Source organism: Onychostoma macrolepis, chromosome 03, assembly GCF_012432095.1.
Source record: "Onychostoma macrolepis isolate SWU-2019 chromosome 03, ASM1243209v1, whole genome shotgun sequence".
Classification (NCBI taxonomy): Eukaryota; Metazoa; Chordata; class Actinopteri; order Cypriniformes; family Cyprinidae; genus Onychostoma; species Onychostoma macrolepis.
Genome location: NC_081157.1, coordinates 11,888,850 through 12,026,737, shown reverse-complemented (window position 1 = coordinate 12,026,737; position 137,888 = coordinate 11,888,850). Strand labels below are relative to the sequence as shown.

The 137,888-nt window shown below is 37.9% G+C and overlaps 4 protein-coding genes, 1 long non-coding RNA gene and 1 pseudogene across 11 annotated transcripts; 1 reads left to right on the top strand and 5 right to left on the bottom strand.

The window, feature by feature from the left end:
- Positions 1-4,283: 4,283 nt before the first annotated feature.
- On the bottom strand, positions 4,284-31,237 carry LOC131536463 (NACHT, LRR and PYD domains-containing protein 12-like; annotated as a pseudogene).
- Positions 31,238-63,834: 32,597 nt separating this feature from the next.
- On the bottom strand, positions 63,835-72,673 carry LOC131536459 (gastrula zinc finger protein XlCGF49.1-like). 4 transcript variants are annotated; one of them, XM_058769388.1, is made up of 3 exons: positions 72,593-72,612; positions 72,247-72,340; positions 63,835-65,714 (listed from the first exon to the last, which is right to left on the bottom strand). In XM_058769388.1, the coding sequence occupies exons 1-3, from the start codon at positions 72,593-72,595 to the stop codon at positions 64,873-64,875; spliced, it is 939 nt and encodes a 312-aa protein (XP_058625371.1). In that variant the 5' UTR covers positions 72,596-72,612; the 3' UTR covers positions 63,835-64,872. The 4 variants fall into 4 exon arrangements, with proteins under 4 accessions (XP_058625371.1, XP_058625370.1, XP_058625372.1 ...); XM_058769387.1 differs by having other exon boundaries at positions 72,247-72,673; XM_058769389.1 differs by lacking the exons at positions 72,247-72,340; positions 72,593-72,612 and adding an exon at positions 66,882-66,894.
- A 2,253-nt stretch (positions 72,674-74,926) lies between these two features.
- Positions 74,927-93,453, bottom strand: LOC131536457 (zinc finger protein 501-like). Of its 2 annotated transcripts, none has more exons than XM_058769384.1 (5): positions 92,105-93,453; positions 91,452-91,593; positions 89,150-89,212; positions 88,005-88,310; positions 74,927-82,124 (listed from the first exon to the last, which is right to left on the bottom strand). In XM_058769384.1, exons 1-5 carry the CDS (start codon positions 92,453-92,455, stop codon positions 81,106-81,108), a joined length of 1,881 nt encoding a protein of 626 aa, XP_058625367.1. In that variant the 5' UTR covers positions 92,456-93,453; the 3' UTR covers positions 74,927-81,105. The 2 variants fall into 2 exon arrangements, with proteins under 2 accessions (XP_058625367.1, XP_058625368.1); XM_058769385.1 differs by having other exon boundaries at positions 89,150-89,229; positions 92,105-93,449.
- A 5,102-nt stretch (positions 93,454-98,555) lies between these two features.
- LOC131536461 (oocyte zinc finger protein XlCOF8.4-like) lies at positions 98,556-100,529 on the bottom strand. The gene is made up of 4 exons (XM_058769392.1): positions 100,342-100,529; positions 100,047-100,255; positions 99,004-99,048; positions 98,556-98,905 (listed from the first exon to the last, which is right to left on the bottom strand). The coding sequence occupies exons 2-4, from the start codon at positions 100,183-100,185 to the stop codon at positions 98,556-98,558; spliced, it is 534 nt and encodes a 177-aa protein (XP_058625375.1). The 5' UTR covers positions 100,186-100,255; positions 100,342-100,529.
- Positions 100,530-104,145: 3,616 nt separating this feature from the next.
- LOC131536460 (GTPase IMAP family member 9-like) lies at positions 104,146-121,894 on the bottom strand. 3 transcript variants are annotated; one of them, XR_009269979.1, is made up of 5 exons: positions 117,415-117,829; positions 116,019-116,634; positions 114,915-115,105; positions 104,454-104,503; positions 104,146-104,369 (listed from the first exon to the last, which is right to left on the bottom strand). XR_009269979.1 is itself a non-coding variant. In XM_058769391.1 (4 exons), exons 3-4 carry the CDS (start codon positions 116,630-116,632, stop codon positions 115,096-115,098), a joined length of 624 nt encoding a protein of 207 aa, XP_058625374.1. In that variant the 5' UTR covers positions 116,633-116,634; positions 117,415-117,524; positions 121,805-121,894; the 3' UTR covers positions 113,036-115,095. The 3 variants fall into 3 exon arrangements, 1 of the variants encoding a protein (XP_058625374.1); XR_009269980.1 differs by lacking the exons at positions 104,146-104,369; positions 104,454-104,503 and adding an exon at positions 112,227-112,311; XM_058769391.1 differs by lacking the exons at positions 104,146-104,369; positions 104,454-104,503 and adding an exon at positions 121,805-121,894 and having other exon boundaries at positions 113,036-115,105; positions 117,415-117,524.
- A 3,395-nt stretch (positions 121,895-125,289) lies between these two features.
- Positions 125,290-127,965, top strand: LOC131536464 (uncharacterized). Its single transcript, XR_009269981.1, has 5 exons — positions 125,290-125,367; positions 126,831-126,947; positions 127,192-127,295; positions 127,383-127,425; positions 127,851-127,965. It is a non-coding gene; the product is annotated as an uncharacterized LOC131536464 (long non-coding RNA).
- The last annotated feature ends 9,923 nt before the right edge of the window (positions 127,966-137,888 follow it).

Sequence of the window (137,888 nt, the reverse complement as noted above, 5' to 3'; positions counted from 1 at the left end):
ACTGTGGCTACAGTGGACTTTCCAAGGCGATAGTTCAGGTATACTGTTTTGTAAGAATCTCCTGTAACTAAGTATCTAAAAAATAAATAAATAAAAACAAAACAATAAATAATATGAAATGACTACAGTTATGGTCAAATGTTTGCATACACCTTGCAGAATCTGTAAAATATTAGTAATTTTAACAAAATAAGAGGATCATAAAATGTATTTATTTATTGATTAATTCATTCATTCCACCCCAGTGAAACAGTTTTACATAATATATAGTCCACAACACTGTAGCTGTTTAAAAAAATAAATTTAAAAATAAATACAGTTAAATAAATACAGTTTAGTCCCTCAATTGTCCTCAGTGTGAAAAGTCGCTGCTGGAAATGTTTTAAATATGCAGATGACCTGCGGGATTATCATCCACATAACAACATATGGTATAATCAATCAAAAGTACAGCGGTTTCTTTTCTTTTTTTTTTATTAATTAATTACCTATGTAAACATGTTAAACAGTTTCATCAGATTAGTACAAAAAAAAAAAAAAAAAGACATTTTATTATTCCTCTAATTTGGATACTTGTGTTTTTTTTTTGTACATTTTGCAGATTCTACAAGGTGCATGTAAACAGTTATTATTAGGGATGCACGATATTATCGGACTGATATCGGAATCGGCTGTTAATGGCTTTAAATGTAAATATCGGCATTGGCCCGATATGACAAATTATGCCAATTATGTCTTGCCGACAGCCACACCTCTTCTATCCTATTTCTTCCCTGACAATGTATCTTCCCTACTGTCTGCGTAATACTATAACACCATCTCCCTGTGCTACTATTATCCCATCTATTTATTCATTATTTTTTTCTTTAAAATCGACTTTGCCTCCTTTTCCCCCATAGGCACTTTAACATCCACCTCCATCTTGCCTAGTGCTTTTTTTGCTAGTTTATCAGCAACTTCATTACCAGATACCTCAACATGTGCTGGCGCCCAACAAAAATACACCATTATTCCAGTCTCTTTCAATCTGTATAAAGATAGATACACTTCCATTAATAAATCTTCTCTGTCTGACCTCGCATGCGCAATACTAATTAAAGCTGAAGAAGAATCTGAACATATTACTACTTTATTTGGTCTGACTTGTTCAACCCATTGTAGTCCTATTATTATAGCTGTTAACTCTGCAGTGTATACTGATAAATCATCAGGCAATTTCAGACTAATTCGTATTTTAAATTTTGGAATATATACACCTATTCCAACCTTTTGACTAACAGGTTCCTTAGATCCATCCGTAAATATTTGTAATGTTGAGTAAAATGTATTATTTAGCATAGCATTAACCTCTTTTCCAATGTATTCATCTTTGGGCTTGTCTAGTAAGCTCAAATCTACAAGCGGTTCAGGGACTCTCCATAGTGGGGCATCAGTGAGTGGTACATTAGGACAGAAGATCTTATCATCCATGCCATACTCCTTGGCCCATATTCTACTCTTCCATCCAAAACTACATCCTCCATCATACGAATATTCCCAGCACTCCTCCAGTACTTTACGAGTGAGATGAGTACTTACTGATTGTTGAAGATTCACCCAATGTCATTGCCAATTTTATCCTTCTAAGTTCAAGAGGCATCTCGCCCATTTCTACCTCAATTGCATCCACAGTGGATGTTTTAATTGCTCCACAACATATTCTTAATGCTCTGGATTGTATGGTATCTAATTTTTTCAGTAAAGATTTAGCTGCTGACCCATATATAATGCATCCATAGTCAAAGCAGGAACGAATCAATGCTTGATACATACACAACAATGCACTACGACTAGCTCCCCAGTTGAGACTAGCAACTGTATGCATGCAATTTATGATCATTCTACATTTTGATTAAATTTTACTTATATGCAGTTTCCATGTTAATTTTTCATTGAACCATAAACCAAGGTATTTAAAAACAGGTAATCTTTCCAATGTTTGATCATACAACTTCAAATCTAAATGTTCAATCTTCTTGTTCTTAGTAAATAACATATATTTTGTTTTTGAAATGGAAAATTTTAAACCCCAATCCAGGGACCACTCCTCCACTTTTTTTAATTGACTCCTGTATGCCTTTAACTACATTTTTAACATTGCGTCCTCTTTTCCATAATGCTCCATCATCTGCATAAAGTGCTAATCCTATTCCTGTTTTTTTTTTATTTGATCAAAAACATCATTAATCATTAAAATAAACAATATTGGGCTAATTGCACTACCTTGTGAAGTTCCATTTAGAATGTTATAACGATCTGATATTTCTTAAATTTTAACCTGAAAGGTACGTTCAAATAGAAAGTCTAAAACCCAATTATAAAATTTTCCACCTATACCTAATTTATTCAGTTTAATTAGCAAGCCTTCCCGCCACAGTGTCATAAGCTTGTTCTATGTCAAAGAAGACTGCAAACATGTATTTTTTCATTATATAGGCTTTTTTAACTTCATTTTCAAATAGTATCAAAGTATCTACTGTAGATCTACTTTTCCTGAATCCACTTTGAAAAGTTGATAACATTTCCCTTTTCTCCAAAATGTAATTCAGTCGCCTCACAATCATTTTTTCCATTACTTTGCATAGCATAGAGGTAAGAGCGATGGGTCTATAACTACTGGGTTTTATGTCTTTCCCAGGATAAGCTAGAGGAAGCACAATTGCAGTCTTCCATTGCTTAGGAAGGATACCCTCATTCCATATACAGGTGCTGGTCATATAATTAGAATATCATCAAAAAGTTGATTTATTTCACTAATTCCATTCAGAAAGTGAAACTTGTATATTATATTCATTCATTACACACAGACTGATATATTTCAAATGTTTATTTCTTTTAATTTTGATGATTAGAGCTTACAGCTCATGAAAGTCAAAAATCAGTATCTCAAAATATTAGAATATTACTTAAGACCAATACAAAGAAAGGATTTTTAGAAATCTTGGCCAACTGAAAAGTATTAAAATGAAAAGTATGAGCATGTACAGCACTCAATACTTAGTTGGGGCTCCTTTTGCCTGAATTACTGCAGCAATGCGGCGTGGCATGGAGTCGATCAGTCTGTGGCACTGCTCAGGTGTTATGAGAGCCCAGGTTGCTCTGATAGTGGCCTTCAGCTCATCTGCATTGTTGGGTCTGGTGTCTCTCATCTTCCTCTTGACAATACCCCATAGATTCTCTATGGGGTTCAGGTCAGGCGAGTTTGCTGGCCAATCAAGCACAGTAACACTATGGTCATTGAACCAGCTTTTGGTACCTTTGGCAGTGTGGGCAGGTGCCAAGTCCTGCTGGAAAATGAAATCAGCATCTCCATAAAGCTTGTCAACAGAAGGAAGCATGAAGTGCTCTAAAATTTCCTGGTAGATGGAAACACAGTGGACCAACACCAGCAGATGACATGGCAGCCCAAATCATCACTGACTGTGGAAACTTCACACTGGACTTCAAGCAACATGGATTATGTGCCTCTCCACTCTTCCTTCAGACTCTGGGACCTTGATTTCCAAATGAAATTTAAAATTTACTTTCATCTGAAAAGAGGACTTTGGACCACTGAGCAACAGTCCAGTTCTTTTTCTCCACAGCCCAGTTAAGATGCTTCTGACGTTGTCTCTGGTTCAGAAGTGGCTTGGTAGCCCTTTTCCTGAAGACGTCTGAGCGTGGTGACTCTTGATGCACTGACTCCAGCTTCAGTTCTCTCCTTGTGAAGCTCCCAAGTGTTTGAATCGGCTTTGCTTGACTGTATTCTCAAGCTTGCGGTCATCCCTGTTGCTTGTGCACCTTTTCCTACCCAAATTCTTCCTTCCAGTCAACTTTGCATTTAATATGCTTTGATACAGCACTCTGTAAACAGCCACACCTTTCAGTAATGACCTTCTGTGACTTACCCTCTTTGTGGAGGGTGTCAATGTTCATCTTCTGGATCATTGCCAAGTCAGCAGTCTTCCCCATTATTGTGGTTTCAAAGAACAAGAGATACCCTGAATTTATACTGTAGGGATGGTCATTTATTCAAACTCAAATGTAAATATTCTAATATTTTGAGATACTGATTTTTGACTTTCATGAGCTGTAAGCTCTAATCATCAAAATTAAAGGAAATAAACATTTGAAATATATCAGTCTGTGTGTATTGAATGAATATAATATACAAGTTTCACTTTTTGAATGGAATTAGTGAAATAAATCAACTTTTTGATGATATTTTAATTATATGACCAGCACCTGTATAATTATACAATTCCAATAATGCTTCTAATGCTTTAGCTGGTAGTTTCTTTAAGATTTTGTAACTTATCATATGTTTACCTGGTGTCGTATTCTTTGAATTATTAATTGCTGATTTCAATTCAAAATAATTAAACTCATCGTCCAAATTACTATTAAACTCTTGCTTTTTCTTGCAAGTATTTCCATATATATTCATAATTTGCTGTCGTCTTGTTAAGAATGCCTCATCTAAGTTTTCAATGCTATGAGCTTTAGCAAATGTTTGAGCCAACATTGTGACCTTATCTTTATTTGTAATAGCTACCTTCTCACCTTCCTCCATTACAGGAATCTTTCTGAAGCGGTCAATTCCATTCATCGTCTTTATCATACGCCAGACTGCATTTATTTCGGTTTCCCTCCCTATTGTATTACAGAAGCTTTGCCATGCTGTCTTCTTCGTATTTTTAATAACCTTTATAACATAAGTTCTTTTATTTTGATAATCTGTGACTGCTTCTGGGGTGAGTGTTCTTTTGAAAAATTTAAATGCTTTATTCCTCTCTTTAATTGCTTTCAAGCATTCCTCTGACCACCAAGGAACATTCTTTCTTTTACTTGTACCACTTACTAGCGGGATAGATTGTGATACTGCAAAATAAATGCCATTCACTACTTTACCATATCTATCATCAACACTACCCTCTACTGACAGATTTTCAAATTGTTCTTCACATAACATTTGAAATTTCTCCCAATCTGCCTTTTTATATATATCCATCTTAAACCAAAACTACAATTTTGTATTTGAATCTTATTTTGAATTTCACAGATCACTGGAAAGTGATCACTTCCAATATTATCTGTAGATACTGACCATATGCATTTACCAGCTAATGATGCTGAAACTATTGTGATATCTAAACATGACATTGCACCTCTTATTATGTCTATTCTTGTTGGGTTGCCATTTAGACACACTAAAGAGTTCTCTTCCATGATTTCTTCTATTACCTCACCATTTTTATCTGTGTTCCTGCTACCCCAAATACTATTATGTGCATTAAAATCACCACACATAACAATTTTATTTGATGTTTCTCCCATGGCACTTTTCAGAATACCTACTGATAATTCCGAACAAGGATTATAAAAATTTACTAATCTGATTACCCCTTGTATACCCATTACTTCTATACATATGCTCTCTGCATTACTTTCATCATTTTCTTTTATGAATGTCGCACATCCTCCACCTCAGTTCATAAACCGGATTCGTGACATAATGAATCTAGAATATATGAAATTTTAACTTTTTGAAATAAGTTACAAGAAAAAAATAACTTTTTCACGATATTCAAATTTTTTTAGATGCACCTGTAGACAGTCTTTGAAACATTAATTTATTCATAAAAATATATAAATATAAAAATATACTGACATTTAGACATAAATCGCATCCCAGCTTGAAGACCCCCCCCCCAGTTCTATCACATAAAAAAAAAAACAGTCATTTTAAATAATTTCAAAAGTAAATATAACGTAAATATTCTAAAAACTTTAATTGCTTGAAGGAGATCCCATAACAAACAAAAGAAAAATAATCTTATGAAAACAAGATTATTTTTCGTACCCCATTGGCAGATTATTTTGCTTGTTTCAAGCAAAAACTCACTTAATTTTGACTAGTTTTTTCTGAAAACAAGACAATTATTTTTACTTGTCTAGAAAATCCTTCTTGATTTAAGAATTTTTAGATATTTTGGCTGGAAACAAGACAAAAACATCTAAGTAAGAAAAGCATTTTTTGCAGTGTAGCAACCACATCACATTACAGAATTTTAACTCATATACTAAAATACTACTAAAACATACTAAAATACAAAAAAATTGCAAAATTAAAATTTAGTTTATTTCCCCCAGGATTATGTGTTCCCTTTTTTCACTACCAAAACAATGATGACATGTTTTGTTCGTGACTGTTTCAGTAGTGACAATTCTATGGGATAATGCCCAAAATGTTTCGGTAGTGACAATTTTATATACTTTTGAACCTAGCTCAAATATGCTAATCAGCACATGGTTAGTTAGCACAGTTCTGAACAGTGTCACACACATAAAAACTAAATGTAATGGAATAACTCCCTAAAAAGTGTGCTTAATTGCAGAAAAATGTTGTTTGGTTGTGACGTTCCTTAAAGTTACAACACATTTACCTCAAAATGATGAGACCTATCTATTCACACCTTGTAGCTATGAGAGAGGGGGACACAGGAATATTTACTGATCATACATTTATGGATTTAGTTCAAATCTCGGCAAATGGACTAAAACATATACTATTTCTGTAGTGACATGAAAAATGCGGGACACACAAGTTTCAGAATTTACAAAGAAAATATAAAATAAATATTTTTTTAACCACATTTTAAAAGAATCAAAAAGATACTTTTAAAAACAACAATGGGAAAAAAAGAAAAAAATTATTTCAATATAAATTTCATAAGTTGAAATTTAGGGGTTAGGGTTCGGGACAGCTACCTCCCAATTGAAAGTACCCAATAAATGATGGTTTTATATATTAGACTTTTATTATTTCAATGGATAATAGAAGGATCTTAGTAAAAATCTAAGATTTGAATGATTGATGAGGCTACAATAAAAACTGATTTCCATCAACACAAATAGAGGTTGAGAAAAGCACAGATACACAGATCGTCACTCACACACTGATCTTGATTTATTTATTACACACATTTATTCTGACATGTTTCACTGACAGAAGTTCATCTGCAGTATTAATGCCATGAAGAGACTTTGTAACATCTCACTGTTACTGATTTATGTTGCAGCTCAAAGCGTTATGGGTAGAATTTCTCATCAGTCTATTGTGATTGATCAACACAGTTTCACTGATGATCCACTAGAAACAGTAAACCCAGGATAGAGCGGCTGAGTGAATGTGGTCTGTTCTGTGTGGATGAGACTCATTGTGTCAGAGATGCTGTAGAAGGACAGGGTTCCTGCACTGGGATCCACATACACTCCTATTCTACTGCTGATGGGCTTTACAAGGAGTTTAGTCTCTATGTTATTGTGTCTGAATGAGTAACTGTAGGGAGAGCAGTGCAAACTCCAGGACTGATCATTATGACCAAACACACATTCATCACCCTGTCCCTTCCTGCTGATGCTCTTATACGACACTGATATACACACACCATTATTAAACACTTCATCATCTCCTTTCCACATATTCTCCCAGTAACACCGTTCACACACACTTTCTGTACACAACACCTGATACACATCAAATCTGTCTGGATGATCAGGAGACTGCTGTTTCTTTATCACACATGTAACCTCTCTGTTCTCCTCAGACAGTCTGAATTCATTGTTTGCTGTGTCTGGATCCAGTGTGAAAAAACAGGCATCTGAAGAGATGACAAGAAGAGAGACATTTATAACGCAACAGTGATTGTGAGCAGCTTCAAGCATTCACAGCTACTGTAAGTTGGAAATGTGTGGTCTTGTGAGATGCACGTGACTCTGGAAGAAATCTCCCCTTCATAAAAGCCTAAGTTTAGATGGATTGCCTTTTGAATTTTATAGCGGCTATTGGCGATACATCAAAGGCATTTAAAGTCTGAGTTCAGAAGCTGAAATGACTGAGTCCATGAAGCAAGGCTGGATTGCATTAATGGTAAAAGCTTTTATTTAGATCACTTGCACCCTGTTACTTTACTGAATCCGACTATAAATTGTAAACCTTGCTTTATATGAGTAGATTGAAGCATGTTCAGATTAAATTATTTATTTTTCCAAGTCTGCATTTGAAATGCATGTAAAGGTGTAATTTTAGTTTTAGATTTGCTGATGGTGAATTTTATTCCAGTAAAGAAATAATTATTGAAAAGAGGTGCTCTACCAACGAAGGAGGAGGTGCAACCAAAAATCTAAAAGCCATCAGGCCTTGATAACGGCCGAGACGTCATTTTAATTAAGTTTTGACCTCTTCAAGAGTGACTGCTGCACCTTGTTCTACTGACAAGTACAGAAATAATTCACATTTTCTGTCAATCATGAGGTGAGTGACAACTCATCTGATGATCAAGCTTTCTGATGCTAAATTATTCAGCCTTTATTCAGTCTAAAGCACTTCTCAAATGAAAATCAGAAGATCCTCTTCTCTCTGTTAACAACATCTGGGCTGGTATTAATAAGTTCCCTTTCAAGGAACACCTCTGCATGATTGGGTCTTGAAACTTGTGAAATCAGTCCAATGGCATGGAGGAACATCACAGTGGCGTCATGGCCAGGAAGCTCAAAAGTGTATCTGGAACAAACAGCATTAGCTTCTGTAGGGATCGCAGAGGGGTTGGTGATGGGCAGACAGGAACAGATGCTCTCAAGCTATACACTGCAAAAAAATGCTTTTTTTTAACTTTGTCTTGTTTCCAGCCAAAATATCTAAAAAAAAAAAAATTTCTTAAATCAAGAAGGATTTTCTTGACAAGTAAAAATTATGGTCTTGTTTTCAGAAAAAAAAACAAGTCAAAATTAAGTGAGTTTTTGCTTAAAACAAGCAAAATGATCTGCCAATTGGGTAAGTAAAAACTCACTTAATTTTGACTTTTTTTTTAGATATTTTGGCTAAAAAGTACAAAAAAGTAAGAAAAGCATTTTTTGCAGTGTATGGCATCATCCCTCATGCCTTGCCCACCAAGCAGATCAGAATAACTTCAACTTTGGTGGGTAAAGTGTACACGGCGAAGGGTTGTCACGGTCCTGCTGGAGCCAGGGAAACACGGGGACCAGGAATCTCTTCAAACACAGACTTTATTGGAACGAAGGAACAAAGGAAAGCAGGACACGAGTAACAATTAACAACCAACGTGGAGACAGGGAAACGCAGGGCTTATAAACACAAGGAAATCAAACGAGGAGAACTGAAACAGGTGGGGAACAATCACACACGGCTGGGGACTAATGAACTCATAATGACAGGAACAGGAACAAACCAAATATGGGCACGAGAGGAGGGGAAACACAAGACACGGGAAGACAGGACTGACAAGGGTCAGGTTGGTACATGTCTGCATACAATGGCTTTGTTGCAGACATACCAGGCTGACCTGCCACAGATTTATCTCTCCGGGCCACCAAGAAGATGGTCAAAGCGATCGGTTGTTCTATGAAAGTGAAAGTGACGTGACGTGACCCATACTCGGAATTTGTGCTCTGCATTTAACCCATCCAAAGTGCACACACACAGCAGTGAATACACACCCGGAGCAGTGGGCAGCCATTTTTTTATGCTGCGGCGCCCGGGGAGCAGTTGGGGGTTCGGTGCCTTGCTCAAGGGCACCTCAGTCGTGATATTGAGGGTGGAGAGAACGCTGTACATTCATGGCAGCCCTGGTGGCTACAGCAAGGCATCATTGGTTGAACTTGTCAAAGAGAAGAACAAGTTCTTTCTGCTGGCCACTCCGCTTTCACCTTCTCCCTTCTAAAAAAAAAAACAATAGAAGCCCAATAGAAACAATCACAGAAATTCCAATGGTTTCCATTAAAATACCATTATAAACCATTAGCTTTTTCCAGTAAAACCATTACAAAATTCCTTTTTGTAGTGTGTTTTGTGCATTTTTCCAATAGGATTTAACATCCCACTAATATAATCCATCACATACCAGTAGACACCATTATAGTTTCCATTAAAACCAATACAATTCCCAATATAACCATTAAAACCATTACATTTTCTATTGTGTTTTGGGCAGGGTTCTATTGTTTTTTTCAGGAGGGCTGGCCTCTTTGGTGGTGGAGTTAACTCTGTCGTCAAGAGGTTACAGAAGGCCGAGAAACAAGCAGCAGCACTCCATCGCTACCTCCCTTATCGGACTCAGGTCTCAGGGGCTGCTGGGCGGGAACAGCCCCAGTTGTCTATAGAGGTGTGAATCTGCACTCATTTCACGAATTGATTTGATTTGATTCGATTCGATTCGATTGATTATCATGTCATGATGCATCACGATTATATCAAATTTATTTTGTGCATTTTTATTAAATTACAGTTGACAAAAGTTTACATACACCTTGCAGAATCAGCAAAATGTTAATTAATTTACCAAAATAAGAGGGATCATACAAAATGCATGCTATTTTTGATTTAGTACTGACCTGAATAAGATATTTCACATAAAATATATTTACATATAGTCCACAAGAGAAAATAATAGTTGAATTTATAAAAATTAACACCTTCAAAAGGGGGCCAGGGGGTGAAAACTTTTTGAATTTGAAGATCAGGGTAAATTTCACTTATTTGGTCTTCTGGGAAACATGTAAGTATCTTCTGTAGCTTCTGAAGGGCAGTACTAAATGAAATATATGCTAAAAATATATAATATTTAGGCAAAATAAGAGAAATGTACACATCTTCATTCTGTTCAAAAGTTTACACCCCTGGCTCTTAATGCATAATTTTTCCTTCTGGAGCATCAGTGAGTGTATGAACCTTTTGTAATATTTGCGTATGAGTCCCTCAGTTGTCCTCAGTGTGAAAAGATGGATCTCAAAATCATATAGTCACTGCTGGAAAGGGTTCAAATACACAAAAATGCAGGAAAACCAAAGAATTTGTGGGAGCTGAAGGATTTTTCTGAAGAACAGCAGGCAGTTTAACTGTTCAGGACAAACAAGGGACTCGTGAACAACTATCACTAAACAAAAAAACAGCTGTGGATCATTCAGGTAACAACACAGCATTAAGAATCAAGGGGATGTAAACTTCTGAACGGGGTCATTTTTATAAATTCAACTATTATTTTCTCTTGTGGACTATATGTAAATGTATTTTATGTGAAATAACTTATTCAGGTCAGTCCTAACAAAAAAACAAACAAACATGCATTTTGTATGATCCCTCTTATTTTGGTAAAATAATTAACATTTTGCAGATTCTGCAAGGTGTATGTAAACTTTTGACTTTAATAATTTATTTTAAAAAGTAGCCTGCTTATAAACAGTTAAATCAAAACAATTTTTAAGAATTTAACCAAATAAATATTAGGGGTGTTGAAATTAATCGTTGCAGTAATAGACCATAATCGATTATAGCCTAATGACATCATTCGCATACATGCTTGTCATGCGAGTATTACAAATGCATCCACTATTTTTAAATCCAAGGTCTGGACACATTTTGGAAAAACCATTTTCCCGCGAATGGCACATGTGTGCGCTAGGGACAATCGCGGTTCATTTGTACAGAATATGCGCTGTGAGACTCGTGCGCATGTGTGCTTCCATGGTCCGTGTACGTTTTGATCATTCGTTTTTCAATTTGAAATTAAATGAGCAAAAACCAGAAAACGATCTTTTTTTTTTTTTTTCATTTTTTAAAAAAAACGATTGTAAATATTAATTAACACCAGTGTTATGGTTCAAAATACACTCTCGCACATTTAACAAGAAAAGATGTCAATGACGTTCAGCATGTGTAGCTCTTATTTATTGTTAATGTTTGATCTTTACATCTTCCCTCATCTTTTAATCAAAATATTATTAACAAAATGAATAAGACATGGCCTGTAGGCTACCCGAGTTGTAACACAAATAAATGAAAGACCTCTGGATTTTCCCCTTACTGAAAAAGACATGCTTAGTCGTTTTGTTAGTTTTTGGTTCATTAAAACTGGCTGAACCTTTATTAAGACTGATTACATCCGCGTTAAAACAAACTTTTTCCCCATTAAAACAAACGCTCAGTTTGTGGTCCATTATTACTTTAATGAAAAAAAGAAAAAGAAACTCACTTATAGGCTATTAAACAAATAAATATATAGCTCAGGAAACAGAAGCAGAGAGTGCTACACGGGTGTCTTTATAAAACCCCTGGTGCTCATTGGATATAATAGAGGTAGAAATCAAATTGTATAGACGAAATACTTCCAAGGCACTCACAGGGTGAAATAAAAGCCTTTAATATATTGGCTTAAAGCATTACAAATAATTAAAAGTAGATCTACGCGTTTGACACAAAGCCTTCTTCAGGACACACATCAATTGCTTTACACAGGTGCTCTTAAACTAGTGTTAATTGCTGAATCATCCAAAACAGCTGGTTAATATGTAGGAGTGGCTAATACTGATATCTCAATCCAAAAAAGGCACAACCTTCATAAATACAACAATACAAATATCAAGTCACACATCATCAACAATACAAATTACAAAAATGGTAGAAAATCTATTTCTTCATTGACTCCTGGGGACTTAGTTGCCTGGAGCATGTGGATCCAAAAAGTCTCTCTTTGTAAAAGCTGTTTCTGTCTATTCCCACCTCTTATTGAACCTGGGATAGATTCAATTCCAATAACTTTAAGAGAACTCTCAGTAACATGGCCCACCTCATTATAATGCCTTGCCATAGGATATGCCATATTTTTCACACGAATAGCATATTTGTGTTCAGCCACTCTTAAGCGCAATTTTCTCTTAGTTTGACCTACATAAAAGTATCCACACTCACACTCTAACCTGTAGACTACATACGAGGAATTACAGTTAATAAAAGACTTAATTGGATATATTTTCCCAGAGAACACATCAGTAAAACTGTTAGTTCGCACCATATTATCACAATGATTAGAGTGTGAGTGTGGATACTTTTATGTAGGTCAAACTAAGAGAAAATTGCGCTTAAGAGTGGCTGAACACAAATATGCTATTCGTGTGAAAAATATGGCTACATTATTTACGTTAGGCGGCAGGCCTATTGTATAAAAATCGGTGGATGGCCGAGCACACCGGCACAAACCTTAAGAGTTAGTTATTTATCTATCTACTTATTTATCAACATGTTACTAAGCGTCGAGGGCTGTGCACACTCATAACATAAATCCTGGCTAAATGCAACATTCCCGCAGCTATGATTAGCCTACAGTAAAAATTAAATCCACCCTCAGCCGATTTGCATTTACAGTAGGCTATTTGCAATGACCATCCCATGTCCAAAACTGAGCGTACTGTCTAAAAGTGCTCGAATTGAGGTACGTGGTAGGAATCACTGAATTAAATATAAATTAATGTTAAAACACTTTTAAAAGGTTTGCAAGGTTGCTAAATGATGCCTGTTAATTTTTAAGTTTTTTTTGTTTACCTGTATGTAAGCACAGTGTTAATGTTCAAACTGTTTTTACAATGTTTAAAGTGGCCGACAATAATAAATATTCTTATTAGGAATAAAACAGCCTCGTTTTTGAACTGTGCATAGCTGTAGTTGAATAATTAGGCCTACTACACTACTGTATTTTAATGTTGGTCATTCTGGTGGTACTTGGAGAGCCAAATATTTTCTGAGGTGGTACTTGGTGTAAAAAGTTTGAGAACCACTGCTATAGGGGGTCCCCTTTTTTGAAGAGGCTGGGGGTTGTTATGTTAGTGTTGCTATAGGCTATAGCGTAATATCATTTATAAGAACAGGCTTTTGAGTTCATCAACAATATATACAAAAAGATACATATTCAGTCAATGCAATGTTAGGCTATATAACAACCAGAGATAAGCTATTGTTCTCTTTTTAATTGCTTACCCTAATTAATATTTGATGTGATTTCCAAATACATTGAAATATCTAAAAAAATAAATTAAAAAAAAGGTAGAAAATAAACTCACTGGAGAGTATCACTGTCAAATTCAGTAGCAATTTATTTGATTATTTAATCTTCATTTACTAATGAAAATTCCAATCTGCGCAATGGTGCAGCTGTTCCTTTGCGCCACCAGGTGGAGATTTCACTAATGAGTTTGTATGACTGCATACTGTATACTTCAAAGAATGTCATGCACGATCATTTTGATTACTTTTCGACATTTTGGGGAGTTTTGATTCCATGAGCCAGCTTTGATGACTTTGCAATAATCACATAGACTAATAATTAATTAATGATCAGTTATAATTACAGATTTGTCACAGCACTCATTTGTAAACCATTTTTGGATAAAAGTTTCTGCTAAATGATTAAATGTAGGCTAAATGTATAAAATGTTAATTTTAATAATGAAAATTTAGTGCACGTTTCCAATGTATGTAAGACACAACAATTCTGACATTGTAGGGACCCCCTACGTCTATTTCTTGTTTTGCAGTCTATGGGTAGCGCAGCGTCACCATACAGATTTAACAACACGCACAGCTAAATAAAAAAGGCTGGGTGCAGATTAAAATTTCTGAAATAAATATTTCTGCGAAACGCGTTAGGTTGCACAGAAGAAAGCCCGATCTAGGACCTGCCCCGTACAGCAGCAGAGGACTATTATTTTGCTGAACGAACTGAGGATGACGTCACGGGCTCAGATTTGGTTGGCCAATTGGCGGAAAGGGGCGTGTCATGACCGCCCACAAGAGGAAAGCGAATTTTGAAGTTGTTTATCCGTTTTCTACCTGCGAACCAAAAAAACGAAAATCGAGCGAAAATCTCGTTTTTTTGAACAAATTAAAAAATTAAAAAACGACCGTTTTCTGGTTTATGCTTATTTAATTTCAAATTGAAAAACAAATGATCAAAACGTACACAGACCTTCCACCCACCGTTATTTCAGTATTTTACTTTAGATATGCTTTCATTTATGCCGTTGGGAATGCAGTACATATTAGACGCAGGAAACTCACGTACTGACAGATTTTGACATGTGCTTTGTGTTTGTTGTCCGGAAGCTCGATCGCGGCTGCGGTTAAATGCACTTGCATCTCCGAATATTTTTAAACCTTGTCAGTTATGTTTTCAAAACAGGACAAAACATCTGAAATGTCGAAATAGATCTGTGCATCAGTGTGAATGCAGCCTATTAAAGCTGCCACTGTCTATGATCTCATCATTAATAATCAAATGGTGAGGAAAAAAGAAAAACCCATAACTATGATTCTGTAAACTTTCAGATAGGGCTACTTAAAGCACTCTCAGATACTGAAAATACTTTTTGTTTATCACTTGTAATTGTCTTGTAATTTTCTTGATGTAACCTTTCCTCTTAAAATGGCATTACATGCAGGTATTACTTGGGTAAAACTTGAGGGAGAAAACCACAATATTTATGTTGTTGTTTTAAGTTGTAATTAACCTAACCCAAAAACACATGGGTCCAAATGTGTTCAGTTGTGTATTGTTAAAAATCAGTACTCTTTAATAATGTGTGTGTGTGTGTGTGTGTGTGTGTGTAGACATACATTTGTGTAGTCCTGCTGTAATCCTGAGCTCTCTTCCATGATCCACACTATAAAAAAAACACACACTGTCAGTCAGTGAATCAGTAAACACACACGCAACCCCACACACAGCAGTGTGGGAAATTTTATTGTCGTTTTGAATAAAAAATTTGGCTCCCAAGGATTATGAAAACAAGATAATCAAGATAAAATTATGTGTTAAAATATGCTTTAATCCTCATCTGCCTGTAACAAAATTGTGCCTCAAGGGTCAAAATGACCTAAAGGCTAAAAATGACACTTATATTTATCCAATCAATTAAAAAAAAAAAAAAAAAATTAATCGTAAATTTTTTTCTGAAATTAATCGCGATTAATCCCACCTAACAAGTTTTTAAATTTACTTTTATATTGCAATTTCACATGCAATCATTAAATTCATGTAGAAGCAACATAATGTATATTTTTAATATTTAATAGCCACCTTTTTTATGACTGAAGGCAAGTATCACTGATACCAAATATCACATCTGACCACCTGATGTCTCTATGAATTTTTTTCCTAATATGTAACCATTGACTATAGCTGTCAGTCCTGTCTTCCTGTGTCGTGGGTTTCCCCTCCTCTCGTGCCCATATTTGGTTTGTTCCTGTTCCTGTCCTTGTTTAGGTTTATTAGTTCATTAGTTCCAGGTGTGTGTTATTAATTATCTAGTTTTCCTTCTGTTTATAAGCCCTATGGTTGCCTGTCTTCATGTCGGCTGTTAAACGTCATTCTGTAATTGTCATTCCCTGTGTTCCGGGTCTCCTGCGACTCCTGTGTTCCAACATTTGGATGAATAAATGTTGTTTGATGAAAGATTCCCTTGTCTCCTCGTTCCCTTGCTCCGACGCAACATGACAATAGTCATTCAACATTAACAGTATAATCGAGAGCTATCAATTTAAAATTTATTGGACTTAAAAAAATTACTTCTAATCTAAGTGAACTTAAAACAATCTTCACATAAACCCATTATAATAAATGTCATACACCTGTGCCCTTCAGCAAGTAGAAAATATAATTTAATAAAGTTATCAAACACTAAATTCTAAATTAAATAGAGATAAAGCTTTCATTTTCTAAATATATATATTTCATTTTCTAAATATATATATATATATATATATACACAATATATATTTACCTTTAGTAGTAGATACCTGTGCATTCTTTGCTCTTTCCAGGTGCATAAATGAAAGCTCCCAAGCAAAGAACTCACTGGACTAAGATGCGGAAAGACATGCTGCACAATGACCACCACAATGAGCCACAATGAGCAACAACAAAGAACAGTATTCACTGATTATCTTTTAAAAATGATTCATTGTAACAGTTATGTAATAATTATTTTGCCAAGTAAAAAATGTTTAATTCCAAAACTTTGCCATTTACAAATGTGTTTTTCAAAACACCTTTAAAATTTTTTATGTTTTAACCTTTATTTATTAAATGTTTCAGTCCAAGTGTACATATAAATGCCTCATTCATTCAAGTAAATGCATGGGTTTTATCTACACTTATTGTATAATTGCTGTTTTTTGCTGTAATTGCATGGTTTTGTAAATAAATTTTCCTCATACCAGCTTGGTCAAGCTAGTTCTTTAATGGACTTTGAAATTGCTTTCATAATAATGAGATGTTTATAGATTTGTAATCTATATAATTAAAAATTAAAGTAAACGTTTTGTCTTGGTAACTTTATCAATTTTAAATGAAATATTAAATGAATAGTACAGTAGATACAGAAATGAAACTGGGCTAAGTCTGGCATGCTGCGCAACGGTAGGGTGACCATATTTTAGTTTTCAAAAAAGAGGACAGTGAGGGCAGGACGCAGACCGGGAGGGGGTTGAGGGGTGAGGTTAAAGGGGGTTAAAGTAGCCCCCAAAGTAGTGCAATGCCCAAATCCCACATATCAAAACTCAAAATATGTTATTTCCATAGCTAAAATACATATTTTACAGTCACTGTTATGCAGATGCTCATAAACGGATGCTTCCAGTCGTGGCCTAATGGATTGAGAGTCCAACTTGTAACCCAAAGGTTGCAGGTTTGAGTCTCAGGTCCGGCAGGGATTGTTGGTGGGGGGAGTGAATGTCCAGTGCTCTCTCCACATTCAATACCATGACTGACCTGAGACCTTTGAGCAAGGCACCAAACCCCCAACTGCTCCCCGGGTGTCGCAGCATTGGCTGCCCACTGCTCTGGGTGTGTGTTCACGGTGTGTGTGTGTTCACTGCTGTGTGTGTGCACTTGGATGGGTTAAATGCATGTCACTTCACTTTCACTTTCACTTCCTACTAGTAGCCATCCTTCACAAAACATAGTTAGAATGCAAAATGCTTTAATACAAGCATTTCAGTCAAATGTAATTTATGCAATATTTCAAACCTGTAACCCACGGGAGGAAATCAACCTGCAGCAACAGTTTAAATTCAGCCCAATTCCGTGCAAAAAAATGCGGATTTGGCAACACTGCATCCAACACGAGGTGCAACCAAAGTGATTTAAATACTCCGCATATTGATAGCGGCTCCCAGATGTGCGAAAATTAGTTTCAATATTAGAATATTTGCGGGAGCTGTTAATGATCATCAGAAATTCAGTGGGAAAACAGTCCCGTGCCGGGCTTTAATACAAAAATGCACACAATGAATGGCGAATGTAGAATGCAAAAGCCGAATCCCAGACATTTTGGCCGATTTAGAAATCACACATATTTTTAGGTCCAAAAAGAGGACAAGTCCGGGGAAAAGAGGACGTATGATCACCCTACGCAATGGGCTGAGTCCGGCTTGGATGCGAGAGTGCCGTCAAGTTATGGCTGTCGCATCTGGTCCGGTTGATTCGGCCCATAATCTGAAAGTGAGTACACAGGCATCCAGGCCGGGTCCGGAAGATGGATCCGGGCCAATGGACAAGTGTTTGGCAGGTGAAAATTTTACTAAAACTGGCCCGAGTGTATGGAGAGGGATTGTGTATGACGTAGATGTAAATAGGCTATCAGCAAATGTCAAATTGGCAAGTTTTCACTGGACTTTAGTGGAGTCAGCAGTTCGCTTGACAATAAATAAGGATCTAATCATACAGTATCTATTTTTTAAATACCATTGTTTTCCGTTGTTGGTGAAGTGTTATTTTGGTTTCTGATCACCAAGGAGAGGCTACGCAAGGTCCTAAAGATGGCGGCCACAACAAAAAAGTCACATGACTGAAACCCATGAATTTCATCAGACATATCTTAATTTGTGTTCCGAAGATGAATGAAAGGGCTTATGGGTTTGGAATGACATGAGGGCGATAAATTAATGACAGAATTTTCATTTTTAGGTGAACTATCCCTTTAAATAGGGTGGACATCTGTCTGGTTTTAGGACAGTCCAACGGCTTGTGTGTGTATATTAACAAAGAATGGTGCAACAATGCTGTGTTAGTGTCAAAACACTGCTCGTCGCTGGTGGAGTTTATAATTGTGAAGTGCAGACCCTTCTATCTGCCGAGGGAGTTCACGGCCATTGTTATCGTTGCTGTATATATACCCCCGTGTGCAAACGCTAAGGACGCATTTTGCGAGCTGTACAGCGCTAGCAGCGAGCAACAAAAAAATAACCCTGATGGCTTTTTCATAATATCAGGTGACTTTAATCACGCAAACTTAAAGACAGTTTTGCCAAAGTTCTACCAACACGTGAACTTTGCAACAAGAGAAAACAACACGTTGGACTTGGTTTACACAACAGAAAAAAATGCGTACAAAGCTGCACCCTGCCCCCATCTCAGGTACTCAGACCACATCTCTGTTATACTAATTCCAGCACACAAACCACTTCGCAAGCTTGCCAAACCGGTACAAAAGCAGATCACAGTATGGCCAGACAATGCTACCTCAGCACTACAGGACTGCTTCCAGGACACAGACTGGAACATGTTTAAAGAGGCAGCCACCTACCATGACCACACAGACCTGCAAGAGTACGCTGAAACAGTGACTACTTACATCAAAAAGTGCATTGATGATGTGACAGTCACCAAGAACATAACCACATGTGCCAATCAGAAGCCATGGATGACAGCAGAGGTTCGTGGGCTGCTAAAGACCCGTGATGATGCATTCAGATCGGGAGACAAACAGTGCTCAAAACAGCAAGAGCCAACCTGTCCCGTGGCAGAAAGAAAGCAAAACGGTTATATGCACAAAAAATCAATAATCACTTCACTGACAGCAAAGACACGGCAAGCTATTCAGACCATCACAGAATACAAGCCCCTGCCACAGGCCTGTGATGACGACACATCCCTCCCAGATGCACTCAATGAGTTTTATGCACGGTTTGAAATGCACAAAGACAAACCTGCACAAAAACTACCCACACCTCCCAACGACCAGGTGCTCTGTCTGTCTCCAGTCAATGTAAGGAAGACCCTATCTAGGGTTAACCCACGCAAGGCTGCAGGTCCCGACAACATACCAGGCCGCGTACTGAGAGACTGTGCTGAACAGCTGACAGATGTCTTAACAGACATCTTTAACATCTCGCTAAGCCAAGCAGTTGTCCCCACATGTTTTAAGTCCACCACCATCACCCCAGTACCAAAGAAGTCACCTGTGTCCTGCCTGAATGACTATCGTCCCATAGCACTGACCCCAATCATGATGAAGTGCTTTGAGAGGTTAGTCATGCACCATATCAAATCAAATCTCCCCAACACACTTGACCCGCTACAGTTTGCATACCGTCCAAACTGCTCCACGGACAATATATTTCCTCCACCCTCCACCTGGCTCTTACCTACTTAGAAAACAAAGTCTCTTATGTTAGAATGCTGTTCATCGACTTCAGCTCATCAACAAACTAAACTAACCTCCCTCTGTAATTGGATCCTGTACTTTCTAACCGGAAGACCTCAGTCAGTCCGTGTCGGCCACAACACATTGAGCACTACCACACTGAGCACAGGTGCCCCACAAGGCTGTGTGCTCAGCCCGCTGCTCTTCATGCAGCTGACCCACGACTGCACTGCCAAGTCCAGCTCCAACCACATCATCAAGTTTGCTGATGACACAACTGTGGCAGGTCTCATCAGCAAAAATTATGAAACACCCTACAGAGAGGAAGTGGCACAACTGGTTGAATGGTGTAGTGCAAACAACCTGTCCCTCAATGTGAGTAAGACAAAGGAGGTTGTGATGGACTTCAAGAGGAACTCTGTTGACCACCCCCCACTGACCATCAACAGCTCGACTGTGGAGAGAGTCAGCAGCACTAAATTCCTGGGGGTGCATATAACAGAAGACCTCACCTGGACCACCAACACTACATCATTCTCCAAGAAGGCGCAACAGCGGCTCTACTTCCTGTGCCGACTTAAAAGAGCAAGTCTCCCTCCACCCATCCTCACCACATTCTATAGGGGAACAATTAAGAGTGTGCTGACCAGCTGCATCACTGTCTGGTACGGGAACTGCAGTGCTGCTGACCGCAAGACCCTACAGCGGACAGTGCCCCTCTCCCCTCCGTTCTGGATATTATCCATGCACGATGCTCCAGTAAAGCTACCAGTATCGTGAAACCCCACCCATCCCTCCCACAGTCTCTTCCAGCTCTTGCCATCAGGAAGACGGTACCGGAGCATCAGAGCCCGCTCTGCCAGACTGCTCAACAGCTTTTTCCCCCAGGCTGTGAGAGCCCTCAATTCCAATCACCTCACCACCCTCTGAAACCTCATCTATAACTCTAACTCCTGAAACCAGGATCCTCTCTCCCCCCCATCCCACAACACCACACGCACCACTAGAAAACTACTCAATTCTGAGTGTGCTACACACAGGTGAGTGGGCTGTACAAACCACCTGTGGAGAAACATACTCTTTCCTCTCTATACGCACCAGACACTTTCTTATAAACACTCCATGTTTCAAGAAAAACACTGTGCAATTCTGAGTGTGCTACACACAGGTGAGTGGGCTGGACAAACCACCTGTAGAAACATATTCTTTCTCTCTCTATATGCACCAGAAACTTTCTTAAAAACCCTCCGTGTTACAAGGACTTAATAAGAAATACAAAATGTCCACTTGTGAATGCACCACAAATCATATTGCACTACTTCCTTCTTAACCTTAAATACCTCTATTGCACAATAGCATGTACAGTTGTTATTATATAAGTAATTGTATAGTCTGTCTTAGGTTATGTGTATGTATAGTCAACTGTTTATAGTATATGTATAGTCAGATTACTGATTCAGTAAATTAGCTATGTAGGCTAGCGTTACCCAAAACAGGGAAGCACAAGACAACAAATTATTTTAGATGTTGTTTAAAACCTGTTAAATATTTCAGTAGATTAACTATGCAAAACATTCATAATAGTTTTTAAAAGTATTACGTTTGCAAAGAGACATGGCCATTGTAACATAACTGTATCGTCCACACGAGGCGTTTCCCAGCAGTCACCTTGGTATCAATTTGACGTCAAATATTAGTCATTGATGACAATGCTATAACATCATTTTAAATTCAGTTTGGACAGCAATTTCTTCCACTGGTAATTGGGTGAAAATAAGAAGTTAATCCCACACTGAAATTGGTTTAATGCAGCGTTTCTCAAATGGTGGGTCGTGAGTGTACCGTAAAAGAAACAATATCATCAACAACAACAAAAAAATTCTAAATATTTTCCTGATGCAAGACTTAAAAAAAAAAAAGACGTGCATGAAAGCCGTTGACACTTATGTCAGATGCAGTTATGTAAAGAGTGCCTGAGAAAAACGAGCTGTCCCAATCTGCAGTCAGATGAGATGTTATGCTTAATGTCAGTGTCATTATTCTATCGTTATTTTCGTTACTTTTATTATAACACCGATCATTTTACCGTGTTCCTTTACAGCTATGCACTTTTCTAATTTATTACTATTATACATTGCGTAAATGTTTATTAGTTTTCAGTTAGCTGTGGATATTAGAGACACTTGGGAGTTAAATAAATAAAAATAAAACCTAAAAACTCTTGCTGCTTTACATACTTGAGTTTTTCCAATATGTAGTTTGGATTGTTGAGCAGCATCAATCCTCCTGAATCTCCTGGGTGATTGTAGCTCAGATCCAGCTCTCTCAGGTGTGAGGGGTTTGAACTCAGAGCTGAAGACAAATAACCACAGCCTTCCTCTGTCACCATACAGCCAGACAATCTACAAACACACACAGAAACAGTCCACATGACATTAGTTCGGTAGTCAGATGTCACTAACACACAGTCAGCCAGGGTGGTAGCTTTTATTTTCTGTAGTTTCAGTCACAAATAAAACAAAAGTGAGGTCAGCAGAAACATTTATACCCCAGTAAAGAAGTAAAGTACTTAAGAACAAGAACAAACCATTTCTATATTGCCACTAGACACCAAAGTTTTGAAACCTGAAGTGCCATTTTTTAATTTATCACACTGTCATTTCATAAAAGGTCATTTTTTGCTCATTTAGAATTATCAGGAAGAAACAAATATTCCCCAAAAGTTTGTTGACAAAGTAGTGAAAAAAATAATATAATATAATATAAAATAACATTTAATTAAAAACAAAACTTCTAACTTCACATTATTCAAACAAACAAACAAAAACAGGAAACCACTTGCAGATTCTCAGTCGCACCAATCATTGAGAATCCTCTGCTGCTAGCCCCACCCACATGAGGGGTCACGTTGCTTTATTTTTTCCAGTTTTAAAGATTTTTTTTTCATTAATGTTCAATTGATTTGTGTTTAGTTTATTGAAATGTTATGTTCAAAACATCTGGCGCAAATCTAATTCCATATTAGTCAAGTATGGCCAACCTGAATGCGTCATCTTTGCTGATGGTTTAAATGCAGATTCTGTCCCAGATGTGGAAAAGTGGACCAGTTTTATTAATTTTTTTTAATCATTTTACCCTGCCAAGAGTGCTGGAAGCGGCATAGGAGATTGCGTATTCAGTGTACATGCGTTTTGTGGATTTGTAGAAGGGGGTGGAGGTTGTTGATTTTGGGTAGCCTGTCTGCTTTTAGTCTCTAACGGCTGAAGGTCTGGGAACTTTGGCCGCTTTGAATGGCTAAGACCCACCAATATTACTGACAGGTAAAGCAACCAATCACGTTTCGTTTTGTGCCGCATCATATTTAGGGGCGTGGAAATGTCGCCACAATAAAAGTGTGTGTAAAACTCTCGGACATATTAAAAAAATTCTATGCTGCAAACTTAAACATTTTCTCATACTTTTAAAATTTCACCATTTAGTTGATCCTGACAAGCGTTTGTCATCAGCTGAAAAAACAACGCCTTTCTTCTTTCGTGAGGGGGTTTGGCATCACAGCATCTTTGTTTCCTGGCAGAACGTTAAAGAACGCGATGCACACGTCTCCAAGAAATCCTGTATAATCTAACCAATTCGATGGCGACTTCAAAGCTCCTGAAGTGTTTACAGATAAGTGTGCAATATGCATCAGACGTTTAGCTAACGTTCCATGGGCGTGACGTCTGAGGCTGAGACTAGTCTGCTTTTAGCGAATGATGTTGCCCTGCCCTGATGGCTTCATCAGGCTGTGATCTTCAGCATTTACTTCACAGTGGTTTGTGGCCAAGTGTGAAGCGGCAGGACTAACGGTCAGCACCTCCAAATCCTATGCTATGGTTCTCAGATGGAAAAAGGGTGAATTGCCTGCTTCCAATAGGGAAGTAGAAGAGTTCTAGTGCTTCTTGTTCATGGGTAAGGGTTGGTAGGAGCATGAGATCGACAGGTGGATCGGTGCAATGGCAGCAATAATGTGGACATTGTACTAGGCCATCGTGGTGAAGAGAGAGCAAAAAAAGTTCACATTGTCATGATCTCTGGGTAATGACTGAAAGAATGAGATTGTAGGTACAAGTTGCTGAAATTAGTTTTCACGGCAGAATGTCTGGGCTGACCCTGAGAGAGTTTTGAAGCTGGGACATCCAGGAGAGACTAAAGCCCTATTCGGACTGGATTAGTTTTACAGGGGTAGATGGGGTAATGTAATTTTACCACAGGACGTCTGTAATATTAATGGCCGATTCGCATGGGATTAGAAATTTCAGTAAAACTATCAGAAGTGGAAGGGGTAACTCGATTTACGCACCGCGTGCGTTTTACGTTACTTCCTGAATGACATCACGTGCAAACACGCAACATGGCGCCAACAAGAAAGACGCGAAATTGGACCAGGGAGGAAACGCTGAGTTTAATTTCGGTTTGGGGAGAGCATCGGTTTCAGAAACAATTTGAGACCATGGTGCATAACCACACCATTTGGGAACAGATTTATCGAATTGTTGTAAGTAAATGTCCAAAAGTCGAGGAAGATTTTGGGGACTGGGGAAAAAATGAAAGAGAGAATCGACTACCTGAAAAGAAAGTATAGAGAGTGGATTAAGCACAACAAACGGACTGGCAGTGATTCGAGGAAGTCTCCATATTTTGAAGAAATGGATGCAGTATTGGGCAAGAATAATTAGTTATCAGTTACTTTTTGTGGTAGCCATTAGCTTCCTAATACAGTATCTGAGTAAACACTCACTCCTTAGGTTGCCGACCAATAACAGACCCACTGCTTCAGGGTCTGAATACTTAGGACCATGTGATATTTCAGTTTTTCTTTTTTAATAAATCTGCAAAAATGTCAACAATTCTGTGTTTTTTCTGTCAATATGGGGTGCTGTGTGTACATTAATGAGGAAAAATTATTTTAGCAAATGGCTGCAATATAAAAAAGAGTGAAAAATTTAAGGGGGTCTGAATACTTTCCGTACCCACTGTATGTGTGCTGCTGCTTGTCCCTGTGTGTGTAATAAGCAGAGTGTACGCGCATTGTGGACCTGCTTATAGGCGCATATTACTAACAAGCTCTTTAAATAACAAGAAACTACTGTTCAGTTGCCTCAAAATAGCAACGCGCCAACAGTGCGCCTGAACACACCTCGTTTTTAGACCAGCACGCCCATGGGCATACAAATGGGTACAAATGCATTTGCTATTTAAACAACCTGCACCGCATTATTTAAATAGCAAATGCATTTGCGCCCATTTGACGTGAAAATCTAAGTGCACTGAATTACATTTTCATCAACTTACAACTTATTGTAGCTATTTGTGCACTCAGTTTTTCTTTAATTTGTCCAATATTGAAGAGCTATGCTCAGACTATTTAAAACAGTATTGTCTGTAACTCTGACAAATGTTAGCGCTCAAGTACATAAAACTTTAGATTTTACATAGAGAGTTTCTTGAGTAAAGTAAATGCTGAACGTATTCAAAAAACCAGTTCAGTATTTACCCTTGCAAACAAGTACAGATGGTCAAAACTGTGTGCGGCACTTCTTCACAATAGAGGCGGGTGGAGTTATAAGCTTTGACTGATAGTTTGAAGATCCAATACATTTAATGTTGTTTTTCATTTATTTTGGTAGCATTTTGTTAATTATTTTATGGAAAACCATTTACCTCAGTATCTCTAGCTGACAGTTTGGACTCTTCAGTCCATCAGAAAGAAACTTCACTCCTGAATCCTGCAGATCATTGTTACTCAGGTCCAGCTCTCTCAGGTTGGCGTTTGTGGATTGTAAAACTGAGGACAAATTCTCACAAGACTGAGCAGTGAGATTACACATGGCAAATCTAAACAAGAAAAACACAAAATTGGATACAGAATAAATCTCAACAGTGTAATTTTTAGTAATTAACCTAATAGGGAGAAAGAAAAAACAATAACAAAACAATGACAGTACTTGAAACTCAAACCTCAGTATCTCCAGCTGACATTTTGGACTGTTCAGTCCATCAGAAAGCAGCTTCACTCCTGAATCCTGCAGGTCATTGTTACTCAGGTCCAGCTCTTTCAGACATGAGTTTGAGGACTGTAGAACTGATGACAATCTCTCACATGACTGATCAGTGAGATTACAGCTATGGAGCCTGTGTGGAGAACAAAACAAACAGCAATATATTTGTATTTATCTTGTAAAGTTCATAATCTGGAGCACAGATGACTTGGAAAAACATTTGAATATAGTGATGTAGTTAAAGCAGACATAAAACCATCAAATGTACTCATTGATTACTGAATTTAAGAAATAATCAAAATAAATGTAAAAGGCTTCCTTTAGTTTATATTTTAAATATATATTTCTTAAATTCAACTTTTCATGTAACATCAAACCAATATTTTCAGTTTATTTAATTTAACTTACAGTTGAGAATAGTGAAATGGTTAAAACTTGCCTGATAGTGGAGAAACATTGGCATTAAATGTCATCATGCACAATGATATGTTAACATTTATTCATTTTTCTGAACAGTCCTGACAAACAAGTTACCCGTGTAAAGTTAAGGCTCAATTAAAATGACTAATAACAAGTATAAATGAATTTAGCTAAGACTCTTACAGTGCTCTTTTGGTGTTTTTGATTACTGGCATCAGTCTCATCAGTGCTTCATCAGATCTTCTGTATTTCTGCAGTTCAAACTTCTTTTGAGTCTCTTCTGACATCTGGAGCAGAAACAGCAGACCTGACCACTGAGCAGAGGAGAGATTCTGTGCTGAAAGATTTCCTGAGCTCAGATTCCTCTGGAGTTCCTCCTCAAAGTCATCTTTCAGTTCAGTCAGACAGTAGAAGAGATTAATGGTCCTCTCTACTGATTTCTCCTTTTTATTATCTTTTTGATATAGTCAGCAGTGTCTTTGATGTTCTCTGTTTTGAACTCTAGTCCTGGAAGTAGTTCCTTCAGGTCACTCTGATTGGACTCCAGTGAGAGACCCAGCAGGAACCGGAGGAAAAGGTCCAGGTGTCCGTTCTTACTTTCTAAGACCTTCTTGACTACAGCTTTATAAAGCTGAAACAATGGCTTTTTAAACAGTTTCAATGTTAGTTTGTCTCCCAAGATTGAATAAATGGGTTTGTATTCCCATCTTTGCTAATCAAATACACATAGAGGGCAGCTAGGAACTCCTGGACACTGAGATGTACAAAGCTGTAAATCATTCTCTGAAACAGATTTTTCAATCTGAAAGATCTGAGTACATAATCCAGAGAACACGGACACTTCGCTGACATCTAGCTCACACTCCTCAAGATCTTCTTTGTAGAAAATCAGATTACCTTTCTCCAGCTGTTGAAATGCCAGTTTCCCAAGTTTCAAAAGAATCTGATCAAAAGACCTGGCATTGGCATTAAGTTTAGGATCACCACTGTATTTTGTTTTCATCTGTTGCTGCTGATTAAGTAAGAAGTTTATGTACATCCCTGTGAGAGTTGTGGGAGTTTTGTCATTGCTTTCTTGAGCCAGCAGAGGCTGAAGAACAGTGAGAGAGATCCAGCAGAAGACAGGGATGTGGCACATGATGTACAGGCTCCTGGATTTCTTGATGTGATGGATGATCTTTCCAGCAACCTCAGGACTGCTGTTTTTGATGAAGTATTGCTCTTTCTGCTCATCATTGAATCCTCGCACCTCAGTCACCTGATCAATGTAGTCACGGGGTATCAGACTGGCTGCTGCTGGTCTGGATGTGATCCAGATGAGAGCAGAAGGAACCAGATTTGTCTTGATCAGGTTTGTTATTATATTACTCAGCATTGTTTTTTCATGCACGTCTGTAAATCTGTCATTCTCTTTAAAGCTCAAAGGGAAGCGACATTCATCCAGCCCGTCAAAGATGAACATAACCTTACCATCACCTTCAGGAAGAGAGGCAGTTCTTCAGGACTACTAAAGAAGTATTTGTTAAGCAGTTCCATGAGACTGAACTCTTTTTAATCAAATTCAGTCTACGGAATGGAAGTGGAAATATGAAGACTATGTCCTGATTTTCTTTTCCTTCAGCCCAGTCAAGGATTACTTTATTGACAGAGACAGTTTTTCCCACTCCTGCAATCCCCATTGTCAGCACTTTTTCGTTTGGTGTGTCACACAAAACTTTAAACATATCATTAAATTTGATTGGCGTCTCCTTGGCAGCCAATCGGTTGTGATTTGATTCAATCTGTATCACTTCGTGGTCGTTCACTCTACCCCCAGTCTCATTTTCCACCACATATAAATCAGTGTAAATATCATTCAGGTTTTCACGATGACCTGTCAGCGAATTACCAACCAATATCCGCTTATAGTCCTGACTTAATTTGTTCTTCAGTCTGCAACTGGTTTTGTGTAATCATGAAGAGCAGCTTGACCTTTATCTGCAGTTGAGCCTTTCAGAAACATGGAAAAATACAGCAACAACTAAGTGATTGAATTGTTCATAAAGTAAATAAAAAAACCTATATGTAAATTTGGTAACAATTAATAGGAAACGCATAGTCACTATTAAGAATTTTCCCTCAATAAACTCCTAATTTGTTGCATATTAGTAGTTAGTATGGTAGTTGTTAAGTTTAGGTATGAGGGAATGATTATGGGATTTAAAATATGGTCATGAAGAATAAAGCATTAATATGTCACTACTGGACTCATATCAACCTCTAACAATACACTAAACTGCATTAGACTAAAATAGGCCACAATGGTGTTTTACCTGTATTTTGAATTTTACACTGCATTGCGTTGTTTTAGAGTTAATGGAAATGTTTGTCTGTAGTAAAATTAATGGATATGATCCTGGCAGTCAGCTGCCAGTACTTTTCTGTTATTTTAAAGATTTATTTCTTACAGTATAGTGTTATGTTAGAGTAATTGAAATAACCCTTTGCATGTAGAAACAGCTTGCACAAGTTTTAATTAAGGGTTTTAGACCATTGTAAACATTGAACCATTCATAAAATCACAACTACACTTTGTTGTAATAAATGTACTTGTATAAGCTCTTCCACTGTTCTGCTTGGCCCTGTAAGGCTTTCCTGTAGCTCAAATAGTAGAGCATGGCGCTAGCAACGCCAAGATCATGGGTTCGATTCCCAGGGAAAGCAAGAGCTGATAAAATGTAAAAACTGTAACTTGAATGCAATGTAAGTCGCTTTGGATAAAAGCGTCTGCTAAATGCGTAAATGTAAATGTAAATGTAATTGTTGCTTCCTGTTCTATTTTATATTTTTTCCATGTACAGGCAGTGATTGTTATTTATTCCATATCTTTATTGAATGAGCTCCAACAGGAACAGATTTCATTATATTGCCTTCAGCCTGACCTGTTTGTGTGTGTGTGTGTGTGTGTGTGTGTGTGTGTGTGTGAGAGTGTGTGAGACAGATCTGGCATATGGTGGTTTATGAGGACAGAGAATGTGTATAATGACATGGGTATTACAACAAAAAGGTGGTTTATGAAGACGTTTTCATAAATCTGTGTGTGTATGGAAGAATATTACGGACAATTTTCAAAAGGAATTGCAAATCTTGCACTACTGTTTGTATTTTTTGCTTTCGTGAACACACCACCACGGGGTAATTTTGCGAAATCCATTTGCAATTGTATTTCCCCAGTCTTACGAGATATGAGCCTGTCATATTTAATGTTAATGACCACATTTGGTTTTTCACTTTCTCTTTCTCTTTCTTTAGCATGTAACCTGCCAAAATTCAAATGAAATCGCAATTCCTTTTGCATTTGAATTTCCGATGTCTACACGGAAAGCTGTCAATCATTGTGAGGGGGCGGGACTATACTAGGGGGCGTGTTTGTATTGGGAAGTGACGTCACTCACAGAAGACCGTGCTGAACGCTTTGATTAATGGAGGTAATCGGTGAAGGCTCCGCTAAAGGCAGCTGTCAATCAGTTCGTGCCTGTGTGAACGAACAGACAACCTTCTTGGCACAATTATTAATTCTGTCTTTTTCACCCCAAATGCAGCGATTATCCCCTGCTAACAGCGGGAGTCACAACGGTACACACAATAGGTCAATATTCACTATTAACGAAACGCTTTACACCTGTCTCAACATCTCTCACTCCGATTGATGCAAAGAAGATTACTTTGTTCATTCACACAGCCACAAACTGACTGACAACTGCCTTTAGCGGAGCCTTTACCGAATACCTCCATTAATCAAAGCATTCGGCACGGCCGTCTGTGAGTGACGTCCCCTCCCAATACAAACACGCCCCCTAGTATAGTCCTGTGTGTGTGTGTGTGTGTGTGTGTGTGTGTGTGCATGTGAGAGAAAGAAAGAGAGAGGAGGGGGATCACTAACTGGGAAGCATAAATCACACAAACACATCAGCAGAGCAGAGAGGAAAGTTTGTTAAACCATCACACTGGTAAACTGTTACCCATGTTACAGTCAAAGGGAACTAAATGTTACCTTGCTTGTGTTTGTTTTCCAGCTGCTCAGCCAGATTATTCTGTTGCATCTTCCTCAAGATGCTGACTGTGATCTTCACAGCTTCTTCTGGTCCAAAACATGCCACCATCCTGTTCACTGTTTTTAACCTATCTGCATTCTCCATTTCAGACTTTGCTACACGTTCATGATCCTTTAAGTGCCACTGAAACTCCTTCAATTCAGCTTCCTCCAGTTCTTTCAGCGAGTTCACGAGAAGCTCTTTAACAGATGCCATCGTCCTTCACCGATTCACAGCTGCAGGGCAAGAAGCAAAAGATCTTAAGCAGTTTCATGCTTAACATGCGAACTAAAGCACTCAAAGGTTACGTATGTAATGAAATGAAGTTGCGATCATATCAGGTCTCTCAGATTCAGCTCATCTGTTAATCAGTCAGCGATTCCTCATACAAGAGTCACACACACATACACACTGACACAATAATAACGAAAGGGGTGTTTCAGGGCGTCCCGCACATCTGAAACAAATATTAAAGCATAATAAAAAATTTTACCCATGAACAAAAATATGTATTTATTTACAACACAGTATAATCAAAACATACATAATGAAGGTCAAAGACACATTATTGTGCACACTGATCTAACCACAGAGACGTGAACAGACTTTGAGTCATTCCTGCAACAGATTCTGTTACTTGTGTTTCTGCTACTTTCCATGAATTCAAGAAGAAAAAAACATAATCAGTAGTCAAGGAGCTTATTTTAACATAGAATATCAGTGTAGTTGAACATCTAATGTTGGTACAGCGCTCTCAGAGGAAAACAGTTTGAAGAAAGTCATCAGGATTCATTTGTGGTGCGGGTATCTGATTCAATGAAATACATATATGTTTTGTAGCTATAGACTCACACATGCTTTGTACTATCGTTAAAAAAAATAGATATATATCTGAGAAACTAATTATTATTGTTTAGCACGTTATTAAAATCTATTTCTGAACAGAGTAGGCTATTAATAATAAACATGTACTAAACATACTTAGACTCGTAGCATTCATCATGTTACAGTGTACACTCATATTACTTTTATTGTTTTATATAGAGCATGAAAACATCGCGCCGTAAGAAATTTAAATACAATGAATTGCCTATCATATTCAAAATGTTTTACACGATTTCAAACATTGTAGTCAGGATTTATAGTTTGGGAAAAACCCAACTATGATTTTGTATTCATATAGCCTAGTATGTATGATTTTATAGTAGCCTATGATATGATTCTGTAGCCATAAACTCACGCATGCTTTGTACTAACAAATAACACTAATAACACGTTAACTAATGCAAAAAAGAAAAATTACTTTCTCATCAGATTGATCTGCTCTACTGGATGAAATCTTGTTCTTCTTGTGAGGGAAATCCTGCCTTTACTCAGCGCGTCTTCTTCCAGAAATGAACAGTAGCCGCGATGAATGATCTCCTCGCTCTTTGTTTGTGTTGGGCGTTTGCATGTTCACGCGTCTTACGTGGATATTTACATATGAACGGTGCGAGCCGCGAGGGTGCGGGATTGCATTAGAAATAATGAGCTAGACGGGAAAGACTGAACATCGTGTTGGTTTCATACGGATTACTTCATCACAGAATGTTTGTTTTCGATAAGTTCCCATTTGAACCCATCTCCAAGTACGTACGCTCCAGAATCTCTGCCCAATCATCTCCCCAAGATCCAAAGTGGAAAGTGGCCACTAGGTTCTGGTTCAGCAAACACTTCAACCAAATTCTCAGCATCTCCGGTATATCTCCAGAACACTATTCGATACATTCTTTTTGCATCGGTGCAGCAACCTCTGCCAAAACCATCTCGGTACTCGGACGCTGGTCATCGCAACATACCGGTCTTACATTCGCAACAACCTAAATGACATCCATCAAGCCCAAGCTAACCTCAGCTCTTTCCAATCTAGGGGGTCCTAATATCTCAGCCGCACATTAACGAGACATTTCCCCCATCCTGAGTCTCTATGGGCCACCAAAGGATACACAGATCAATCTACCATCCCTTCCCCCGTTCATCCCTCCTCCCCTTCCCCTTCCATACCTACATTATACAATAAAGATTACTTCCCTACATTTGCAGCATGGCGTGGTCCTTGCTAGTGAAAGGGAGTTAACTAGTTAACTGAGGTTTGGGAGCAGGGCCACGTCTCCCTCAACCGCCTCATCCAATCACCTCACTTCCCAAAACCTACTTATGTCAGGCCGACCCCCTCAGCTCTGTTCATCTCGTTCTCTCGAACCCACCCTTCCCACCCCTTTCTCTTCCATAACAGTCCTTAAACATCCCTCTCCTTCCTTCTAGGTTGCATTGGGGGGTCCTAATATCTCGGCCGCATATTAACGAGACATTACCCCCATCCTGAGTCTCTACGGGCCACCAACGGATACACAGATCAATCTACCATCCCTTCCCCCATTAATCCCTCCTCCCCTTCCCCTTCCATACCTACATTATACAATAAAGATTACTTCCCTACATTTGCAGTATGGCGTGGTCCTTGCTAGTGAATCGGTATTTTAGCTAAAGAGCTCACGTGAAGGAAATATTTTTTTTTAGATGTTCAGCTAAATATATCCTCAACATTTATATTGTGTCTCATAATGTATTTGATGTCCATCAACAATCACTCAAATGTAAATGTGTAATTATTAGGTCTAAGGACAAACTGTATGTCATTCCACTTCCAAACAATATTGAAAGAGACTAAAAACTGATTCCTGGGGGACTACTTCTGCAGCTTTATACAGATATCAATGCCAATTGTTGTTTTTCAGCTTTATATAATATATTATATAATAATGCAATGATATAATATTGATGCAGAGTGAGTATAGAGAGTGTTTACTTGACTGTACACTTTATAATGCATTTGCTTTATTTATTTGTTTTATTACTTTCTGAAAGCAATGTATGTCCAAGTAATGAAGTGAATTCCAAGCATGAAGTAAATTTAAAAATGACTCAAAAATGTGACTTAAAATATACTACAACTTCAGATTATTTAATATGTACTTTGAAAGTATACTTTCAATGCATTGTTACAATGATCATTTTCAGCACACAGTTAAAAAATATTCATAAAATATATTTAAGTGCAAATAAATATAAAAAATAAACAGAACTTTCAATTCAAGTATATTTTTGTAAAATATACTAAATTCCAATTATTTTAAAGTGTGTTAAAAGTTGTATTGTGAAAATAGGTAAAAGCATGATGCTAATATACTTTTTATATATTTCAAGATTTAAAGAGGTAAATTTTTGTTAGTATATTTGCAATGTACTGTTAAAATAGGGAATATATTACAAATACAATAAAGTATAATTTTTTCCACTAGGGAAGGTAATCCAGGATGTGAGAAGGTAATATATTAGAAACATACGTGAAATGGGTTCATAATTCAAGAATGTGAAACTTGAAAACTTTCAGAGTGCTGTTCCTCTATTAAGGTATTCCTTCCTTTTTTTAAACAGATCATTCATGAGACAAAAGGGGGTTAACATGTCCCGATGGATGCATGACACACTGTTTTCACACTGTTTCACACAGTTTTCTCTTTGTTTAACTGAAGAAAGTTTTGGCACAACCAGCTCTTAATTTCATCAGTGCATTTGCAGAGGGAGTCAATGGGGCTGTAGTCATTTGGCGATAACGCTAGGTAAACCTGGGTATCATCTGCATAGCTGTGATAGGAAATTTGGTTCTTTCTCTTTATTTGACTTAGTGGTAGCAAATACAGGGTGAACAAGAGCGGTGCAAGAATTGAGCCTTGTGGCACTCTGCATGTCATGGACATCCACTTAGACTTATGCTCTCCTATACTCACATAATAACCTCTCCCTTCTAAGTATGACCTGAACCATTTCAGTACCATGCCAGAAAGCCTGACCAAGTTTTCCAGTCTCTCTAGAAGTATGTTATGATCAACAGTGTCAAACGCAGCACTGAGATCCAGTAGTACCAGCACTGATATTTTGCCAGAATCAGAATTTAAGCAAATATCACTTAGCAAATATCTTTATGAGCGCTGTCTCTGTGCAGTGGTGCGGTCGGAAACCAGATTGAAAATTGTCCAGGTATCCATTTAAGTTTAAGTTGTTGTTCAGCTGATTAAAAACTACCTTTTCCATAATCTTGCCTATAAAAGGAAGATTTGATATTGGTCTATATTTGCTCAGTATGGTCTTATCAAGATTGCTCTTTTTCAGGAGGGAATGAACAACTGCAGTTTTTAGGGAGTTTGGAAAAGTTCCAGAAAGAAGTGAGGCGTTCACCACTTCTAAGAGATCTGCTTCGAAACCGTTAAGCACACTTTTGAAAAAAAAAAATGCGGTAAGTGTGTCAAGATAGTAGGTTGATGATTTAAGGTGCTGTACTATTTCTTCCAAAATTGTGCCATCAATTGCTTCAAAAACAGACACAGTTACTTCTTTTTGAATTTGCAGTCGAATCTGTTTGACCTCTGCATAACTAGAAGATGTGCCAATCGCTTTTTTTATATTATTGATCTTCTCAGAAAGAAGAAAGCATACTCTTGCATTTGCAGTCGGAGAGAATTTCACTGGGTATCTGACTTGGGGGTTTGTTAGTCTCTCAACAGTAGCAAAAAGAGTGCGAGTGTTGTTTAAGTGACTGTTTACAAGGTTTGAGAAGAAGGTCTGTCTAGCTGTGCCTAGTTCCACATTGAAAGCATGAGGGCAGTCTTTATAGAAACTATAGGGAATTTCAAGTTTCGTCTTCCACCACATCCGCTCAGCTTTTCTGTAATGTTTTTTCATACTGTGTCCTGCTGTTGATTTTCTTCAAGGTGCCTTTTGTCTGCCAGTCTTCTTCCTTTTCACATGAGTGTTCTCATTAATGCATCTCTTTCTTACAGAGACAGATCTAGATTCAGTCGTAGCAGAGATCAATATATCAAAAAAAAATAAATAAATAAAATACAGAAGTGATCGAATAGTGCTAAGTACTTAATAACAATGGATTAAATGTTTAGAACCTTATTGATGAGTAAATCTAGAGTGTGTCCACGATTGTGTGTGGGTCCATGCACATGCTGAATCAGGTCAAAAGTGTTTAAAACAATTATAATTTCTTTTGTAGTTTTGATTTCTGCATTATCTATGTGAATATTAAAATCCCCTGCAACAGCAAAACTGTCAAGAGTTCTGTCACTTCGGTCATGTCCTGTTTTTATGCGAGTGAGCAGCTTCGAATGTGCTCGAGCCGTGCGCTCTTTCGTCTGCGTGCCTCGTTTTGTGTTGGAGCGTGGTGTTTGGATCCTGGCACTCATATTATGACACCTTAAAATAAAGTTCAAGATAAATCCTTCAATCTTACTACTGGAGCTGCCCGTTTCAAATGATTATTAAATGATTATTAAACAGCAAGCAAATATGCAAAAGCGGCAGTCTTTCCGGTGCACTTAGTGTCCGAATTCACTCACTCGTTTTCACTCACTCCTTCAAGTGAACTGTATGAGTGGACTAATGTAGAGAATAGTAAATGAGGGTGTAGGGGGCGATTTCGGATACAGCCCTTGTGTTTGCAGTCCTGTGCGAGTTCGTCGTCGAATGTTGTCTGTTCCTGCCCTGCCTTGTCCTGCTAAGCCTGGTTGCCAGCGGTCCTGTTTTCCCCTACGGGATAGTTTTTGTTTGTTTTATTTTAATATCAATAAAAAGCCCATTCTCTTGCACTATTGAGTCCTCGCTTCATCCCTTCACCCCTAAGGAAATCATTGATAACAGTTCTGTAAACTCTTCAATAAAGGCTGGAGAGTATTTTGGAAGCCTGTAAATAATAATAAACAGAATGTGTGGCGCACCTTTCAGCACAATACCTAGATATTCAAAAGACAAGTACTGACCAAATGAAACTTGCTTGCATTGATAGAGATGTTTAAATAGAGCAGCTACACCTCCACTGTAGGTGAGAGAGCCGCGGATGGCGGGAATTAGCAGCCATACCAGCAAATTTATTTTATTTTATTTTTTCCTAAACTTTTAGTGCAAATATACACTATATGACTCCGCGGATGGCGCAGTCTTTGATTTTCACAACTATTATATTCATATAGAATGAGATGTAAAGAACTGTGAACTGTCAAAAGTGATAAGGTATAGCTAAGATTGGTCCAGACCAACCTTATAAAAGTATGAGAAAAGATAAACTTTTATATATATATATATATATATATAAACGTATATAAGAAGGTAAACTTCATTAAGATTCATTTTCTTTATTTCTATAATATCGGCTGTGACATCTGCTTATGCTGTTTTCACTGCAGCTGCATTAATTAATCAATAAAGACAAAAATCATCATGTGCCAGGCATGCAGCACATTAAAAGGTGGGCAGAAAAAAAAACTGTGCTGGACTGTAAATAGTTAATTTTATTGTATAGTGTAATTTATTAATTGTTTGTTAGTATATATACAGCACACTTTTTTGTTCTGTATAGTTAATATAGTTATAATTTTTTGTATAATTCATTTTTTTTTCTTTGAAAATTCTTAAAAGGACTGTTCATCAAAAAATGAAAATTTTCTTCATTTACTCACCCCCATCACTAAACCACTGCAGACAGGCTGTAGTCCATAGGAGGCACCTGCACTGCTCCACATTTCAAAAGGAAATGGATGACACCATAAAGCTGCATTGTTGCATTCAGCCCTTAGTGAGGAAGTAAGAAGAGGAAATGAGAAGAGCAATACAATAAAATAGGTCACAGCAATAAGTGTAATGAGGAAAATTATTTCATTGTATTGCAAAAACACTACCCAAAAATAGTGGTTTTACGGATCACAAAGCTCATAGTTCTGATCACATTACAGTTTTTGAGTCATCTTTTTTCAGATCAGAAAAAGACGATACAAATACAATTTGCTTTCCATTTATTACAAGAATACTTGGTGTTTATTGATAATAAATGCTATATTAATAATAATAATAATAATTAATAATATAAATGTGCTCATTGACTTGTCATAACACCAAATATACAAAATGATATCATTCTCATTTAGGGATGCATCGATCCGATATTCAGGATCGGTATCGGTGTCACGAATCCGGGTTATGGTCTTCCGTTCACTCACCACCAGAGGTCACTCGCTCATCACATGGACTCTTGCACCACACTATTGTTGCACTTTACCAGACTACAATTCCCATCATCCATTGCACCAAGTACACACAGCTGTCTCAATCACACGCTCACACCTGAGGACTATCACACAATCACACACTCTATATAAGCCATGGACTTCCGTTCAGTTTGCCGAGTATTGTTCTGCGTGTAGCACTCTCTAAGTGTTAGCTGCCTTACCAAGCCATTCTGTGTTTCTGTTTAGCTCTGTGTTTATGTTTAGTTCTGCATATATCCCTCTCCTAGCGATAGCTGCTTTACCGAGCCATTCTGTGTTCGTTTAGTTTCCGTATTGTCTAGCGTTTATCGCTCCCACAGTGATAGCTACTCTACGGAGCCCACTTAGTTGTCTTAGTCTAGTCTACTTAGTTGTCTTAGTCTTGCCTTGCCTGTTTCCTCGTGTACTGACCTCTGCCGTTGTATCTTGGATTAACCCTTTGCCTGTTGTCTCGGACTCTGTTCGCCCCTGCCCGGATTATTGCTCGTGTACCTGGATTACCCCTCTCATCTAGCCCTCTGGATATTGTTCGCCGATCGGAGACCACGCCTGTTCACTTGAGTACTCATCTGTCTTGCCCTCAATATAGCTGTTTGCCATTTGTTTGACCCTGCCTGTTATGACCATGTCTCTGTTGAGAAATAAAAGCTTGCAAATGGATCCGCACGCCTCACGTCTCATTGACCCCGTGACAATCGGCTCCGATGCAGTCATTTTTTGCGAAGTGGGTATCGGTCAGACGAGACGGATACAAATCCGATATTGTGCGTATATTATTCGATGTTATTGTTAAGCCCCACAAAAGGCACAGAAACATTATAAAGAACCATAAAGTTTTCATGCACTATATTTCAAGTGTTCTGAAGCTGTTCTACATTTGAATCTGAGGTACAAATTAATATTTAAGTCGTTAAATTCAAGTTCAGGTAAAATCTTCTCTCCGCTGTGGCTGTCTGTCATCCTCCAGTCAGCATTCGAACTGCGTGTTGTGTTCGGTTACTATAGTCAAACTCTCTTCAAGAGCGAACAGTAACTGAGGTTTAGAACTGTTAAAAAAAAGGCTTAATAAACTAACACACAGATTTAATACACTACACATCAATATCTTTTCCTTTCGTACTTTGAACTTTTCTATGCGGACTCAGAGGGCTGCGCTGTGACTCCGTGTCGCCTTTCGTATTATAATAATTTTGCACAATGAAAGATTATTAATAGTCTTTCTTGTTCTGTCCTTTCTATCATATGTTGCTGCCTTCATTACTGTGCTATAGATTTAAAAGAAATGTCGGTAACACTTTATTTTAAGGTGTCATAATACATGGTAATTACGTAATTAAGGACTTAGTAGTAGCCGTTGTACATGCATGAAACTGAATGTACTTACCATGTAACTAAGTTATGGAACAGCCTGTACTTATAGTTTGTAATTATGTAGATGTAATAGGCAGCTACTGTTACACACATGTAACAGACCGAGTCTGATATGTAATATGACATTTATTATAATGCGTTTATGTGAAGATGTGTGAATGGCTATATATAGTCAATGGTTAAATATGGGGGCAATTTTATAGAGAAATCATTAGTATTGGGATCATTGATACTGACCTTTAGTCATAAAAAAAGATGCCATTAAACAAATATTTAAAAATATACTGTCTTTATGTTGTTTGTACATTAAATTGAAGATTGAATGTGAAATTATTGCTATATAAAAGTATATTTTAAAAATGTAATGTTAGGTGGGATTAATCGCGATTAATTTCAGAAAAATGTGCAATTAATTAGTTTTTTGGGGGTTTTATCGATTGACAGCACTAATTTATATATAAATGTATTTGCTTGTTTTTTCATGAATGTATTTTACAACAATACAAAGACCATTTTACCAGATTTAGTCCTACACTTATTCTGTCACGAATCTGGTCTGCACTCCCGTTCATTTACCACTAGAGGTCACCCGCTCACCACATGGACTTTCACACCACACATCACATGGACTCCAATTCCCATCATCCAACACTGATCACAGCTGTCACCAATCACTCATTGCACCAATCACACGCACACCTGATCACACAGCATCACTAATCACACACACTATTTCAACCCTGGACATTCTCTCCCTCGTGGCCGAGTATTGTACGCATTATTGCTGCCCTACAGAGCCCTATTAGTTTTCCTAGCCTTGCCTTGCCTAGCCTTTGTCGGATTGTGTTTGCCCCTGCCTGGACTATCGCTTACGTTGTTGGATTACCTCTCCTGTCTCGCCCCTCTGGATACTGTTCGCTGATCGTCGACCCACGCTTGCCCTAAGTTTTACTCTTTGTCTTGTCCCTGCCATACCTGTTTGCCTTTGTTTGACCCTGCCTGTTATGACCACGTGACACCGCACTCAAGTGTGATCGCAACCGCGCATGAGCACGCTCACAAAATGGTGGTGACAGCGGAGCCCGTTCACAAAATGGCGGCCACAACAACACCCTGTCATGTTCCTGCTGCCAGCCATAAGCCCAGTCAAGTCACAGTTGATGCCAGTCAATGAACTCTCGTTCTGTCCTGTCACGGCTATGGAGGCCGTCAATGAACTCTCGTTCTGTCCTGTCGCGGCTAGGGAGGCCGTCAATGAACTCTCGTTCTGTCCTGTCCTGTCATGGCTAGGGAGGCCGTCAATGAACTCTCGTTCTGTCCTGTCACGGCTATGGAGGCCGTCAATGAACTCTCGTTCTGTCCTGTCACGGCTATGGAGGCCGTCAATGAACTCTCGTTCTGTCCTGTCACGGCTATGGAGGCCGTCAATGAACTCTCGTTCTGTCCTGTCACGGCTATGAAGGCCGTCAATGAACTTTCTGTGTTCCCTGCCTCAGTCCTTGTGTCTGTGCATGTTCTGTCTCCTCCTTGTGTCTCCGTTCTCCCCAGGTCCCAGGCTCTGCTGTGTGTTCCTGATCCGTCATGGCGGGCTCCTGCTCTATCTGCTCCTCCGTGGTGGTCTTCGGGTCCGTCTGCTCCGCCCTGGTGGGCTCCTGTCCCGTCTGGTCCGCCCTGGTGGGCTCAAGTCCCGTCTGGTCCACCGCGGTGATCTTAAGTCCCGTCTGGTCCTCCATCCCTCCCCCTGTTCCGCCTCTGCTCCACCTCCCTCCTGATTATAGACTGTGTGGAGCGTCTGGAAGCCGCTCTTTGGGGGGGGGCTCTGTCACGAATCTGGTCTGCACTCCCGTTCATTTACCACTAGAGGTCACCCGCTCGCCACATGGACTTTCACACCACACATCACATGGACTCCAATTCCCATCATCCAACACTGATCACAGCTGTCACCAATCACTCATTGCACCAATCACACGCACACCTGATCACACAGCATCACTAATCACACACACTATTTCAACCCTGGACATTCTCTCCCTCGTGGCCGAGTATTGTACGCATTATTGCTGCCCTACAGAGCCCTATTAGTTTTCCTAGCCTTGCCTTGCCTAGCCTTTGTCGGATTGTGTTTTCCCCTGCCTGGACTATCGCTTACGTTGTTGGATTACCTCTCCTGTCTCGCCCCTCTGGATACTGTTCGCTGATCGTCGACCCACGCTTGCCCTAAGTTTTACTATTTGTCTTGTCCCTGCCATACCTGTTTGCCTTTGTTTGACCCTGCCTGTTATGACCACGTGACACCGCACTCAAGTGTGATCGCAACCGCGCATGAGCACGCTCACAAAATGGTGGTGACAGCGGAGCCCGTTCACAAAATGGCGGCCACAACAACACCCTGTCATGTTCCTGCTGCCAGCCATAAGCCCAGTCAAGTCACAGTTGATGCCAGTCAATGAACTCTCGTTCTGTCCTGTCACGGCTATGGAGGCCGTCAATGAACTCTCGTTCTGTCCTGTCGCGGCTAGGGAGGCCGTCAATGAACTCTCGTTCTGTCCTGTCCTGTCATGGCTAGGGAGGCCGTCAATGAACTCTCGTTCTGTCCTGTCACGGCTATGGAGGCCGTCAATGAACTCTCGTTCTGTCCTGTCACGGCTATGGAGGCCGTCAATGAACTCTCGTTCTGTCCTGTCACGGCTATGGAGGCCGTCAATGAACTCTCGTTCTGTCCTGTCACGGCTATGAAGGCCGTCAATGAACTTTCTGTGTTCCCTGCCTCAGTCCTTGTGTCTGTGCATGTTCTGTCTCCTCCTTGTGTCTCCGTTCTCCCCAGGTCCCAGGCTCTGCTGTGTGTTCCTGATCCGTCATGGCGGGCTCCTGCTCTATCTGCTCCTCCGTGGTGGTCTTCGGGTCCGTCTGCTCCGCCCTGGTGGGCTCCTGTCCCGTCTGGTCCGCCCTGGTGGGCTCAAGTCCCGTCTGGTCCACCGCGGTGATCTTAAGTCCCGTCTGGTCCTCCATCCCTCCCCCTGTTCCGCCTCTGCTCCACCTCCCTCCTGATTATAGACTGTGTGGAGCGTCTGGAAGCCGCTCTTTGGGGGCTCTGTCACTGAATCTGGTCTGCACTCCCGTTCATTTACCACTAGAGGTCACCCGCTCGCCACATGGACTTTCACACCACACATCACATGGACTCCAATTCCCATCATCCAACACTGATCACAGCTGTCACCAATCACTCATTGCACCAATCACACGCACACCTGATCACACAGCATCACTAATCACACACACTATTTCAACCCTGGACATTCTCTCCCTCGTGGCCGAGTATTGTACGCATTATTGCTGCCCTACAGAGCCCTATTAGTTTTCCTAGCCTTGCCTTGCCTAGCCTTTGTCGGATTGTGTTTTCCCCTGCCTGGACTATCGCTTACGTTGTTGGATTACCTCTCCTGTCTCGCCCCTCTGGATACTGTTCGCTGATCGTCGACCCACGCTTGCCCTAAGTTTTACTCTGTCTTGTCCCTGCCATACCTGTTTGCCTTTGTTTGACCCTGCCTGTTATGACCACGTCTCTGCCTAATAAAAGCCTGCACATGGATCCGCACGCCTCTCGTCTCGTCAGCCCCGTAACATATTCACTTTTATTTGTAAATAAAAATGTTTCACTAGGTTTTATAAAATTATTGTGCACCCATGATTTTTCTAGAGTATCTTATACTGCTGAATTATCCAGTAGTATATCTAGTTTATAATAGTATTTTTGTCATAGATTATGATTATATATATTTTTAATTTGTTATTTTTCATTAAAATGAAGTTATCTATATGTCAAGTCACTTTTATTTATATAGCGCTTTTAACAATACAGATTGTGTCAAAGCACTTAACAGTATCAAATTGGAGGATAGAGTGTCAGTAATGTATAATGATAAGATTAAACACTCAATTTTCAGTTAAAGGCATTTCATTATTGAATTCAGAGATGTCATTTTCTAGCTCAGTTTAGTTTAAATAGTATCTGTGCAATCAAATCGGCGATAATCGCTAGAAATTAAGTGTCCCCAACTGAGCAAGCCAGAGGCGACAGTAGTAGATTGTTTTTTTTTATTTTACTTCTTTTTTTATTAAACAGTTTCTTGAACACAGAACGTCAGTGTAACGGGGTCAACGTGATGTGAGGCGTGCGGATCCATTAGCAAAGCTTTATTAGTCAGAGACATGGTCATAACAGGTAGGGGCACACAAATGGCAAACAGGTATATAGAAGGCAAGGCAGAAGAGTACTCAAGTGAACGGGCGTGGTCTCCGATCGGCAAACATTATCCAGAGGGCTAGACGAGAGGGGTAATCCAGGTACACGAGCAGAAATCAGAACTCGAGGAAACGGGCAAGGCAAGACTAAGACAACTAAGCAGACAAGACTAAACAAACACAGAAAGGCTCGGTAAAGCAGCTATCGCTAGAAGAGGGATATATGCAGAACTAAACACAGAGCTAAACATAAATACAGAATGGCTTGGTAAGGCAGCTTGGAGAGTGCTACACGCAGAACAATACTCGGCAAACTGTGAACGGAAGTCTATGGTTTATATAGGCTGTGTGATCAGAGCATTCAGCTGTGTAAGTGCAATCAGTGAAGTTCATAGACCGGATTTGTGACAGTCAGCCTTTGATGGGATCAAAATCCTCAAGAATGACAAAGAGTTAACCAGCCAAATCACCAGCTATTACAACTAAAAAATAAATGTAAAAAAAATTATCATATCTCGCCCCAGGGACAGACTTAGTGATTTGGGGGCCCTAAGCAAATTCCAGGTATGGGGCCCCCCACACTATAACTATGTGGAAGCCCATTTCCGCCACTGAATAAAAAAAATGAAAAAAGTCAGAATTGTGAGATAATTTTTAATTTATTCAGTGGCGGAAACGGGCTTCCACATAGTTATTGGAAATTGTCATCACATAGATTTCTCTCACTGTCTGTAAGCATTCTTCAAAAGTCGGTGTCCTTTTCTGAAGCCAGTTGTTCAAACGTTTTAAGTGAATCCCCTTCTTTATCTGTGTTATATTTGTTAACAAAGAAAGCCCCCTAGGATGATTTTAAATCTTTTGGACCTCTCTCCATACCAAACAAGTAACCTCTGACCATTTTCCCAGTTTAGACATACTTATCTTTTTTTTCTTCATTAAATGGGAAAGCTGCTAGTGAGTAAGGGTTGGAATTACATTTTTCAATTTCAATTATGACACTCGGTCAAAAGCCTTCTCAGCTTCAAGCGCCAGTGCCATGCATGGTTTAGGGAGAGTTGAACTGTAGGACATAATGTTGAGTAGCCTACGAATATTATCTTGCAGATGTCTACCAGTTATGAAGCCAGTTCGGTCATTATGTATCAGAGATGTAATTACTGTGTTTACTCTTTTTGCTAAAATTGAGGTCAGCAATTTACAATCAGTATTAAGTAGAGCTATAGGTCTATATCCAGCACAGTCAGTTGGGTCTTTTCCTTCTTTATAAATAACAGATGTAATTGCTTCTTTCCACGTGGATGGCAAACTACTATTGTTATTAGCATCAGCGTAAGCCTCTGCTAACAGTGGACAAATTTGACTTCTAAAAGTCTTATTAAATTCATTGTTGAATCCATCAGTTCCAGGACTTTTATTGTTTTTCAATTGTAAAATAGCCTCATTGATCTCTTACACAATAATAGGGGCGTCAATTGCTTCAGAGTCGGCAAGGCTCACCTGAGTTACATTTATTTCTTTTAAAAATGCATCTATCTCTTCTATATCTAATTCTTCTTTATTTTCTGAATATAGACCTTTATAAAATGAAGCAAATGCATCTGCTATTTCTTTTGGTTTAAAAACAAATGGTTTATTATAATTGTTAGTCTTGATTTTTTGAACTGTGTTAAGCCCTCTTTTTTTCCTAAGCTGGAATGCAAGTAGTTTGCTCGCCCTAGAACCATACTCATAGAAATTTTGTTTTAGAAATCTTAAGTTCCGTTCTACATGGTCTGTTAGCAGTTCATCCAATTTTCTTCTCGCTTCTGTAAGCTGAGTTAAATTTTCCATGGTGATGTTCTGTTTGTGTTGCTCTTCCAGCTTACAAATTTTGTTTTCTAATTCCGTAGGTTTAGTTAATTTTGTTTATTTAAAGCAGATGCATAAGCAATCGCTCTACCCCTCAAAACTGCTTTCGCTGCCTCCCAGAGAATGACTGCAGAAACATCTCCGGTATTATTCATATCTAGGTTGTATTTAAACTCGGATTAAATATATGTTTGAAATGCTGGATGTCATAACAAAGAAGTGTTTAACCTCCACAATTTCATAGAAGCATCCCCCTTCCATATCTCAAACTAGTGACACTGGCGCATGGTCTGATATTGTAATGTTGTGAATTTTACAGTCAATAACTGTATGTTTCATCTCTAGAAACGAAAAAATAGTAAATTCTAGAGTATGAGTTATGTGGATGAGAGTAAAAAGTAAAGTCTCTGTCTCTAGGATGTAGGTGTCTCCAGATATCAATCATTCCTAATTCCACACAGTTATTCTTCAAGGTCTTACTCATTATAGAGAGGGGTTTATGTGAAAAGGGATTTCTATCTAGTGAGGATAGCACGCAATTGAAGTCTCCACCCATAAGTAGCCGACTTTGAGCCTTTTCATTAACCAAACTGAACATTTTATTTATAAACTTGGTATTTATCTCATTAAGTGCATAAATGTTAAACAATGATGTCTTAACCCCCAGACAAAGTGCCATTAACCCTCTGGGGTCTGAGGGTGTTTTGGGGGCCTGGAGAAGTTTAGACATGCCCTTACATTTGTGCTTTTTTCAGTTGCTTATAAACATATAAATGGCTAAAGTCTTATAACACTGTAAACAGCACAAACTGGGCTACAATAATATGTGAGCAGCATTTATGAACATGATTTTGTTTTTGAGAAAGAAAGGCCATAAAACACATACAAAACATTTGTTCACAAGAATTTTTGAGAACTGGACCTTGTAGTCTAGAATTTCTGCTTCAAAATGATATGTAAATCATCTTGTTTACTTGCTCACAGAAAACAATAATATTGATTTAAAGTTTCTAAGTCACTTTTTGAGTAGAAAGGGTCTATGCGAGAGGGTATCAACCTTCACACCTGAGAAGACAAAGGCCCACATAATGAGCTTCATAATGAGCCATTCAAGGAGGTATGTGACTGAGAGGAAAGAGTTACAAGAAAGAATATGAGGACAAAATAAATTTATATTTTTTTTGTTAGTAGTTTATTAAGAATATATTTAGCTATCACACAAAATAACTTGAGATTCACTTGCAAGTGCAGTTAAACAGTTTATTAGGAACAATCAAAGCTGTCTTTCAAAGCTGACTTTTTAGCATCATTAGTCACATGATCCTTCAGAAATCATTCTAATATTCTGATTTGCTGCTCAAACAACAGTTATTATAATTATTATTATTTTGAAAAGAAAATGCTGTCCAACAAGTGAAACAAGTAAATCATACCTGATATTTACGTGTTTTATTTAAGTGTTTCTACTTCTTTCCATGGATTCAAGAAGAAAAAAACATAATCAGTAGTCAAGGAGCTTGTTTTACCATAGAATATCAGTGTAGTTGAACATCTGATGTTGGTACAGCGCTCTCAAAAGGAAACAATCTGTGGTGCAGATTCAATAAAATACAAACAACCCCCCAAAAAAACAAAAAAACATTTGTGAGCATGTTAATATCAGGAGCATTTGTGTGTATATATATATATATATATATATATATATATATATACAGGTGCATCTCAATAAATTAGAATGTCGTGGAAAAGTTCATTTATTTCAGTAATTTAACTCAAATTGTGAAACTTGTATATTAAATAAATTCAATGCACACAGACTGAAGTAGTTTAAGTCTTTGGTTATTTTAATTGTGATGATTTAGGCTCACATTTAACAAAAACCTCAACAAATCTCAATAAATTAGAATACTTCATAAGACCAATAAGAAAAAACATAACACTAAAAGTGAATTGTTGGCCTTCTGGAAAATATGTTCACTTACTGTATACGTACTCAATACTTGGTAGGGGCTCCTTTTGCTTTAATTACTGCCTCAATTCGGCGTGGCATGGAGGTGATCAGTTTGTGGCACTGCTGAGGTGGTATGGAAGCCCAGGATTCTTTGACAGTGGCCTTCAGCTCATCTGCATTGTTGGGTCTGGTGTCTCTCATATTATATAGATATAATTTCTATAGGTATAATATAGAATACTCCCACGTCTGTGTGCTGAGTATTTGCTGAGTTACAGTTCATTTTAGTGACGCGTTTCTAAAAGCAGTTCGCGGAGACGGAGAAGACCCTGTTTGTTTTCTTTATTCTTCAAAAGCACAAGTTTAGTTGTTATTATGAGTGTATACAAATAAAAGTAGAGCCTTTACGCATATATGCGTTTTTCGACCCCAGAGGGTTAATTAAGATAAATCGCCCCTCGTTGTCTGTATATTTTGAACATATACTAAATTGTACTGATTTATGAAACAAAACTGTCACCCCCCTCCGACATCCTGATGAGTGGGAGGAAAAAGTACATTGTGTTTAACACACTAAAGAGTGACGATCAAGTCAACACACAGAGGTATAGAAATTCTACATCGATTTAAGAAAAAACTGCTCTGGTATCGGATTCGATCGTATCGGCAGATACTCAGAATTTTCGGTATCGGATCAGTTCTGAAAAAATGGTATCGTTGCATCCCTATTCTAATTAATATTTCTGAATTTGATATTATTCTTATTATTATCATTACTATTTTTGTGTGTCATTAATGCAAAATAATAAATCACCTTTTTAATTAGAAATTTTCAATTCAATTTAGATGAATATTTTCATAAATGATGACCAACAAAGCAGAATCTCCTTAAAAAAAGATTCATCTGAAAGGTACATTTATACCATGACTTTTATACAGGCATTCTACATACTTATTTGCCCATATTGTAATTGAGGATATGTCATAATATTAACATTAAAAATTAATGAGCGAGAGATTGTGCGTGCGTGTGAACCTGTGTCTACAGCGTCTCTCTAATAATAGTGAAGGTAAGTTTACTACAAAAATTATTCCCACATAGCTGTGTTTAATATGCTATCGAAGCTATAATAATAATATCACATTTCTGTACACCTGAATGTTTGTGTCTGTGCGATCTCTGAGTGAGTGACGTGTGTTCTATACAGTATAGAATGGCGATTAAACTGTGGCCGATAAAACTGATTAGTAACACTTTAGAATAGGGAACACTTATTCACTATTAACTACAACTTTTCCCTAAATAAATTCCTAATTTGCTGCTTATTAATAGTTAGTAAGGTAGTTGTTAAATTTAGGTATTGGGTAGGATTAGGAATGTAGAATAAGGTCATGTAGAATAAGGCATTAATATGTGCTTAAGTTGTACTAATAAATTGCTAATATTCTAGTAATATGCATGCTAATAAACAACTAGTTAAGAGACCATAAAATAAAGTGCTACCAACTGATTTGTGGCCGTCAGTGTTCACAGTGTAGCGACCGCCACTAATAAATCAATGTATTGGAAACACTGTATATACAGCTATTGAGAAAATTAAGAGACCACTTGGAAATTCTCAGTTTCTCTGAATTTACAATATAAATTGTAGTTATGTGTTTAAATAAAACGTAATTGATGTTTTATTCTGAAAACTACTCATGACATTTCTTCTAAATTTAAAATAAAACTGTTGTCATTTAAAGCATAAATGTTATTACGGGGCTGATGAGACATGAGACGTGCGGATCCATCTGCAGACTTTTATTAAGCAGAGACGTGGTCATAACAGGCAGGGTCAAACAGTGGCAAACAGGTATAACATGGGCGAGACAAAGAGTAAACAGAGACAAGCGAGGGTCGACGATCGCTGAACAGTATACAAAGGGGCGAGACAGGAGAGGTAATCCAAAACGTTAGCGATAGTCCAGGCAGGGGAAAACACAATCCGACAAAGGCAAGGCTAGGCGAGGCAAGGCAAGACTAGGAAAACTAACGGGGCTCTGTAGGGCAGCGATAATGCATACAATACTCGGCAGTGACGGAAGGAAAGTCCAGGGTAGAAATAGAATGTGTGATTAGTGAGAGCTTTGTGTGCAATCAGTACAATTGTAATATGTGACAGCTGTGTGATCTGTGTGATGGATGATGGTGAGTGAGTGACCTCTGGTGGTGAGTGAATGGAAGTACAGACCAGATTCGTGACAACAGTATAAATTCCGGGTATCTCTTGTTCTTTGAAACCAAAATAATGGGGAAGACTGCTGACTTGGCAATGGTCCAGAAGACAATCATTGACACCCTCCACAAAGAGGATAAGTCACAGAAGATCATTACTGAAAGGGGTGGCTGTTCACAGAGTGCTGTATCAAAGCATATTAAATTCAGAGTTGACTGGAAGGAAAAGGTGCACAAGCAACAGGGATGACTGCAAGCTTGAGAATACTGTCAAGCAAAGCTGATTCAAACACTTGTGAAAGCTTCACAAGGAGTGGACTGAAGCTGGAGTCAGTATATCAAGAGTCACCACGCTCAGAAATCTTCAGGAAAAGGGCTACCAAGCATGGGTGACCTATTAAATAGTTAGTCATAACCTCTGACTAATGATCAGACTGGAGAGTTTGTGATTGTGATACACCCTGAGCGACATAGATTCCTAATGAACGAGTAAATTTAAAATAAAGAATTAACTAGAAAAATCAAATGTCAGAAAAATTATAGGAATAATTAGAGACCGACAAACAACCAATTTGCCTTTCAACCTAAATTCGAGGTCATAATAAATTGGAGTCAGATTTGAGTTTAACCTAGATTTAATAGCTTTGCACGCTGAAAAGACCGAACACGCAGGAAACTTTCACCCACGATTGGACACCGTCCTTGGACCAAATTCGTGGACCTTACAGGTGCAACTGTAAAATAATGTTGTTGATACAATTTTCTTCATTTAGATGAAGAAAAAAATGGTCCGACCTAAAGCTTGCGACCAAAAAGCATATTGCAGCCCTAAAACGCACCACCACGCAGACTGGAGGAGGCCAGCCAAACCCTAGCCTTGTTCTGACTCCGACTGAAGAGCGCGTGGCCGTGCTCATCGGGTCTGCCTCAATCACAAGAATAAGTGGCGGAGGAGACACAGATGAACATGTTTCTATCCAGGAGAAAGGTTTAAAATCTAATGCTGCTAATCTCGCATTTCAGGCAGCTTAAATCAAGCACACAGTTTCATTTTTGTTTAATTTATTTATTTTCTTTCAGATCTGTCAGAGGCAAGTACCAGCGGTACTCAGCCCCCAAAAACCAGCCTGGAGCCTGCTACGCAAAGCCAGGCAACCTCGAGCTGTGAACCAGTGCGTGTCTTCTACCCTCCAAACTGTTCCAAGACCACGACCTTGGGTTCTGACAGCTGAGGTTCAGGGAAACAAACTGAAATATATCAGGCGATCACTGAAATCAATCGCTCAGTTCTAGCAATAAACAGATAAATGAAAACCTGAAACAAAAAAATAAATAAATTAAAGCATGCGTGTTGTGTTTTCATTGCATAGGCTACTTGTCAAACAAAGAATTGCATTTTAGAAGCGATAAATGAGTTCTTGTCTTCTTTGTACTGCCCTCATAGGAGATTGTGCTGGTGTAACACAGGTCAGAATTGAGCCAGTTAAAGGGAGTGTGCAATGCTGTTTCATGCATTCAGAGTTGCTTACACTGTTAAGAGTTGGATACTCATGCTAAGCATGGCCAAACGAGTATTTATGTGCCAAAAATCTTACAAGTTTCGGAACGCTTTTTTCAATCGTGGCTCTTGCTGACGTAAATGAGGGTGGAACTCCTTATATGGGCATTTCTCCCTGAAGAATGCGCCTGCATCGACCAGAGCAAGAGCGCGCCCATCAATGCAATGGATATAAATCCGTTCTTCAATTCCCGTGCTATGTGCAAATTTAAAGCAGTTCACGTCAATGAAAGCAATACATAGGCGCTATATTTGATTTATTATCAGTTTATTTCAATATCAGAGACCGCAACAGTAGAGACCGCGACATCAGCACTCGAAAGATAGGTTAATCTCACTACTTTTAATGAAGATGTGTGTTGAGCGTCTGCGACTTACTTTCAGTTTCATTCGTGGCAGTTTGAATGCCGGCTTGCTGAAGAGATACTCAGCTACTCATCCGTGATGATTAGCGCTGTCATATCTGACTATAACATGTCATATAGCCTATAAAACGCTCTCACACGTTTATTATTTTAATATTTTGGGAGGAGTAAAATGATCATATATGGTTTCAACAACCAGATGCAGTTTCTGTCCAGTTTTGTCTAGAATGCGGCCCAGACCACCTCCTGAAGTGGTTTGAGCAATCAGATTTATATCCGTTTCGAATGCATTTCGGAGGGCATTTACACCTGGTCTTTTCAGGATCGGATAGCTATCCGATCAGAAAAAACGCATGAAGTGACCAGAAGTAAACAGCCCCTAAAGAAATGTGTTTTTGGTTATGAGGGACAGATAACCTTGTTCAGCTTCCCAAAAGAACCCAGCGTTACGTAAACAGTGGATGCATTTTGTTTTTCCGGGTCAGCAATGGAGTTTCTCATGTGTGTTTGTTGACGAACGTTTTATAAACAAGGCCCAGTTTGACACTGGATGCTACGGCATTCGAGTCCACACACGTCCAACTAGAAGTGACAGCCTGGTGAATAATCTGCATTATAAAAAGGAAAAAAAAAATCTTTAAAGGTTATTCACGATTACGTATTGCTGCCAAGGTATCTTGTGTTTACAGACTAGTGCTTTGTTATATGGAACTGTTTGGTAGATGGCGATCTATCTAATTCGTTTGTCTACACCGTCATTTAAATGTGGCATACAGTGTAACAGTAACACTTTATTTTAGGGTCTCTTAACTAGTTGCATATTAGCATGCATATTACTAGAATATTAACCATTTATTAGTACAAATTAATCACATACAGTATTAATGCCTTATTCTACATAATCTTATTCTACATCCCTAATCCTACCCAATACCTAAATTTAACAACTACCTTACTAACTATAAATAAGCAGCAAATTAGGAATTTATTGAGGGAAAAGTCATAGTTAATAGTGAATAAGTGTTCCCTATTCTTAAGTGTTACCAGTAAAACAAAGGCAGAACACCGCATAACTCCAAGCCGTAAGCATAACTTCATTTTGACGTGCAGTTAAACAAAGGCAGAACACCGTAATGAAACGAAACTCTGTGGCTCGTGACGATACATTGAGGTCTAAAGACACGAAATGATTAGCCTGGTAATACCAAACTCTTCTACTTCTCTTTGCTTCGTAGACAGAGTCTGGAAGGGCATAATTGACAAGTGTTTACTTTGTCGTGGGCGGGCGCTTGTCTTAAGTTTAAAATCATTGGTGTACCCGTAAGCCAATCACATAACGGTTGTTTATGACGTATGTTATTCGACGGCTCAGCCGCCTCGAACTTCCGCTGTAAACACAGGTATGCGGCGAAAACAAAACCATTGAGAGAAAAACCGGAGTGAAGATGGCTGTGAACGACTTTTGCAGATTATGTGAAGTACTCACATCACACACACACAATCACAATTATCGCCTTGCCGGACTTTGGCCTCCTCAGTTTCTCGCTGACGATTGGTAACAGTTGATAAATTAAAAATTTCCCAAAACCTGTCGGGAGTAGGGCCACAACATCACCTCCATTCAAAATGTGAACCAAACACTCTTCTTGTTCGGGCTTCAGTTGGCAAATGCCGAGAATATTCTCCACAACAGAGCGAATAGCATCCCGTGTCTCCATGTCCGCTGTCATTTTAGATTTCCCTCACCTAAACTACAATCTTAAATTCGGCGCTTAGCGTCTACGTCACGGCTCTCAGCCTGCCCTCTGTTCGTTGATTGGCCCGGCTGCTGCGGAGCCGGAGATAATCTGGGAGATGGTTTGCTATATCAGACTGAGTACAGAAGCTAAATGAAATTGAACGGAAGTACAAAGTCTGACGTAGTCAGGCTACGAAACGATCGCTCTGTGCAAGAAACCGAACAGTATTTATATCGTTTTTTTTACCTCTGATCCGCCGCCCGGTCCAACTGTCCTGAGCTCTTTACACAACAGCTGGCGCGTGACGCGTCTTCTTCTCCTTCTTGCTTTACGGCGGATCGCAGACTTGTACAGTGGGGCAAAAAAGTATTTAGTCAGCCACCAATTGTGCAAGTTCTCCCACTTAAAAAGATGAGAGAGGCTTGTAATTTTCATCATAGGTATACCTCAACTATGAGAGACAAAATGAGAAAAAAAATCCAGAAAATCACATTGTAGGAGTTTTAAAGAATTTATTTGCAAATTATGGTGGAATATTTGGTGGAAAGTATTTGGTCAATAACAAAATTTCATCTCAATACTTTGTTATATACCCTTTGTTGGCAATGACAGAGGTCAGACGTTTTCTGCAAGTCTTCACAAGGTTTTCACACACTGTTGCTGGTATTTTGGCCCATTCCTCCATGCAGATCTCCTCTACAGCAGTAATGTTTTGGGGCTGTCGCTGGGCAACACGGACTTTCAACTCCCTCCAAAGATTTTCGATGGGGTTGAGATCTGGAGACTGGCTAGGCCACTCCAGGACCTTGAAATGCTTCTTACGAAGCCACTCCTTCGTTGCCCGGGTGGTGTGTTTGGGATCATTGTCATGCTGAAAGACCCAGCCACGTTTCATCTTCAATGCCCTTGCTGATGGAAGGAGGTTTTCACTCAAAATCTCACGATACATGGCCCCATTCATTCTTTCGTTTACACGGATCAGTCGTCCTGCTCCCTTTGCAGAAAAACAGCCCCAAAGCATGATGTTTCCACCCCCATGCTTCACAGTAGGTATGGTGTTCTTTGGATGCAACTCAGCATTCTTTCTCCTCCAAACACGACAAGTTGAGTTTTTACCAAAAAGTTCTATTTTGGTTTCATCTGACCATATGACATTCTCCCAATCCTCTTCTGGATCATCCAAATGCTCTCTAGCAAACTTCAGACGGGCCCGGACATGTACTGGCTTAAGCAGGGGGACACGTCTGGCACTGCAGGATTTGAGTCCCTGGCGGCGCAGTGTGTTACTGATGGTAGCCTTTGTTACTTTGGTCCCAGCTCTCTGCAGGTCATTCACTAGGTCCCCCTGTGTGGTTCTGGGATTTTTGCTCACAGTTCTTGTGATCATTTTGACCCCACGGGGTGAGATCTTGCGTGGAGCCCCAGATCGAGGGAGATTATCAGTGGTCTTGTATGTCTTCCATTTTCTAATAATTGCTCCCACAGTTGATTTCTTCACACCAAGCTGCTTACCTATTGCAGATTCAGTCTTCACAGCCCTACAATTTTGTTTCTGGTGTCCTTTGACAGCTCTTTGGTCTTGGTTATGGTGGAGTTTGGAGTTTGAGACTGTTTGAGGTTGTGGACAGGTGCCTTTTATACCGATAACGAGTTCAAACAGATGTAGCGGTAACGAGTGGAGGACAGAGGAGCCTCTTAAAGAAGAAGTTACAGGTCTGTGAGAGCCAGAAATCTTGCTTGTTTGTGGGTGACCAAATACTTATTTTACCAAGGAATTTACCAATTAATTCTTTAAAAATCCTAGATTTTCATAGTTGAGGTATACCTATGGTGAAAATTACAGGCCTCTCTCATCTTTTTAAGTGGGAGAACTTGCACAATTGGTGGCTGACTAAATACTTTTTTGCCCCACTGTAAGTGCATTACCGCCACTTATGTCTCAAATGAACCATTGACACTCCTAATTGAGATTGTAGACAGAATGTCAATGGTTTACCCAAAACAAATTATATCTCATGTTTAACCACTACAGAGACATCAGAGCCAGTGGTAAATTCCAGGAGACCTGGTCGAGGTGAAGCTGCTCGTGGCAGCTTCATGAGCAGTTACAAACTGTGAAACAGCTGATGGAGTTCTGATATTACTCTAATATCGCACTCTTATCAGCCAATCAGATTTGAGGACCAGAAAGAACTGTATATTATATAACATAAGTTTTATTATAATTGTTAATATTAAAGTACCTGCCACAGGTTTGGAAACATTACAATTATTTGATTTTGAAATAAATCTCGTCTGCTCAAAAAGGCTGCATTTATTTGATAAAACATTTACTAAAAACAGAAATATTGTTACAAATTAAAAATAAATAAATAAATAAAGTTTTCTATTTTAATAAATTATAAAATGTAATTTATTCCTGTGATGCAAAGCAGACTTTTCTGCATCATTATTCCAGTTTTCATTGTCGTAGGAATCTTCTCTTTTGTCTCTTACTTTTTACTTTCGTCTCTTAGGTCTTTAACAATTTGATTTGATGCTCAAGAAACATTTTTTTTTTTATTGTTATCAATATTGAAAACAGTTGTGCTGCTTCATATTTTGTGTGGAAATGGTTATATATTCAATCAACAGCATTTATTTGCATTCATCAAATATATAAAATTTGTTTAAGCATTTATTAAATAGCAATCTTTTTAAACATTTTAAATGTACCACTGTAAATTATGATGAATAAAATGATTAATTTCTCTCTCTTTTTATAAATCTTACCACAAATGTTTGTGTGGTATTGTTTCCACAAAAAGTTTAAGAACCAAAAACTGATCTTAACATTGATAATAATAGTTTCTTGAGCAGCAAATCAGCATATTAGAATGATTTCTGAAGGATCATGTGACACTGAAACTACTTTGTAAACTACAACAGATGATTTGATTGAATTGATATTAATTCAAAACGTATCATTTATATCTTATTAACAACTCGTCCAGCGAATGTTAGAATCAGTATATCTTAGCAATTCTGTTTATTTCGTGGCCACGATAATAATACAGAATTGGTTGGGTTAATTTTGAGCACAGGTAGCACGGGCTCTGGGCAAAGTTTGACCTGAATATTACACAACAGAAGACAAAAGATTTCTTTATAAATGAATCAAAGTTTATTTTGCTACTCTACGATACAATGCTAAACAAAACCACACATACACACATACACACGTTCCGGCAAGGTGATTGCAATTTGAAGAAAGTTTAAGTCTAGCACTCTTTTGCTACCTCGTAACTTTAACTGGAGGCAGATCACAAGCAGAGAACCTTACCACCTTTACTTTTAAGGATTAATTCAACCAGTTTCCAGCGGAATTATGGAGAGAGTTGGACTGAGTTGAGTCGATAGCTGGCTCGTCCCTGGATGGCTGCTTGAGGGAACCCCAAAGGCTGGTTGGCTGCTGATGTGTCGTTGTTGCGTGATGTCACTGGGGAACCCCTCCTGTAATTGGCGGTTGCCTGGTTCCTTGAGAGAGACACTTGAAGTTCTTCTGAATTTTACGGCTTCGGTTGGTTCTGATAGCTTCTTCAGTAAGAACTTTTGACGGAGTGTTTGAGTTTGGATGATCAGCTCGATGTTAAGGTCTGCAAGAGCTTCGCAGCGCGATCAGTGACGAAGCCAAAGTTTTCAAGCAGCAAGCAAGCAAAGAAGCCTTTGTGTCATGGAGTTTTAACAGGCTGAATTCCATCCACCCACTAGAGGCTTCTTCCAATCAAATTGTCCCTGTAGGGCGGAGCCCCGCCCCATATGGTTCCTTGTCCGTGCGTACATTAGATGCTAGTAAATTTGTCACATGAAGAGAATATCCTAGCAGATTTCTATAATGTGTTGTAATCATGCATATGATGCTAAAGGTCAACTTTCCATCCACACCAAACTCTTGCTAATAACATCAGCTTTCATTCAACATCAGACATCAACTATTTGGCATACAAAAAGGTACATATACTAATTTTTATCTACTAAACGGGTGAAGGCATAGATTAAAATATCCTAAATCCTAATAACCACAGCAAGCTTATAAAAGATATAAAATACAACATTAATATATTGTCTCTTGAGTATATTACTTTAATAGCAGCAGTAATTACTGGATCGTCTTGTTAAAAATCCTTTATGCAAGTTTGAGTCTTTTCTGTCTGCCAAAGAAGAGAAAAAGGCACGTTTCTTTGGAATGCAGGAGGAGACGGGGAGGTTTGCTGAGGTCATGAGAATGTCACGTTGTGTAGATCTGGTGATTTTCTTAGCTCAGATGGAGCTATAAGTCAATCGTTTGTGTTTATCTGATTAGTAATTTATGCGTAAAAAGGGGTCGCGGGTATTGTGAGCCATCTGTTTTTGGACCATCTCCAGATAAGCAGCTCTCTGTTCTTTAGATTGTTATTTATGCCAAAGTTAGTTAGGAACAACACTGAAGTTCTGTTTTAAATCCATCCAGATGTTGCGGTCCTTCTTTTCTCCAGTCTTTCATTGTTTTATGGGTCTCATGAGATGATAAGGAGAGCATGGCAGGAAGCTGGTCAGACAATTGGGCGCGGTGCTGATCATTTATTAATTTTACGACTTGCAGATGGTGGAGGGGAAGGCTCCTTGGAATGTGCTGAGTTGAGATTATATGTGTGTGTCCTTTTCGACAAGGTTCTAATGTTGTGTTCCCAAATGCAAATTAAAGCGACTCTGAAGGAAACATTTTTTGATGTGATTCTTCCGGATAATCCAGAATTCTGGCCTAAAATCATGACCCACATGAATCATACAGATTAGTATTAAAAAATGATGATTGGGTTTACTGCATGATGATTGAAATCGTGAAATGGCCTTAAGCAATTAACTAAAACTGAATGGTCCTGAGAGCGCTGTAAGAGCTCGCAGCACCACCTGCCGAGGATTTAGATGGTTCAAAGAACCAAATGGGAGTAGAATCAGTGCTGAAGCATTACTTGTTTCCATGAATGATTTCTGGGTCAGGGGTCTTTCCTTCTTTGCTCTGGCCAGATGCTGATGCAAAATTAAGGCACTGACAACAGCAATATCTACAAAGTGGTAAAAGAAGGAACTATACCACTTCCGTGTCTTGTGGAGTACTTTGTAGTATCCAATGAGGGCATCGGACAGGTTCACTCCCAGAATGAACCTGTTGTAGTCCAGCACAGCACTGGGAACTGGCACATGCACTTGAGACCACTGCCCATCATTGTCCTTCACCCTCAATTGCACGGACACCTTCATATGCTTTGTGGAAAGTGGAGCACATCAGTACTTTCCGGGTGTCTTTCCATTCCACAAACAGCAACCAATCCTCTCTCCATCATGGAGCATTCTGTGGTTATCTGTTGGTGGTTGTGTTTGGGAAACCGATCTTGTTTGGACGAATGGTGTCACATGCCCAAATCCTCTTAGAGAGGAGGTCTCTGAAAAGCACGGGACTGGTGTAAAATTTGTCAACATACAGATTGTAACCAGTGTCCAACATCTTTTCATCTATGAGTACCGTGACAGACTCATAGCTCAGCCCATTCTGAGATGGCACAGACTTACCCTCATACACGAAGAACTCACAGGTGTAACCTCTCAGTGAGTCTGCCAAGACAAAAAGCTTGTTAGCCCCATTTAGTGGGTTTGTTCTTCATGTATTGTTTGAGTCCAGACCTTGCCTTGGATGCCACCATCATCTCAAGTTCTGATTTGGATGAAAAAATTTTCTGTGGGCATCCCTAATGTTGTCATAGAGAGGCTTGATCCTCCCCAAGCGGTCGTAGGCTGCTGTTCCCTTCTTCTTTTAATTTCTTCATCATCCTGAGGATCGCTAAGATGAAGAGCGTTTGTGATGTTCAGAAACTTCCTACAGGACATGATCTTAGCAGGAAGGGGAACACTATAGATTTGAGATCTCCTCCAATAGTCAGTGACAGAAGAGACCTTCACAAGACCCATGTACACAACAAGTGCCAGGTAAGACTTAAAGTCTTCTAAGAGATGTTATGCCATGGCTTGTCTCTTCACTGCTGACATTGTGCCATCTTTCCTGTCAGTGGCTTGGGGACACAGCAGGGACTGTTTTTATTTTATTTTTATTTTTTAAATAAATTTGCAAAGATTTCAAACAAACTTCTTTCACATTGTCATTATGGGGTATTGTTTGTAGAATTTTGAGGAAAATAATGAATTTAATCCATTTTGGAATAAGGCTGTAACATAACAAGGTGGAAAAGGTAAAGCGCTGTGAATACTTTCCGGTTGCACTGTAATATAAGTGAGGACATTTACTTGGCCGCTGTGCCTTTAATAATAATATTAATATAAACACTGCTTGTTTGTCATGAAGTGTCTGTCGTTAATTTGTTTTGCTGTGAGCTCTGTCATGATGTGTTGGCTTACATTAAACACAAATTACATTTGTTGGTTTTGTGCACAGACCTATACAGTCTATATGAAGCACAGACTTTAATTGAGCCACAGAAAAACAAAAGTTTTGCTAAAAAATGCTGCCTAGGATGACGTCAGTATGTACATTAGCAATAATTTGGGACAAATATAATGTAATTTAGTGGAAAACTATGTTAGTGGCGTGGCAGATTTGAACAGCGCCCAGAGTCGCAGTTGGGATCTGTGGACAGGTACCAGTGGTGCTACCAGTGTGCGCACACTCAGAAAACAATGTGTTGAAATTTTAAAGACATGGTGCGGTATTTCACCGCATTAAGGCTGGACCCCTATACAAAGTATACCTCTGCCCCGCGAGCAGCATTGGGGCTCTCTGATCACTGGTTGGTTCATCTTATACCGACCTACAAGCAGAAACTGAAATCAGCTAAATCTGTATTAAGAACTGTTAAAAGATGGACTAATGAAGCAGAGCGGGATTTACAAGCCTGCTTCCACTTCACTGATTGGAGTGTTTTTGAAGCTGCTGCCACAGATCTGAACGAGCTCACAGAGACTGTGACTTCATATATCAGTTTCTGACCCACCAGGTCATGCTTATCATCCAATAATGATAAACCATGGTTTACTGGGAAACTCAAACAGCTTCATCAGGCCAAAGAGGATGCTTACAGAAGTGGGGATAAAATCTTGTATAACCAGGCCAGGAACAGACTAACAAAGGAGATCAGAGTGGCTAAAAAAACTACTCTGAAAAGCTGAGAAGAGAGCTTTCAGCCAACGATCCGGCGTCAGTATGGACTGGTCTGAGGAACATCACCAAGTACAAGACACCACCCCCACAGTCTGTGGAGAATCAACAACTGGCTGATGATCTGAATGTGTTTTACTGCCGATTTGAAAAGGCCAGACTGACACCCAACACCCGCTCTGATCTGCACTCCACACATTCACCTACCCCACCTGCAACCCCTCTCCCTCCCTCCCCCACCCACCATTTTACCTGCGCTTAAAGTCTGTGTACAGGATGTGAACTGGGTCTTCAGGAAACAGAAATCTAGGAAAGCTTCAGGACCAGACAGTATTTCACCTGCCTGTCTAAAAGTTTGTGCTGACCAACTGGCCCCCATCTTTACACAGATCTTCAACAGATCTCTGGAGCTGTGCAAAGTTCCCTGCTGCTTCAAATGCTCCACCATCATTCCCATCCTCAAAAAGCCCAAAATCACTGGCCTTAATGACTACAGACCTGTCGCGCTCACGTCTGTGCTCATGAAGTCATTTGAGCGACTGGTCCTGGCCTACCTGAAGGACATCACTGGAACCTTGCTGGATCCTCTTCAGTTTGCCTACAGAGCAAACAGGTCTGTGAATGACGTTATCAATATGGGACTGCATTACATCCTGCAACACCTTACCAAACCTGGGACTTACGCAAGGATCTTATTTGTGGACTTCAGCTCGGCCTTCAATACCCTCATGCCTGACCTTCTCTCAGACAAACTCACACAGCTCTCTGTGCTCACCTCCATCTGTCAGTGGATCACCAACTTCCTGACAGACAGGCAGCAGCTAGTGAGACTGGGCAAATATCACATCCAGGACTCTCACCATCAGCACTGGCGCCCCTCAGGGATGTGTTCTCTCCACTCTGCTCTTCTCCCTGTACACGAATGACTGCACTTCAAAGGACCCCTCTGTCAAGCTTCTGAAGTTTGCAGACAACACTACAGTCATCGGCCTCATCAAGGTTGAGCAGCTGGCTGTCTGGTGCAGTCACAACAACTTGGAGCTCAACACGCTCAAAACAGTGGAGATGATAGTAGACTTCAGGAGGAACCCCCCTGACCTCCCCCCACTCACCATCATGAACAGCACTGTGGCTGCAGTAGAGTCATTCAGGTTCCTGGGCACCACCATCTCCCAGGACCTGAAGTGGGACATTCACATTGACTCTATTGCGAAAAAGGCTCAGCAGAGGCTGTATTTCCTCCGCCAGCTGAGGAAGTTCAACCTGCCACAGGAGCTGCTGAAACAGTTCTGCTCTGCCATCATCGAGTCTGTCCTGTGTTCATCTATAACTGTTTGGTTTGGCTCAGCTACCAAAACAGACATCAGAAGACTGCAACGGACAGTCAGGACTGCTGAGAGGATTATCGGTGCCCCTCTACCCAACCTCCAAGATCTTTATATCTCCAGAGTGAGGAAAAGGGCTAAGAAAGTCACTCTGGACCCCTCACACCCAGCTCACTCTCTCTTTGAACTGTTGCCCTCTGGCCGGCGCTACAGATCACTGAGCACCAAAACAGCCAGACATAAGAACAGTTTTTCCCCCAGGCCATATCCCACCTGAACAACACATAACACGCCTCAGTACTGTACATCTGTAAATAACTCATCAAACCTTCATCCGTACATAGGACATATGCACATTCACAGTTCTGTCTATGGACATTTTTTTTTCTATATATTTTTATTATTGTTGTTATTTATAACTTATTATCTTCATTATTAGTGTTTTATTACCTTAATTATATGTTGTCTGCACTATGTTTGTACTTCTGTACTGGAAGCTCCTAACACCTCATCAGCCACAATCACATGGGGGATTTGTTGTGAGAATCCAGGTAGTGGTCTTGGATGAGGGATTGCCAAATTGTAATTTTTTTTTATTGCATTTCCTAAAGCACTTTGAGCAAAGATGCCCCAATCACTGTTGGAGCCATGGCCACAAACATCAATTATGGTAAAGCAATACCTGTGGTCAACCAGGGCTATCAAAACAATGGAGAAACCACCTTTATAAAAAGGCGGATCCAGAGTTTGATGGCGCCTGGATGACCACATGCTTACCATCTAGAGCAGTTTGGGAACTGCCACCTTTCCTGGAATCCATCTGCAATTTTCACTGTGGCTACAGTGGACTTTCCAAGGCGATAGTTCAGGTATACTGTTTTGTAAGAATCTCCTGTAACTAAGTATCTAAAAAATAAATAAATAAAAACAAAACAATAAATAATATGAAATAACTACAGTTGTAGTCAAATGTTTGCATACACCTTGCAGAATCTGTAAAATATTAGTAATTTTAACAAAATAAGAGGATCATAAAATGTATTTATTTATTAATTCATTCATTCATTCCACCCCAGTGAAACAGTTTTACATAATATATAGTCCACAACACTGTAGCTGGTTAAAATAAATAAATACAGTTTAGTCCCTCAATTGTCCTCAGTGTGAAAAGATCTCAAAATCATAGTCGCTGCTGGAAATGTTTTAAATATGCAGATGACCTGCAGGATTATCATCCACATAACAACATATGGTATAATCAATCAAAAGTACAGTAGTTTCTTTTTTGTTTTTATTATTAATTAATTACCTATGTAATTATGTAATTTTATTATTCCTCTAATTTGGAAACTTGTTTTTTTAATCTTTTTTTTTTACATTTTGCAGATTCTACAAGGTGCATGTAAACAGTTATTAGGGATGCACAATATTATCGGACTGATATCGGAATCGGCTGATAATGGCTTTAAATGTAAATATCGGCATCAGCCCGATGTGACAAATTATGCCAATATGTCTTGCCGATAAGAGGAATACTTTAACTCACATGTGCTCAGGGTGTGCCAGCGATTAGATCACGTCAGCAGTGTGGCTCATTCTTGAAGTAATGTTTGACCCACTGTTGCCGGTCCATTGTGTCACGTGCTCACAACAGCAACTAGATGCTACCCCAGACAGTCGTGAAATATGAGATGAGCAGTGATCCGAATCGTGCAGTGTGAACTCGGCATAAAGGGCTGATCACTTTACCAAACCAGGTATTTCACCAATTATTTTCACTTTGATGATGAGGGTGATAATGTGCATATACAGATAAAATAATGTTGACTTTTATTTTATTTTCAAGTAGGTAAATATTTTGACAAGGAATGATGTCTTTCTACAGTGTGACCATATGTCCTCTTTTCTGTCCAGATATGTCTTGGCTAGGATTTCTATATTGCGTAAAATATCCAGGTTTTGAGTCTGACTCAAAGTCCAAGATTGAGTACCCCAAATCTATCGGTGCCACACAGCACATTTTCAATATAGAATCCTGCTGAATATACACCAGAGTCTACCGGGGGCCATTCACTGTACGACGCTAACTTGGTTAGCTGGATTTTACTGTTGACGGTTTGGCATGATCTTGGATTGTTTGGTTCTTCCATAGCTCATCCCGGAGTTGTTGTCATAGCAACAGGTCCATAAGCTTAAACCTGCTCAGGAGCCGGCTTATTTCATGTAAACAGGATTAGATCGCATCTGTCCCAACCACGGTTACTTTATTACAAGAGTACCCTGGTAAACCAGGGACAATAATTTTAAATAATAATTTGAAAATAATACATTAATAGACAGACAGGTTTACTCATTGAAAAGTTTATTCGTCATAAAAAAATTCATAATTGTGCTAGTCTTTCACACATGCTATACCGATAATGTACAGTCGTGCATTAATTTGAATGATGACTGCTTTTATGGGAATGGCTTGATGAAGCTCTTGGTGTTTAGCAAACTGATATAACAAGGCAGAAAACAAAGACACAGCCAAACATCCAAGCCAAGAAGTACTGCAATATTTGCAAATAAACACTATATTCACAATGTAAAAAATCTAGAATGTTTGATGCAACATCTGCCATATGCAAAAATATAGATGAGACTTATTCAGGACTGAACCACACTGACTTAAAAACCATTACTGAATTGAAAATATGCCATGTAATTTTCTCATGTGACAGTTACGGTTTGATTTTTGAGTAAAGCTTTTTCCACACTGTTGGCAGGTGAAGGGACTCTCTCCAGTGTGAACTCTAATGTGGGCTTTAAGGCTTCCATGTAGATCGAAACTCTCTCCACACTGAGGGCATGTATAAAGTTTTTCTCTTGTGTGAATTCTCATGTGTTTAAGGCTTCCTTTTCAGCTGAAACTTTTTCCACACGTAACGCTTTTCTTCAGTGTGAGTTCTCATGTGTCTATTATGGAATCCTTTATGAATGAAGCTCATTCCACACAGTTGGCAGATAAAACAACTCTTTCTAGTATGAACTTTCATGTGCACTTTAAGGCTTTTATGTTGACCAAAACTCTTTTCACACTCAGGGCAGGTCTAAGGCTTGTCTCCAGTGTGAACTCTCATGTGGGCTTCAAGGCTTCCATGTAGATCGAAACTCTCTCCACACTGAGAGCATGTATAAGGTTTTTCTTTAGTGTGAATTGTCACGTGTTTGTTAAGGTTTTCTTTCCGGTTGAAACTTTTTCCACATTGATGGCACACATAACAATCCTCTCCAGTGTGAATTCTCATGTGTCTGTTAAGGCTTTCTTTTCGGTTGAAAATTTTTCCACACTGATGGCAGATAAAAGGACTCTCTCCTGTATGAATTATCATGTGGTCATTAAGGCTTCTTTCTCTACTGAATATTTTTCCACACTGTTGGCAGGTGAAAGGCTTCTTTCCGGTATGAATTCTCATGTGGACTTTAAGGTTTTCTTCATAAGAGAAACTGACTCCACACTGTTGGCAGGTGAAAGGCTTCTTTCCGGGGTGAATTCTCATGTGGACTTTAAGGTTTTCTTCATAAGAGAAACTGACTCCACACTGTTGGCAGGTGTAAGGCTTCTCTCCAGTGTGAACTCTCATGTGGATTTTAAGGTATCCATATTGTTTGAAACTCTTTCCACACTCAGGGCAGATGGAAGGCTTCTCTCCAGTGTGAATTCTCATGTTGACTGTAAGGTTTCCATGTTCATTGAGACTGTTTTCACAGTGAAAAGAAGAGAAATAACTTTTAGTTCCTGTTTTATGAGCTGTTTTCTGTGAGAAAGTCTCTTTAATCTGTGGCCAACCGAAAGATTCTTCTCCGGTTATAAAATCACGATGAGTCTCATATTGTTCTTTCTCTTCCGTTTCATTCGGTACTGTGCACTCCTCTTTCAGCTGCATAAGGTCTAGGGTGAAAAAAGGACAAATCAAAGTTAGCCCAGTTTAATAACACAAAGAAACAGACATCAAAACATTATTATAAAACGGATAGTTCCGGTCCTTGATTCTGATTGGTTGAGCCGCGTTCGAAGCTGTTGTAAATTACTCTATAAACATACACCTTTGTTTACGTCTGTGTGTTGCTCGGCAACCACTTTGTTGCAACCACAACCTTTTCTGAGGAACAACATTGTTTGGCGGAAAAATAATATTTTTATTAATACCATTTTATTTGTCTTGTTTTATTTTGTGAAGCTCTGCTACATACTGTACGTATATGGAATAACAGTTTTATAAAAGCAATAAGCCCTGTGAACCACGGCTTCTTGGGGCTTATTGCTTTAACAAACATGTATGTTAGATAGTATATGCACTAATCTATTGAAGGTGATGCATATAACTTTAGAAACTCTTATCGTATTATATTGTAAACTCTTTTACTTTGTTTAGGACACTTCCCAAAAATGGTCATGCTCGCAGTTATTAAACCCTTTATCAAAAACAAGCACAGTTTGGCCCAGGACAAATCTACCATTTGTCTAAAATATCAGAAAAAAAAGGTATCTAATGAACTGTCCAGTTTTGCAGAGAAATTCACATTTAAGGATTTAAGCCCCATCATAATACATAAACTGTGTTTATTAAATTTACAAATTACCACTTTTTCAGAACCAATCCCGATATGGTACCAAAAATTCTGAGTATCTGCCGATACCGATATCGATCCGATACCAGCGCAGTTTTTTAAAAATCAGTCTATAATTTTTATACCTTAATGTGTGTTGACCTGATCATCACTCTTTTGTATGTAACACACAATCTACTAAATACAGAGAGCTTCATTACAAAGAAAAATGACAAACAAAAAATATGTAATTATAATCTATGACTATGAATTCAGTAGCAAAAGTTACTCTAGAAAAATTATGAGTGTACAATAATTTTATAAAATAGTAAACTTTTAATGAAAATAAAAATAATTTAGTGGGGAACAAATAAAAGTGAATAAGTGTAGGACTAAATCTGGTACACATTCCTCTTTGTATTGTTGTAAAATACATTAATGAAAAACAAGTAATATATTTATATGTAAATATATACTATAGTAGTCAACATCTGAAGTGGATCAACACCTTTCATCAAAGTGGCTCAACTTCAGTTTTGCGATGATACAATAATTTTTTTTTTTTTGCGCAAAGAAAACAAAAATAATTTACTCAATTCTTTTCCTCCGAGTTACGTCTTCCGCCATTTTGGAGAGTACCCAAGAACGTATTTGATGTAATCAGCGTTGTTTACATTTGGGGGGGAAAGCGCACACATGAACGTAATCTTCAGCATTGTTTACACTTGGGTGAAAGTGTGCGCATGCTTTGTGATACTCTCTAAAATGGCGGAAGACATAACTCAGGGGAGAAGAATTGAGTAAATTATTTTTTTTTTCTTTGCGCAAAAAAAAAAAAATTATTGTATCATCGCAAAACTGAAGTTGAGCCACTGATGTCACATGGACTGTTTTACCGATGTCCTTACTACGTTTCTGGACCTGGGAACATTAACGTTGCGTTGCTGTCTATGAATTGTCAGAGAGCTCTCCGATTTCATCAAAAATATCTTAATTTGTGTTCTGAAGATGAAAGGAGGTCTTACGGGTTTGGAACGACATGAGGGTGAGTAATTAATGACAGAATTTTCATTTTGGGGTGAACTAACCCTTTAATCATCTTGGAGAGAGTTTTATCGTCTTGACTGTCATAACCGAACATGACACGCAGTTTAAATGTTGAATAGAGGATGACAGACAGCCGCAGCGGAGAGAAGAGTTTACGTGAACTTGACTTGAATATTCATCTGTACCTCACAATATCAGGCCCAATACTTGTGCTCGATGGACACGTCACTGCCAAGGATGACCGAACCATTCTAGCGGACCATGTGCACCCAATGGTTCAAACATTGTACCCTGAAGGTGGTGCCGTGTAATGCCAAGTTCACACTGCACGACTTTCAAACTCGTCGGATCGCCGTTGTTTTCACACTGCGTAACTATCTGGGGTAGCATTCAGTCGCTGCTGTGTTCACATTGCACGATGGATCGGCGACAGGGGCTTTCACATTGCATGACTTTACAATAGGAAGAATCGCTGACAACTCTGTCTGATCCGCAAACTACGTTTCACACCAAAACACACGCGAGAAGTGATAAGGAAATATCGTGAGAACCTGCGTGCGTCAGCCCGTTGTTCTGGAGTGACTGGAATTATTTTTTTTAAATATAGCCCGTAAATTGTCTGTGCGTTCAGATTTCCAGAAAAAAAACAAAAACGGATTATGCAGGAGGGAGATGCAGGGAACAGGGATTGTGTGTTCTGCAAAGAGGTGGAGGTAAATAATAATTTTGCAGTAACTGTTATGCTGATGTTGCGGCTGGTCAAGCAAATGTTTGTGCTTGTTTCTGTATGATATAATTGTACATATACCTATTAAAATACTTATATTTTGGTCTATAACTCCTCCCCAAACTTCCCTCTGCCCTGTATCTTGCTCTCTCATTGGCTTCAGGTCATCGCCGAGTTTTCAGTCAGAAATCATTGCACACAGCAGGATTGTGAATCGCCGACAGCCATGGCCGCGGGAACTAGGTGTGCTGAGGGTGCTGCAGCACCCCCCGCCGCAGGGCCGGGTCTGAGATTTTCCTTTTGCCCCTTGATCATCCCCAAGATACTTAATTTTTGTGATTATTTATTAAACTGACCAGAAATATATAGCCTAGTGTGGTTGTATTTTTCTTGCGTGCCTCGCGGCGCGCGTCCCTACATCTCCCCCTCACACTGACAGAATTTCACGTGAATGTTCACGCAATGTTACCGTAATTTTACATTCCGACTTGTAAAAACCATTCACGTCCTCGTCCTTTTTATGAGCTGTTTTCCGAAGCTTTCGCTTCTCAAGATGGCCACCGTCAATAAGCACTGCTCTTTAATGGCGCTCTAGTCTCTGGTCAAATGCACTCAAACCACTGTAGTCTAATCTGTAGCCTAATGTAATCTATTAACTATGCACATCATAACATTTTAGGCAAGTAGGCTATCCATATTATGTCAAAATATTTTAATAGGACTGAATTTGAATTTAACCTGATCACCTTTAATAAAAGACATTTTAAGTTTAATTATAACGCGCATGTCCACTATTATTCAAACAACGAACAAATTATACAGCGAACAAAGAACATTTGCATTATCAAAGAATATTACTGAAGCGTGAGTGTAAGCACTCTAAAAAAAACTATAAGCTATAATCAGTGATGTTGTCTGCAGTGTTTGATGAATTAATCTCTTACATCGCACGTAGGTAGGTTACATCTGCACTTTGATGTTTCTGATGAGAGAATTCGATAAAGTGCATTGGCCAAAACTTTTGCGTATCAGCGATGTTAATATTTAATAAAATCCGCTTAAATAATAGAAATATTAAAGAAAACATTCTTGAACTAAAATCACAAAAGCACAAATATATAGGTTATTGGTTCACATATAGGCTACATCTTCATTTGTATGTTAATCTATAAGAGTTTGGGCTGTTTATAGGATTTTGCCAAAAATCCCCCACCGTGGCCCCGCCCTGCCACATCAAGCCCCGCCCCCCCCAGCACCCCCCAGATAAAATATGTTCCCGTGGCTATGCCGACAGCTCCAGATATTTAGCATGCCAAATATTTCACAGGCGTCTGCGATTCTTTCAGATCGCATCTTTGATAATTCACACTGCGCGATGAACAAGCAGCGATTTGCCTCCGATTTCGGCATTTGTCGGTGATTTATCAAAACCTGTCGGCGAGTGACAAATCGGGAAAAAAAGCTGTTTGTATATTTTTTTCTTATATTTAGAATAAATTTCGGTATGAAAGTTTTAGTGAATCATGATTTGTTCGTGAAAACGTTCGTACATAGCTTTCACGCACAAATTTTCTGTTTCTGCTTGTTTTTAAAGGGGACATCAGATGCAAATTTCACTTTTACATATAACTACCCTGATAAAAATCCATTCATTACTTTTTTTTTTTTAAATCACCCCAAAAAATGTAAAAGTTCAAATTTGGTTTAAGGATGGATCAGTACCCATTGAACGAAGCACATTTGGCTCTAGATAAAAATATTTGTGGATAAAAAATGTTCTCAGTAATTAAAGTGTTTAGAAACAAAGTATTTTATATAAATTATATAAAGTATATTTGCATTTAATTTGAGTTTTTGTAAATGACCTCTTATTTTTGTTTTATAATTTCAGAGTTGCTGTCTTAAATATAGTTAATAGACTTATTTTTCCTGCAAATTGCATGAAACTGATAAAAATGTTTTAAAAATACCATTCACTTAAGCATACTTTAGCAGTGATTTATATTTCAACCACAGAAATGTGTTATTTTATTTTTAAATGTATTAGTTATTGTTATTATTGGTCGCACCACATGACGAGTGGTCACTCCAAATGACACAAAGACCTTATATAACTAAAAATCTATTTAAAGAGACGTGTGAAACGTGACCCTTCGCCGAATCCGTGATTTTTGTCTGACAAACAAACCAAACGAGATTAGATTAGCGTCGGTGGACTTGAACTTGAAAATTGGTGTACTGACATCTTTTCACGGTTGAAACAAGATACCTTCTGATGTTCATTCATGTTTATTTCGTGCTATGAGTAGTAAAGAAGAAGAGATGATCGGTTCATGTGGTGCTTGAACTGAGGCGCTACAGCGATCTGTCACGACACATTAAAGAGCCACATTTCTTTAAAAAAAAAAAACGTACAAAATTTGAACACTAAGGGTGCTTTCACACTAGCACTTTTGGTGCGCACCTGGGTACGGTTGACATCAGAATTCAGTTCATTTGGATATTGTGAACGCTGTCTTCCGACCTCGGGTGCACTCTGATTGCACTCGTGTACCCGAGTCCGCCAAAAAAGGTGGTCTGGGGTACAGTCCATGTCACGGTTTCCTGACGAGCGTGACTGACGCGCTGCAAGCAGTCAGTAGTCAGCTGTATGTCTCATTTCTGTTCGCTTTCAGCGCTCTTTAGTGAAGAAAGTGAGGTGAATTTGTGCTCTGCATTTAACCCATCCAAAGTGCACACACACACCGTGAACACACCTGGAGCAGTTGGCAGCCATTTATGCTGCGGCGCCTGGGGAGCAGTTGGGGGTTCGGTGCCTTGCTCGAGGGCACCTCAGTTGTGGTATTGAGGGTGGAGAGAGCGCTGTACATTCACTCCCCCCACCTACAATTCCTGCTGGACCTTTGGGTTACGAGTCAGATTCTCTAACCATTAGGCCACAACTGCCTAATTTGAGCATTTGCAGTACATTCGTAAGACAGACGTAAGTGCTGTTATGCACTAAACCTTTGTAAACCAAACAAACAGTTCCAAACGTCAATATATAAAAGTGCAGAGAGCAATGTTATGCATTTTGCCACCTTCTCCTGTGCCGTCGTTACTAAGCAACAGGGTAAACAGCTGCTGGCTTGATGACGCAAACGAACCACGGTTCGGACCCAAATAATATGAACGCAGTGGGGCGGGGGCAGGGGGAGGGGGGGAGCAATCGAACTCTTGTTCGGACCAGGCAATCGAACCAAGTGTGAAAGCACCTTGAGACTTTGTTTCATACCAAAAGTAACCAGTTTTGTCTTGTATGTTGGCGCATTGTCAGTGTCTTCTTTGGTCCGTGATGCATTTTTCACAGCGTGAGAACATGATGCGTGGCATAAAATTGCCATGGTTTGTCAGACGTAGCAACAGTAACTAAGGGGGGCGGGTCTTTGTGAAGGGTCAATTTGTGCTAGACTGCAGGGTCAGAATTAACATGCTGCCTAGGGTGAGCATTTATATTACTTTGCTTGGCAGTGTAATCTGGTAGAATAGATTTAAATAGTTATTAATACATAAATAATAAATTACTAATAAATGCATAATTACCAAACTAAAATTTCATTTTTGGGTGGACTATCCTGTTAATGAGCCAGATGTGATGCAGTAGCCAGAAACATGCAGAAAAAATACAAGAATATGCTTTGAAATAATGATGTGACAGAATAAATTTTTTTGGAAAAGGCCACTTGTTGTGTTTGTGTTGTGTATTCAATGCCCATGTCTGAAATAATAATTAACTTTTAAATATTTGAGTTTTTTTCTCCATAATTATTGATATGTAATTATTTGTGATTAATTAGATTAATTCATGAGAGAATCATGTAATTGTTTTATTTAAAAATGATTTCATTGACAGCCCTAATTATTACTCGATTATGTCATTATCATACCACTTATCCACTCCCTGGGAGGAACATCATTAAACATGATTTACAATTAATTTAGCATACAGTGTTCATTTAAACAATTTTTGGATACACCCTTGGATATGCTTCAAAAATAAAATGCATTTTTCTGTAAAGCTTGGCTTTTTAATAAGCATCAAATGAGAATGAAAACCAACCTGTTTGTTCCTCAGTATCTTCTTGTTTGACTGAATTTTGATTGAATTTTTCTTCAATCTTCACATCTTCTCTCTCCTCTTTAATAAACGTCATCTTTGTAATAGAGTCCAAACACACAGCAATTGATTGAATTGACTCCATCAATACTTGTCAATGATTGAATTCGTGTTTATGATAAACTGATTCATGAGCTTTACTTGCTCAAAAGAATAATAATCGATAGATAAAGCGCTACAATGTTACAATCAATGTCAATGAATTAACTTTACACGGCTTGTAAAAACTATTAAACAGACTGAACGGTTTGCATTGATGTAAACACTGTAAATGTTTAAAAACACAAACCATTCTTCAGCCGAATCTCAACAGATGGAAGAGAGCGGTGCAGACTTATGACGTCACAGCGCCTTACCAAATTAAAAGTCATTCATAGTTGATTTCTTGGTTATAAATATGTATAACTGTGTGCAATAAGACTCAATTAGAACCATTTATACCACAGCAAAAACTATTAGCTGAACTAATAAAGTTTGTTGAATGTAATTTCATATGTTTATAAAGTTTATTTGTACATTTTATATACTTATTTTTTCTTTGCGGTATCATGTGTTAAATTTTGAATTAAGATCCTGTGAGACCCCCTGTTATAAAATGGCTTGGTCTGATTTGTTAAAAGGGTTCAGTTTTCTATGGCTGAGTTAGTTCTGATTGAGGGATCCCTGGAGAAACATCTGAGGCCCAGAACTCAGTAGTGTGCTGATATTTCATTTATTTGTTAGTTTAACTTTCAAAGCATCGTGAGTTCACGTTTTACTGCAGAAGCCGACAAGCGCCCTTGTTGTTTTTGAACAGAAGCCGACAAGTCCATTTTAGCGAATCAACGCACTGTATTCAGGTCAGGTGACAAGGCTACTACAGTTTATGATCACAACAACAACAACGTTTGTCAGGCATCTACATTGTCATCTGAGATTTTTAAAACTCTAAAACATGAAATGTGGAGTTATCTGCTTTTGCCAAAAAACGACTGTTGGCGTTATCTGCTTTTGTTATAAAAAAAAACTTTTAATATGTAAATATGTAAAAAAAAAAATACTTTCAATGAACTTTAATTTTGCAAGTTGCCTATATATGTTTAGTTATTATTACTTAATCAAAACAACCCAACTGCAGTTTGATTGATATTACTTGGAATGTGCAATAAAAAAAAACGTGATTTCTGTTATCGGTTATCGGTTTTTGCAAATGAACTCTACATATATATATATACATATATATAAACTAACACTAGATTCTCTATTCTTTTTCTATTCAATCTATTCCTTTTCTTTTTACTTATTATACAATTAACAAAAACTAAAAAAGGCCTCTACAGCTTGCTCTATTCTTTTTCTATTTATTTATTATATAATTTAAAAAAATCCTTGCTACGTGTACTACGTTAAGCTAACTGAGACTTGTCATAGCACTTGTGTATCATTGCTCTGTTGTTGATTTTGATTACTTCCATTGTCCTCATTTGTAAGTCTCTTTGGATGAAAGCATCTGCTAAATGACTAAACATAAATGTAACGTAAATGCAAATAGCTATAGATTCTATTTACACTGTTAAAATAGCAAGAATTTCTGTAATTTATACTACTTGTTGCAAATAGTGGCCATTATCTGCACTTCAGTATTGTAGTACATTATAAAACAGTATGCAATAATTACAACTTTAATTGAAATTATTAAATATATGCCACCTTATTGGGACAATAAAAGCCCTCCCTAGACCTACCCTAAACCTACCTGATACTTTATTTTCAATCTTTTGATTATTTCCTTCATTTTTATTGAAAATAAATGCCTTTATGATGTGATACGAGGTTTGAAAAGGGACGAAAAAAGTTTGGCAAAAGGCGGGCTTGAACTCGGGTTCGGCACGGCACACGCTTGGCCATCTGCGCCACTGGAGCTGATGAATCACAGTCGTTTTTTTATAATGTTGACTAGCCCAATCAGACGTTGGTGAGCTATTTGCCCTCAGTTTAATTGTGCAATGGCATATAAGCTACATTTCTTTGTAATTGCAGTTGTGTTCTATAAACATTAGCATGATCGAGACCTGTAGATTTGTACATCAACCTTGTAGGGTTATTAATGTATTAAATTCTCCATGATCTTTTCTTAAGTCCATCATGAAATCAGAGAAAGGGTTTGATATGACAGAATTTATTTATAATGTAAAACAGAGGTGTTTCAGTGGAACAGCATCAAATTCTCTGACACGGCCTTATATAAACACTAATATAAAATCAGTTTTAATGTAAAGTTTATGTATTTTTAATGTAGTAATTGTCCATGGCGAACTTAATAGTGTATATTTGTAAAATGTCATTTGTAATGTATAAAAAAACTTTCTATAGAAAACTTTACACAGTTCAGTTTTCATTCATGTGAGTGTGTACCAGTCAGATGATTCTTTCAGTGTTCTGAGCTGTTTACAAAGCTTTGCTGCTTTTTAATAGCTGTTCTATGTAAATATGCGCTAGATGGACATCTTTGACCAATTTGCACCTGGAAACTTTTTCAACGTGTCGCGCTCGAGACGCAGTGGCTTCTTTTCCATTCATCAGGGCTGCAACTTTTATGTGCGTGTCTCGTGTTTATAAGAGCAAAAACTTCTGATTGGCTAGTAATGTTAGTTTGGTTGAGAGTGAAAGCTGTGTTCCTCTCATACCATTGGTAGGCGAACTCATGAACTCGAACATGATAGCAACAAGTTTTTTTTTTTAAAGGATTCTCTTTTTTTTGCAGCCAAACGCCGCATGCCGGATCCGGCACGGTGCCGGAGATCTTTAAGCCATGTATGGAACCAATGGACTCTATGCTTTTAACAGCCAAAGTTTTTCTGTTTTTATTGTGTTGTTTTAAGTTTCATGTGAATATTGTAAATACACTTCACTGTTGTTCGCCTCCTCTTTTTAAGCACTCCAACCTTAACGCAATTTAATCTGACCCCATTTTAACTCAAGGAATTAAACCAATTTGGCTGATTGTTATGAAATGTAAAGTAGTATAGGAGATCATGATCCACACCCATGAGAACAGTTTTCTTTTTACGTTTTATTTTACATTCATCACTGACGGCAAAAGACACAAACGTTTCGGCTCAAAGCCTTCCTCAGTGTGCAAAGCAATTCAATCCCTCCACCCACTTTTCACATCACTAATTAGATTGATGTCATCCTTCATTAACCAATGTTCAATGTAAGGGAATCAGGTCAATTTAGCTCAAAGGGGATCATTTAAGATTTTATAGGGAATTTGGTCAGAATCACTGTTTTACGGCTGATCACTGAGTCGGCCAGCGATTCACTGAACGAGCCGTATAACATCAACTCTATAGTGAAAACACTATTAATTAGCACAGTAACAAGATCGGCAGTTTAAGACATCAACTTGTAAGCACAAAACTCAAGATACTTCTCTTTTCAATATGAATAAGACTTTATTGGATAAATCTAAAGCATGTAAACAATCTAACACCTAAACATACACAATCATACATCCACGCAAGTTGCAGAAAGAGAAAAATGAGGAAAGAATGAGTTTAAGAGAGTGAAAATGTGAAATCCCAAGTTTATAGCAATATGAGCAATTGCATAGACCTGAACAACCATCAATCATTTAAGCAACCCTCGCATTGAGTTCCTCAATGAGGCTAAAATTTATATTAAATGCACCAGCTCAGCTAGAATCAGGAGGTACTTGCGTTGCTTGTTTAGGAGGTTCCCCAGGGCCGGCGCTAGCTATAGGCAGAGCAGGCAATTGCCTAAGGCCTCGAGCTTTAAAGGTGCCATAGAATGGAAAACTGTATTTACCTTGGCATAGTTAAATAATAAGTTCTGTACATGGAAATGACATACAGTGAGCCTCAAACACCATTGTTTCCTCCTTCTTATGTAACTGTTACATAAGAAGGAGGAAACAATGGTGTTTGAACTCTCGTGAATGCAAAAGACCACTGAAAAATAGGCGAATCAGAACATAACACCGACTGTGAAGTTGCAGTCGGGGTCACTAATAGTTACGCCCCCAACATTTGCATATACACGCCAATGTTCTAGGCCAGCCGAACCTATACAGCCAAACCATCAGAAGTTCTGCAGGTATTGTGAAGAAACAAGCAAGGACAACAGTGAAAATGGCAGATCATGGAAATAAATGTTATGTTACAGGCTGTGCAGGGGATGTGAAGTGCAGGGATGGGTTGGTGTCTATATTCAGAAAGGCACGGAAAGCAAATAACGCGTTCCACTAAAGTGACATGGTTAGCTGCTAGCGGTAGCCTGTTTCATTGCTGTACATAAGATTTCACTTACCACATAAACAGAGTAAGGAGAGATGACTGAGGATGATGACGAATGATTTACAGATCCTGAGCACCACTGATAAGCATCTGATCTTGTAAAATGTGTGGTAAGTACTGCCGCTCCATAGTATAAACAGAGTACGTGCGATCGCGAATCTCGAAAGTGAAACTAAAAAGCGATCGTGCATTTGAAAGCAGTTTCAGTGCCTCGCATATTAATAGCGGCTCCCTGATGCCCGCATTTTATATACAGTATAATTACCCGCTGATATAACTGCGAGAGAAAGTATTGAAATATATATTTTCTTCCCTGTGTTTCCTTCCTGCTGTGAGTTACTGAAATGAGCCGCACTGTGAAACAGCCAATCAGAGCAGAGCTCAACATTATTATTCATGACCCTCCCAAATAAGCCAATAAAAGACCACTTAATTTTAGGGAGAAATCCTAGGGTTGTAAATGCACATGTAAAACCGTTTCTGGGTGGCGCTGTGGAGCGTGTTAACAGTATTTGATCACAGAATGTCGTCATCTGCCTCACAAAGTTTGGATTTACTTTGATCTAAATTATCTTACTAAATGATCTGACAAAATGTAATTACTTCTGATCAAATTAATTAGTGAAATCGATTTATCATAATATCACCACCACAATGAGAAATCACATGAAATCCAAACACACTCGATTGAGGAAAGACAGCTGTCCATCGCTGCATTCACTTGCATCTTGAATGCTTTTTTTATGTATTATTTTGGTTTAAATGTTTTCAACCAAAATAAAACCTTGCGATATAACGTAACGTTGTTGTAGAACATTGTTGTGTAACGGCTAATCATAAGCTTGTTCAGAAATTGTGACAAAAACTTGATAATTAAAAATAACGTCTTTCTCATTAAACCTCATTTAAATAAACAAATATTTGAATATTCATTTTTTTATGAGCCCAAATATTCGAATGCAAAATTTTTGGAAAATACCCATCCCTAATTGTATCATTGCATTCTATGGCACCTTTCAGGAGGGGCCTCCACAACTGTAGCATCCCTTATATGCCAGTCCACCAGTCAAGACGAGCAGCAAATACTAGCCTCATTGTTCATTGGATATAGTTGAATTGTCACTCATCAGCAATTAAATCAATTAATGTTGCAGTTTCAAAGCGGGTCCTGCCTTCTGAATGTTTGCGTAACGAATACATCCTTCAGATGCTGCAAAATATGCACTGCAAACGGCTAAATATGCACGCAAAGTACAGCTCCTAATGCAGGTGTGTGAGTTGTTGTCATCCATTTTGTTTAAAAGAGTTTAAAAGAGCGCGAGCGCCGTTGATGCGTGTAGATGCGGCGCTTTGAATTTGCGGTGTACAATGAATGACATCGCGTCGGCAGCTGACTAGCAAAATAGCTACAAAAGTAAAGTAAAGTTTGTATTCAAAGTTAAAAAGCAAACACACTAGAACAATTTATTTAATGTTTCAAATAGCCTAAAAGATCTCAGATGTATGTTTCTTCTAAATTCAGTTTATGATTAGGATTACTGCTCTAACATAACACTTATAATATAACTAAAAAAAAAAAAAAATATATATATATATATGTCATTTAAGGTAACAATGAGAAACGTCCACTTTTGGTATGGCAAGATGTCTTCAAATGTATTTCTTTTTTTAACATTTAAACTTAGACCACATTATTAGATTACCTTTGGACTTCATGAATACATATAAATGACAGCTTAATTATTTATTTATTTTTTAGCTTTTTTGTGCAGTTATTTCAAGACCACATGTATCATTTTTTTTGTCACTGGTGTTACCTTCTTTAGCAATATTAAATGTTTTTGTGCAATGTTATTTCTCGATTTTTTTTTTTCAGCACATGTAGTCAGAGTTAAAGATAAGTCTTGTTTAAAATAAGTCTCAGATAAGTAGATTGTGTTTTATTTATTTAATGTGACAGACAAAAACAGTACAGTAACACAGCACAGTAACACCAGTGACAATTTTCATGAAAAATGCATTTTACAAAATGTCTGCTGCAAGGTATTAAACCACATGTTGTCAATCATGGTATACTCACTAAATTAATTAGTTTAAACCATTTGTATTATAGTTTTTTTTTTTTTTACAATTCCCTAACAATAAAGTAGGTCATACCAGTGACGTCAACTAAAAGCTTCATATGAAATCATGAGATAAATGAGAAAATTTCTGATAACTGAAAACAAACAGTGGACTAAACATGGGCCTTTTTTCATAGATGTTTAGAAAATAGGAAGTCGAGTGATGTCATCAGTGTGATTTTTATTATTCCAAAATAAAAGACTTTTGTTAATCAGTAACACGAATGACACAACTCCAGGGGACCACTATTTTCATTATATTTTATAATATTTATTTGGCATTTTGTTTTTTTATGCCATTTACATCATATATTTGATAGTTATGAATAGACTTTTGTATTCTAAATGGTAGAAAATCCAGTTTTTGACCTCAAAATAAAGCACTTTCCTGCTGTACATGGCTGTGGGGACGAGCAGTTTTGTGGTACTTGGAATTCTATATAATTAATTTTTAAAAAAATGATGCCACATTGATGGCTCATGAAGGTGTAATTGTTCAAATAACATATTGTTTCATTTTAAAACATAAAAAACTGACCCTAATGTGTATTTCAATTGTAAAAGTGGACGTTTCTGTAGAATGACTATGACATATCTGGGGTGGGGGAATAAATAAAAGCACTTATGTTCATCTATTGAAGTGGTATTCTGGAACTGTGAATAAATTAAATAAAACAGCAAAATAACAACAATAACATCTTCTTCATCAAACAACAAAGAGATTACCTTAGATAAAGTTTGATTAATATGTACATATAATACCGGTCAAAAGTTTGGACCTATTACTATTTGTAATGTTTTTGAAAAAAATTTCTTATGCTCATCAAGCCCGCATTTATTTGATCAAAAATACAGAAAAATTATATTCAGCAAGAATGTGTTAAATAGATAAAATGCGATAGTAAAAACATTGTTATAAAAGATTTATATATTTTTATCTTTCAAAAGTTCCTGAAAAAAATGTCACAGATTATAAAATAAACATTAAGTAGTGTTTCTAACATTGATAATACATCAGCATTTTAGAATGATTTCTGTAGGATCTTGTGACACTGAACACTGGAGTAATAGATGATGAAAATTCATCAGGGGGAATTTTGCCATGAATTTTACCTAGGGCCTCCTAATGTCTAGAACCAGCCCTGGGGTTCCCTTGTTGTCCTCCTTGCAGAAAGGGCGTTTCCCAAGGTTGCTAATTGGCTGGAAGTTCAGTAGTCATTGAAGTGACATCTTGGGAAGCCAATGGTTGGGCGTTGGCTGAAGAGTAGTGGGCTGGTTGAAGTTGAGGCAATCACAGACTCGGCGTTGCGACAAAACTTAACTCAGAACACGAAACTCTCAATGGAAAAGAAAAGAAACTAAAGGAAAAGAAAGAAAAGAGTAAAGATTGACGAGACTAGATGGCGTTTCTCCTCATGGTTTTAGAGGAGCTACTGGCATACAAGCCAGAGCATACTGGAATGGGGCTCAAAGAATTCACGGACAAAACGCAGTGGCAAAAAGCATAAAGCAATGACTAAAAGCAAAAAGCGGCGGCTAAAAGCCAACAAGGCAAAAAGCATCATTTGACGGTGTCCTGAGCATTTAAACTGGGCTGTTGGACACATCCCAAATGGTGTCTTGACCAATTAGACATTGTCTTAGCTCGGGGTGTTGCTATGTTTCTCCTCCCAATACATAAATCAACATGTTATCTTATCAGTCACATGGTCCCAATTTTCCCGCTCTTGTAGAGTATAATTTGGACATGATTTCTATAACAAGAATATAATACATTCTACAAAGTATTGATTGATAGAAACGTTTAAAGAATGGATTTTCAAACTCATACATGCCCAACATGAATATAATCCTATAAACTATTTAATAGTTATTTAAAAGACATACACAATAAGGGATTAGGACATGATTAGGACATATGTCAAATATGTGGGTTACATACATGATATAGAGTTATGCATAGAAATGAAAGTTGCTCAGAAGTCCTTTTAGCATCATTTTGGTGCATCTATACATGTAAAGACAGTCTCTCTGCCATTCTGTTAATGTGAGGGTATGTTCTGCGAGACCAAAGGCCAAAAGGGTTTAGAAGGGGCGTGTTTGAATGAGCCGTTTTAGGGGGGCGTGGCAGAGTCTTAACTTCTATAAAGAAAATCTCTTTGGTTTTGAGACTTTAGTCTTTGCAACTTCAGGGATCTTATCTATGCACAAACAGCTTGTAATACTCCAAAGAGAAAGGAAAACTTGAAATCGCATTATATGACCCCTTTAATTTCTGAGCTTTCTACACATCATAATGTTATAACATGATTCCTGTCTGTGAAACTCCTGGCACACTGATGACATAAAACAGTTCTCTCAAATGAATCCTCACGTGTTGATTAAGATTGTGTTGAAAATATGCCGTGTAATTTTGTCATGTGCCTGTTACGGTTTGATTTTTGAGTAAAACTTTTTCCACACTGTTGGCAGGTGAAGGGACTCTCTCCAGTGTGAACTCTCATGTGGGCTTTAAGGCTTCCATGTAGATCGAAACTCTCTCCACACTGAGGGCATGTATAAAGTTTTTCTCTAGTGTGAATTCTCATGTGTTTGTTAAGGTCTCCTTTTCGGTTGAAACTTTTTCCACACTGATGGCACAAGCAACGCTTTTCTTCAGTGTGAATTCTCATGTGTCTGTTAAGGAATCCTTTATGAATGAAGCTAATTCCACACAGTTGGCAGATAAAAGGACTCTCTCCAGTGTGAATTCTCATGTGCACTTTAAGGTTTCCCTGATTATAGAAACTCTTTCCACACTGAAGACAAGAGTATGGCTTCTCTCCAGTGTGAATTCTCATGTGCACTTTAAGGCTTCCATGTAGATCAAAACTCTTTCCACACTCAGGGCAGGTGTAAGGCTTGACTCCAGTGTGAATTCTCATGTGCCTGTAAAGGTTTCCTTTTTGAGTAAAACTTTTTCCACACAGTTGGCAGGTGGAGGGACTCTCTCCAGTGTGAACTCTCATGTGGGCTTTAAGGTTTCCATGTTCATCGAAACTCTTTCCACACTCAGGGCAGGTGTAAGGCTTGTCTCCAGAGTGAATTCTCATGTGCCCCTCAAGGTCTGCTTTTCTATTGAAACTTTTTCCACATTGTTGGCAGGTGAAAGACTTCTTTCCGGTGTGAATTCTCATGTGCACTTTAAGGTTTCCATGTTCATCGAAACTCTTTTCACAGTGAAAAGGAGTGAAATAACTTTTAGCTCCTGTTTTATGAGATGTTTTCTGTGAGAAAGTCTCTTTAATCTGTGGCCAACTGAAAGATTCTTCTCCGGTTTTAAAATCATGATGAGTGTCATATTGTTCTCTCTCTTCCGTTTCATTCGGTACTGTGCACTCCTCTTTCAGTGGCATGAGGTCTATGATGAAAAAAGACAAATGAAAGTTAGCCCAGTTTAATAGCACAAAGAAACAGACATCAAAACATTATTATAAAACGGATAGCTCCGGTCCTTGATTCTGATTGGTTGAGCCGCGTTCGAAGCTGTTGTAAATTACTCTATAAACATACACCTTTGTTTACGTCTGTGTGTTGCTCAGCAACCACTCTATTGCAACCACCACCGTTTCTAAGGAACTTCATTGTTTGGCGGAGAGATGTTTTTATTAAGATCATTACATTTTATGTGCTTTGCTTTATTTTGTGAAACCTTGCCACATATATGGAATAGCCGTTTTATAAAAGCAATAATCCCTGTGAAGCCGTGATTCACAGTGAATTTATAACAGCTAAGGGGGTTTTAAAATGGCCCTTAGCTGTTATAAATTCATTGTAAACCACGGCTTCACAGGGATTATTGCTTTAACTACTTCTGGCATCTGATTGTGGCTACATCTCTATTCTAGTGCTGTTAGATCAGTGGTGTAGTCACATCCATATGCAGAGTGTATGGCTGTTTCTGTATAAAGACATAAGAATCAATACTTTGTATATCGTTAGGATACCCCAGTGTTTCCCACAGGATTTTGTGACAGCAAGTGACGTCACATTAATTTGCATATTTATGACGTCATTGCGTCAAGTTTGCGTTCAGACAAGTTTTGGCACTTCAGATGTTCTACTCTATGAACTCACATACTGTAATACAACTGAATGCCCAATAAAGCTGTTAACATTTACATATTTTCTGTTGCCATACATACAACAGGTATAAGTAGTGACTAAACACGACCCATTAATACTACGTTAACCAGGAATCACTCTCACTATACTTCTTAATTCCTGACTTATAATCGCGACATCGTCTGATAAAATCAATATACATCTACATTAAATAGGGACTATATGCGGTGGTTTTGGATATATTACCGTTTTGTCTTATTCAGCGCACTGCCTGCATCTGAGTAACAAACTATGAGCATTTTAACAGACGAATTACGTTCAAATTTAAAAGATTTATTGATGAGTTTATTGATGAGTCTGCTGCAATACGGCCAACTGAAAGCGCTGTTTCTCTGCCGCTCACTGCACAGAAGAGACGCCGAAAGAGGCGACACTGCGCCGGGAAAGTCAGACCTCACACTCGTGGAGCAGCGCTGGCGACATCTTCCAACCTAATGAAAGCTAAGGTTTTTTAAAAAATAAGTTGCTAGGTTTGTCAGTATGTACCGTTTATGGAAAAAAGCCGCTGAAAGGATCTGAAAGTTGCTAAATATTGTGCTAAAGTCGTGTGAGACGCGGGAGCTGATGGCAGGGGGCAGTGGGTATTTGTGGTAGTCAATGTGGATATTGTGGCAGCCCGCAACAAATAAATCAACGTATGGGAAACACTTGATACCCACTTGTTTCTTGCTTCAGAACTATATAAATCTCTCCTTGTGTTGGCTTCCCCTTTAACTGTATTCTTTGGAATGACTGAAAAAAAAGTCCGCATTGATCTCTTAAAAGTAGCTGAAGCATTTTTCATCCTAAAACCATAACCATATACTTTAGGAAGTTATCTGGCGTAACAAATGCGGTGAAGTCTGAGGCACACTGTGTTAGTGGCACAAGTGACCCTTAAAAACAAGTCTAGTTTCGTTACAAAGAAAAAGACAGCAACACGATCAATACAATTGTAACAGACACAAGCCTGTTACTTGGTGGACAACCTCTGTGCTTAGATAAAGAAGCAGTTGAGCAGTAGAGTAAAGGAGCATGGCTACTGCAATGGAAGCATGGCTGACCTCCTTGGTCAAATAAATTAAAGCCCTGGTTGGGAAATATTATGTTTCCTGCTCAACTGTAAGCAAGATGTTTGCTTATTTATTTGTAAAAAATGATTGTTGTGCTTCTTGAATATGCTAGATTTAATGCAGATAAATCACTGTAGGCATTTTGTGTTTTTGTAGAAGGACTTTTCTATATATGCTTAATGCATATTTACGCCAACATTGTGGTCCATGTTTGGATGTTGCTACATTGGACATTTTTTACCACAATGGCCACCTTTTGTTTGGGAGTCTATATGTTTGATCATGGTCATCTACTTCATTGGATAACATCACCATCAAACATCATCATCACTTGACTTCTTAAAGACAGATAAGCCTTGCATCTGACCACACAATCACTTTAACTTTCTACAACAGAGAAACCTTTCAAAGACTGATTGGTGAATTGCTGGAACTTCAACTAGCATACATAACCATATCCGTTTGTGCGGTTTGTTTTTCAATACAGTTTGAATGTTGTTTTGAGGTTTTGTTGGTGTTTATATAAAGTAACAAAAAGGTGTTTAGGTTGCTGTTTTGTTTACTCATTGGTTTAAACATATGTTGATGCCTCTTACCCTCCCTAAAATCAGATTTATAATTATCATTTTGCTCAAAGAAGCATGTGTTGGTTATACACTACTTCATCATCCTAGATAACGGGAAAGAGTTCAGATTGATGACGCTTTTCGCCTTTCAGTAATCTGTACAGAACCTGTATATATGGTCAGCTCCATGGATTTGAATTGACCTATCGGTAAGCCCCGCCCCCCTTAGTTACTGTTGGGAACTGAAGACAAACAAACAGAGTTGCTAACTGTCTTACAATGACAGCTGTCAGTGTGAAAATCTTGTCCCTATACGTTTTTGATAAATTTTGGACACAGAAGGACCACCATTCAATTGGGACTTAAATATGCCATGGAGCGATATATAAAAGATTTAAAAATAAATATTGTTGTGGCTATTAATTTTGGAAGCGAGAGTTTACAGATCACAATGCAAGCGGGAGAAATCTCATGTTATGGTCATCACGACTGCAGATGAAAAAATCCTGAATCATGTATCGCAGGGTAAGATTGTATTAATTTACACTTAAACCGTTTAATTTGAAGAGACAGTGAAATGCAGATCTTCGTTTATGTGTTTTAGACCTACACTGTACAAGACGGCGAGAACAGTTCGCTATAAGGTTTGTATGTTAGCATGGATGCACTAACTTTACCGTTAGCTAGTTTTAGCCAGAGATACCTTGCTGAAGCACAAGATAACATTAATGTTCTGCTTGAGCAGATGAAAATTGTAACTTAATGAGAGTATGACAACCAGAAAATGAATGTTTTCGTTTCATTGGGATTGGGGGTGAATGCTTAGGGACTTTTTGCTCTATTTTGTTTGGGTTTAGGAAATGTAATAAAATAAATTCTATTGCCTATCTTCTCAGGATACCTGGAATCAGTGTTACAAGTACCCCAGGCACATCGTTTTTCCATTTTTGAAGCATAAACCTCATAAAACCGATGCAAGCTTCGGATCTTCTAATGTTTCTCTATGGCACTGAAAGCTTAGATGTCCGAGTTCCGCTCCCCGTGCAACTGATACTCGACTGCCATTGGCTAGTCTGCGTTCAAGGGGTGGGGCTTACCGATAGGTCAATTGGGCACCGTGAGTCCATGCGTTTACAGGTAATCTACCTGCTTTCTCTCTTCCCTCTTCCAGGGATTAACACGGTACAGATGCTGTTTGATAGGTGACATGTCTATAATGTTAATATAGGAACTGTGTGGTCTGGGTAGAAGTCCTGAATAATAAAAACAACTCTATGCTGGGACTGTAACAGTTAACTGGTCCAACATACTTTTTAATATTTCAGAAGTATAAATTTTAACAGTCACAAATCTTTTTTTTGTAAATTTTTAAAGGTAGCCAGCCAGTCATCCTTAGAATATAATTGTCTTTACCGCATTCTCCTTTTCTGCAGTGTTTTGGTGAAATTATCATTCTATTTTGCTGCTCATTGTGTTTTGTTTTTTAGAGAGACTGAACATCAGGTAAACATTTATGTTCATATTTCTGATACTGTGCACCATACATTAATATTTACCATACAAATGAGAACACTGTTCATCAGAATTATGCACATAAAAAAATTAAAAGAATCCATTTTATTTTTCATTTATGAATGTACATTGTAATTTCCACGTGGATTGGATCTCCTGTGACAACCATTTCCTAGTAATTTGTGATTGATCAATATTGATTTTTTTAACCAATACCGATACCAATTATTTGCATGTTTATGTGCCCGATGTGTTAACCGATATGCAGAACTGATATTCATTTACTGTTATAATGTTAATAAATGACTGAGTAAAGTAAGTCCATACTTCACTTTGGTTTTTCCTCCTTTCAGTCATCTTTAATAAACATTTGAAAATTAACAGTCTTTCATGTTAAATTTAATCTTCACATTATAACAATAATAACATTTTATTTATAAACAGAAATTCATGTCATTGAAACGCACAGGCATGAGATCGGGTTTGGCAAGTAAGCAGGTTCATTGCGGTGACGCACTCCATTTCACAGAGACTACACGAGACGGCAGAAAGCACATCTTGTTTATTTTCTGTATTTTACAAAAGCACAACCTTTTGGTGTTATTGTGAGTGTACATAAATAAAAGCACAAATATTTGTTTTTTTTTTCCAGATTTTTTTCTTATTTGTAAGTCGCTTTGGATAAAAGCGTCTGCTAAATGACTAAAAGTAAAGTAAAAACGTGTCAGATCCGCGTCATGTTCAGCAGCGACAGCTCTTAAAGAAATAACAGCCAAAATAACCAGCTGCTGTGAGGTCTATTAATCAAATGACAAAGAAAATAAAAAAAAAGGAAAAAATGACTTTTATAGCTTTAAGGATTCATATGACATTTATTATAATAGGTTTATGTGAGGATTGTTTTAAATTCACTTAAGTTATTTTTTAAAAGTCTAATAAAATGTTAAAATTTCTCAATTATACTGTAATGTTGAATGGCTATAGTCAATAGGTAAATATGGGGGGGGGGGATCGGTATTGGCATCAGTGCTGGCCTTCAGTCATAAAAAAATAAAAATACTGTCTTTGTTGTTTGTACATTAATTGAAGATTGAATGTGAAATTATTGCAATATAAAAGTATATTTAAAAACGTTAATGTTAGGTGGGATTAAATCGCGATTCATTTCAGAAAAATGTGCGATTAATTAGTTAATTTTTTTTTTTAAATCGACTGACAGCACTAGTAATTATTTGTGATTAATTGGATTAATTCATGAGCAAATTATGTAATTATTTGATTTAAAAATGATTTCGTTGACAGCCCTAGTTATTACTCAATTGTCATTATCATACCACTTATCCACTCCCTGGGAGGAACATGATTAAACATAATTTACAATTAATTTAGCATACAGTATTCATTCTAAAAAAAATAAGAATTTTAACATTTAATTTAAAAAAAGAAAGAAAGCACTGCAACCAAAATAATTTTATTTAAAATTCTCAGTTTTTTTTTTTTGCCACTCAATCTTGTGCATTTAGCCATCATACTTCATAGACAGCTAATGGTTTTATATATATATATATGTTTTTTTGGAAAAAGCAACTTTGCTACTTCAGTATGCTTCCTCAGATTCATGAACAGTCATTGGTTCTCACAGGTCAAGCACACGTTTGAGCTTCTGTTTACTATATTTGACGTGTATAAGATGGTGAAAAATAAAATGCAAAAATTTTTACAAATAGCCTACTTTCTCAAGTTGAAATTAAATTGTAAGGAGTAAAAGGTATGTTTTTTTTTCCCTTCAGAAATGTAATCAAGTATAAGTACAAGAAGTTTAAATTTAAACTGTACTTCAGTAAAATACAAATCCCTCAAAAGTAATCATAAATAAAATAAAACTTCAAGTATTTTACACCCTTGCATATGCTTAATTACAAAAATACAATTATTTTCTGTAAAGCTTGGCATTTTAATAAGCATCAAATGAGAATGAAAACCAACCTGTTTGTTCCTCAGTATCTTCTTGTTTTACTGTGACTAGTTCTTCAATCTTCACATCTTCACTCTCCTTTTTAATAAAAGCCACTGTTTGTTCCTCAGTATCTTCATGTTTGACTCTGAACGTTTCTTCAATCCTCACATCTTCACGCTCCTCTTTAATAAACGCCACTGTTTGCCCCTCAGTATCTTCATGTTTGACTCTGAACGTTTCTTCAATCTTCACGTCTTCACTCTCCTCTTTAATAAATGCCATCTTTGTAATGGAGTGTCCAAACACACAGAAAAACTCCTGCTGAGATCCACACACTGCCATGTTTAAGATGAGAATAATTAAAGACAAATCAATCCAAACTAAATCACTGGGTGTGTCTCAGTAATCTCCCTAGTCCAGTAGTCAGCACACTGGTAAGGGACTTGGTCACAGTGATAGTTAATGGCCGTAAATGACACACCTCTGGTTTCACAGGCAAGGCTGAAGACTAGTCTTAGACTAAAATGTAAGTCTGAACTGTTTCAAATGAAAGAAACTTGCACTGACTTATCTTAAAATATGTCTGTGCCATTGTTTTGTCTTAAGATGCTCACCGCAAATATTTTTTTTCTTCTAATGCACGTTGATAAAAACTACTTGAATGATTGAACTATGGCCTAATACTGGTTTAACCAAAGCCCTGTCTGTGAAACCAAGCTATAATTAGACAAAAACACTAAAAACAGGCACAACAAAGTCATAAAAGAACACAAATTATATACAGGCATTTCATATTTCGACATTTATGTATTTGTTTACATTTGTATTGCAATGGTTTGTTGATAACATTTAATAGAATCTACTTTTATCAAAACATTTGCAGTTGTTTGTAAAAGTTCTCATTACACGCGTTTGTTTGTCGATCTCGTTGTATACAAATATTAAAATTACCATTGTGTATGAAATGTGCTATATAAATAAACTTGCCGTGCCTATTTGCTGAATGACTGATTCATGAGCTTTACTCGCTCAAAATAACGTGCACATAATCGATAGATAAAGCGCTACAATGTTACAATCAGTGTCAATGAATTAACTTTACATCGCTTGTAAAAAATGTAAGACTCGACGGTTTGCATTCATGTAAACACTGTAAATGTTTAAAAACACAAACCTTTCTTCAGCCGAATCACAACAGATGCAGGAGCGCGGCGCAGACTTATGACGTCACAGCGCCCTACCAAAATAAAAGTCCTGTTCACGCACCAACATTTCAAAGATACAAGAAACACACATACACAGATTAAAAAAACAAACATGCCAGAGTTATTCATAGTTCAATTCTTGGCTATAAACATGTTGGCTAACTGTGTGCAATCAGATACAATTAGAACCATTTAATATTTTTCCCCCAAAACAAGAAAACTTTTTTTATGCATTTTTAGTACCATAGCCAAAAACTTGTAGGCTTCATTATTTTATTGTTGTACAGTGAACTATGTTTGTCAATAAAATGAACCTTTATTAGGGCCCGAGATTACTCAACAACACAAATACAAGCAAATATGCAACAATCAATAAACAATATGTTGCAATTTTATTAATGTAAATGTAATGTCTTAATGTAAAGTTTGTGTATTTTTAATGTAGTAATTTTCCATGGCGCACTTAATAATGTATATTTGTAAAATGTGCCATTTGTAATGTATATATAAAAAAAACTTTCTATAGAAAACAATACACAGTTCAGTTTTCATTCATGTGAGTGTGCACCAGTCAGATGATTCTTCACAAAAACACAATTTATGTCTTTGTAGCTGACGCTGATAGGTTAGTTATGGGTTATGTATGACGTATGTGATTTTCAGGGGTTAGGCTAAAATACTATAGTAAATACTATAGTGTTTATTTTTAACCATACTATAGTAAAGTACTTGAATTAATTTGTTGTGGTAATTCTATAGTTTCTGTGGTAATATAACAACTATAGTAATATAAACAAATTACTTTACTCAATACTGTACTACATTTCCTACACCTATAGGGTATATTATACTACAATACACTACAGTTTACTGTAGTAAAAACTAAAGTATACTACAGCATTTATTACAGTTTATCAGTTCACTAGTTAATACTACAGTATGCTGTAGCATTCATTAACAAAGTGTTGTAAATACTATAATATATACAGTATAACACACTTTACTATAGTATTTTTTAATGTGGCTAATGTTTATATTTTGTATTTTTCATGGCTTCACAATTTAAGTGTGTATTTGTGCCAACTTCATAATTTTGTTGGAATTGGTATTTTATTATCACTGTACTTAAAGGCTATGGTGCAGGTTAAACACTACTTTCGCTTAATGGGTATGTAAAGCAGTCAAGATATGTATATAAAGTTAGAAATGTCTCCAAAACGGTGATAAAGTCCAGTTTTTGTCGTTTTTGGTTAGTAACGGTTATTTTTTACGCAATTCGGCGATGACGTCATATGAGGTAGACGTGGTGGAAGGTAGCCTCAGCCTTGCAGCGCAGCTACTAGAACTAGTTACACTGACTATGGCGTCTAACTGGGATGAGGAAGAGGTGGAAAGACCCACAGTTAACATTTATGATGGCCCACAGCCATATAATTTCGAACCGTTTAGACGTGACAGGGTAAATGAGGAAATACCGAGAGCCGATGGCAATCAAAGACAAATAAATGCATGGTCAGAGGAGAATGACTGGAGAGTCGGTGAAGTGTCCTGGTGAGTTGCTACCATTTAGAAACGCAGCAATGACCGCTGGAGCTAGTAGTCTGTGAACAGCAGTGCATACAATAACAACTTTTTTTTTACTGTCAGTGAATAGCACCGAATAAAAGTCAACGTTTTCTTTATCTAGTGACAGTGATTAGCTATAGGCTAGCTTGACAGTCCCACCTGTGAACCCCTAGTGTTTATTTCTAAGCTTTTACCTCCTTCTCCGGTGAAAATGTTGTTTGCAAACGTAGCCGACGCCTGGTCATGTCTTCAGTGTGATTATTGTTGATAGTGCCAACTAGTTTTCCTCGTGATTAATTGTCATTGACACCGTCAGGCTTACTGGTAGAGGGAGTGAGTCTGTGTCGCTGTGTTTGGCAGGTGTCTGTGTGGGCGGTGTCGTCCCATGGAAACTGTGGTGGAGAGCTTGTGTTGTAGGGAGGTTAGCGCGTTTTGGTCGCTGGTCGAGGACCTCACCCCGCGGCCAGCAGATGTAACGTGCCTGACGCAGCATCCTGGATTTGAGGCATGCTGCCTGAATCCGTTTGTGCTTCACATAGCATACTCACACATCAGGCAGGATCATGGTCCCCTTCAAGCCAGCACGCACGAGTATGTTCATGGTTTATGTTTACTTTACCAATCGTTTTACACTGAGTCCTGCTTGCATAGATACTGCCAATGATTTAGACAGAATATCTACCCCTTAAAATACCCAAGACTTACCGCGAGACCATCGGGGGGGCTTCAAATAACACTGTGTCACAGCGTCAGAAGTGGAGGAGGGCAAGGGCTGATCCCCAGTATCGACACTCTCCACAGTGTCTACACTGTCCACGGTCTCCTGCTGTGAGGTATCTGTCATCATCTTGAGAAAACAAATATAATAAGTGGTAATAAATGTCTAGAGTACATGTGGTGCATAAACTCTATGAGGTAGTGAATTTACTGAGAGGTAGCTAAACTCTGAAGTGAGAAGTGGATAAACTGTTTCTGACATTTTCAGAGGTGGGTAAACTGTGTTTACTTGCGTTTAGCCCCCACTACAGCCATGGGGACACGGTCACGGTCAATATATGTGAAAGAGAACCGTAGCAGTCTAACACAAAACGCAAACACACTATTGTGAAAGCCGATTGATTATCATCACCACTGATCCAAACACTAACGTTAGCCATGAAGCTTTCATGACGATTCCAGATTTACTTCAGGGCAATTTTGTTTTGGCTCATATTCGTGAATCACGAAATATGCTCTTCTAATGTCAGAGTGATCATGCTTGTAGTGGAGGCTGTGTCAAAGGGAACACGGTATGCAAATACACACAGAGCTAGCTAAACGCAGCTTGTAAACAGTAGCAACGTTAGCATGATGCTTACCGTGGCAATATATCGCTTGCGGCAGACGGTGTCTCTCGACCTCGGGACAGGACAAGCAGAGAGGTTTGCATTCACAGACGGCACGGCGGTAGGAATTAACTTAGCCATCCTCTTACTTTTTAAAGAAAGTGCGACCATCTTGGCATCCCCCGAGTTGTAATCCTCCTCCTTGAAATGCGCGCTGCATATTCTCGAGTAGGCGGTGACAGAGCTAGCTGAAAAATCTGCCCGCCTAATCTTGACAAATTGCACCCAGCTTCGGAAGATCCCTTTGTCCTTGGGGAAACAATGGACCCTATGTCCAGTTTTGCTGGAGTTCTTGCACCCGCCACAAACACAGTAATAAACCATGTTGTCTATTTATTATCTAATCTTTCTCTAAGCTATCTGTTATGCTATGCTATCTTGCTATCTCTCACTATCTATTTATGCTATGATATCTATCTATCTAAAGTTATCTATCTATCTAAAGTTATCTATCTATCGTTATCTATCTATCTGTTTATTTATATATCTGACTCTTTCACTAGCTACTACTCTCACTACTCGTCGTCTCACTCTCTCAATGGTATCAAGGCGGGCTTTCGTCTGTCGTCCAAATGCGAGTACCTCATGTGACGTCATGCAATGCATTGTGGGAGAAACAAGATTCATCGCTAACCTGTAGCTAACCGCTACGATATCACCTACTTTTCCTTATTATATTTCTTTTTTGTAATACCCTACAACATTAAATACAATGGATAACTGTTTAAATGTTTATTACCTGCTAGAAAATTGCCAAAAAAGAAAAAAAAAAAAACCTGCAACATAGCCTTTAATTTGTCTAAATTGAATGTCACCTGACCCTTCCTGATGAATTTAACCTGGAAGTGTTTGCGCAAACTGAATGGCAAGATGTGAATTCAGATACACGTGTTAGTGCTCCTGACCATTCTACTGCTGGTTACCAGGCAAACACGGTTAAACTGTCAATATGTCGTAATGTTGTGTGTAAAACTATGGTTTCTGTTTGTGTTTACTTTTCACTGTGTTCCATATCAATAAACAAAACGTATGGGCATCAATGCTTTGGAAGCGTGGACTGTTAAATGACCAGCGAGCGGTTAGTCTGATATTACATTCAGTAATTCAGAGCTATTACTACAGAAAACAATGATACTTTTTAATACTGCTGATGATGATGTGTAGTTGCTGTCTTTACACTGGGGAGGAGACATAACATACTGAGAAAGGCATTATTTTTTAATAATCAAGTTTTTGTCATTATTTCTGAACAAGCTTATAATATATGAAATGAAAATTCTGTCATCATTTACACACCCTCAAGTTGTTCCAAACCTGTATGAATGTCTTTGTTCTGCTGAACACAAAGGAAGATATTCTGAAGAATGTGAAAAACAGAGCAGTTCTGGGGCACCATTGACTTCCATAGTACCATATTGTCCCGAATATAAGACTACCCTGATTATAAGACGACCCCCCTTTTTCCAGATGTACCTTTTGGAAAAAGGCTTTTTGAAAACCAAATCTTGTTTGTTTTTCTCTCTCTCTGTAAAACATTTTTTCTTAAATTATTTTCAAACTGCATATTTTTCCTATTTTAATTTTTGTTTTGAAAGTATGGTAAATACTGGTAAAATGTACCAACAATGACATTGAAAATATACACTTTTTGAAATAACAGGTAGCCCATATGAATTATATAACATTTAAGCTATCCATCTCAATTTTCAATTTTATTAACAGAAGAAGTGAAATCTTATTGTAGTCTTCAAATCTGGGTACTGTCTTATGTTTTAAAATCACTTACAGAGGACCGTCACGACATATTACATATTTCATGGCACACTCGTTTTATGCGTTTTTGGCGCCACCTATTGTTGTGGGTGTATTACTGACATGTCAAAGTCTAGACCCCGAATATAAAACGACTGCGTTTTTTCAGCTGTATTTCCAAGAAAAAAACATCGTCTTATATTCGGGTCAATACGGTATTTTTATTTTTTTTCGTACTATGGAAGTCAATGGTGCCCCAAAACAGCCTGATTACAAACTTTCTTCAAAATATCTTCCTTTGTGTTCAGCAGAACAAAGACATTCATACAGGTTTGGAACTACTTGAGGGTGAGTAAATGACAGAATTTTCATTTTTGGGTGAACTATCCCTTTATAGGTGTGCAAAATTATTTCCACATTGATTACATGCAAACAGTTTCTCTCCAGTATGAATTCTCAAATATTTCATTGAAAATCACACAACGTTGCTGCATGTAAAGATGGAAATTAAGATAAATGAAAACACGTGATAATAATAACACGTAGCCTAATAATAAAAAATAATTTAAAAATTTATCCAAGCACCAAATAAAAATTACTGCTCAACTCACCACAGAAGACTAAGCTTTGTCGCTCAGTGTTTAAGTAAAGATCCACGGATTTTCATTCGCCCGAGATTTTAACATATATATTATATATATATATTTTTTTTATTTACCTTTCTTTATTCTTTACTTGTCTTTAACACTTTAATATTTTAAATTTATATTAATCTAGTTGTTTTTGCTGTGGTATTTTTGTTAAAAGCATAGGCAAAATTCCTCTTGCAGTGTCCTGTAGGCTGCTGCTTCATAAAAAGACAATAAATGTTTGACATCTAAATGTTTGACTTAATTTTTTTTTAATCTTATTGGAATTGAAACTAGGAATCGATAAGAATTGGAATCTCAATCGATAAAATTCAAACGATACCCAACCCTACCCTTGCTATTTGATTATTTCGCTATATTACTGCATAGCTCTAAAGAATTTTCCAATTACAACAAAAAAATAATCTAAAAATACTTACAGGGCACCAATAACGAAAACGCATCACAGATGAATGTCTTGATATTATCACATGTGGAGACATTTGACAAGATACAGTTAGCTTGATAATATTTATTTACCAATAATAAATTGTTAGTGTATTTCCTTAATTTGCCCAGCACCAAAAGCAGAACAGTTAACATTACAGCTTATCAGTATTATGGACTTTCAATAATTTAGCCCCAGGGCTCATTACTTACAAGAGAAGCAAATATGGATAAATTACAAAGTTACATGACAGTATATCTTGTATAACTTGTTTTAAAAATAACAATGAAATCTTGGTGTCTCTTAAATTTGTTATCAGCTTCCTGAACAAGAACAGTTTGGAAAAAGCTTCTACTTTCCTTCATGAAAGAGCAAGCAAACTACAAGTGATCCATATGCATTATAAGACAATTGGATATGAATTGAATGCAACTCATAAGAAAGTACAATGATATCATTTAAATCATGAAACAAACTGATATACAAGAATATAACTTTTTGACATTGTTCTTCGGGCAGGAACTCCATCTTCGAGTTGATCTGAATCTCACAGTTGAATCTGCTGGTTTTGAAGATTAACTTTATTCACCGTAAAAACTTTAGATAATGTTTCTTTGTCGTTAGTAGAAGGGTTGGCCCCATTAATTCAGATTTATCCAGCTGATATTTTATTACTTGATGCATTATTGTTTCACATTTGTTTAGGATGCAGCATCAGATCTGAAAGTGCTGGATCTGAAGATGATCTACTTAGGGCTCATCCACACGAAGCCAGAGCGTTCCCTATCCAATCTTTTATTTTCTCGTTCTTCCGTAAACACAGCATTGTCTCAAAAAATATCTGCGTACACACAAAACCACTGAAACCGACTTAAAATGATGTAGTATACATGTCAGACCAGTATGTGGTGCTGTAATTCTGCCACAGAGATACACTAAAAACAGAGAAGAAGAATTGGAGCATGCACATAAACCTTGCACGCTGTATACAAACCCAAGACAACAACAAGAAAAGATGCTAAAGTTAGTAAAGCTAAGCATGAACACAAACATGTAGTTCGCCTTTGTTATTGTTGATGCTGTTAAGTAATGTAGCGGGCGTCTGATATTTTTCGTTTCACAAAATATACAGATTGGCTGTACAAATAAAAAACAAAAGTTTCGTTTTCAGATTTATCCACTCTGGGAACTGGTTAGAAAAAAATAGCGTTTTTAGGCTCCCAAAATGTCAGCTCCGTCTGGACGAAATGCCGATACGATAACAAATTTTTTTTTACGTATACAGCTAAACGCATCTCTGTTTGTACAGGGCCTTACTGTGATAGTTTTTGTATGTCTGTGTAGAGCAGATGAATGAATGAAACGCTTCCCACATGCAGTGCAGTGATACGGTTTCTCTCCAGTGTGGATCCTCTCATGTCTTCTTAGATTTGATGAATGACTGAATCTCTCGTCACAGTGTGAACACTTATAAGCTTTGTCGCTCAGTGTTTAAGTAAAGATCCACGGATTTTCATTCGCCGAGATTTTAACATATATATTATATATATATATTTTTTTTATTTACCTTTCTTTATTCTTTACTTGTCTTTAACACTTTAATATTTTAAATTTATATTAATCTAGTTGTTTTTGCTGTGGTATTTTTGTTAAAAGCATAGGCAAAATTCCTCTTGCAGTGTCCTGTAGGCTGCTGCTTCATAAAAAGACAATAAATGTTTGACATCTAAATGTTTGACTTAATTTTTTTTTAATCTTATTGGAATTGAAACTAGGAATCGATAAGAATTGGAATCTCAATCGATAAAATTCAAACGATACCCAACCCTACCCTTGCTATTTGATTATTTCGCTATATTACTGCATAGCTCTAAAGAATTTTCCAATTACAACAAAAAAATAATCTAAAAATACTTACAGGGCACCAATAACGAAAACGCATCACAGATGAATGTCTTGATATTATCACATGTGGAGACATTTGACAAGATACAGTTAGCTTGATAATATTTATTTACCAATAATAAATTGTTAGTGTATTTCCTTAATTTGCCCAGCACCAAAAGCAGAACAGTTAACATTACAGCTTATCAGTATTATGGACTTTCAATAATTTAGCCCCAGGGCTCATTACTTACAAGAGAAGCAAATATGGATAAATTACAAAGTTACATGACAGTATATCTTGTATAACTTGTTTTAAAAATAACAATGAAATCTTGGTGTCTCTTAAATTTGTTATCAGCTTCCTGAACAAGAACAGTTTGGAAAAAGCTTCTACTTTCCTTCATGAAAGAGCAAGCAAACTACAAGTGATCCATATGCATTATAAGACAATTGGATATGAATTGAATGCAACTCATAAGAAAGTACAATGATATCATTTAAATCATGAAACAAACTGATATACAAGAATAAAACTTTTTGACATTGTTCTTGGCAGGAACTCCATCTTGAGTTGATCTGAATCTCACAGTTGAATCTGCTGGTTTTGAAGATTAACTTTATTCACCGTAAAACTTTAGATAATGTTTCTTTGTCGTTAGTAGAAGGGTTGGCCCCATTAATTCAGATTTATCCAGCTGATATTTTATTACTTGATGCATTATTGTTTCACATTTGTTTAGGATGCAGCATCAGATCTGAAAGTGCTGGATCTGAAGATGATCTACTTAGGGCTCATCCACACGAAGCCAGGCGTTCCCTATCCAATCTTTTATTTTCTCGTTCTTCCGTAAACACAGCATTGTCTCAAAAATATCTGCGTACACACAAAACCACTGAAACCGACTTAAAATGATGTAGTATACATGTCAGACCAGTATGTGGTGCTGTAATTCTGCCACAGAGATACACTAAAAACAGAGAAGAAGAATTGGAGCATGCACATAAACCTTGCACGCTGTATACAAACCCAAGACAACAACAAGAAAAGATGCTAAAGTTAGTAAAGCTAAGCATGAACACAAGCATGTAGTTCGCCTTTGTTATTGTTGATGCTGTTAAGTAATGTAGCGGGCGTCTGATATTTTTCGTTTCACAAAATATACAGATTGGCTGTACAAATAAAAAACAAAAGTTTCGTTTTCAGATTTATCCACTCTGGGAACTGGTTAGAAAAAAATAGCGTTTTTAGGCTCCCAAAATGTCGGCTCCGTCTGGACGAAATGCCGATACGATAACAAATTTTTTTTTACGTATACAGCTAAACGCATCTCTGTTTGTACAGGGCCTTACTGTGATAGTTTTTTGTATGTCTGTGTAGAGCAGATGAATGAATGAAACGCTTCCCACATGCAGTGCAGTGATACGGTTTCTCTCCAGTGTGGATCCTCTCATGTCTTCTTAGATTTGATGAATGACTGAATCTCTCGTCACAGTGTGAACACTTATAAGGTTTCTCTCCAGTGTGGATCCTCTCATGTGTTTTCAGATGTACTGACTGACTGAATCTCTTGTTACAGTGTAAACACATATAAGGTTTCTCTCCAGTGTGAATCCTTTCATGTGTTTTCAGGTCTCCTGACTTATTGAATCTCTTGTTGCAGTGCGAACACTTATAAGGTTTCTCCAGTGTGGATCCTCTCATGTGTTTTCAGATGTACTGACTGACTGAATCTCTTGTTACAGTGTAAACACATATAAGGTTTCTCTCAGTGTGAATCCTTTCATGTGTTTTCAGGTCTCCTGACTTATTGAATCTCTTGTTGCAGTGCGAACACTTATAAGGTTTCTCTCCAGTATGAACTCTCATGTGAACATCAAGACTTTTTTTGCATGTGAAACTCTTTTCACACTGAGTGCAGGTGAAAGCTTTCTTGGCTCTTCTATTCTTTAAATCTGTCTGTTTGGTTTGAGAGCAATTCAAAGGTTTTTCTTCAGTTTTGACATGATTTTTCTCAATTTCACTTGATTCTTTATTCTCCTCGTTTTCTTGAATCAACTCTGAAATAAAAGTAAAAATGGTTTATTTTCAGTAACTTGTTAAAAGCTGAGAAATGTGAACATAAAAGTGAACCCTGATCGAGAGCATAACCACTAACTTTTACAGATGGTGGTGCCAGAAGTAGGTTTGGGATCAATGGGGGCTGGTGTGTGGGGTATCAAAAAATAGAGATAATTTAATCATAAAATTACTACTGTTTTGCATTAATAAGTGCAGTTACTAATAATATTACATGTTTATTTCTTGGTAATATGCATTTGACAGTAAAGCAGTGAGCTTGAGTTGGGAAGCATACAAAATTTACTTTTATTAACATTAGTAACATGCAAAATCAAATTTTCATATAGAAAATTGATATATTCTTCTCTTACTAAATGTAGGATTATTCTTCTATAGTATTATATAGAACTGACCGACAACTTCAGTGATTATAATTAATGTGCAATTCAGTCGCCAAGTGAAGAAAAGTTTGGTGTTTTGTGACTTTTCTTACTATATACACATTTTAATTTCTTGATTTTCTTTGATATTTTATAATAGTGATGTTGTCATTTCAAAATATAAAACAAAGTAGAAATGAATGACTAATGAGCTAGTAGGTGCTCCTCTGCTGCCATCTATTGGTTATAGTGGCAATTTGATGTATTTTTTTAATTTTTGCATTCATGTTTGTTTACCACAAAAGCATATTTTGATATACATTCCCCCAGTTTCACAGACAAGGCTTAAGCCTAGTCCTAGACTAAAATGTAAGTCTCGAGTTGTTTCAGCTGAAAGAAACTTGCACTAACCGATCTTAAAATATATCAGTGCCTTTGTTTTGTCTCAAGATGGACACCAGTAATGTTTTTTTCTAAGGCACGTATATAAAAATGACTTAAATGTCCTAATTGAACTATGGCCTAATCCTGGCTTAGTCTAAGCCCCGTCTGTGAAACCGGGCCATTTTGTTTAAAAAAAAAGTGTCTCCTATTATTTGCTGCTCCATCTATATTATTCAACAGATTTTTGCTCTAAATATCACAACAAACTAAATCTAAAACTGCTTGAAACTGTATTTAACTGTCATTATTTTTAAAGCTTTGTAGGCCTAATGTACCATAAACAGCTATTAAATGTGACTGAAGGATAAACACTAACCTTCTGGTTCTTCCTGTTTTATTCTCCAGGTTTCTGGTTCCTCGTGTTTTATTCTCCAGGTTTCTGGTTCCTCATGTTTTATTCTCCAGGTTTCTGGTTCACTGATGTCCTCCTCACTCTCCTCTTTAACAAACACCATCTTCACAGCAGCAGATCTCAGTTCAGCTGATACTCCTCCAGATATTCCTGCTTGTTTCAAAACTTAGTCACTACTGTGAGGATGAGAATATTACAGATATTTACTGGCCTGATTCAAAAACTGCATTTTTCTATTTACAGAAACAACATTTCTAACCGTTTGTATTAAACCAACATCACGAGAAAACAGCAGAGAGCGCGGTGAAACTAATCTTCTTCCTCTGAGGTTTAATGGTGTTTGGCAAACAAACACACGTGTTTTAGCGCCACCCGCTGGACTGGAGTGAAGCGGCGAGAGGAAGGACATAATACGGGGAATTTTAACAGTGCGTCTATAAGCTGCGCTGTTTTTTTTTTTTTTTTTTTTTTTAAAAGCCGTTCTGCACAAAAAATGAAAAGGACTTAATATTGCAGACTCGCGTGGTATTTGATCAGCGTCTTTGTGAGTGAGGGTTAGAGGAGAAAAACGAGTGATTTATTAGTCAAATATTTCATTGAAAATCACACCGCGTTGCAGCATGTAAATATGGAAATTAAGATCAATGAAAACACGTGCCAATAAGATGTAGCCTAATTAAATAATAATAAAATAATAAACTAAATCCAAAATATTGAACAGGTTTAGCATAGAAAACATCCTTGGGTTGTGTGTCTGTCTAAATATCTGGGACTTAAAGGGGTGGTTTACTGCTTTTTTTCTTTGCTTGATTATGTTTATGGGGTGCAATATAACATGTCTTCGTGTTTCGTTTGTTAAAAAACGCCTTATTTTTCATATATTTCACCTTTATTGTAAGCTGCTTTCTCCTCCGTCATTTGAACGACCGGTTGACTTCCTGATTCTGTGAAACCACTCCCTCAGAAACAGGCGATGGGCTCAGATTGGTCAGTTGTGATCGGTGTGTTGTGATTGGCTAAACTGCGTACTGCACATTGTCCGGAAACTTCACGCCCATTACCTTCACAGGCGACAGTTGCATGTGCTCCGGTCAAATGTAAATAATGGTGTCAATATTGCCGTATCAGTTTGAGCCAGAATCAGACCCAGAAAGCGGTAATGAAGAGAGTCAAGCAGAACTTCCGCAAGCACGGCTCTTACAAACATTTCTGAATGGAAGTTTGCTGTTGTGATTACATATCATTTTTTGAAGTTTGTACACGTTTGTCTTATACACACAAAATAGCATCGAACTAACTGGCTACTATAACCAAACCGCCTTGGCTTGTGTTTACGTTCTTGATCAAATCGAAAAATTACGTCATGAAGTATACATGGAAAATACATTTACAAAATTAGTACATAATTACAAATTCGGGTCCAAAATGTTTGTATGCGTTTGTCATAGACACACGAAATAGCATTTAACTAACTGGCTACTAAAGCCAGCGTTGGCATTGTTTACGTCCTTGATAAAACTAAAACATTCGTCTGAAATTATACATGCAAATACATTTAAAATTATGAAATCTTACTTACAGGTTGTGGCCCAACAACTGCTGCCTCTGGTTTTAAAGTTGGAACTGCTCCATGTTTTAGTAATAGTTTCTGTGTGAATCCGGCATTGAACTCGTGTAGATTCTGGAAGCTGTCTTCTGAAAAATGCGCAGCACAGAGAGCTAAATTAGGATTGTAATTGTCAGGAACATAATCAAACATAAATTTTAACCATTGTTGACGAACTACAGCATCTGTAGGAAGCCCGAACACAGAAGACCTGACAGCTGGGTGAAAATAACACCGTTTCGACGGCATGGCTACAACTCTCCACTATAACTCTTCGACAAAGCCGCAGAACATGGCCTTGCCCCCTCTTTGGCATGTTCCGGAGGGAGGGGTTGATGGGTTTGTTACGTATGCAACCCGGGAAGTATCTTGTTGTAGTCCCATAGGAGTCGTTTTTGTAGGCATTAAACTTCCTGATTTTTAAAAGACGATATCTCCGCTTACGTTGAACTTTCAGCGCAGCAACTTTGCAGATACTGTTCATGCACCAACAGCAACATTACACACTATTTAAAATGAAAAAAGTGAAATCGCAGTAAACCACCCCTTTAAGACATAACCGACTGTGTTTACAAGGATATTTTGAAATAGGATATTTTTGTGTGTATTTGTCCTTTCAAATTCAAAAAGACACCCACATTGCATTTGTTTTCTGGCCCAGCTCCAGTCCACACAACCACTTTTCCCTCGGCCCACATACTGCAGAGAATGACGGCCCTGGAGTGGCCCTAATCTGAATTAATGACAAGGAGCTCACAAGTCTCAACCAGTTAATAACTTATAACTAGGTTTTATTATTGGTACAGATTCTCAGCCATAAGCAAACCACATCAACACCAGCCTTTAACCAGAACCCCCAAAACTGAGCCATAATCTTGCCCAGATCATGTGTATAAATAAGTCACGAAAAAAATTAAAACAAAAGTATTAGCATTTGAACACTTTCTAACATTGAAGTAAAACTCAAACTATAAAGTAATTTACTCAAAGTGTAAAACAAAGTTGTTAAATTAAAACAATGACTAAAAAAAAAAAAAAAAGTGTGATTAAATGTGTGTGGGAGAAAGCGATCCTATTCAGGATTGTTTGACACAATTTGCATTGTAAAAAGCGCTATATAAATAATGGTGACTTGACTTGATTGTCCTTGGGACGTGAATTACAGCTCTACAGCAACTCTTTCCGCCGCAGCCGCTCTCTCCTTCCTCCATCTCTGTCTGGAGCAAGCTGAAGCATTGGCTTAAATCTCCTGTTCAGTGGCATGTTTTTTTCTCACAGCAGCTAAAAGTGAAAAATACAAAATTAATAAATACATATACAAGCATTCATCCAACTACTTTAAAATGTAAATCAGTATATTCAACAAATTTAATCAACACCTGCCAGCCAATCAGAATCGAGTATTCAGACAGACCATGGCATAAATCTATATATACCCAAAAGATACCATTTTTTGTCTATATTGCACACCCCTAAGATAGATATTTAATTGTTCTTTGCTGATTGTTTGCACATAATTCACTGATCATCGTTAAATACGCTTTTATCTTAGAATTAGGTCTTCTCAACGGGAATTGACACAATTCGAACACTGGTTAAAACCTAATAAGTTACTAAAACTAGTTCACTAAAGTATCTCAATATTTCTTCTACCAATTACTTTGTCATAGCTGTAAACAATTTCTCTTTTCCTTCTTTCCCTAGATCAGACCAGACCCCTGTACTTGCGGATAGAGCTGAATGTGCCAGCACTGGACAGGTTTTTAATGGTTTTGGGCTGAGCAGGGAGGCCCTGACAGTGCTGCTGGATCTTCTGGAGATGGGGTGCCAAAATCTAGACCCTGGTGTTTCTTTTCTGTCTGGCCAGTGGTGCATCATACAGAGTGGTCTCCAGAGTGTTTGACATGCCTCGTTCCACTGTCACCGCACTGTCCTCCGAGTTGCTGAATTCATCAAGAGATTCACCTCCCAAAGACCCCAGAACACATGGATGCAGGGCTGGGCTTAAAACTGATGTTGTTTTTCTGATGTTAAACCTAAGTTATTGTAAATAGTTGTAAAAAGTACTTTCAGTAATGTATAGAACTATTTGTTTTAATGTGTAAAACTGTTTATTTACAGGACAAAAAAATAAACGTATAGAGAATGTTTTGTGAAAAAATTATAAGCTGCATTAAAAAAATTAACAATGTACATAATTACTTCTTTTATTTACAAATTTGAATATGCAAAAAAAAAAAAGAATGTACAGAAAGTACTCAGGCTCATTTACAAATAAATTACACTGCAAATATGAATAAAGTGTACAACTTCATTTTTAACTTACATCACAAAAATAAACTACAGAAATTAGGTTGTTTCATTGACAATGTGACATTTAAATTATATATATATATATATATATATATATATATATATATATATACACATATATATATATAAACATTTTAATATATATATTAAAAAATTGTAATGGACCCATTTTTTATTTTCACTGTTTTCTCTTGCCTAATAGAAAATGGCTAATAATGTATTTGTTAAACATTCTCTCAAGAAGGGAACTCAGTCTCTCCCTGCTCTCCTGTGCTCTTCTCTCTGTCTCTCTGGAGTTTGATGTCTTCCCTAAGTAGCTCCTCCAGCTCCCCACTCACCCCCTCACTTGTCCTAGGACACTTGCAATCCTAAGGCAGAACAAATAGACCATGCCTGTTAACAACAAAAGCACAATGAATTTCAGCAAAAAATGTGTCTATTAACTTGCTTACTTTGTATTTTTAAGTCCTTCCCCAGCAGGCTCATTTTCTCCAGAACAGTCCTAAAACAAGAGAAAATGGAAACACTTAAGAAAAATATAAAGACAGGTTTGCAATCTTAACATTAGAAAATATGACACAGCAGCACATGCATACAAAATACTGAAGTGCTCAAGTTTGGTTAAAACATTTGTAGACATATCTTGCATGATAGCACTACTGTAGCGTTTTGGACCGATCAGACACATAACTATTTGTTATATTTAACAAATAATCTCTTATGCCCCCTCAACCAACCAAAGGGCCAACCATGAGGGTCTGTGGACCCTACCCCTGAAATGCATCTTACACCTAAGAAAGGCAGAACAGGCCTCTGGTTCCATGGCAACCCATCAGATAACACTAGTTTTATTGCTCAAAGGAATGCAGGCAGAGCAACGCTCACTACCTGTTTCCTATAGGAAAGACATTATGCCATAAAAATGGACTCTTCTCCAATTAATTCATAGAAAAACCTTTCTTTGAGTGAACACACATATCTTCAGGTCATTGTGTATATTATTACTGTTCTTGTATATGTATTGTATACTGTCTTATGCATGCTTACGATAGATCACTAGTTCAGATCACCTCACTCGTACCATGTTTGGTCTCCATCAATTCGTCTTCGGATGATCTAATTGAGAGTGAATATTACATGTTGATACCTATGCAACATATTAGTGTCCTAAGAATCTTTAGTAGTTTGTGCATTAACCCAGGCAAATTACCTATGCAAATGACCATGTTCAGAGACAGAGTCGTAAAACTTTCCCTGCAAAAGTTCAAGACACCATTGGCTCTTTGACACCGGAAAGGAGTGACCTCTATAGCAGATAAAGCTCTCAAATCAGTGACGCCCAGACAGTCTGCGGTTCTGTTAGATCCTAAGAGGATGAGATGAGGATGTGAGCTCTTCTGGACCCTTAAGTTTTGAGCCAGGCCTTGCGGCCTTTACTTTCCATTCAACAAAAGCTCCTCAGACCTCAGCAGATCTCTTTCACTTTCTACCTGGGAAGAACATTTCTACCTCGGGAACATCTTTGGAATTCATCACTCTTCAACCCGGAAGAATGTGATCGGGAGTCCAAACCTTGAAACCATTAAGATTTTCATCCGAGACTGCATTCTAGACACTCGTCACAACCAAGGCAATGCAAGTATCGTACATCTAACTAAACGAAACAGAGGTTTAGTATAAGTTAAAGACCCCGTTATAAACGGTGCTGATGGTTTTACTCAGGTGGTTAACTGACTCTTTCCATAACTGCATTCTCCGGTTTCTCTAATGGCTTCATTCATCCACTTTAGCTCCCCTTTGTATGTACACGTGAGTGAACGTTTATTCGTTCGTTTGTTTAGATTAGTTATGTGTGTTAGCGTTTAGTTAATAAAAGTTGTGTGCACAAATTACATGAGTTTCTGGTTCTGCCTTGCAAATGAAATGTCTCTTTACGATTTTGACCCCCGCTACATGCTCTAATGCATTAATAGGAAAGTGTTTCCTGTGGCCAAGGAAATATCCTTTCTTAGAGTTGATTTGAACATACAGTGAATGTTCACTGGACAGACAGATCAGTTAATGGCAATTTAATTCTGCTACACTTATTACTGTCAGTCAATATAAATAATTGTAATTAATCATAATTAATTGTAATTATTTATATACAATTCCCTTTTGAGCTAATTTGCTACACTACAAAAACATAACAAAGGGAAAGACTATTGCCTTATATACTGGTTGTTTTATTGTTTGTGGGCTTTGTGTTAAAAAAACCCTGGCTTTTAACACTTTCGCTAGGTATTTGAGTAAATGAAAACAATACTTACATTTTAATGTGAATTCCCCACAGAACTCTCATCCTTCATGTTCTTTGAATATAAATTCCATCGTCATCTGCGCGCAAGTGATTCAGGGATATGGTAGGGTGCAAAGTGTCCATCAGATGTACACTTCATTTTCCTGGGAAACGGAAGGTGCATTTGTAGTCACTTTCGAATTACGGCAGCCTTCGTTGTGCCGCAGTGACGCAATTTGCCTTGGAATGTGGTCTTCGGAGGATGCATCCTGAATTGGGACAGCCTTCGTCGAACCGCTGTGATGCAATCACACTTCCAATACGGAAGAGCCAGCGGAGCAGAGAGCCAGGGCGGAGCCAGCAAAGCAAGGAGCAAGGGTGGAGCAGAGAGCCAGGGCAGAACCAGCGGAGCAGAGAGCAAGGGCGGAGCAGGCAGCCAGGATGGAGCAGGTGGAGCTGAAGAGCACCAGGGCGGAGCAGACGACCACCACAGCAGAGAAGAGGAGAGCAAAGATCCCCACGGCGGAGCAGATGACCACCACAGCAGATCAGATGTCCACCAACATAGAGCTAACGAGGCAGGTGACCACCAAGACGGATCAGGCGGGACTGGAACAGAAAGCACAGAGAGAGTAACAACAGCCTCTGCGGCCGAGACAGGAAAGGCTGAGAGGTCACAGATGGCCTCCATGGGCGAGACAGGACAGTCAGAGAGTTCACAGACAGTCTCCTTGACCGTAACAGGACAGGCAGGGGGTCCAGAAGTGGACGCTGTTAACTTGGGAGGTTCTGCAACAGAAGCTGCCACCTCTGGAACAAGAACGAGCTCTGGAGCAGATTTGAGGACTGGAGTGGGTTCTGGAGCAGACTCATGGACTGGAGTGGGCTCTGGATCAGATTCGAGGACTGGAGCGAGCTCTGGATCAGATTCACGCACTGGAGCGGGAACAGAGCAATGTGTAGCCTAAACGCACAGAATGGCGACCCCCCATTACAGGGAGCATGGAAGAAAAGGGAACAGTCTCTGTGATAACGAGTGCTGAAGATCTTGGGATGCCTGCTGCATGCACCGACATCAACGGCGGGTCCGCCAGACTGAACACCAGCCTCAAACACCCCTGAAATGCCTTAGTGTCTTCAAACGCAACATCCACTATGCTCAGGAACACTGGAGTGGCATCCGTAATGGCTGAAAACAGTAGCTTGATATCCATAACGGCTGTAGACTCTGGTGTTGTGGCCATCTTGTGCAGTGGCTCTGGGTTGGTGGCCATCTTGGAATGAGACTCTGAACTGGTGATCACAGAACAAGGTGGTGCAGAAAACATAGGAGTGGAGACCATAATCACAGGACCTGCTAGTGGCCATGATGGTTCAAGCTCCGCTGATAATCGGCGCTTGATGAAGTTGCTCCCTGCCACAGATGTAGTAGCTCATCGACAGGGTCCATGGTTGAGCTGGGTTGTTGAATAAAGTCGCTGGATCTGGGTATGGCTGATTATTCTGTAACGTGGAGAGCGTGACAACGGAGTTGGAGGATCCAAACGCAAGGCTTTATTTACACACGTGGTCAAAACAGGCAGTGTCAAACACCAGCAAACAGTACAATCCAGGCAGAGGCAAAAGAGTATCCCAATAAACAGGCAGTGGTCAGGGCAGGTGGCAATCAATCAAAAAACTAGGAAACAGTTGGAAACTCAGGGAAACAAGGAAACAGAATTTTTTTCCCCCTTCCTTGTTCGTACTTGCTACTTTCAAGAAACACATGAGGTACTGTTTCTTCAACATGATATTGTTCACATAAACCATTTGAATGTTTCCCTATTAGCCTATTTTAAGTGCACTATTTAAATTTGAATGAGAATAAAACATTATTCTATTATAAATAACCTCTTCCTTCCTTGATTTACCTACAGTATATATTTTATATTGTAAAGAAATCTACCCTTTTTCCCATTTACTTGCCATTCTTCAATCACTTTACTCCAGATTAAAGCCTTATTCTCTGATTTACTTAATGAAACTTTTATCTCTATTGTCTCTCTCTCTGTAAAGCTTGTTTTGCTAATTTATCCACTTCTTCATTTCCCCTTATTCCTGTGTACTGGAATCCATATAAAACTGAATGATATATCATTTAGAACAATTCTTGAATGTATTTGTAAGACACTAAAGAAAATATCTTGGTGACTAGATAAAAGATCTCAAACTCTCTTCCCCGGTTTCACAGACAAGGCTTAAGGCTACCAGACTAAAATGCATGTTTGAGCTGTCTCAACTGAAAATATCTTGTTCTGACCTATCTTAAAATATGTCAGTGCCATTGTTTTGTCTCAAGATGCACACCAGTAACGTGTTCTTGTAAGGTTTTTTTTTTTTTTAAATAAAAGCTGCTTAAGTATAAATATAATTTTCTACTAGAAAAGTATGCATTGAGGCTTTATAATGATGAGAATCAAAATGATCTCACAGACATGAGATGTACCCACAATTATAGAATGGCCCACATGACTATTACCCAATGTCTCCATTTATCATCCATTCAATTTTGTATTTACAGATACATCATTCTCCAATATACATCCTCAGGGTTTGTACAATATACAAGTATGCTTTTATGGACAAATACATCATCCCAAATGAATGAATGAATGAATAAATCTTTCTGTCTCTCTCTCTCTCTATCCTATTGTGTAATTTTACTATATATTATGTTATTTACTCAATATAGTATTATCTTACTTAAAATATTATGTATGGTTATAAAAGTAATCAATAGACTTATCAATATGCTGATTATTACAAAACTGGATGTCTTAAGGGGCCATCCAGTGGACAGTACTGGTGTCTTCCATTAGATTGTACCAGTGAACTTAACCCGATGAACTTTTGGTGATTTCCAGGATATGACAGGTACAAGTAAATGACTTTGATATATGACTCATGTGACCACCTCCAACCAATAGGAGGCCATAGAATAAAAGCTTTTAAAAAATGGCGGATCTGGCCAAATTCTACCATTAAAAATGGACCAAGTGGGCTGGTAATAAATTGTGGCAAACCAGACAGGCATAACCAATAAAAAACTGGAACTACCAAATATGGTTCGCATAGACAGATGTAGGGAGCGAATTTATTTCCTTATAAAATTAATTCTGAGGCCAAAACTCAGGAACTCTCCCAAAGACAGATGCCATGCAATAAAGCCATGAAACTAACCTGGAGAAGATATCTCCAAAGACAACGAAAGATCTCCAAAGAGAACAAAAGATCTTCAAAGAGAACAAACACCACCCTGACCAAACTCATCCCCTTGATCATTTACGACCCCATTCTCCCCCTGCCCTCTCTACCTCTCTCTCTTTTCCCCCCAAAAAAGCTTCACTCAAAGTTCATTGAGAATAGCTATATACCTATCATATATATTGTGAACCCGTTGTTTTTCACCTACATGTTTTGTATCATTTTAAAGGTCTCTGTGTGATTGGTAAAATGGTCTCAATTTCACAGTAGTTACTTATATTATGAGAAATATGGGAAACTAAAGTGAATTCTGTACCTCTGTGTCCTTTCAAAACCTGATAAACATTGCTCTACAGGTGTGACCATTTGGGGCACGAGAACAGCTCCTAGAGAGGTTTCTCATCCCCCATACACAGATCTAATCTGTTTTGGGGCAGAGAATAAATGTTTATGGGCCTTTTGTTCTGGTAGTATTTAAGGTAAAGTTGCAAATCAGTCAGGGCGATTCTGAAGCCAGATCAGTCCAGAGTGTGGAGTGTATTTCATATGTTCCATTCTATGTATTTTCTTGAAATCAGGTATACATTTTTACTCTTAGATTCATCCTTGAACAACTGATGTTAAGTATTTTCTTATTTTTGAATTGGCTTCTTATTGTTTTATGTAATTGGCACGACACGTTTACCTGACTAATAATAAATTGTTATATTTGATTTATTCTGAACTGTCCTGAAATCATTATGACCAGTAGACTGTGAGGAGGCTTTTGTTACCGCAAATCTACGGCCAGGATAGGTCAAACTAAAGGCTCATGAATGAACGGAGCAGTAGGCACGTCATTGGAGACCTCAGATTTCTGTCTATCACTGGTGCTAGCAAGTCGTATGGGGAAAAGACTATTAGTCTACCTACATCCTCTGACTAACACCGGACTGGTGAGTTTGTGATCGTGAGACCGGCGCCTTCGGCCGACGCTATAGGCTCAAAAGAGACATTAGGTCCCCAGTGAACGGATAATTGAAAGTATGGGATGTCTTGGATAATCAAATATCTAAATTAATATATAAGCAATATTTGTGATCAGTTTTTAATTAGAAGTACAATGATCACTTGGAATTGGAGTCAGATCAGAATTGGAGCTAGATCAAAATTGAAACTAAATCCCGATAAATTCAGAAGCGCAAGTAAAAGACCGAACATGCATTAAACCTTCGACCAGGCCGCCGCATTCTGTTGTTTGGACTAGCGGGTGGATCCTTACACAGATATAAAAGTGGATGCCCCAATGGACAGAGATTAGATGCGGCGGCCGACATCTTGGCTTTGTTGCTGTGGTCAATAAAGTCTTATTTTGACATCTGGAACTCTGCTTCTTGAGCTTTATTGACAAATTTGAGAAGACTATCGTTTGTTTCCACAACAATCCTCGTTGTGACTCGGAGCCAGCAATGATGGATTTCTTCTACGTGATCAATGAAGCTCAAAAAGCAGAGTTCCAGATGTCAAAATAAGACTTTATAAAACAAAGTAACAAAGCCAAGATAACGGTCACCACATTTGAAGTCTCTGTCTTGTCGGGGCATCCATTTTATACCCATCTTTCTACCCAAAATTGGTAGTTCTGGTTTTTAAATTGGCTATGCCTGTCTGGTTTGCCACAATTTATTACTAGCCCACCTGGTCCATTTTTTAATGGTGGAATTTGGCCCGATCTGCCTTTTTTTTTTTACTTTTATTTTACGGCCTCCTATTGGTTGGAGGTGATCCCATGAGACATACATCAAACTTGTTTACCTGTTCCTGTCATATTCTGGAAATCACTTAAAGTTCATTGGTACACGCCAATGGAAAATACCAGTACTGCCCCAGTGGATGGCCCTTTAAGACTCACAATCTGTATTAAGACATCCAGTATCGGAATAATTCAGCATATTGATCAGTATATGAATTACATTCTTGAACATACATCATATTTTAAGTAAAATAATACCATACTGAGTAAATATCATAATATATAAAGTAAAAATAACACAATATTCTCTGCTAGCAAAAAAAGTAATTTCAAGTTATCTTTCTCAACACTGTAAGTGTTTTTTTCTTTTCTTTCATGTTTATTTATAACCTGCAACTCTTCCATTAATGCTGAATCTATCTTGATTTCCACTTTCCTGCAGAGTTTAGCTCCAACCTTGATTAAACTCACCTTCCTTCAAATATCAATTAATTTCAATAATTAAATTATTCAGTTAATCAACACTGATAAGCTTAATCAGGTGTGCTAGATTAGGGTTGGCGCTAAACTCTGCAGAAGAGTGGCCCTTGAAAACCAGTGTGGAAATTGCCTAGCCTGTTTATATTTGTGCCGCAGAGGAATCGCTGCTGGAGTCCCAACTGCCAAGCATATCATGGCCCCTTGAAGGCATTTTTCTAAAATTCAGAATATTATATTTTTTTGTAATTATTAATAATTCTAGTTAGAGTGACATTTTGTTTTATGCCACAGTTGCTTCACAGCTCCTCGTAGAAGAGCCCCAATATTCTGACTCCGCAACAAAGAGTAAGTCAAGTTTTGATTTTTCACCTTAAAATAATACTGCACATTCAAGGAGCATTCTGCAGTATTCACAGGCTATCGCACAAAAGTCTTACAAAAGCTACAAGAGATTGTCGAGAACCAGCAAGATATCCTGGCTATGCAGAGACCGTTACTGGCTGCTGTAGCTGTGACAGAGGAAGATGGGGAATTCCTGGAAAATGGACCATGCCAAACAGTGGATGAACTGCAGATCCTTGACAGGGAATAGGAAAACAAAGAAAAAAGGGCCAAGATGGTAATACATATGCAAGGCCCTTAAATGCACCTCCATTTAGCAGTGGGGGTTACAACCTGGTGCAAATAGTAGTGACCTAGGTGCAAAATAATAATAGATGCCATTTACACAAGTTTTTTAATTTATTTTTTTTTAATTTATTTTGTCTTTTGGTAAACATGTAAGTATCATGTGATCGGCCAAGGACAAAAAAGAAAGATAACACAAATAGCCATATAACAACGTGAACAACAAAAGTAAAATGCAGTACAAATTTCAAATCAAGCATTTTATTTAACTTTGGCAGCAATCAAAGTTTTCAAATGCCTTTTCTAGTATTCCTGTCTTGATCTCTGAGCTGCTGCAACAATGGTATCTTTGGTCTTTTTCTTGCTGTCAGTTGTCTTGGCAGAGTGATGTGGCTGCTTGCTCTGCTTTTTCTTTTTCTTTAACTGCACTACAGTCTATTTTTTTATTTATTTTTTCCTCCCCTGTTTTTGATTTGCAGCAGATGGTGAAGTGAAGCCGTTAAGAGTTGTTCACGGTTTCATTTTCACTGAACACATTTTCAGTTTCATACCTATTTATTGATGTAAATTTTGTTTTATGTTTAAAATGTTCATATCTCATTTCAGAGATTGAGAGTTTCTTTAAATGAGATATATATATTTTTTTTTTTTTAAATATTAAATTCATGGTTCATAAGATTCTTATGTTTTGTGAACAAACTACGTAGAAGTGGTTTGTTGACTGATTATTTATGTACAGGCATCAGAATGTAAAGGAGGAACCTAATCTTCAACTCATGTTTACATATGAGGTTTACCAACGGTAAACAGAATATTTTGGTTTAACCAGAAACCGCTATGTGTTTGCCTGTAAATATCACGGTGACCTGTTTGTGAAGCAACGTGAAAATGAAACTAATGATCATAAAGTCAAAACATCACGTAACATGTCGACTGACATTTCAGTAAAGTACGCAGCTTGTGTTTAAGGGTATTGTTTGTGTTTTTTCCATTTAATTTAAATTGTGCCCAGCAGGAGTTGAATATCAGGCTTCAATGATTTACTTCAGAATGTGTATATGAAATTTTATTTATTACCTTGACAAAACAAATGTCATGAATGTGGTCAGATGTCGTTTTTATTTTTACAGTAACAGATTATAGGCCTTTTTATTTTCTACTACCAATGACAGAAATAAGCACAGATAGAAAAGCAACATGTGTTTGAGACTATATTGCACTGCAGTAGCATTTACACATTAATACTTAATAAAAAAACTGCACACATTTCAAAACAGAAAATATTTATTGACCGTATAAAATAAGGTTACATGTGAAACTGATATAATTCATGACTTTCAAAATAATTTGTGTAAGTACATGGATCATCTAAATAAGCTTAGATTTGCAAAAGAATGCAATAAAATACATAATTCAATCATGTTAACAAGCTGAATCTGTGAGGAAAAAGGCACATTAGCTTCTGATTTTTCTCACTGAATCACATATCTTCTCCGTCGGTAGTGTCCCCTTCGGCCCCAGTAACATGTTTTGCAGCCCCAGGTTTTGATTCATAGCAGACACTTAACCATTTAATGTGCTGTGTTTGTAAGCTATAGGCTGATCTGCTCGCCTGTATATAGTAAGCTTTTACGATCACTGTTTTAGCACATTCAGGCACTTCATATGTTTGTCATGTAAAAGGGGTCATCGGATCCCCAAGTTGATATGATTCTTTAGGGTCTTAATGAAAAGTCTGTAACATATTCAAATTTCTCAGCAGTAGTGTAAAAAACACCTTTTTAAACCTGTCAAAATCAGCTGTTTTCAGCATGCTGATCTAGTCCATGTTTCTTTAAATGCTAATGAGCTCTGCTGACTCCGCCCCTCTCTTCTGTGGAGCGAGGAGCAGACCATAGATCTGTGTAGATTCCCTATTCGACCGCTCCAGATATGTTGACACGTCAGCCATCTCACATTCACCATAATAATCAATGAATATTCAAAGATATACAAGTGTATAACTTGATGTAGACGCACAGTCAATACGCTCAAAGATTCACAGACCGTTCCAAAAATGGCGGATGGCTTGCGTATCGCGGCCCATAGAAACTTCAGCCACGAAACTGGCGATTTGCAAAGATTAATAAAAACCCTTAAAGAATTTACAATTCTTATTTTTTTGATGGAATACTGTAGTGTTTATTATAAAGAATTCATCCGTGCACTTGGTTTTTTTTTTTTTTTTTAATTCATGTGCCTTCGTAATCTACATTCTGACAGTAATCTCAGAACAGCCTGATTTGAGAAAGGGGATTTTAAAAAACCACTGGGTGGATTTTTATCATTATAGGATGGATGTGTACACGCACTTCCAACACGCATTTGTTCAAACAACTTGTAGAGTGAATTTTGCATCCGATGACCCCTTTAAGCATTTTAGATTGTGCAGCAGGTGCTGTATATGGGTCACATTTGTGTATTTCTTTTTTCACAGCTGATCTAGATCTGTGTGAAGCAGATGGTAAACAGAAAGGCCTGTGCTGCAGCACTAAATAGCAATGGCTTTTTTACCTCTTTACCCATCCTGACACTGCTTTCTGAGCTGCTCCATTTCATTTCAGAGTCTGAACCGGCTGAAGATTCAAACAGGTTTCTGTTTCCAGTGGCACTTTCCCCACATCCAGTTTCTCCCAGCAGAACTAGTCTGATCTGGTCTTTCCTCTCAGGAACTACATCAGCCTCATCTGGATCTTCAGCTGAAACTGCAACAGAAAGATCAGATCAGGATGTTTAATCAGATCGCTCATTGTTCATTCATTCTGTAGTTCCTAGTGCACAGAGTTCAGTATATCACTATATAAGCAAGGACTAAAGAAATAAAGCGAGGAACTCTAACACTGTCGTATTTCACCGTGTCTGTAACATCTGTCCTGTTGGATTCCCTGTGATTGTTACAGGGACTTTTATGCTTTAGATGTGTTTTCTGTTATTGTTTTTTGTTTTGTTTTTTTTTAAAAGTTGTCATCCCCTGTATGTACCCTCTGTTTTTCGGTTCCTTAATTTCTTGGCCGATATTCCTCGTTTTTTGCTTTCTGTTTTTGTTCTGTTTTTTGCTTTCTGTTTTTGTTCTGTTTTTTTGCTTTCTGTTTTTGTTGTTTTCTTGGATTTTTTTAAAAGATTAAATTAGTTCATGTTGTGTTTGGATCCAGTCCCTCTCTTGATTCACCTTCATCACTGTGCATCAGAGAACCGGAGCAGAAACTTCTTTAGATAAAAACAGTCATAGTAACCCTACATTGTAATTCAGCAACTTTGTGCCAGTTTCACTAATGCTATATTAATGCATTAAATATTCATTTGGTTTTCCATGTTTCATTTAATGACTAATCATAAAAAAACTGCCAACATAAAAATGAGCATACATCATTGAATTTAATGTTTTTATCATCTAGAACTTTACAATCCAAGATTTTTGCACCCAAGGCAAGAGATGAGCAAGGAAGTTTAACACTATTATTCAACCGTTATAATGAGATACCTTTATTAAAGAATATGTAACCTTCTTTGTTAATTTATTCTGAAATAATATTCGACCAAAGCTGCTTCTTGTGACTTTTATCTGTGTAAAATAGCGACGTTGGTTGGTAATGACACAACAACAACAAAACAACTTACAATTGACAATGCTGGGCATGCTGTCTCCTCCTCTTCCGTCCCATGATAAATTTCTCTCTGTTCTCCTCCATTGTTCCTTCAATCTTCTGAAGTAGTTCTTGAATCTGATTGTCTGATTTTCTCTTGTTATTAAAACAGTGAAACTTTCCTCCACATTCAGTCACCAGTCGCTGTAGATCTGCATGATCTTTGTGTTTCAGATGTTCCTCAATGGTCTGATCCAGATCCTCCAGATCATCTTTGTGTGTGAACAGAATCATGAAGTATTTCTGAACCTCAGGACCAAATAAACACTTGATATAATCCAGGATCTCTTCCTCGTTTTGCACAGGTTGCTCTAGAGGAACGGTGAGCAGAACTGAACTGAGACCTGCTGAACATCGAGAGACCAGCTGCTCTTCAGACAGATCTGGATCCAGTAGATCTGGACAATCAATCACAGCAACCTGCTTCCCACCAATCTGTGTTTGACCCTCACACACTTCAGACTCATGCTCTTGAAACTTTCTTTCTGTCAGTAAAGTGTTTCCAGATGAGCTTTTCCCAGAAGCCTTCCTGCCCACCAGAAGAATCCGGATCTCTGGATCATCTGGACTGGAGCTGATCGCTGACATCTCTGAAAGAGACAGACGATATTAAATATGATAGGCCTATATGTAAAATAAGGCAATTTATCTATTAATCTGAGTCTGAGGATCAGGTCTGTGCTTGTTAACAGATGATAAATCTAGTGGATCTTTATTTTAATGCTAGTCTGGGTCAGCTGAAGACTACAGGTTGCCCAGGCAGAACAGTGATCCATCTCACTCAAAATTATAACACAATTTGTTCTCTTTATTAAATATGCATAGACGTGTGGTTCTGCAAATGCAAAATAAAGCATATAAATATATTGGCTAGAAGACACAACATTAGTAGGATAGCATTGCAAATTGCCAATCAATACAGATAAATGTATTTCTTTCTTATTTTTCTTACAGTAATTGTATGAGTTAGAATGGATATACAAACATAAATGCAAAGATTGTGTGTGCGCTGACGCTGCATGAACTGTGAGCACACAGCCCACATGCAAAAAATGTGTTATAAATAACTAGTGCAGGCCTGGTCGAAACAGAGAACAAACAACTCCAAAGAACATTCAGTTGACCCTTGATCACTCTTGCATGCAAAGAACAGCTGTGTGTTAAATATCTACACAATGGCTTGATCTTCACAGTTAAACGTTCAACAACGTTTACTTGCAATGCGAATCATGCACAATCAACGATATTCCTTAAATTTGGATTAATATTGTTTTTCTTGTTTATGAAGATTGATTAAAACATATTTGCAGACCACAAAAAAAAAAAAAGTAACAAAACAACACTATGGATTTGTGAAACATATTTCATACCTTAAGCGGATCCTTGTCCAAAATAAACGAGGAGATGAAGGATTTTCTCCCCAAAACTGCAGGTTTTAGCGAGCGCAGCCATCAAGCACAAAAGACAAACAAAGTCCAGTCTGTGCAGAAACAAACGACTTCTGTCAGTAAACCTCATGAGTTTTCTCTGTGGGCGGGGCTTAGCTGTGGGTAGAAAGATCCCACTGACCGCTTCACTAACACTTATGCCAAGTTCACACTGAACAAATTTATGCCTAGTTCACACTGCACGATTTTCAAACTCGTCGGATCGCTGTTGTTTTCACACTGCGTGACTATCTGGGGTAGCATTCAGTCGCTGCTGTGTTCACATTGCACGATGGATCAGCGACAGGGGCTTTCACATTGCATGACTTTACAATAGGAAGAATCACCGACAACTCTGTCTGATCCGCAAACTACATTTCACAACAAAACACACGCGAGAAGTGATAAGGAAATAACGCGTGAACCTGCGTCAGCCCGTTGTTCTGGAGCGAGACTGAAGTATTAAAAAAATATAGCCCGCAAATAGTCTGTGCGCTGATTTCCAGCTACAAAAAGAAAAACAGATTATGCAGGAGGGAGATGCAGGGATTGTGTTCTGCAAAGAGTGGTAAATAATAATTTGCAGTAACTGTTATGCTGATGTTGCGGCTGTTCAAGCGTTTGTGCTCGTCTCTGTATGATATAATTGTACATATTAAAATACTGATGTAGTCTATAACTCCTCACCGAACTTCCCTCTGCCCTGTATCTTTGTCTCTCATTGGCTGAAGGTCATCGTGATGTAGTTTTCAGTCAGAAATCATTGCACACAGCGTGATTGTGAATCGCCGACAGCTCCAGATATTTAGCATGGCAAATATTTCACAGGAGTCGGCGACGTGTCGGCGATTCTCTCAGATCGCGTCTTTGATAATTCACACTGCGCGATTGTCTCTCGCGTGAACGAGCTCCGATTTGCCTCCGATGTCGGGCATTTGTCGGCGATTTATCAAAACCTGTCGGCGAGTGAAAAATCGGGCTAAAATCGTGCAGTGTGAACTCGGCATTACGGAGCCCAGGAAGTCACCTGTAGGAGAAAAAAAAACAATCCGTGCCGACGGTTTTGCAATCCGTTCCCTCAGTTTATAAACCGTACTCACGGATTCTTAAACTGTTCCCTCGGTTTAACAAATCGTGCCCACGGATTAATAAACCGTACCCATGAATTTCCAATCCGTGCGCTCAGATTTTGTAAACCGTACCCTCGGTTTTTGAATCCGTACCCACAGATTCATAATCCGTTCCCACGGGTTTGTAAACTGTACCCACGGATTCATGCAGCAAGCTCCGAGGTAGCCTACGTGTTAACGAATCATATTGTATATTGTTTTATTGCATATTATTATGTGGAATAGGCCTACAGCAAATTGTAACGGACACGAGTTGGAATACAACGATTTAATAAGAAAGATGTGCGTCAAAATCTTGTTTAATTTGTGATCATCTTAGACTTGATTATTATTGTATAATAAACCTGGCGTTGTGACTGACTTTGGAGTCATTTGTTACTCTTTTGTAAGTCGTTTTGAATAAAAGCTTCTTCTAAATGCATGTAACCTAAATACATAACAACAATAATAATAAAATAATAGTTATTATTATTATTTTAATTTATAGGCTAAATAAATGAGTGCACTTAAGACAGTAAAATGTTTGTCATAAAATAATTCATGAATGCTTTATTTTTAATAACATTTGACAGTTTTGGAAATGTGTTTGTGTACTATTCATTCTTAACATGAAGACTTATTTTGGTGATTTTATTATACATTTTATATAATTAGTTCGGACGTAGCACAGTGCTCATTCAACAAATGCACAGCTAAACAGATGAGTTTTGAGTCTGGATTTAAAAGTGGCTAATGTTTCAGCACATCTGATCTCTTCTGGAAGCTGGTTCTAACTGCGGGCGGCATAATAGCTAAAATCGGACTCCCTTTGTTTTGTGTGAACCCTTGGTATTTCTTTTTTTTTCTTTTTTCTTTTATTAAGGTCAACAAAACATACATGACAGCCCACATGATTTGTGTGAGTGAGTGAGTGTGTGTGTGTGTGTGTGTGTGTGTGTAAGTGTTGGGGGTGGAAGTATATAAATAAAGGAAAGTACAACAGACATGACAAAAGTAAAAAAAAAAAAACAATAGTAATGATAACAGTAATAATAATAATAATAATAGCATTAATAACAAAAATTAGAGGATGAGGAAGGTGATAAGTAATAATAGTAATAGTAGCAGCAACAATATCAATAAATAAATAATAACTAATAATAATAATAGTAATTAACTCAATTAATCAGAAATGAGGGGAAAGTTGAGGGTGAGGAGGATGACAAATATCAATAATAATTGTATTAAATAGTAATTAGTAATAGTAGCAACAATAACAATAATACATTTATTCATCTGAGACGGGTGGTTGGGGAATCAGGAAGAGGACAAATTGTAATAATAATAATAATAATGGTAGTAATAATAATGACGAAATAATAATAGTAATAATAATAATAAAGCTATAAATAGTAAGATATTGTAAGGCTGCCTCTGGGCCCTCCGTGCGTAAGGAATAAATTAGGCCCAAAACGAGGCATCAAGGAGAGGTGCTGCGGGTCACAAGGCCCAAAGTCCCACCCCCGGCCGCCACTCACATGCCACGCTTACCTTACGTATGTATATGTATTGTTGAGTGTATGATGCATTGAAAAAGCGTGACGTGCAGCGTGGAACCAGCCCAGTGCAAAGTCCAACCCTTGGTGTTTCTAACTCGATCCTAATGATCTGAGTGATCTGTTAGGTTTATATTCGGTGAGCATATCTGCAATGCATTTAGGTCCTAGGCCATTGAGAGATTTATAAACGAGTAAAAGTACTTTAAAATCAATCCTAAATGTAACTGGAAGCCAGTGTAAAGACCTGAGGACTGGTGTAATATGCTCAAATTTTCTGGTTCTAGTCAGAATCCTGGCAGCAGCGTTCTGGATGAGCTGCAGCTGTCTAATCGTCTTCTTTGGAAGGCCGGTGAGGAGACCATTACAATAATCCACCCTGCTGGTGATAAAGGCATGAACCAGTTTCTCCAAGTCTTGACTGGAAACAAAACATCTAATTCTTGCAATGTTTTTGAGATGATAGTATGCTGATTTAGTTACTGCTTTGACATGACTACTAAAACTAAGGTCTGTCTCCAGAAACACCCCAAGATTGTTTACTTGGTTTTTAGTTGATTGACCCCTAGAGTCCAGGTATGCATTCACCTTGAGAACTTCATCTTTGTTTCCAAATGCAATGACTTCAGTTTTCTCCTTGTTTAACTGAAGAAAGTTCTGGCACATCCACATTAACAGTATCTAACTCTGGGGGGAAAAGCTTAGTATAATAAAATCACCAAAATAAGTCTTCATGTTAAGAATGAATAGTACACAAACACATTTCCAAAACTGTAAATGTTATTAAAAATAAAGCATTCATGAATTATTGTATGACAAACATTTTACTGTCTTAAGTGCACTCATTTATTTAGCCTATAAATTAAAATAATAATAACTATTATTTTATTATTATTGTTGTTGTTATATATTTAGGTTGCATGCATTTAGAAGAAGCTTTTATTCAAAACGACTTACAAAAGAGTAACAAATGACTCCAAAGTCAGTCACAATGCCAGGTTTATTATACAATAATAATCAAGTCTAAGACGATCACAAATTAAACAAGATTTTGACGCACATCTTTCTTATTAAATCGTTGTATTCCAACTCGTGTCCGTTACAATTTGCTTTAGGCCTATTCCACATAATAATATGCAATAAAACAATATACAATATGATTCGTTAACACATAGGCTACCTCGGAGCTTGCTCCATGAATCCGTGAGTACAGTTTACAAACCCGAGGGAACGGATTGCGAAAGCGTGCGCACGGATTATGAATCTGTGGGTACGGATTCAAAAACCGAGGGTACGGTTTACAAAATCTGAGCGCACGGATTGGAAATTCATGGGTACGGTTTATTAATCCGTGGGCACGATTTGTTAAACCGAGGGAACAGTTTAAGAATCCGTGAGTACGGTTGATAAACTGAGGGAACGGATTGCCTGTAAAGAACAGTTGTGTAAACGCCGTTAAATATCTACACAATGGCTTGATCAGTTAAACGTTCAACAACGTTTACTTCAATCAACGATATTCCTTAGATTTGGATTAATCTAATATTGCTTTTTCTTGTTTACAAAGATTGATCAAAACATATTTGCAGACCACAAAAAGAAAGAAAGAAAGAAAAAGCAAACAAAGTAACAAAACAACACCACGGATTTGTGAAACATATTTCATACCTTAAGCGGATCCTTGTCCAAAATAAATAAACTGCAGGTTTTAGCGAGCGCACCCATGAAGCACAAGAGACAAACAAAGCCCTGTCTATATAGACCCTTTTTCTGTTAGTAAACATCATGAGTTTTTTCTGTGGGCGGGCTATAGCTGTAGGCAGAAAGATTCCACTGACTGCTTCACTAACACTAGTTATGAAGTCTGTTAGCTTGTGTTTTTTAGCAATTAGTGGAGAAAATCCGGTTTACCTGCATATGTAAGATCACTCACTGTGCAGGACCGTGATTGTTATTTAAATAAGTTAACTTTAACGGACGAAACCAGATTGGCTGACCTGTACTCACTCAAAGGATGGACGATCTGACAGGATTACCTCAGGTTTAGTGACTCAAGTCTATAGAGAAACCTAACGTGTAGTAAAGAGAAACTCACCTGTGTCTGTCTAGTCAGGAAGATGTATATATTTCAATTTCAGCAGGCAACTATTTTTACAGCTACATGAGAGTGAACTGGGCCAAAATACAAAAAGTAAGTTAAACATTCAATGTGATGGATATATTATTTGAAGATGCATGTGTCATGGCCAAATAGTTATTTTAACCCATACAGAAGTCACATAGATTTAAATATATTTTGATATATTTAAATATCTTAAATGCAGAAGAAAATATATTTTATACAATGTAAATATATTTTGAAATATATATTTAAATATTTGATTTTGGCCGCTTTTTGATATTTTTCACATATATTAAATATAAAAGCTTGAATTAGATTCATTTTTTTTATTTAACTTTTTATTGTAATTAAAACACTTGAACGTGCAATACATTTTATGTAAATACTAGAACTGTATTAAATAATTTGCTTCAAAATGCATTTTATTCTGACTTGGTTTTTTTGCATTGTTCACAATACCAGTTCCCAACCTTTCGTCTTACTCTGGCACATGTGTAGTGGAAATGGTTCTTGCACTTTGCACAGTCAATCATCATCCCAAAGTCTGGCCTTCGACAGCGTGAGCAGACTGCAGGTGTAGGTGCTTGCATCAGTGGATCCATGCTGCGTGTTAACAGCTCAGGCAAAATGCTCTGTTTGAAGAACACTTCAGCTTTAGGCAGGACTGCTTGCAGCATTTCGTCATCTCTGCTGATGCGGTTGATGGTAATATCTTGCTTTGTCCAAACCACAAAGTCACAGTACTGGGTGTTGGATACAAACATGTGAAGCTGAACTTGATGGTAGTACTCATGATTCTTCTTTAGTTGTTGTGCTTTGTCTAAGCAGAACTGTGTGTCCTCACTACTCCCTGTCAGACCATCACGGTATTTGTAGGGGCACTTAATCTCTAAAGTTGCTTTCCCACAGCAGGTACAGTTTGCTATTCCATCCGGCGATGCCCCAAGATGTGGTTCGTCTGGCCGCACAAAAAGACCGCAGAGCTCCACGTCAAAGTTTTGATGTTGTGCTTTCATTATTTCTGTGTATTGTCTTCTGGCTTTGTCCTCCATATCTTTTCCCCAAAGTACAAAGCCAAACTGTTGTTTGTTGTAGTGCATTACCTGTTTTACAAGGTTTGTTTTAGCATTCTCAGTTACTACAGTGCATACACGATGTAGGGTTGTGCTGGTTATCCTTCCAGTTCTGTGTGTGTGCCAGGCCTGAGAGTGGGCCTGCTTTTTAGTCGTAAGCTCAAGGTTTACACACTGCTCATTAGTTAACTCCTTTCCCAGTCTTTCAAAGGTCTCTTCACTCCTCTCTTGTAGTTCATTTTGGCAGAGGCATCTCAGATCGGCGTCATACAGAGCTACCAGGGGCGCTGGCAGGTCTCCGGTCTCCATGTCAGATTCGGATGCGGAACCGGTGTCACTGCAGTCCATGCTAGTGAGCACAGCTGCGTTAGGTGCCAGTACTTTCAGTTCTGCAATGTCTTTATCTGTCAGTTCTCAATACACAAAACAAATGTTAGACTAAACTAATTTTAATACAAATTACACTCAAATCTGGTTAGTCTTTAATAGTTACATGGCACTGATTATAACATGTTTTTACATTAAATTACACTACCAATCAAGTTTTAGAACATTTTATTGAAATATAAGTAGTTCAAGTCCAGTGAATGGTACAGCAAACTGAGAAATTAAAAAAGAAAACATTTACTTATTAACACAGACTGTTCGCAGACTGGGACACCTGTAGAAATGTGTTTTTGCATCAACTTTCAAGGCTTCATTTACTTCTATTGTTTCAGAATAATCAAAGAAGATAAAGACAAAGTTTGGATCAGCAAAATTTAAAAATAAAGCAATTTTCAGCGATATACAACTGACAGGGTTAAAGTAACAAATTACTTTATCCGTGTAATTCTCTTGCCGTAAATTTAAACTCTCCCGGGTTTTCTGCAACCATGATGCGCGCGCATCCCGGATGTTTACAAATTTATAAGTGGTCTATATGCATAGACGTGTGGTTCTGCAAATGCAAAATAAAGCATATAAATAAAACATATAAATATATAGGCTAGAAGAAACGCATTAGTAGGATAGTATAGCAAATTGCCAATCAATACAGATAAAGGTATTTTTTTCATATTTTTTTCTTACAGTAAGTGTATAAGTCGGAATGGATATCCAATACAAACATAAATACAACGATTGTGTGCGCGCTGACGCTGCATGAACTGTGAGCACAACAGCTGCCCACGTGCAAAAAAATCTGTTGTAAACAACTCAAGCGCATGCGCGGTCAAAACAGAGAACAAACAACTCTATAGAGAACATTCGGGTGACCCTGATGACTCTTGCCTGTAAAGAACAGTTGTGTAAACGCCGTTAAATATCTACACAATGGCTTGATCAGTTAAACGTTCAACAACGTTTACTTCAATCAACGATATTCCTTAGATTTGGATTAATCTAATATTGCTTTTTCTTGTTTACAAAGATTGATCAAAACATATTTGCAGACCACAAAAAGAAAGAAAGAAAGAAAAAGCAAACAAAGTAACAAAACAACACCACGGATTTGTGAAACATATTTCGTACCTTAAGCGGATCCTTGTCCAAAATAAATAAACTGCAGGTTTTAGCGAGCGCACCCATGAAGCACAAGAGACAAACAAAGCCCTGTCTATATAGACCCTTTTTCTGTTAGTAAACATCATGAGTTTTTTCTGTGGGCGGGGCTATAGCTGTAGGCAGAAAGATTCCACTGACCGCTTCACTAACACTAGTTATGAAGTCTGTTAGCTTGTGTTTTTTAGCAATTAGTGGAGAAAATCCGGTTTACCTGCATATGTAAGATCACTCACTGTGCAGGACCGTGATTGTTATTTAAATAAGTTAACTTTAACGGACGAAACCAGATTGGCTGACCTGTACTCACTCAAATGATGGACGATCTGACAGGATTACCTCAGGTTTAGTGACTCAAGTCTATAGAGAAACCTAACGTGTAGTAAAGAGAAACTCACCTGTGTCTGTCTAGTCAGGAAGATGTATATATTTCAATTTCAGCAGGCAACTATTTTTACAGCTACATGAGAGTGAACTGGGCCAAAATACAAAAAGTAAGTTAAACATTCAATGTGATGGATATATTATTTGAAGATGCATGTGTCATGTAATGGCCAAATAGTTATTTTAACCCATACAGAAGTCACATAGATTTAAATATATTTTGATATATTTAAATATCTTAAATGCAGAAGAAAATATATTTTATACAATGTAAATATATTTTGAAATATATATTTAAATATTTGATTTCGGCCGCTTTTAATTTTTCACATATATTAACTATATTTTATATTTTTTATCGGAAATATTTACATATTTATTTCCTTTGTATGTAAATACATTTAGATATCAGACTATGCAAATATATTAATTTGCAATATATGTCCATATGTTAATTTCTAATATTTGTTAACGTATTACATTTCTGTAAATATATTAGATTTCTATAAATGCAAATATATTTTAAAACATTAAAATATTCAATTAAATAAACTTAAACATGTTTCATAGAATATATTCCCGTTTACTCAAACTTTATGCAAATAAATGAAATCTCCACACATGTAAATGTTTTCATTATCGAGATTATAATTTGCCCTTTCATAATAAATATAATACAAACAACATTTGGACACTGAAAAACTGGAAAACTCTCCAGACAATGTAACTTAAAAACAGTGACAATATAAATTGACTTATTAATATAAAGAGTACATTTATCAACACCAGTTCAGCATGAACCAACAAAATTATGAATGCTTATGATGTTTCTGGCACATAAATGAAAGATTATCCTTCTGTAAGCATCCAGGGCTAATAATGAGTTAGTTAACCAGTGAAAGAATACTATGACAAAGATATCACTTTATGGATATACAGCAAATGTGGGATGAATTATGATTCACACTGATGCACTTCTGAATAGATGTATTATAGCAAACCAAGTTTAATGAATCTCACACCTAACATACAGCATTATGGTCAATTCACACTGCCACAAAAACTATTTTCTTTAAAAAAAATGCTTGTTTTGTTTGTTCAGTGCGTTCACCCTTTTGGAGTATAGCAAGTGTGAAATGGCTTTTAGGTGCTTTGGGGGAAGGAAGAAAAAATATATATACTGCATATATATATATAGTTTTCATTATATCTAAAATCAAGTAATATCTGCATGCACCTAACTCTGAAGAGAGTATAATATGCTAGTAGACAGCAGTCCTTGTGCGTGAGAAGTCTGGTGTGGAGGGTGGATCTGGAGCTGAATTCTGTCCAGGTTGTCACAACATCTCTTGATTATCTGTCTTCACAAACAGCCCTGAAACACAATTCAAACATTAACAATGATTGTTATAAATGTAATATGAAGCTTTTGCATTACAGGTTAAAAATTATATGAATACTGTTCAGTTTCTCGCACAAACTGATCATTTCGTGTCTTAGGACATCAATGTATCGTCACAAGCTGCAAGGTTTAATTTGGATTTGTCTGTGCATGTTTTTTTCTCTCTCAAAGATTCTGTGCCCATTGACTGCCATTATATGACTGACAGACTACAACGGTTTGAGTTAAAAACCTTTGTTTGTATTCTACTGAAGAAACAAAGTCACCTACTTCTTGGATGCCCTGGGGGTAAGCAGATAAACATCACATTTTCATTTTTGGGTGAACTATCCCTTTAAATAACTTTATATGCATTTTTTTTTTCACAATATATTTCACGTATATCATCATGCATCTTTAAAACCTAAAAACGTGAATCCTCGTTTCTTAAGATTTTTTATACGTTCTGTACATTATTATTTCAATTTTCTGCATTTCACCTCTGCTGTAGTTTATTTCTAATAAACCTGACATATTGTTGGCTCTGTGACAGATTGTTTATGTTCCTATATTCTTCCATGCTGATGGCCGTGCAGCAGAGTTGGAGGGGACCTCTTGTTGAAGAACATCTCCAAGACACTATGAACCATCTGACTAGTAAGTAAAACCTCAAACATTCAAAAGTTTATCAGATATTAAAAAAATATATCAAATATATCAAAAGAGTCCTGTATGTCTTTCAAGGCCATCCTGTTTAACACTGCATGAGGACACTACAACCAGAGAGGTACAACATAATTCAAAACGAGACACAGATGATAATAAAAAAAGTTCTTTGAAATGAAAATGTAATAATGGTTAGACAGAACCGAGTACTATGACTGTGCCTCACTTCAAAGTGAAACAGTCTGTAATGGTCATCTGCCAGATGGATGGTGAAGGTGAGAATTATAAGTTTGATTTTTTTCAAACTTTAAATGTAGTAAAGTGTTTGTTCAAGTAGACTTTGTTGTTTGTGGAAACCTCACACGAGCCTGGTGCTTAAAACTTAAAATCCTATTTGCACTCTTGAAAACTGTTCACCAAAGACTAAATTTCAGTCCGGCAGAATTTTCTGCACACTTCACCACCAAGATCAAAATGAGCATTGTGAATGTAAAGCTTCACATTACATTTATAACAATCATTGTTAATGTTTGAATTGTATTTCAGGGATGTTTGTGAAGACAGAAAATCAAGAGATGTTGTGACAACCTGGACAGAATTCAGCTCCAGATCCACCCTCCACACCAGACTTCTCACTCACAAGGATTGCTGTCTACTAGCATATTATACTCTCTTCAGAGTTAGGTGCATGCAGATATTACTTGATTTTTAGATATAATGAAAACTATATATATATATATATATATATATATATATATGAAGAGTTCATTTGCAAGAACCGATAACGCCATTTATATTGTATTTTTTCAGAAATCAAATCCAAGTAACATCAATCAAACTACAGTTGGGTTGTTTTGATTAAGTAATAATAACTTAAACAAAAACAGGTAATTTACAAAATTAAAGTTCGTTGAAAGTATGATTTTATTGCATATTAAAAGTTTGTTTTATAGCAAAAGCAGATAAATCCACATTTCATGTCTGACAAACGTTGTTTTTGTTGTGATCATAGATTATGGATGTTCTTACCATCGAAGAAAAGCAACGCTATTTAAAGAAAGTAGATACTTTAGGATTAGAGCCTTATTTACTGCCAAGAGAAATGCTGATTCCAATGACGTCTTGTAAAATATTGCCAAACTTGACGTTTGCTGATATATACATATACCTCATCCACAATCCCTCTCCATACACCGGTGAAGCTCTCAAGGCATTTAAAAGCACTGAAGCCTACCGCTACTTCACTTCAGGATGGGTTAATGATCCCAAAATTTATCATTTGGAGATAAAAAAAAAACAATGCCTGAGACTTACTATTATGAGCACTTCCTCTGTCTGTTTGCCAGTTCAAGATGAATCGCTTTGTATTCCCCAATTGTAAGTCGCTTTGGATAAAAGCATCTGCAAAATGACTAAATGTACTAACCTGTGGTGTTGCAATTCATGATAAGCTGGATAATTAACTAATGAACTAACAAACCTTTTTCCAGTGTTTGGTAGTTGAGGAGGAGACCAGGGAGCAAAGCAAAAGTGCAACAACTTAAGGTAAATGTTGATGGGCAGTAAATGTAATTCAGACAAGTACATTTTAATAAACAATTTGTATTGAAATGTTTGTCAGGTGGGGACAAGGAATGAGGAAAGCGCCAGGGCAAACTATATCTATGATGCAAGATCACCATGAAGACTTCAGGTCAGTCAACAATTAAGAGATGTTATATATGTTGTTCTATATGTATAGCCCATCATTATCTACAATTTATCTACATACTGTATATACGTTCCAGGTTCAAGCACCAGGGATCATCATAAACCCAGACATCCCCTGGATTGGAGCAACACCTGATGGCATGGTAACATGCACTTGCCATGGTAACGGCGTACTAGAGATAAAATGCCCATTCAACAGCAGGGACCATTCACTCACTGAAAGCTGCAAAGATCCATCATTCTGTCTAGGCATAGGAGAGGATGGGACAGTGGCACTTAAGACTGACCACAAGCTCATGTATCAAGTGCATGTTGCCACTGTGAGTTACTGTGATTTTATGGTATTGACACCACAGGAGCTTTTCATCCAGCGGAACAACAGTATGAACAACAGTTCATACTGTTATGAGTGACACTGGGGACACTATTAAATAAACTCTTCTACTTAAACAGTCTCTATTCTGAGGGCACAACAGATGGGCAAATGTTACAAAGAGCACAGCAGACTGTGACCATCTTGTCAAAGAGATGTAAGCTCTCCTGGAGTTGCAGTCTGGCAAAGAGAGATGGGTATTGTGCTTTGTAAGATTGTGTACTTGTTCCTCACAAGACCAATGACACGTTCCACATGGATCCGGACAGCTGCTAGTCCCCTCGTTGTTTCATGTTCACTTGGGTGCAGTTGCTGTTTCCCTTTAGTGAAGGCAGGTATTTTGAGATGAGCACTGTACAAGCCCACTGCATCTCCTATGGTAAACCCTCGATCTGCCAAGACCACGTCACCAGGTGACAGATTTTCCAGGTAGCCGCAGTTTTCGGTCAAGTGCTTATCACTTGTTGCCCCCCTCTTTACATGACCTGATAATTACATGATAATTAATAAATACATGTTTTGTTTTTGTGTCATGTCTCTAAAGAAACTGTATAGACCCCATCTTTCCACCCTGCCACCCTCACCTCACCTCCCACTTCCCATTACACCCTCATGTACCTGTAATAACACCAGGCATAGCACTGTTGAGTGCCCAGCTGTAGCATGGCCACCACCACTTCTTTGATCAGATGCCAATCCAATAACGGTTCACACATTGATTTGTCCACCGGCAACTATAGCCATGCTTCCTGGAAGTAGGGGTAGGAATTTGACAGCCTCATGTGACAGGAAGGAAGTGAACACCTATTTTTTTTTTTTTTCTTGAAATCATTTATTTGGTTCTTTGCTTGCATGTCATTGAGACATAAGACATGAATAGCATCTAGAAAAATACTTACAAAGGGAAAATGACATATAAACTGTGGCAACTATAGTTGCCGGTGGGCTTAAATGGGTTAAAGGTCCTTCAGCAACACGGCCACACAGACCTTCCATCCATTGCCCGTACAGTGCTGAAAACACCAAGGCATGTAGCAACCATACAAAAATCTGGAATGGAATATTTCCATTACCCCCTCCATCAAAAGCTACTGGAACACCTGGAGAAGTACCCTGTTGAAGAGCTGCAAGACCATGACACCATCGATTTGTTTTTTAATGTTGACTGTATTCAAGAGCTCAGGGAAACTCATGTGGCCTGTCCTCTGTGCCATCCAACTGAATCCCATTGTTGTTTTTCCTACAACACTAACTTGTGGAAACAACCGGCCAAAAGATCTGCATTTTTTTTAGAGGATTTTGTAGCAGACCTCAATGACCTCCTGTATAGCGGCATTCAATGCAAAGGTAAAAAACATAGCATAAATGTTCTCTGCGATGCTTCAGCGAAAGCTTTTGTCCGGGGCACAAAGCTATACTCTGGATATTATGGCTGCGATAAGTGTGACCAAAAGGGTGAATGGTTCAACAGAGTGACCTTTCAGGACACTGAAAACCTCACTCAGCACACAGCACACAGATGCATCATTCAGAAGCCAGGTTCAGCTCGAACATAACAAAGACAGCACACCATTGGCCCAGCTTTCCATTGATATGGTCAAGAGCTTCCCCATTGATTATATGCATCAATCATGCCTGGGGGTGACGAAGAAGCTGCTGCTTAGTTGGACCAGTGGAGCGAGATGAGTGAGTCTCTCCAGCACTCAAAAACTAGAAGTAAGCACTAGGCTTCTTCAACTCAAAAATGAAATACCATCATTCTTCTCTCGCACACCTCGAAGCCTGGGTGAGCTAGAGAGGTGGAAGGCTACAGAATTTCGACAATTCATGCTATACACGGGAAAGCTGGTGCTGAAAGGAATCCTTGAAGATGACCTGTATCAACATTTTCTGTCTTTCAGTGTGGCCATGTGCTTGCTAGTGTCACCAACACTAGTCAAGAGGCATTCGGAGTATGCAGGAAACCTGCTCCACTACTTTGTCTGTAGAGGACGAGAGCTTTATGGTGAGGAGTTTATAGTATACAACATCCACTCTATGCTCCACATCACTGATGAGGCTGTGCAATTTAATGGGCTTGACAACTGCAGCACATTCAAATTCGAATCATACCTGCATACCATGAAGAGGATGGTGTGAAGGGCAAAACACCCTTTGAAACAGGTCGCCAAGAGAATAGAGGAAAGGCAGCCATCTCCTCTTGAAAAACAGAGAGAAAAACTGTAAGTGCCAAGGACAAAGCATTCTTGCTGCATGAAAATGGCTGTGCGATCACAGATGAAATGGAGAAAGATGGAAAAGTCCTTTGCTGAGTTTATCATAATCCTCTACCAATGTTCATCGAGCCATGCCACTCCTTTCTTGTGGGAGTATACAATTACAACAAAAACAAACATCAATGATATGGATCCCCAGAGAACAATTGGAGAAGAGAGCAATCAGAATCAATCATGGGGACGTTCATGGCCATCTTGCATCAACAGTAAATTTCTGACATTGATAATGTGAGATTTATAGATATTATATATATATATATATATATATATTGAATTTAGATTAATCGATAAATTAGTCGATAGATTGATCGAAATAAAAATAGTCGTTAGTCGCAGCCCTAATGCTTATTACTAATCAAAACTTAAGTTTTAATATATTTAAGGAAGGAAATTTACAAAATGTCTTAATGGAACATGATCTTTGCTTAATATCCTAATGATTTTTGGCATAAAAGACAAATTTATAATTTTGACCAAATGTATTTTGGCTATTGCTACAAATACACCGTGTTCCAAATTATTATGCAAGTAACATACCAGTAGGATTGCATTTAAAATAAATATTTAAGTTTTAGTTTTTTCAAAGAAAGTGTTTGTTTTATTTCTCATGTTTTAAGATAACTGGTATCAATCTTAGACAGGTTATTTAATCAGTTTGCCTGGTAATCTTGGGAAACCTACTTAAAGAGGTTGTTCCACATCATTAAGCAAGTCAGTTCTCATGCAATATGAGGAGGAAGAAAGATCTTTCTGAAGATGAAATAGTGCAATGTCTTTTGGAAGGATTGATATATATATCGCGAAAACTACAAAGAGATCATCAAACTGTCAAAAGATTTGTGAGTGATTCACAGCACAGAAGAATTCGATCAGATAAAGGCTTATTAAGAAAGCTTTCTGTCAGACAAATTAATGTTATTAAAAAAAAGTCACTGTTGAGCAGCAAACAGGTATTTGAAGCTGCTGGCACCTCTGGAGTCCCAAGATCCAACTCAACACGGAAGACATTTTTTAAGAAACGTTTCAGCTATGTTGAGCCCATACAGGTTCATCTTGGTTATGATGCTTCTGGTAAAGAGTGGTTTTGTCAATATGTCCCAGTGAAAGAAATTTTAAAGGCCCCGTTTCACCTGCCGTCGGTGAGGGAGCAATATTATATGTCCAAAATGCACTGGAGGATGTGATTTTAATACAAAACATTACTCTGAATACTCACAGTTCTGAAGTGCGCTGAATAACACTGTATGAACTGATATTACACCTGTGGGCCCACACACGCACACTCTCACACTCTCACAACCAGTGTTGTGCAAGTTACGTCCAAACTGTAATATATTATAGATTACTTGTTACCGTTACTTAAAAGTAGTTCCTTACCTTACAATTGTCACGAACTCGGCCTCTGTGGCCCTCCCTGAACACCACCGGAGGGCATCATCACCAGAGTATTAGTTCTGAACTGCATCTCCCACAATGCCCTGTACCTGAGACTGATTGCTGCACAGGTGTTTCCCATCTCTGTGCCCTTTAGAAGCTGCAATCCAACGCTCACTCATTGCGAAGTCTTGTTTGGCCCTGGTTAACACTTCTGAGCGTATCTCTTGTTATTTGTGAGCTCCTGTTTTTGACCTTGGACTGTTTACCTGACTTTGTGATTCTCTACCACCTGCCCTTGTGATCTGATCTCTGGACTGTTTGTTACTTCTCCTGTCTGCCGCCTGCCTTTGACTTAAGCCTGGTAATCGTTTACGAGTTTGGATCTGTCTCTGTCACCCCTGTTGTTGTTGTCTGGTCTTCGCCTGTTTGACTTTGCCTTTTAAATAAAGCTGCAAATGGATCCCCATGCTTCAGACCCGTCATTACAACAATATTACTGTCTCAGAATTGTAATGCGTTACATGACTCCTGTATTCATTTTGAGTTACTTTCACCAAAATAACTATAAAAGTAGAACTTAACATTCTAAAATGACAAAAGCTGCATCCCAAATGACACACTATACACTATGTACTTATACGCAATGCACTCAACCATGCAGTGTCCGAATTATATAAGGTTATTTTGTCATTAATAATCGGAGTCTGATAGCCCACTTCGCGACATAATTAAAGCTGCGACAGTTGAGTGCATGAAGTGTTCAACGTTCCACATTTCATTTTTTCGGTTACTTAAGGTCATCATCCGGGTATTTAAAGTGCACTTTTTATTTTTGGAATTTTCAGTGTGAACACACTGCTCGCACTATTTATACTACAAAATGTCATAGAATAGTGCATAAGTACGCAATTTGGGACGCACCTAAAATGTACTGCAGAGCATCTTACATCCAGTAGAGGGCGATATGGTGTAGCATAATGGCTGTGGGCTATCCAGGCATCTCGCGAATGTACAGTCTTCTGCCATCTTCACCCATTAGCCGCTTTTCCACTTGCCAGTGCAAGCCGGGGCTTACAGCGAGCCGGGCGGGGCTAATAGCCTCATACCTCGAGCACAGAGACCGAAATCATGCTGGGTTTCCACTGTCGTCCCAGTAGCCTCGCGGCACTCCTGTTAAACCCGCCCTAAACACGCCTACTATGTCACACAATACAAAGTTCCACCAGCGAGAGGGAGATGAATGAAATAAATCGCTAAACAAATATATATCAGAAGCTGTCATTGTTTAGTCTTTATTTACAAACTTGGACACCACACTATTGACTGACCACGAACAGGAAATAGAACTTACTTGTGGCATTTTTTATTTGTTAATGTCTCGCAGTCTTGCGGGGTTTTTCTTTTCTTTTCTTTCTTTGAACAATTAAATTTTGGGCTAAAAGTGTGTTATAACAGTGGGGCAGTCGTGGCTTAATGGATAGAGAGTCGGACTTGTAACCCGAAGGTTGTGGGTTTGTGTCTCAGGTCCGGCAGGGATTGTAGGTCAGAAGAATGAATAACCAGCGCTCTCTCCACCCTCAATACCACGACTGAGTTGAGTCCCTTGAGCAAGGCACTGAACCCCCAACTGCTCCCTGGGTGCTGCAGCATTGGCTGCCCACTGCTCCAGGTGTGTGTTCACTACTGTGTGTGTGCACTTGGATGAGTTAAATGCAGAGCACAAATTCCGAGTATGGGTCACCATACTTCCCTTTCCTAACACAAGCGTTACTGAACATGTACCAAGTAAAATATTACTGAAAATCAATTAGTGATGCCTTACACTACTGTGTTACAGCAAAAAGTAATCCGTTACTATTATGCATTACTTTTGTAATGCTAGCACTGCTCACAACCCACCCCAGAGCAGGCCTGAATTGTGGCTTGAGTACGTAGTGGCCGTGTAAACGGAAAACACGGACTATATACACTTCAAAAGTACTAATACGATGATCTATCGATTAATTTACTGTATTTTCTGCAATCTGTCAGCTCAATCGCTCCGACCAGATCTCTCCTCAGCTGCACGTCTCTCATCTCTCTCCTCCTCCCTTATTAACCACTCACATTAGTGATGGGTCGTTCTTGAACGATTCGTTCTTTTTGAACGAATCTTTAATGTGACTCGGGAAGAACGAGTCGTCTCGGAGATTGATTCGTTCAGTCGCGCATGCGCAACATCCTATAGGTTCTGCACTGAATTAGTTCACCTGTTTCGAGTCTTCGGGTTTGAGTCGTTCGTTCATCACGTGACAGCCTCATAAGCTAAACCTATTCAGTCTGAGGGAAAAATACTTAATAATAATAATAATAATAATAATAACCAACTCTTTAGTTTATTACCTTTGTTTCCATATTCAGTGTTATGGAAAAGAACCATCATGACAGAAATTCACATTTATAAACTGTAATTAAAAAGCTACAATTTGAGACCAGAAACGCATCACGTAACTGTAAGAGTAAATAATAATAATAATAATAATAACTATACAACCGTTTGTAAGGAAGCTTGTAAAAAACTAATTTATCTGTCCAATGCTGTCACGTCACGTGACAAAAGAACGAAAGACTCGAGATGAACTAATCAATTCTCTTTCCGGCTCTGACTGCATAGCTTACGCGTATGGGGCTGTCACGTGATCAACGAACGACTCAAACCCGAAGACTCGGGAGACGAACTAATCAATTCTCTTTCCGGCTCTGACTGCATAGGTTAAGCTTATGGGGCTGTCACGTGATGAACGAACGCCTCAAACCCGAAGACTTGTCAGATAAGAGGTGAGGTGAGTTAATCAAGACGCAGGTAAACAATGAATTAATCTTTTCTGTTTCTCATAGCATTAGTTTTGTATTGTTTGTAGTGTGATCAACGTTTGCATAAGAAGTAGATGTGTTAGGGAAGTAGCACTTAATATTTTAATTATATTTTGCTAAAAATGAACGAAATGACTCGAAAAAAGATTCGTTCATTTTGCTGAACGAGACTCAAAGGTCCGAGTCAGTAAAATGATCCGAACTTCCCATCACTAACTCACATCTTTTATTTTTCCGGGAGGAAGGAACTTAACACATACAAACCAATGAAAATAAATATCAACCTAACTCGTAGGGCAAAAGCAAGTTTTTTACCTGTGCACCCCAATCAACTTTAATACCAATAACGGCATTATTAAAGACATGCACACATATTTTATGACTTAGGATAAGAAACATTAGACTCCATTAACATTTCAGTTCTGAATGAGAGACTAAATTACACAAACAGTAAATGAAACAACATAACCCACTACATTCTAGAATTATATATTCTAGTGAGTTACACATGACTGCAGTACATTCTCATCTTAAAAATGTATTTAAATCAAATTGAAGCTAGCTTATTAGCTTATGTATTCAGTTGAGAATGACTTTATATACACACTAAACATCCTTTAAGAAATATGGGGAAAAAAACAACATTTGCTTTTTGCAGTTGCATTTACAAAAGTAAGAATTTGGAAGCTATAAATGCAAACAAACCTTTCTCTTTGTTGCTGGACCACCATCCTAGTCCTCTTTCTCGTCTGTTGACGCACCGTAGTGTTGTTCGTCAAAGTTTTCTGTAGCCTAAACACTCTAGACCCACACAACAGTACTTAGATTAAAGTATGTTACGACTTTAGATTGTAAATCTAAGGGAATAATAGGTGACATATAGTTTGTAAATAATTTGGGTAAAGTGATGGTGGCAAGAAACCAAACGTCCAACAAAATACTGCCAAAACCAGTGGAATTTATTGTACAAACGCAAGTATGTTCACTCTGGTGTCCTTTTAAACTGTAGCAGGAGATCTTGATTGGCGACGTCAAACAGGTTAATGATGATTGACATGAATGGCAATCCAGAGGGGTGAGCCTAAGAAACTAACAGAGCGAGAAAGGAGGAGAGAGGAAAACACACAGGCACACCCATAGGGCCGTAACAGTGCACAAAAAGTATTCTCGTAGCTTCGTAAAATTACAGTTGAACCCCTGATGTTACATGGATTATTTTACTGATCTCCTTACTACGTTATGAACCTTGATCGCGTGAATTACATTGCTGTCTATGGAGGTCAGAGAGCTCTTAGATTACATCAAAAATTTCTTAATTTGTGTTCTGAAGATGAACGAAGGTCTTACGGGTTTGGAATGACATGAGGGTGAATAATTAATGACAGAATTTTCATTTTTGGGTGAACTAACCCTTTAAGTGTTAAAATACACAAACCTTACATTAAGACTGATTATATTAGTGTTTGTGTAGGGCTATGTCAGAGAATTTGATACTGTTCCACTGAAACACCTCTGTTTTACATTATAAATCAAGTCTGTCATATCAAATATTTTCTCTGATTTCATGCTGGACTTAAAAGATCACTGAAAAATTAATACATTAATAACCCTACAGGGTTGATGTACAAATCTGCAGGTATCAATCATGCTAATGTTGTTAGAAGACAACTGCAATTACAAACAAATTTAGCTTATATTTACCATGGCACAATTAATTTTGCATAATTAATAACATCGCAACATGTCTATTGACTGTTGAATATTTGCTTGTATTTGAGTTTTTGAGTAATCTCTGGCCCTAATAAAAGTTCATTTTCATTGACAAATGCAGTTCATTGTATAACAGTAAAATAATGAGGCATACAAGATTTTGGCTATGGCACTATAAAATGCATCCAACAAAAATATTAAATTACAAAAATTAACCATGGTTTTATTATATTAAAAGTGGAGTAAAAAAAAGTTTTTTAAATTTATTATTGATTACCAGTTGCT

What these genes read in the sequence shown, in the direction of transcription:
- LOC131536459 (XM_058769387.1), bottom strand. Translation starts at nt 72,388, where the DNA reads ATGGAGTCAATTCAATCAATTGCTGTGTGTTTGGACTCTATTACAAAG. An exon ending in AGATACTGAGGAACAAACAG is followed by an intron (nt 65,715 to 72,246) that starts GTTGGTTTTCAT and finishes TTTTCACCCTAG; the next exon opens with ACCTTATGCAGCTGAAAGAG.
- LOC131536457 (XM_058769384.1), bottom strand. Translation starts at nt 92,455, where the DNA reads ATGGTTTATTACTGTGTTTGTGGCGGGTGCAAGAACTCCAGCAAAACT. An exon ending in GCCCCCCCGATGGTCTCGCG is followed by an intron (nt 89,213 to 91,451) that starts GTAAGTCTTGGG and finishes TTATTTTGGTAG; the next exon opens with GGCGCTGTGACGTCATAAGT. An exon ending in AGATACTGAGGAACAAACAG is followed by an intron (nt 82,125 to 88,004) that starts GTTGGTTTTCAT and finishes TTTTCATCATAG; the next exon opens with ACCTCATGCCACTGAAAGAG.
- LOC131536461 (XM_058769392.1), bottom strand. Translation starts at nt 100,185, where the DNA reads ATGGTGTTTGTTAAAGAGGAGAGTGAGGAGGACATCAGTGAACCAGAA. An exon ending in AAAACAGGAAGAACCAGAAG is followed by an intron (nt 99,049 to 100,046) that starts GTTAGTGTTTAT and finishes CCCACACACCAG; the next exon opens with CCCCCATTGATCCCAAACCT. An exon ending in TGGCACCACCATCTGTAAAA is followed by an intron (nt 98,906 to 99,003) that starts GTTAGTGGTTAT and finishes CTTTTATTTCAG; the next exon opens with AGTTGATTCAAGAAAACGAG.
- LOC131536460 (XM_058769391.1), bottom strand. Translation starts at nt 116,632, where the DNA reads ATGTCAGCGATCAGCTCCAGTCCAGATGATCCAGAGATCCGGATTCTT.